Source organism: Eptesicus fuscus, chromosome 13 (assembly GCF_027574615.1).
Source record: "Eptesicus fuscus isolate TK198812 chromosome 13, DD_ASM_mEF_20220401, whole genome shotgun sequence".
Lineage (NCBI taxonomy): Eukaryota > Metazoa > Chordata > Mammalia > Chiroptera > Vespertilionidae > Eptesicus > Eptesicus fuscus.
The window spans coordinates 6,589,737-6,733,915 of NC_072485.1; the positions used below are offsets into that span (position 1 = coordinate 6,589,737).

At 41.8% G+C, this 144,179-nt stretch overlaps 3 protein-coding genes and 2 pseudogenes across 5 annotated transcripts; 1 reads left to right on the plus strand and 4 right to left on the minus strand.

The window, feature by feature from the left end:
• Positions 1 to 409: 409 nt before the first annotated feature.
• Positions 410 to 102,645, minus strand: ALG9 (ALG9 alpha-1,2-mannosyltransferase). 2 transcript variants are annotated; one of them, XM_054724882.1, is made up of 16 exons: positions 102,438 to 102,645; positions 101,513 to 101,651; positions 99,880 to 100,014; positions 93,749 to 93,819; positions 88,972 to 89,060; positions 86,706 to 86,841; positions 81,397 to 81,484; positions 81,000 to 81,105; positions 62,275 to 62,397; positions 58,673 to 58,827; positions 57,508 to 57,637; positions 56,898 to 57,045; positions 55,647 to 55,776; positions 23,131 to 23,261; positions 4,170 to 4,288; positions 410 to 3,886 (listed from the first exon to the last, which is right to left on the minus strand). In XM_054724882.1, exons 1-16 carry the CDS (start codon positions 102,566 to 102,568, stop codon positions 3,849 to 3,851), a joined length of 1,869 nt encoding a protein of 622 aa, XP_054580857.1. In that variant the 5' UTR covers positions 102,569 to 102,645; the 3' UTR covers positions 410 to 3,848. The 2 variants fall into 2 exon arrangements, with proteins under 2 accessions (XP_054580857.1, XP_054580858.1); XM_054724883.1 differs by lacking the exons at positions 93,749 to 93,819; positions 102,438 to 102,645 and having other exon boundaries at positions 101,513 to 101,595.
• On the minus strand, positions 37,252 to 37,815 carry LOC114234610 (anaphase-promoting complex subunit 10-like; annotated as a pseudogene).
• Positions 79,469 to 80,493, minus strand: LOC103293798 (60S ribosomal protein L13-like; annotated as a pseudogene).
• Positions 102,646 to 115,203: 12,558 nt separating the features above from the next.
• On the minus strand, positions 115,204 to 119,420 carry FDXACB1 (ferredoxin-fold anticodon binding domain containing 1). The gene is made up of 5 exons (XM_008150158.3): positions 119,178 to 119,420; positions 118,894 to 119,050; positions 117,316 to 117,519; positions 117,000 to 117,158; positions 115,204 to 116,667 (listed from the first exon to the last, which is right to left on the minus strand). The coding sequence occupies exons 1-5, from the start codon at positions 119,347 to 119,349 to the stop codon at positions 115,488 to 115,490; spliced, it is 1,872 nt and encodes a 623-aa protein (XP_008148380.2). The 5' UTR covers positions 119,350 to 119,420; the 3' UTR covers positions 115,204 to 115,487.
• A 46-nt stretch (positions 119,421 to 119,466) lies between these two features.
• CFAP68 (cilia and flagella associated protein 68) lies at positions 119,467 to 123,868 on the plus strand. 2 transcript variants are annotated; one of them, XM_008150160.3, is made up of 4 exons: positions 119,467 to 119,839; positions 122,496 to 122,726; positions 123,235 to 123,301; positions 123,545 to 123,868. In XM_008150160.3, exons 1-4 carry the CDS (start codon positions 119,798 to 119,800, stop codon positions 123,718 to 123,720), a joined length of 516 nt encoding a protein of 171 aa, XP_008148382.1. In that variant the 5' UTR covers positions 119,467 to 119,797; the 3' UTR covers positions 123,721 to 123,868. The 2 variants fall into 2 exon arrangements, with proteins under 2 accessions (XP_008148382.1, XP_028014339.1); XM_028158538.2 differs by lacking the exon at positions 119,467 to 119,839 and adding an exon at positions 121,103 to 121,308.
• Positions 123,869 to 144,179: the final 20,311 nt, after the last annotated feature.

Below are 144,179 nucleotides of genomic sequence, written 5' to 3' on the forward strand. Positions count from 1 at the left end.
CCCTTGACTGGAATCGAACCTGGGACCCTTCAGTCCACAAACCGACGCTCTATCCACTGAGCCAAACTGGTTTCAATTTTAAGAATTGATGGAAATTCTTAACCCCAAAACATAATATGAAACCCTGAAACTCTCTTTGAGTTATAACACTAATACACTGAGTAATTCCTACTGTGCATGGTTTTTCCACAAATAAAATAAAACCAACCCTCACTGGATTTCCCAACGAATTCTTCCTAGAGTTTTCAGAATAAGCATTTTGAGCTATTTTGATGATAGAAGGCAGGTCTATCCACTGAAGAGTGGGAGTGAGGTAGATGGAAGGAGCTGAGCTCCTTCGGTTTCCAATCTCCACCAAGATTTAAAAGCTAAAGGCAAAAGAGAAAATACCACTTTAAGAAAAGGAAAATCAAACTGCCAAGATTTATTTAACTTTTTTTTCTTTCACAGAAAATATAAGTATGCAATGTAAACACTGACATGTGAAATAAAGCACAAGGATCAGGAAGACAAATCACTCAGACAATCTCTTGCTTCAGCACTGGACTGCTTCCTGATAGCATCTGCAGCATGAACCACCTGGTCATATGCATTGGAAAAATTGAAGGCAACATTCACGTAGATTTATTGAAACACCAGAGAGCCTCTGAAATACAATGCCATACGAAAGTCTGATCTTTCTCTTGCAAAAAAAATTAAAGCTGAACACATGTCCATTTACCGACTTACCAAGGCATGTAATTTAATGTAGGAGCGTAAGAATGAATTAACACATGAGCTTTAATATGCCTGTGCAGGCAAAGATGAAATTGTGCCTCTTTTCCCTCTCAAGAGAAAATAAAATTAACCAAATTAAAAGCAGAGCTGCCTGGCACTGGCCAGAAGGCAGCACAATCACAGTGAGTTCTTATTTCAGTAAACCCCAGGAAAAGCAAAACACGATCAAGGCCTGCCATTGGTGCTTTGCCCAAATGGTCACTCCAGATCTAATGTTGCAGAACCACATGAAGTTTTCAAGGTTCTTTCCCAGAACTCCAAACTAAACAAACAAACAAACAAACAAAACGACCCAAATAAATAGTTGGGATCAAGAGCCACCTTGATTTAAAACAATCTGTTTCTAAACTTGAGTTCAATAATAAAGAGTATGGGCTTCAATTTTCTGTGATTATCCCAAGAGATTAAAATGGCCAGTCTTCCTCTGGCTGGGCAGTTCAGTTGGTTAGAGCGTCATCCCAACATGCCAAGGTTGGAGGTTCAATCCTTGGTCAGTGCACATACAATGAATGCATGAATTAGTGGAACAAAAAAAAAAATCAATGTCTCTCTCTCAAATCAATAAAAAATAAAGAAAATAATTACCAGTCTTCTTTCTTATCAGATGGCAACTACCCAGTGACAGGTAAACTTTGACAATAGATGCCTATTAACACAGTTTGGGGCTCAGTGTCATAAGCTCCGGCGTTCAGATCTAGCTGCTTCAGAAATCAGAGATCCGAGTCCTGGTATTGCCAAGTACACCCACTCCTGCACTCAGCTCCATAATCAAAGGTTATTACAAACAATCTATAGTCTTTCATTCCTTGATATTCCACAGTCTATGGAGAAATAAGCACCTCAGACACGTCATCCTTATAATGGGCAGAGGGGACAGCTCATGCTGAACTGATTCTCTAGAGGAGAAATGTCACTCTGACCAGGTGTCTGGAACTTTTCCCCGGCAAGCTAAGCTCCCTGTATTGCTGAGATGGAGATTTATAACTGTGTTTATGTAAATACCACGTGAACAATTCCTTCATAACAAAAAACATTCATTTTCTTCTACCCTGACCTATGGCATTTGGCACAGTGTCCTGCAGTTTATTGTGCTCTCATTAAAGATATACGTAGAACAGAGAAAACCAAAATCAGGTTTTAAAAGGAATAGGAACTGATATTCCCCAGGAATCCCTGAATCAATCATGACCTTTGTTTGTGCTATATTATAGTAAGTTCCTGCTCAAAAGGCTTTTTATTTTCCACATGCAAGATGATAAAATAGATCAGCGCTGTACTACTGCAATTAGAAAAAGCCACTCATTATGGACCTCCCTTTCGGAATTCTCCTATTTACCTCTGCAAAAAGTAAAGGGCTTTAGCAACTCAGTGCACTATTAAAGTAGGTATGGCAAGATATTTCAGTGAAAATTCTCTATCCTGTAGTCAGACCAAATGGGCCAATATTTGGAAAAAGTAATCAAGGACTGAGAATTAAATGGCAGAAGTCTTTAAAGCAGCAAGTGGGACCCCAGTTTATCTTCACTTTCCAGTTATTCTCTATTGTCCAGACCTGTTGCCTCTCCAGTGCTTCAACTGGATCCCAATCCTCCTTCAGAGGGGAGACTTTCATATGGCCACTAGCCATTCCTTCCCTTATCATTTCTTTTCTCCTCTCTTGGGACCAGTTACTATTGAAAGCCCTTCTCTTTGAAAAATGAAAGATGGAAACTCTGAAAAATAAATTCAACCTGTTTGCAGACACTAGACACAATTACCCTTGGGGAAATAAGGCACCTATACTGTGACCCAGGTTGACTATAGAAATGGAACTACTACTGGATCCTGCCTGGCTACAAAGGAGCATGGCTTCCAAACACAAGCACTGTGTTCCTGCCACCAGCCAGGCGGGACCACAAAGCACTGCTGTGATGAGAGTCTAACCAACAGACAGTGGAGGCTCCGGAGAATTCAAAGAAAAAACAGATAAAACTCTTCATTAAAACAGAAAGTCAGATTATCAACCTGGTCTCTGGACAATCTCATCATTCTTTCAAGTACTGTTTTCATAGTCAAGTGAGGAAATACAGAAGAGTACTAGATGAGAAGCTGGGCAACGTAGGTTCTAGTCCTGGTGCTATTACTTAACTGGTTATGTGACCTTGGGCAAGTCACTTTACCTCCCCCCGTAATCTCAGTTTCTTCATCTTTAAAATGGGTATAAAAACACTTGACTTGTCTACTTCACATTGTGACTGAGGATCAAATGAGATAGTGCAAAATGCTTTATAAACTATGAAATAATGTATGTAAAGGTAAAGAGAGTACACACTTATTAAAATATTAGGTCATTATAATTGCCTATCTGACGAGAAGTGCCCCATGCAGGATGTGCTTGGCAATGTACACACTTAAAAACAGTTGCTATAAATATACACTGGTCTTTTTCACTAGGGTTGTTTAAAAAAGGGAAATTCTTAATTTCCTCAGAAATGGCCACAGAATACATTACTTAAAAATGTGATATTATCCAACTCTACCAATTGATAGAATTAATTTTCTCCAAATATGTCCTGCACATGTGTTGCTAACCTCCACTTTTCTTCCCGATTTGTGTTGCTTTCCAGGGTTTGAGGATTGTGTAAGTCTGCATACACTGTATACTGGTCTATTAATAACTTTACACAGGGAAGTCTTGAATTCAAGAAACAGCATGCTAAAACTTAAAAAACAATCCACATAGTTACAGTTTGTTGTAAAGGAAATAAAATGAAAATAAGTGGCATCCTAAATAATGAAGTTCGGCCACAGTTCCTCACATCGTTGCCTTTTTCCTGAGGTACCTCCAGGACAGGCCTCGTCCTGTGAAGCGCTTTAGAGAAACTTGGTCTTGCTGGAGGGGAAAGGACATGTGGGTTGGCAACTGGGCCGTGCTCATTCTCAGCACTGGGGTTTGAACAAGAAGGTCTGCTAGAAGCTGCCACACAGCTTTGGTGGAGAAGCCCGTCCAGCCCAGGAGAGGCGAGCTAGTTCTCAGGTGCCAGGCCAGAGAGTGGAGAACAGCTTCACACAGCCACCCAGTTCAGAGACTTTCAGTTCTTCCCATGGGTTGATTCTGCTCTTCTCCGGTCTAGTAAATAATTAAACAGAAGAAAAACAATGAGATGGGGAACTCTATCTACCTGGACTTAGGGCCTTTCTCTGCCCAGCTGCCGAAGGCTTACATGCAGAACAGACACTCAGGCAAGAAGTGAATGTGGGTGACTCTGACCAGCCCAAAGCACCCAGAATCCAGGATTTGTGTCAGGTGGCCTTTATTACAACGTTACAGATGACTGGGAAGGAGTCCTGCCAGTGGAACCACCAGAACAGGATGGCTGTCCGCTGGGGCCACAGGCACACGTGTTGCTAACCTCCACTTTTCTTCCTGGTTTGCTTTGCTTTCCGGGGTTTGAGGATTGTGTAGTTTGCATACACTGTATACTGGTCTGACAGGAAGGGGACATAAAATGCCCGCAGCAGCTTTGAAGATCTGAAAAACAAGGGGGTGGGGGAAAGGAGAATTTTACCATTTGAGAGAATTTACTAATGGTATTGAAAATGATTCAAGGAAATAAACTAAGTGCTATAGTAAGGATATTTTATATAAGCAACACGGAAAAGTCTGTTACTTAGCTACGAGACCATGATAAAGTAATCAAAACCAAGTACTACCTTGTTACCCATACCAAAAAGACAGTCTCCCAGGTAAGTCATGGTATATCCTTCAAAATAGCTCTAGGTCTTCACTTAGCATTAGAATATACCACAGAAAAGTTCCAGGCCAATCAAAGGACTGCTATTACTGAAATAAATACTTAATACCCAATGGTTTCTGCAGCTAAGAACTGTAGAGATGCTCAATGATCCTGAACTCCAGCACTAAATTCTCCTAGAGAGATAGAGAAAAGTATGTCTGGGCTTTCTGTGCATTGTTCCAGAAATTCTCTTTTTTTCTTTAATTTTTATTTATTGATTTTAGTGAGAGAAAGGAAAGGGGAGAGGGAGGGGGGAGGGAAAGAGTAAGAGAGGGAAAAGAGAGAGAGAGAGAGAGAGAGAGAGAGAGAGAGAGAGAGAGAGAGAGATTTGTTACTCCACTATTTATGCATTCATTGATTGATTCTTGTGCCCTGATCAGGGATCAAATCCGCAATTTTGGTGTTATTGGGACGATGCTCTACCCAACTGAGTTACTCAGCCAGGGCTCTAGCAATCCTTTTTTAAAATATATTTTATTGATTTTTTTACAGAGAGGAAAGGAGAGGGATAGAGAGTTAGAAACATCGATTAGAGAGAAACATCGATTCAGCTGGATGCCCTTGACTGGAATCGAACCTGGGACCCTTGAGTCCACAGGCCGATGCTCTATCCACTGAGCCAAACCAGTTAGGGCAGCTCTAGCATTTCTTAAGTCAAAGAGAGAGTCTTATACACAAGCTCATGTCATGACATGTCCCTGGCAAGTTATAAAATGTACATATTTGTTATTAAAATACAGGAATAGATGAAAACCTGAATTTCTTATGAGTTTCTGAAAAATACTTCACATTTATTGAACACTTAGCATTGGACAAACACTGGGAAAAGTGCTTACACTTTTAAAGATACTATTTAATCCAGCCAATAACCCGTAGGAGGAAAGAGATATTATTATCCTTATTTTATAGATGGGACCTGAGGCTTACATAAAGTAACTTGCTCACACAGGAAGTGACAGAGCCCTCACTCAAATCCAGCTTTGATTCCAGATTCTGCACTCAACCACTATGGTTTATCCTGTATCCTGGGAACAGGCTAACAGGATTCATAACTTCGTAGAAAATGTGGCAGTGATCGTTTCAAATTCTGAATCAAGCATTACTTCTTGACTGTGATTTCTGAGTCAAAACATCAAAGCTGACCCAGTTACTGCCACCCTAAATGAGGAAGCTGAAGAGTGTTCCATTGCCAGTCCTTTCTCAGACTCTAAACTTGTAAATGTCATGTCAATGTGGCATTTGCACTGGCAGCCTACCCCTGGGTCTGGCAGACTCCTGCAACGCCTGCACACAATGATATCGTGCTTGGCATACACACCTCTTAGAGAGGCTCCCCACTGGGACCCTGGCAGTGCTCTGTGCTCAACAGAGATGCACTTCACTTCAACAGCTAACCGTTCAAGGGCTCTGATAGAGAAAGAAGCTTAGAAGAGACATGAGATAAAGCAGAGCTCCTGCAAACAGAACGAACGGGAGGAGGAAGCACCTACGTGAGCCAGAAAGAAGTGAATGTATTCTTTCTGCCCGTGCTACACAGATAAGGGGAAGGTCAGAACGGAAGGCTGTAAGCCAGAGCAAACTCCTGCGAGCTTAAGTGTGGTAAAGAAAAGCCAACACTAATTTAGCGCCATTTCCACTCCACGATAAAAGCTTCATTAACAGAGTCAGCACATATTGCCAGTCAACTCAATCCCTGGTATAACATTAGGGCCACTAGGCCCAATGTTAGTGTTTGACTTCCTTTTTGGAACAATTCCTTACTATTTGGGAGGGTTATTATTTCACAATGTTCATCTTTTTAGAGTCTTCCAAAGAACAAAGAGAGATTATATTGATTTTTAAAAAGACAGAATAAAACATTTTATCTTGTAATTACCATATGGATCCATTGTACCCTTTTATAAATTTAAGCTATATTGTAGGATCTTAGTGGTCTCATTTTTTTTTTTTCTGTACCTTGGATTATTTACAACTATGCTTTTTTTAAAAAAAGACCCAAGTAATAAGAAAAAGGAAAATGATGAAATTACCAAACAGAATGATGCAAAAGTAAAATAAATAATCACTATTGCATTATCCTTCAATTTTCTTATTGCATTGCCCAAAGTATTGCATCATCATTAAATAAGGTATGAAAAACTGAAGACATTATATTTGCTTTCATTGAATTCAGAATTTTAAAAATTGTGGTCCATTATGGCAATGAGAAGAAAACTGACAGAAGACATTTTACAAGTATTAGACAAAACAGCAGATGAATGAAAAGAGAAACAGCAGCACTCAAGAATCTGATGATGATGGTGAAATTGATCTAACAAGCAAAATTTGCCTGTGCATCTTCAGATGACAATATACTGGATGAATTTTCTCAAACTCAAGAATTAATGAGCAAACAATTTATTTCCAGGAACAAAAAGGAAATAAGATATTTTCATTCAGATAGTCATTCAACAGGAAAGAATTCATCATGCAGTATTTTACAACAAGAACCTGGACCATCCTGTTATGTTAACAGGGCATCTGACCACATTTTTGCATCTTTTATGAGGTCTGTGTGCCAAATTTTATTTAATAAAATAAGTGGACACATGCTGAAGGCAAGTTCATATACAAAGGTGACTGGAAAGATATAGATGAAAAATAAATTTAAAAATTCAATGAAGTCCTGGCCAGTGTGGCTCAGTTGGTTGGTCAAGCATTTTCCTGTGCAATGAAAGGTCACTGGTTTGATTCCCAGTTAGGGCACAAGCTCAGGTTGTGGGCTTGATCCCCTGGTCCCTGGCAGGGGTGCATGCAGGAGGCACCTGATTGATATTTCTCTCTCACATCACATTGATGTTTCCCTCTCTCCTTTCCTCTCTCTCTCAAATCAATTAAAAAACATATTTAAAAAATTCAATGAAACCCTGGCCAGTGTGGCTCAGTTGGAAGGAGCATCGTTCTGTACATAGAAAGACCTCAGGTTTGATTCTAGGTCAGGACACATACCTAGGTTGCAGGTTCGATGCTGGGTCCTGGTTGGGGTATGTGCAGGAGGCAACTGATCGATATTTCTCTCTTACATCAATGTTTCTCTCTCTGTCTCTTTTTCCTTCTCTCAAAAAAGTCTATGAAAATGTCCTCAGATGAGGATTAAAAAAAGATTTCAATGAACTGATCATTTAAACTGGTGTTTATAACATCTAAAAATGAAAATGTTTGAATTACAGAGCAAAAAAGATAGCTGCCTTTTCTTTGACAAAATTGAGTCGTTAAAGGTTTCAAAAAATTCTTCAAATTTTGCATTTTGATGATACAAGTGCAAAAACAACCAGAAGCAATAAGTTAGAACCTATTAGAGATGTACCTGGCCCAGAACCAATATTTTCAAGATGGATAGATTCTACTTTAGAATTAACATTATTTATCTTTAACATCTAAAGCCACTAATTTCTTCAAGAAGATGAAGTGAGGAACAGTCAATATACATACCTCTGAGCTGGGATGGGAACATTCTGTGATTTTTTTTTTAAACAAAGAGAACAAGTTGGGTTGAATTCCTCATTTCTAAAACTATTGCTGCTGTTCTAGATGAGTTTCTTTACCATGAATAGCTTTAATGTGCTAAGCATGACTAGGATCTTTTAAATTGCTATACTGTACTATTGCTGGAAAAGGGAAAATGAAATTGGTTATTTGCCTTTGAAAAGAGTAGTTGAGCACTAGAATAACATGTGTTTCCATACACGCGGAAACAAAGATTAGACTGAATCACAAATTAGAACAAAACTAATACCTATCAAAACCCATACAACATTGTCTGTAATTATGTGAAATGCCAACATATTGCCCTGAGGAAGCACAGACAGCAGAATTTAGGGAGACGTACAATATATGCCTCTATCATGGAAATGGAAATACTTCACATACCAGTGAGCAAGTCACTCAAGAGATTCAAAGATGAAACAGACTTGGACAAAGCTATTGTCTGAATAGCATAATTAGCTGACAGCTCAGAATGTTTTCTAATTCAATTACCAGCCATATTTATCAAGGTTAAGAAGTGTTCTGTGGAGATTTAAATCTGCTCTTGCTGATGTCAATGGAAGACTGGCTGCCAGTCCCTGATGTCTCTAGTTCAGCAGGCAAAAAAGGAAATGCTGGGTCAATTTTTCATTTTAAAAAGAAAACGTCCTAGTACTAAGGTTTTCTCTTTTATTTTATCCATCCATCCACTCATCCAAATATTAATGCCCATGTGAACCTGTAGTCTAAGCTGACTGCCAGTTCTTCCTTTCTGAAGCTGGTTTCCTCTCTCTGTGTGTCTGTCTCTTGCTCTCTCTTGCACTTAGCTCACATTTCAGTTACACTTTCTACAACCCTCAGGGCAGAACTGAATTTTCACAACAATCTTCTGTTCTGAAGAGAATCTCAGGATTCCTTCAAGACTTCATCTACAGTCAACCTATAGTTCTGAGAAGTGTTCAAAAAGCTGGTATGTAGTAAAAACGTGACTGTACTTTAATATTCTTTAACAGGAAATGGAGTGAGGGGCATTACTCTAATGATCAGTAAGTAATGCAAAGGTGACTTTTACTGCACAACAGGAGTTACTTGCTACACTTATACTCTACTAGAATTTCAGTCCCTTGAAGATATAACTTGACCTAACTGCTATCTCTCTAACTTTCAGAACAGTTCCACATAAAGTACTTAATGAATAATCTGTGAATGAATGAATGACTATGCCCAGACTCTTAAATCAGAGCATTAGTTTACTTCACTCACTTTTGGCAATATTTATCTTCTATAAGGAAAAGGAAATATCAAAACTAATATGAAGTTTTTCTTCCTCCCTCTTCTCTTCCCAAAGATTCAGTCCTAAAGCCATTAGGTGGGGCAGAGCAAAGTAGAAGCCTATGGTGTGTGGTGGGGCAGTGGTCCAGATGTTAGAGCACAAGGACTTGTGGAGGGCATCCATATTTACATAAAGAAAATGTAAATGCTAAAGGTCAAGTAACTTATCCAGGTTTCAGTTACACAGAATATGCTCAATCATCATTACCCATGTGACCAAAATGACATGTATTTTCAGCATGCATTCCAAAAGACCCTGGACATTCACGGAATGCATTCACAGTTTTGACTATTTGGTAACAATCTCCAAAAATCCATACTGTGTACTGATTTGAAGTTTGCTGAGGCACAAATTGGAATCACAGCACTGCATGACTGTTTACAGAGTGAGTCACTTCACTTATTCGTGGCCCGTGGCCAATCATGTGAAAACATCATAACCTCTTGACCAGTCACCTTTAGCCAATATTCAGAATGAGGATTGAGAAAAAACTGCTGTTAGGCAACTGGCCATTTTCTGACCTCCAGCCCCACCAAGGCTACTGGGGAAATGCTCTTTACCCGTCTATTTTCCATCTGAGAGCTACTTGGATATGCAGGTACTATATGCCCCACCCACCATTCCTGGGGAGAAAACACAGCGGTGTTCAAGGTGTTTGCCCCTGTTCTTTGCACCCTTTGGGCTATGCTTCTATGGGACAAATAGGAAGCAGCATTGGAGTCCCAGCAGGTAGATGATTCTGGCAAGCTCTACGGAGATGAAATAAATGAGTATGCTTCAAAATACTCAACAATCTTCATTATACCAAATACAGGCATCAAAAAGTTATGAAATTTAAGAAATCCTTGCTTCACCTTTTTTTTTCTTTTTACACTTACATAAATCCAGTTTTACGAATGTAAAATACATCAAATAATCAATAAATATTTTCTGAGACAATGCTATATGCTAGGAGTTGCACAGAATCAACAAGAAATGTGGTTCTAACTCTCAAGGAACTTAGAACAAAGACCTCGGATGATGCTAGCTACCTGGTCTAAGCTAGCTAAAAGCAGTCGGTGTCCTAAAACACTGTACATAGCCATCAAACCTCACTTTAGTATGGACTTGGAGCACAGATGGTCTGTATAGAGTCTCTTTCTTTTTTTAAATATATTTTTATTGATTTCAGAAAGGAAGGGAGGAGAGAGAGATAGAAACATCAATGATGAGAGAGAATCACTGATCGGCTGCCTCCTGCATGCCCCACACCAGAGATAGAGCCCAGAACCTGGACATATGCCCTGACCAGGAATCGAACCATGACCTCCTGGTGCATAGGATGATGCTCAACCACTGAGCCACACTGGCTGGACATATGGTCTCTTTCTACAGAATTAATTTTATAATTTTATGGAAAACAGACTCTCTAAACTTCAGAAAAATAAAAACGGTTATTCCTCTTAAAATGTCAGGAGATCTCTCAACTAAAGGACTTGTGTGCAAGCATATGAGCCTAACCAGCAGTTAAGGACAACAGGGGGGTGGGGGCATGTGTGGGGAGGGGTGTGGGCTGGGAATGGGGGGATGAGGACAAATATGTGATACCTTAATCAATAAAGAAATTAAAAAAAATGTCAGGAGATCTCAATGATTAAGCAGGTAAAGAAACAAGGAGCAAAACACCAATGTGTGTTGAGGCTAAATCTAGTCTGGACAAGCTCTGCAGATGAAGGGTCTCAGGAAAGTATCTGGGGAGAAGGAAAAATGGAAAGGCTAAAAACTGATAAAGAAACAGGAAGTATAAGAGAATAATGACCTGATAAAGAATTACAAAAGTAGAGCCCACCCGGCATGGCTCAGTAGTTGAGCACCAACCTATGAACTAGGAGGTCACGGTTCAACTCCTGGTGAGAGCACATGCCTGGGGTTGCAGGCTCCATCCCTGGTGTGGGGTGTGCAGGAGGCAGCCAGTCAATGATTCTTTCTCATCATTGATGTTTCTAGCTCTCTCTCCCTCTCTGAAATCAATATGCCTGTGTGTGTGTGTGTGTGTGTGTGTGTGTGTGTGTGTGTGTGGTGTAAAAAAAAGAATTACCAAAGTCAAGAAACTCTGACCTCTTATTTCTTACAGTTTCTCTGTATTCTTGGCATACAGGAAGGAGCTAAAGACACCCTATGATTGATGTGTAGGGAAAGACAAGATCACTTCAATTACTGGTTAGGAAGGAGAACTAATTCTACGTAAAGGATCTGAACACCATCTGAAGCTTTTCAAACTATTGGCCTGGGGTGCAGTCTCCCTTTCCACCTGGGTAGTAAGAAGCTGCAGATGGAACCAGCCTATTGGACTGTTTTGTGTGCCATATGTCCCTTCTGAAAGAAACCTCCTTTAAAAAGAAAATTTTCAAAAAGTATCCAATTCAGCCCTAACCGATTTGGCTCAGTGGATAGAGTGTCGGCCTGCGGACTGAAAGGTCCCAGGTTCGATTCCAGTCAAGGGCATGTACCTTGGTTGCGGGCACATCCCCTGGAGGAGGTGTGCAGGAGGCAGCTGATCAATGTTCTCTCTCATCGATGTTTCTAACTCTCTATCCCTCTCCCTTCCTCTCTGTAAAAAAATCAGTAAAGTATATTTTTTTAAAAAGTATCCAATTCAAATGAAGAATGGCATCAAAAGAACTGTGATGGTTTTAAAACATGACCATAAATTCTCTCACACTCCTTCCATCCACAGGGAAAGTTTAATTCCTCTCCCTTGAACAGGGGCTATTCCAGTGGCTTGCTTTCAACGAACAGAATGAGATGGGAATGTTGCTGTGTCAACTTCAAGGCTAGGTCATAAAAAAGATTACATAGCTCTTGAGATACTAGCTCTCAGAAGCCAGCCACCACACTGTGAGGAAACACAGGCCACATAGAGAAGCCACAAGTAGGTGTTCTGGCTGACAGCCCCAGCTGAGATCTAGTAAACAGACAGCATTAACAGACACGTGACAAAGACTTTGAGATGCCTCCAGTCCTGACCACCATCTGAAGGCCAATGCATAAGCACCCTGAGAGATATAGAACTACCTTATCTGAGTCCAGTCAACCCCCAGAACCATGAGAGAAAACAATAACAATTGTTGTTTCATATCGCTAAGTTTGGGATGATTTGTTACACAGCAATAACTGGAACAAGAGCTTCCAACTAATTTGCCCTTTACAGTGATTACTCCAGAAATTATCTTCCAGAAACTAAGAGTTCTGCTTATGGTCAGGGGCTGGGAGCCATCCACCAGACTACCACATAGGATACAGGTGCCATGGACTCTTCAGGGCTCATCGCTGCTGGATTCACTTCTTTGTGGAGACTAAAAGGATAGTCATATCTCAGTGAAAATATCTCCCCAGCAGCTACAGCCCAGTGGCCTCTCAGAGGCACCTCACTGCTATCCTCTGACCAGAAAACCTGCCTCCAACACACAAGCTGAATACGCAAATTTCTAACTCCTTACTTGCATTTACTCTTCACATCTCTATATATAAAAGGCTAACATGCTAAGTGTCCATCCGACCGGTAGCTATGATGAGCACTGACCTGACCACCAGGGGGCAGACACTCAATGCAGGAGCTGCTGATGCAGGGACCTGGCAGCTGCGGGAACAAGAGAGGAGGGAGCCCGATTCCTCACGGGGCTGCGATTCTACCTTCGGCCGTGGGTTACGTTGTTGTTGGGGCACTGTCGGCCCCAAATCTGGATTACTGTACACTTGCATTTGCGTTCCACACCCTGTACAACAGCAACTTTGCAGAGTGCCCTCTCGCACTCCGGGACCCCTCAGGGGATGTCGGAAAGCCAGTTTTGGCCCGATCCCCACAGGCCAGGCTAAGGGACTCCACCTGCCAGAGGGACCCTGCTCACTCCACAGATGCCCTTCGAGCCACGGTGCCACTCCAGGTGCCATTGGCCGGGGAGAGACTGTGGGAGGTTGGCTCCAGGGCATGTCCAGCTTCTCTCGCCCAGTCCCGCCCCACCAGCAACCATCTAATTAATTTCCTTTCAATGTGCATGAATCTGTGCACTTGGTTACTAGTATAATAATAAATTTGCGAAGCTTTTTTTAAAAATTTAATAAATCTTTATTGTTCAGATTATTACAATTGTTCTCTTTTTTCCCCCCATAGCTCCCCTCCACCAGGTTCCTACCCCACCCTCTGCCCTTACCTCCTCCCCACTGTCCTCATCCATAGGTGTACGCTTTTTGTCCAGGCTCTTCCCGCACCCCCTCACTCCCCTTTTCCCCCAAGAATCGTCAGTCCACTCCCTTTCTATGCCCCTGATTCTATTATATTCACCAGTTAATACTGTTCATCAGATTTTTTATTCCCTTGGTTTTTAGATTCACTTGTTGATAGATACATATTTGTTGTTCATAATTTTTATCTTTACCTTTTTCTTATTCTTCCTCTTCTTAAAGAATACCTTTCAGCATTTCATATAATACTGGTTTGGTGGTGATGAACTCGTTTAGCTTTTTCTTATCTGTGAAGCTCTTTATCTGACCTTCAATTCTGAATGATAGCTTTGCTGGGTAGAGTAATATTGGTTGTAGTTTCTTGCTATTCATCACTTGGATAATTTCTTGCCATTCCCATCTGGCCTGCATAGATTCTGTTGAGAAATCAGCTGACAATCGTACGGGTGCTCCCTTGTAGGTAACTACTGTTTTTCTCTTGCTGCTTTTAATATTCTCTGTCTTTTGCTCTTGGCATTTTAATTATGATGTGTCTTGGTGTGGTCCTCTTTGGATTCCTTTTGTTTGGGGTTCTATGCGCTTCCTGGACTTGTAAGTCTATTTTTTTCACCAGGTGGGGGAAGTTTTCGGTCACTATTTCTTCAAATAGGTTTTCAGTATCTTGCTCTCTCTCTTCTTCTGGCACCCCCATAATTCTGATGTTGGTACGCTTGAAGTTGTCCCAGGGGCTTCTTACACTATCTTCAACTTTTTGTATTCTTTTTTCTTTTCCGGTTGAGTGTTTTTTGCTTCTTTTTATTTCAAATCTTTGACTTGGTTCTTGCAATCCTCTAGTCTGCTTTTAGGTCTCTGTATAATAGTTTTTATTTCAGTCAATGTATGCTTAATTTCTAGGTGATCCTTTTTCATATCCTTGAGGGTCTCGTTAAATTTATCGGCCTTTTCTAGGAAATTCTTGAAAAACCTTATAACCGTGGTTTTGAACTCTATATCCAGTCATTTACTTTCCTCCATTTCCTTCATTTGTGACCTGCCTCTTTGTCTCCGCATTTTGGCTGCTTCCCTGAGTTGATGGAGTGGCTTTGTGTGCTAGGTGTCCTAGTAGGGCCCAGTGGCTCAGAATAAAATCTCATAATCTATAAACCAAAGGTGAAAGCAGAGCAAGCAAGACAAAAGGGACCTGTAATGCAGGAGGAATGAATGGGCAGAATGTGGCTACAGGAAGCAGGGGGAGGGCCTCCCCACTTGCTTCCAAAGCTACAAACAGGCCCTGCTGCTCAGGAGGCCAACTTCAACATCCTGGAGAGGCACTTCCCACCAGACTCCCACAGCCAAACCTTCCTACCACACTCAGAGAGGAACCCACCACTGAGCTGGTAACTTAGTGCAACGCTCTGCTTTCACTCCTCTTGGGGAATCTCAGAGTAGGCATTACAGCTATCTACTTGTTGAATATTTTATAAGAGTAGCAATTATATCATCCTTTGAAGACAGAAATAAATCCTCTCTTATTTTAGAAACTATGTAATAGGAGTTGGCCATAGAATTTGATAAATCTTTATAAAATTAGCCAGACACAGACATGGCAAACTCAGAGAATATAAGTTGAGGCTATGGTACCAGCTACATGCAAGGGGTGACTAGAAAATGGTTACTAAGATTTTATGCCTGCATCCTCTCTCAAACTAATGACATCTGGGACCTCTAGTCCCCTGATAAAACAGAGAAGCTTAGAAAAAAAAGAATGGATGAGCACCTGGGCTGCCACTCTCCCAAATGGGCTAACAACATTTAGCACTATTTAGGGGCTCCTTCTCTAGTAGTCCAACAGTAAAGGCCTTGCTTATCTTTCAACAGTTTCAACAGAAAACAAGCCTCTTTGCATATTCATAAATATTCAGAATTCCTCAATTTGCACCAATCCCAATACTATATAATAAAAGGCTAATATGCAAATCAACCAAACGGTGGAACAATCAGTTCCTATGATGTGCACTGACCATCAGGGGGCAGATGCTCAACACAGAAGCTGCCCCTTGCTGGTCAGTGCGCTCCCCACAGGGGGAGTGCTGCTCAGCCAGAAGCCGGGCTTACAGCTGGCAAGCGCAGCGGCGGTGGCGGGAGCCTCTCCTGCCTCCGTGGCAGCGCTAAGGATGTCTGACTACTGTCTGTTGGACATCCCCTGAGGGCTCCCGGACTGCGAGGGGGCACAGGCTGGGCTGAGGGACCCCCCGCCCGAGTGCACAATTTTGTGCACAGGGCCTCTAGTGTCCTAATAATCATTAGGTTGATTCCCTTTTGAGTTGAGTCTCCCCTGACACACACAGAGGATGGTGTTTTTCTGTACAGGTACTGTCTTCAAGCTCTCCTGATTGCTTCCCTTTCAGACAGTGGAGACCAATCTCAGGAATGGATGGGAAGTTAAAAAAGTGACCAAGGAGTGCCAGCAAATTAAACCACATAAGTAAACTGTGGACAAATCCGCATGGAAAACATGGATGTGGGGTCACAGGAACTGTATCTACATACTCCACTTTTCTGTCCTACTTTTTTGGGACAAGCCCCTGTACTCTGACCACATTAAAGCAGGGTGACCACATATCTCAATTTTCCCAGGGCAAGGCCACTTTTACTTTTAAAAAGCATTTTGATTTGAATGATATATTATAGATCACTTTACCTAAAAGCAAACTTAAAAATCAGCCAAAGAGGTAAATTGAACTTTTCTTTATTGATCTTCACACTCCTCATCCAATGGGCTTCTTCTTATCTTTCCACTTATGCTCAGGATTTCCTCTCCTTGAATTATGCAAGTGATTCTACTCTCTTAGCCACCAGTACAAATCCTCCCTTTCCTTTAAACCTCGGCTCAAGCACCACTTCCTTTATATAGGAAGCCTTCTCAGTATACTCTCACCTCCATAGGTCTCCTTTTCTTGAAGTTTTAGCAAATAACTTCACGCCTCCTGAGGTTTTAATACTGTTTTCAAGTTGTTTTTGTATGTAAACTACAAAGTGTAAGTTACGTAAGAGCAAAATCTTTGTCTAACTGCTTCTTTTATAACCCTTGCATGCCCTAGCTCTGCAACAAGGACATAACAGCTATTCAATAAATATTTTCCTATTTACAAACCTGCCTAACCAGCTGCTTGAGGACATAAGGAGAAGACTGCAGGTACCGCCCACTGCTGACCCCTTTTCTCACAGCTCACTGTATTCTTCCTTAAAGCACTTGACACAGGATGCAATTATATTTTTATTTGTATGGTTTCTGTCGGCCTCCCCATCATACTGTAAGGCCCAAGAAGACAGGGAGCTTGTGTGTACTGTTTTTCACTATATACCTAAGACAGTGTCTGGCAGTGTTCAGAGAGTATTTGCTTATTGGATGGATGTTAGAAGGACAAATCCTATATAATAAAAATCTAATATGCTAAGTGTCCGACCATTCGACTGTTCAACCAGTCACTAGGATGCACACTGACCACCAGGGGGCAGACGCTCCAACTGGTAGGTTAGCTTGCTGCTGGGGTCTGGCCAATCGGGACTGGGTGAGATGCCCTGGAACCTTCCCGCGATCCCTCCCCTGCCCCGATTGTGCACCGGTGGGGTCCCTCTGCCTGGCCTGCGCCCTCTTCCAATCTGGAACCCCTTGGGGGATGTTGGAGAGCTGATTTCAGCTCGATCCCTGCAGGTCAGGCCGAGGGACCCCACCGGTGCATGAATCTGTGCACTGGGCCTCTAGTAGATGGATAAGAGGGGAAAATGATCTCAAAATCAACTATAAAGAAGATTTAAATTTTAGGGACAAGCATTTGAGAAACAAATGTGATTACATTTCTTGGGAAGGTATTCCCAGTGGCCCTCTCCTTCCCTCCACCCACACTAGAGATGTGCTCAGTGGGCGCACAGGAAACAAAGCAGCAGCTGGGGCCAGCCCAGGTAGAGAAAGCAATTCCTAACAATAACTAGTCACACACTTGTAACAGCAAGGGGAAAATTGTAAAGCTTGACACAGGCCATTGGGAAAAGTCATGGGCTTCCAGGATCTAAAATGTGGCCTGATCTTTCTCTGAAACAATGTGACTCCTGAGTCTACCTCTCTTTTGCAGTTGAGTTCACTCCCTCATTACAGTAAAACCTTGATATAATGGACTAATTCGGGCAAGGGAGTATCTGTTAAAGCCACCGTCTGTTATATAATAAAGTGGGCAAACCCACTTTATTATATAACAGACAAATTAGTTAGTTTACCTGTTTTTACTTAGACATGTTTATGTAGTTAAAATTACATATGTATGGAAGTTTAATTTCACAGAAAAGTTTTCTATTTGTATTACTGTAATTTTAAATTTATACTGAATAGGTCTAGTAAATATGTGTATTCACCAGTCACCGGAGTAAACAAATGCACACAGCTGGGGCGTGGCTTAGTGCATGCGGGAACATTGGCTGGCACAGTTAAAACTGCTATAAAAGTCTTGCCATGGGACAATAGAACCAATTACCAGCACGGTGCAGTGTGATCACGTGCTAATCATTCTGTAGGAGGAGTGACTCTTGGATTTAAATATGTAGATATTGTTGTAGATATGTATATTTATTTATGTCAGCAAAATTACTACAGTGTTTTTTCAAACATATGGACTATTTGCTAAAATGTGTTAAAAATAACAAAAAAATAACCTGTTAATTTAATTATAAGCAAATCTTGGTTAAAAGCGTTTAAAAATTAATAGAGTTTTAATTTAATTCTCACATATGACACACGGACCGGAAATTTTGTCTGTTAAATCCGAAGTCCATTAAATCAAGGTCTGCAAAATTGAGGGTTTACTGTACCTTTCATCTAGTCAACCAGCACAGCCTCCTAACTTGTTTCTATGCCTCCAACTTCCCCTGCTTTCAGGCCACCCCACACTATCACCGCAGCAATCTTCAATAGCATTTCCTTTTGAACTCTTCCTCCCTCCTGTGCTCCAATAGCACTTCTCTGAACTACGGTGTACCTCCCCACACATACAATAAATTCCCTAAGGCAGTGGTTCGGTCCGCACAGTCTAGAGTCTTAGATGTAGAAGATGATGAATAAATGCTGACCAAATTGATCCAATTATGCCTTATTTTTGCCCTTAAAATAGTTTGTTAGGAAAGCAGGATGTTCAGTGGGGAACAGTGAATGGCATGTCCCTAGTGTGTCCCCTGCTCCTGCTGGCAAGGAGCATGCTGAACACAGGCCTGGAGGAGTGATTCTCAACCACATCCCTTGTGTGATGGCCGGTCCCCTCCAGTCACTCTGCTCACCACAAGACAGGTGGGAGATGACCAACACCTTCTGTTCTTCCCTCAAGTTTTCCAGTGAAAAGCACACCCACATGTGTCTTCACCTTGTCCGGGGCTCTCAGTTTATGTGCACCAGCGAAAAGGGGAAATGGGAATGAGGAACCCTTCTCCTTTTTTAAATCCTCACCTGAGAATATTTTTCCCTTGATTTTTAGAGAAAGTAGAAGAGAGAGGGAAAGAGAGAGAGAAATATCAATGCAAGAGAAACATATCATTGGCTGCCTCCTGCATGCCCCACGACCAGGGCCTGGGCCAGGAGGTCTGAGGTACGTGCCCTTGACCGGAATCAAACCGGGACCCTTTGGTCCGCAGGCTGATGCTCTATCCACTGAGCCAAACCGACTAGGGCGGAACCCTTTTCCTTTCAATCCTTTAAAACCAGAATGAAAATAGGTCACCTCAAAAAAACTCACTTGCCCCATGTGCCATGAATAGTTTATTCTCTAAGCAATGTACTGCTGGTCAGTGTTTGGGAACCACAGAGTTTCTGTTGTCAGTAGGAAGGCTGTTTGGGATCTGCTGTCCCCTCAGAGCTGGAGATTTTTCCAGGCCCAGATCTCATGTTGTCACAGTTTCTCGACCCCAAATCGAAGTCACAGTAGAGACCTACCCCAACTACTACATCAAATAACAAGCCAGGCACCAAAGAACGTGTGACGCAGACAACTTCATACCCTCACACTGCTTCTCTCCAACTCCCTCCTCTTACTCTCCAATTCTGACAGTTTTAACATCAATCCATCCATGACTCTACCCTTCATGGCTTCCCACTTCCTCAATGCCCTGTCCTTCCCTCCTTATCCAACTTAAGGCTATCAATCATTATATCACTTCCCTGTGCAAACCCTCACTTCCCTTGCCATTTCATGTTTTGTTGAACTTTTTAGGCTAAAACCCAACCCTATACACTAAGGCAGGCAAATGAATGTTCAAAGCAGTATTATTTATAACTAGAGGCCCGGTGCACAAAATTCGTGCATGGGGTTGTGTCCCTCAGCCCAGCCTGCACCCTCTCCAATCTGGGACCCCTTGAGAAATGTCCAACTGCCCTTTTAGGCCCGATCCCACCGGTGGGATCGGGCCTAAAAGGGCAGTTGGACATCCCTCTCACAATCCAGGACTGCTGGCTCCCAACCACTTGCCTGCCTGCCTGCCTGATTGCCCCTAACCGCTTCTGCCTGCCAGCCTGATTGATGCCTAACTGCTCCCCTGCTGGCCTGATTGTCCCTAACTGCCCTCCCCTGCCAGCCTGGTCACCCCTAACTGCCCTCCCCTGCCAGCCTGGTCGCCCCTAACTTCCCTCCCCTGCAGGTCTGGTCGCCCCCAAATGCCCTCCCTTGCCAGCCCGGTAACCCCTAACTGCCCTCCCCTGCCGTTCTGGCTGCCCCCAACTGCCCTCCCCTGCAGGCCTGGTCCCCCCCACAACTGCCCTCCCTTGCAGGCCTGGTCCCCCCGAACTGCCCTCCCCTGCTGGCCATCTTGTGGCGGTCATCTTGTGTCCACATGGGGGCAGCCATCTTGTGTGTTGGAGTGATGGTCAATTTACATATTACTTTTACTAGATAGGATAACCTAAAAGTGGAAATAACCTGAATATCCATCAACTGGAAAAGGGACAAACACAATGGGTATATCCACAGAATGGAATAGTATTCAGCAATAAAAAGGACAGCACTGATATATGCTATCATATGAATAAACCTCAAAAGCATGCTAAGTGGAAAAACCCTGATACAAGACCCCACATATTACATAATTTTGTTTATATGAAAGGTTCACAAAAGGCAAATCCATAGAAATAGAAAATAATGAGTGGTTTTCTGGAGCTGGGAGTGGGAAAGAGGGCTCTTATTGGAGTGATGGAAATGTTCTAAAATTGAACTGTGGTGATGGTTGCATAACTTGGTAAATTTACTAATGATCATTGAATTGTACACTTAAAATGGGTACATTTTATGGTATGTAAATTATACTTAATAAAGTTGTATGTTTGGTTTTTTTAAAAAAAACAACTTATTAAATTCACCTGTTTTGTGATTCACTAGTTCAGCTTTAACTAGCTGGAAAAGAGAAAAGCAACCACAGTGGTCCCACTTAAGACTCGAGTGACTTTTAAAAAATGTATTGCCCTAGCTAGTTTGGCTCAGTGGATAGAGCATCAGCCTGTGGACCAAAGGGTCCCGGGTTTGATTCGGGCAAGGGCACATGCCTGGGTTTTGTGTGCAGGAGGCAGCCGATCAATGATTCTTGTTGTTGATGTTTCCATCTCTTTTTCCCTCTCCTTTCCTCTCTGAAATCAATAAAAATATTTTTAAATGTATTTATTGATTGATTTCAGAGAGAGAGGGGAAGAGGAAGAGAGAGAAAGAGAGAGAGAGGGAGGAGGAAGAGAGAGAGAGAGAGAGAGAGAGAGAGAGAGAGAGAGAGAGAGAGAGAGAGAAACATTGATTTGTGTTGCACTTATTTATGCACTCATTGTTACTTTTTGTATGTGCCCTGACCAGGGCTTGAACCTGCAAGCCTGGCATACAGGGATGACACTCTAACCAACTGAGCAAAGAAAGGTTCAGAAAAGCCAAATCTATAGAAATAGAAAATAGCGTTCAAGTGAGTTCCCGAGTCTGTCCTCCAATCATACCATAATTCTCAAGCTCCTTTTGTCTCTTACTCTCCTCAATTATTTCACACCTTCTCTCTCCTCAAATCTCTAACACCACATTCCCTAGTCTCCCTTTTCATCTGAGAATCCTATTCCTTCTTTGCTGAGAAAACTGAGGTCATCAGAAGAGAACTTCCAGACCCCCATCATCACACCTACCTGCTGCCTGTTACTATTATGCTGCCTAGTAGCTACGTGTGGCTATTTAAATTAGTGAAGATTAAGTAAAACTAGCAATTTGGTTCCTTCATCTTGCTAGTCTCTTTCTGAATGCTTAACAGCTCCTAGTACATGGCTGTGGCTCCTGTATTAGATGGAGCAGAACATCTCCATCCTGCAGGAAGTTCTCCCGGGCAGTGCTGTTCAGAGACCTATCTGTACATCTGCCTACAGCACATCCTGACTTACTTGTGCAGCTCCTCTCACCTAACTCAAGGGCAGTGCTCCAGCAATTCTTCCCTTTCTCCATGATCAGGTTTCAGCTCTATTATGGTATATACACACTACCATAATTTAAAAAAAATTTAAGGGTAAAAATCTTTCTAGTCAGCACTTCCCTACACCCACCATGAGCTACAGCCTTGTTTCTCTGTTTCCTATTATAGCAAAACTTTCCAAAAGACTTGTCTATATTTGCCTTTTCCAATTCTTATTCTGTTTTTGCTTTGGCCCATCTAATCTCTCAAGGGCTACGCCTCACTACTCCACCAAAACTGCTTTTATCAGCTGCCAAGTCCAATGGACAGTTATTCTTCCTCTCACTTGATATACCAGCAGCTTCTGATGACCCCCTCCTCCTAAAAACATTCTCTTCCCTGTTTCTGAGTTCCAGACCTGTCTCTCAAGACAAGCTCCTCTACCTTTTGCTCTTTGCCCGATCTCTTGGATTCTGGGCCTCCCTGAACCTCCTCAACTTCAACTGTCTGTTTACCTTTACCTCTGCCCACAGACAGCCTGACCCTTCCAACTCACCCCCGCCCCATTACCACTTCACCTGAATGCCCTGACTCCCCTCATCTTAATTCTGAGACCTTTCTGAAGAGCCAGCCACGCCCGGGTCTATTTGGTCTCTCTAGTTAAGACAAAGTAAGGCCTATCCCATCCCTGACTGAGCCTTGTGCCTAAAAATAATGGATATGAACTTCTAGCTCCTTAAAGGACAGAGTCAATCTTCCTAATTGTGTTAGAATACTCTCAGTTAAAATAGCTGAAGTTGGTTGCGGAAAATTATCAATGTCAAACACTTATTTGTATTTTCTTCATGGATCAATCTGCTTTACTTAGATTCTTTTATTTAGATGATACTAGAATATACTTTGTATTCTGTTGCCTAAAAAAAAGAGTGCGCTTTTAGATTTCTCAGGAAACTGGACAAGGATAGAAGATGTGCTGGGGTCCAAATATAAAGTAAAATGATGGCTACTCGCGTCAGCCCAGGGCTGGAATTTATTCAATCCTAGATTCCAATTTTCACCTTTACTAATCCTAACACATCTCTTAGGATTAAAGCCACATACCTGGAAGCATCAAGGAACGGTCTGTAGGCCAGGCTGATCCATTCTTCCCTGTTAGATGAATATTTTGGCTCCCGGGGTGTTTCTCTCATGGTGTCCAAATCCACTAAATAATGGCATTTACTGATGTCAATCTGCAATGGAGAAAGGCCAACTCTTCATTAGCAATTACAAGGGTCCCTTCAGGGTCAGGAACATAAACTGCAATTCTAAGCATTCCACAGGGTTTTAGAAGCACAAGCATCCAACTCCTCAGATGTAACCTGTGTTCTCTCCACTCAGGTGAGAGTGTTGGGTGTTGGGGTATTACCTGGGCTCCGGGAAGTAAGGGGGAGATATGCATGCACCGAGCCAAAATATATGTAAGCTTTGGGAGTTTTGATTTTAGTTTGAGTATTAAGTCCTTTTAGCCAAACACACTCTTGAACCTAGCATGAATGTACAACCTACTCGAAAAAATTACGTATCTTCTTTTGTTCACTATTGTTCCCTCCCAATGACCACTTCTTGTTGTGGAGATTGAAAGGCAAGACTAAACACACATGCTAATGTGAAAGGAAACCCTGTCTCTGCTGACAGAACCGTGTGAGGGTGCAGGGATATCATGCATATCGTCTCCTTCAAAAATTCAACAGAACCGACAGAGACATAGGAACTGTTCCTGCAGCAAAAGAACAATAAACTGTGCAGAAGATTATGAAAAATATATTGTAACAATAAGCAAAACTATAGTCATTCAGTTGCTCACATCATGGAGATAACACAGCTTCACAGATTCTCAGAAGAGAATATTATAACCATGTTGGGCCTGGCTGGCATAGCTCAGTGGTTAAGCATTGACCTATGAACGTGGAGGTCATGGTTCCATTCCTGGTCGGGGCACATGCTGGGGTTGTGGGCTCAATCCCCAGTGTTGGGTATGCAGGAGGCAGCCAATCAATGATTCTCTCTCATCACTGATGTTTCTATCTCTCTATCTCCCTCTCCCTTCCTCTCTGAAATCAATAAAAATATATTATAAAAAAACCCACACATAATTGGTAGTGCTTATAACAAAATTAATTCAATGGAATATGCTATAAACTGTAGGATACTTCTGCAGTTAAATACTTCATTTCAAACAATAATTACATTCTCTCATCTTGAAGCCATCAGAATATTTACTACCTATAGGGAAAATTTTTAATTTTAAATAAACTTTTAACTTTTTAAAAATAAAAAATAAAGACTTGAGGTGGTAAACACATAATACAATATACAGATGATGTATTATAGAATTGTAACCCTGAAATCTATATAATTTTATTAACCAATGCCACCCCAATAAATTCAATTAAAAATCCTACCTAATAAAATAGTAATATGCAAATTGACCGCACCTTCGCTACGCCCAAGCCACGCCCACCAGCCAAAGCCACGCCCACCATCCAATCAGGGTGAGTATGCAAATACCCAACAAATATGGCGGTTAATTTGCATACGCTGAGGGAGGGAGGAGTGAAGACTGAAGACAACTTAGAAGGAAGAGGGAGGAAAAGCAGAAAGCAAGGTGGCTGCCAGAGGGAAAGCCCCGGCGGGTCGGGGCGGGGCAGGGGGGGCGGGGTGGGTGCAGGTGCAGGTGCAGGCGCGGCAGCCGCAATGACGGCGGCAGCAGCAGCGCACGCGGCGGCAGCGGCCGCTTGCAGGATTCTTCCTGCAAATGGGCTACTAGTAAAATAATAAAGACGACACATAAGTTTCTTTGAGGTTAAATAAAACTCAAAGATAGAAAATATCACTGTGATATTGGATTTAAGATAAATATATATTTTGGGTTTTGTCCATCATTCCTGGCTCACAGCTCCCAAAACCCTTGTTATTTCCTAGTTAATAGCAATGGGAGCATCTTTTGTTATAATACTAGAGGCCCGGTGAATGAAATTCATGCACTCGGGGGCAAGGAGGGGGCGTTCCTCAGCCTGGCCTGCGCCCTCTCACAGTTCGGAAGCCCTCGGGGGATGTCCGACAAGCCGGCAGTTGGACATCCTTAGTGCTGCCATGGAGGCGGAAGAGGCTCCCACCACTGCCGCTTTGCTCACCAGCCATGAGCCGGGCTCCTGGCTGAGCAGCACTCCCCTGTGGGAGTGCACTGACCACCAGGGGGCAACTCCTGTGTTGAGTGGCTGCCCCCTGGTGGTCAGTGAGCATCATAGTGACCAGTCATTCCATCGTCTGGCTGAAACTGGCTCTCCAACATTCCCCAAGGGGTCCCGGATTACAAGAGGGCACAGGCCAGGCCGAGGGACCCCACTGGTGCACGATCAGGGCCAGAGAGGGACTGTGGGAGGGCTCCAGGGCATGTCTGGCCCATCTTGCTCAGTCTGATCGGCCAGACCCCAGCAGCAAGCTAACCTACTGGTCAGTGGTCAGTGCATGTCATAGCAACTGGTCGACCAGTTGACTGTCCACCCCATGGTGGTCAGTGCACGTCATAGCGAGCAGTTGAGCGGCCTTAGCATATCATTAGCATATTATGCTTTGATTGGTTGAATGGCTGACTGGACAACTGGACACTTAGCATATTAGGCTTTTATTATATAGAATTAGGTCTCCTGTCCTCAGTTCCTGAAATTCCTTCAAAGCCATAGAGATGAAAGGTGCATCTCATTATTCATACCAAGCCACCTTCAATGGCAACTGAGTTTACATTAATAGGGTAACTTTTGGAAAGCACCTAAAAATGAGGGAGGAGGCTGGTTACTAGATGAACTAACCAAGTGATTAGAGGGTTGAAACTTTCAGCCCCACCCCTGACCTCTGAGGAGGAAGAAGGGTTATATCCTGAGTTTAATCACCAATGGCCAATGATTTCATTAATCATGCCTGTGTAATGAAGCATCCATAAAAACCGAAAGAACGGGTCCAGGAGATTAAGTTGGTAGAAGATTTTAAAAAAACTGGATGAATCTACTAAAATTGAACATAGATATTTCCTATGATCCAACAATTCTACTCCTTGGTATTAGATTGAACCATATGACATCATCAATATTTGACTGTTTAATGCACAAAATTGGTCATTTCACATGGTTCAAGCTAAGTATATCCAATAGAAATGCATGCAGCAAAAAGACAAGTTCAAGAATGTTCAGTGTCATTATTTGCAGTTGGTTCAGATTGGAAAACAAACAAACATCCAACAGTAAAATAATAAATTGTGGTATAGTCATACAATTAAATTCTATCTACAATAATAAAAGCATAATATGCTAATTAGACTGGACGTCCTTCTGGACATCCTTCCAGACGAAGCCGGGGCTGTGAGGGAAGCCGGGGTCCCAGGTGGCAGAGGGGAGCCGGTGCCAGCAGCCAGGGGAAGGAAGGTCTACTCTTGCATGAATTTCGTGCATCGGACCTCTAGTATAGTAATAAAAGAGAACAAACCACAGATACATAAAACAACATGCATGATTATCACAAACAAAATGTTGAGTGAAAGGATTAAGGCACAAAAAAAGTGCAATATGATTCCATGAATATGAAGTTCTACAACAGGCAAAACTAAATCATACTATTTAGGAATGTATATAAGAGGAGTAACTGTAAAGAGGAAAGCAAAGAAATCATTATCATAGAATCGGGAAGCTCCATCTGAAGGGTGACTAGGTAGTGACAAAAGGAACTACTGGAAGCTTCTGGGTGCTGGCAATGCCTTGGTATTTGACCTGGGTGATGGTTACACAAGTATTTGCTCTATTTTCTATTATTATTAATTTACTGCACACTTATGTTTTATGCACTGTGGTTTACACACAATTGAAGGTTTTTTAAGTGCATATAAGAAAAACTCAGTCACCTCTGGCTTATAGTAAACTCTGTTCTTCCCCAACCTCTCACTCAGAGTAATAGTCTCATTATCTCCCAACATTATTTTTATGTAATAAAGACTCCAGTCTTACATCTGGCTCTGCACATGGGCTGTTTCTCCAGGAGAGAGAAAGCATACTGAGAATTGACGTCAGATCCAATTCCATTCCACATAACACTCTAAAAATGACCCTTTGCATAAACACTTCAGGAAGCAGCCTTTTTGGTCTGAACCTCCACTCTGTAGCTCCCAAGGATTTTGAAAACATGAAAACTTTTTTTAAAAAGTTTTGCAAGTACCATGTCTCTGTAATCAAACAAAAGCAGCAAGGGCCACAGGCTCTCATGGTCTCATGCCTAGACCTCCTTTGGTGAGGGAGCTCTGAGTAGGACATTTCAATACTTGACCTCAGTCAGACACACTACAGGCCTCATTATCTAGATTGAGATGTGGATAGTAACTAATTAATGCCAAACTATGCCAGTCAGCTTTAGGCTCCACTCATTAACCATCCATATATAAATTCTATTTAAAATACAGTTTTATAAAGATAGAAACCGCCCTAGCTGGTTTTGCTCAGTGGATAGAGCATTGGCCAGAGGACTGAAGGGTCCCAGGTTCGATTCCCAGTCAGAGCACTGCCCGGGTTGCAGGCTCAATCCCCAGTAGGGAGCATGCAGAAGCCAGCCAAACAGTGATTTTTCTCTCATCATTGATGTCTTTCTCTCTCTCTCCCTTTCTCTCTGAAATCAATAAAAAAATATTTTTAAGAAAAGACATAAATCAAGACAAAATCATATTAATTACAATTCTAATCCATTTTTAAAAATGTAATCTCTTTAAATCCTTTCTAGGAAACAGCTGCTAAAGATTCTTTTTTTCTAGGAAGCAGTTACTGAACAACTGAAACACACAAGGACAAAAGCCTCTGGCAGAAAAATGGTTACTATGATCAAGGGCAGGCTCTCTATTAGAGATGAATTAAGATAATTAGAAAAAGATGCTCTAACAATCAATAAATAAAAAGGCAACCTAGGAAATAAAAAACAATATTTGCAAACCATATATCTGATAAGGTATTAATGCTCAAAATATATAAGGAACCCATACAACTCAATAGCAAAACAACAAATATTGGATTTAAAAATGGGCAAAGGTCCTCAACAGACACTTTCCCAAAGACATACAGGTACATGAAAAGGTGCTTAATATTACTGATCATTAGGGAAATGCAAAGCAAAACACAATGAGAGCCCAGCTGGTGTTGCTCAGTGGTTGAGTATCGACCAATGCACCAAGAGGTCACTGGTTCAATTCCTGGTTGGGGCACATGCCCAAGTTTTGGGCTTGATCCCCAGGGGGGGTGTACAGGAGGCAGCCAATGGATGTTTTGTTCTCAATGATGTTTCTATCTATCTCTCCCCTGAAAGCCTGATTGATGCCTCTCTCTCTAATAATCAATAAAAAAATATTTTTTAAAACATAAACAAAGACCACAATGAAATATCACCCACACCTGTTAGAATGGCTATAATCTAATCTAATAATAGAGGAATATGCACATTTGCTGGGACACCATAACATTACGACCAATCTACAAGCAGTGGAGAGCTACAGGAGGGCGGGGCAGCAAGTTATGAGCTGAGGAGAGCTACCAGCGGTGGTGGGCGGAGTGGCCAGCTGAGGCAAGCAGCAGCGAGCTACTCGTGCACGGATTTGTGTGCAGGGCTACTAGTCAAAAAGATAGAAGATAACAAGTGCTAGTGAAGGTGTAGAGAAAAGGGAACCTTGGGTACACTCTTGATAGGAATGTACACTGGTACAGCCATTATGGAAAACAGCCAGGAAGTTCCTCAAAAAAATTAAAAACATAACTACATACTGTATTATCCAACAATCCTAGTTTGGGTATATATATGAAGGAAATGAAATCACTATCTTAAAGGGAATGTGCACCACCATGTTCACTGCAGCATTATTTACAATAGCTAAGACAAGGAAACAACCTAAGTATCCATCAATGGGTGAAATGTGATATGTATATACCACACACAATGAAATACTATTCAGTCATAAAAAGAAAGGAAACACTGCTATTTGTGACAACATAAATGAAACTTGAGGGCATTATGCTAAAATAAGGCAGACAGAGAAAGACAAATAATAAATGATCTCACTTTTATGTGTAATCTAAAAAAGTTGAGATCATAGAAACAGAGTAGAATGGTGGTTACCAGGGGCTGAGGAAATGAAGAGATATTGGTCAAAAAGCAGTTGTAAGAGGACTAAGTTCTGGAGACCTAACGTACAGCAGGGAGACTAAAGTTAATAATACAGTGTTGTATACTTGAAATCTCCCAAGAGAGTAGATCTTAAAATTCCTCACCACACACACACAAAAAAAGGTAAGCATGTGAGGTGATGGATGTGTTAAGTAACCTTATTGTGGGAATCATTTCACAATATATACATACTAGAGGCCCAGTGCATGAAATTCGTGCACGGGGGGGGGACACCCCCCTTGAGGGATGTCCGACTGCCCATCCCTGGGATCGGGCCTAAATGGGCAGTCGGACATCCCTCTCATAATCCAGGACTGCTGGCTCCCAACTGCTCGCCTGCCTGCCTTCCTGATTGCCCCTAACCGCTTCTGCCTGCCAGCGTGATCACCCCCTAACCACTCCCCTGAAAGCCTGATTGATGCCTAACTGCTCCCCTGCCAGCCTGTTTGCCCCTAACTGCCCTCCCCTGCAGGCCTGGTCACCCCTAACTGCCCTCCCCTGCAGGCCTGGTCACCCCTAACTGCCCTCCCTTGCAGGCCTGGTCCAACCCAACTGCTCTCCCCTGCAGGCCTGGGTCCCCCCCAACTGCCCTTCCCTGCAGGCCAGGTCACCCCCAACTTCCCTCCTCTGCCGGGCTGGTCACCCCTAACTGCCCTCCCCTACAGGCTTGATCGCCCCCAACTGCCCTCCCTTGCAGGCCTGGTCCCTCCCAACTGCCCTCCCCTGCTGGCCATCTTGTGGTAGCCATCTTGTGTCCATATGGGGGCAAGATCTTTGACCACATGGGGGCAGCCGTCTTGTGTGTTGGAGTGATGGTCAATCTGCATATTACTGTTTTATTAGATAGGATAGAGGCCTGGTGCATGGGTGGGGGCCAGATGGTTTGCCCTGAAGGGTGTCCCAGATCAGGGTGGGGGTTCCCTTGGGGTGTGGGGCGGCCTGGGTGAGGGGCCTGTGGTGGTTTGCAGGCCGGCCATGCCCCCCGGCGACTCAAGCGGAGGCCCTGGGATCTGGGATTTATTTATCTTCTATAATTGAAACTTTGTAGCCTGGAGCAGAGCCAAGCCTCCTGCTCGCTCCATGGCGGCAGCCATTTCTGTTGGGATTTATTTATCTTCTATAATTGAAACTTTGTAACCTTAAGCAGAGGCCTGGGCCTGCCAGGGTGTGCAGAAATCTTGGCTTCCTCCATCACTGGGGGCAACCCTAGCCTCCTGCTTGCTCCAGCTCCGTGGCTGCTGCCATTTTTGTTGGGCTTTATTTATCTTCTATAATTGAAACTTTGTAGCCTTGAGTGGAGGCCTGGGCATGCCAGGGTGTGTGGAAAGTTTGGCTACCTCCATCGCCAGGGAAACCCAAGCCTCTTTCCTGCTCGCTTTGTGGCTGCAGCCATCTTGGTTGAGGTTAAAAATTTGCATAGTCACTCCTGATTGGTTGGTGGGCATGGCTTGTGGGTGTAGCGGAGTGATGGTTAATTTGCATATTACTCTTTTATTAGATAGGATGTCAAATCATCATATTATATACCTTAAACATATACAATGTTATGTTTCTTTCTTTTTTTTTAAATATATTTTATTGATTTTTTACAGAGAAGAAGAGAGAGGAATAGAGAGTTAGAAACATCAATGAGAGAGAAACATCGATCAGCTGCCTCTTGCACACCCCCTACTGGGGATGTGCCCGCAACCAAGGTACATGCCCTTGACCGGAATCGAACCCGGGACCCTTGAGTCCGCAGGCCGACGCTCTATCCACTGAGCCAAACCGGTTTCGGCTACAATGTTATGTTTCAATTAAATCTCAATAAAGCTAGAAAATTTTATTTTAAAAATTAGAAGAGGAGTTTCAAGTCAGAGGCCTAGAATCAGGTCTGGGCTCTACCACAAAATAGCTGGGTGACCCACACTTATGTAAGTTTTTATACCTCAATTTCTTCTTTTGTAATATAAGGATAATACCATTTACCTCAGAGTCATAATGAGGATTAAATGAGGTGATTCATTTAAATAAAACTTGTAAACTATAAAGGACTACACAAATAGTGTAATAGTAAAGGAATCTTTGACTAACTTGGTGAAATGTGAGAACTTGACTGATAGAAAAGAACCCGGGAGCATCAGAGCCCATTGAAAGGAATTATTCTTTTTTTCAGCCTAGATTGCTGGTTACTGTCAATTCGAGTTATGTCCATGTAGGACAGAAGGGTTACAATACTAACTATTCATAGTCCTTGAATAGTGATGAGTTGGCAACATTCAGTAAATGATATTAAAATGAATCTTCTGGGCATCATCAAAAACTTTATTTGGTGAATCTAAACTAAGGAATATAAAATTCCTATAAGACATGTCTCTGTTATTAAACTTACAATTTAGGTCAGGAAATGACATTAGCACATATGAAATATGGAAACTAAGTACTATAAGAGCAATCAGAGTTGAGAAATAGAGAAATCACTGGGGCCCACAGTAGGTGAAAAGAAGCCCTAGAGATGGTGGTAAAAAAGAGAATAGAGGGAAAAAGGAAGAAATGGGCATGGCTTACAGGGAAAACAGGAGGAATATCTGCTTGTCCCAAGAGGTGTGTATTGAGAACAAAACTAGAGAGAGAAGTTTGATGACCAAAATTAGGAGAATCTGCATTTTGTGCATCTGGGATCTACTCTGCCTTTTCAGCCAAGGAATAAAATGAATTATTCCTTGGCCAGTGCTGTTCAGTGGTTAGAGTGTAGCCCAAGCACCGAAGGGCTGTGGGTTCGATTCTTGGTCAAGGGCTTGTACCCAGGTTGCAGGTTCCATCCCTGGCCCCGGTTGGGGCACGTGCAGGAGGTAACCCATTGATGTGTCTCTCTTATATTGATGTTTTTTCTCTCTCTCCCTCTCTTCTCTTCCCTCCCTCCCTTCCACTCTCTCTAAAAAGTAATGGAAAAAATATCCTCAGGTGAGGATTAACAACAACAACAACAAATATATATATATATATCTCAGAAAGAGAGGTCCATACTAATGTGATGCTGGGGGCGGGTGGACCAAGGAAGTGCCCCGGCCCTCAGGACACCAGACACTAACGCAGTACCCAGTGGTGAAGTGATGACACCTTGAAGTTCTAGGCAGTGAGAATGAAGAACAAGGAAAGGATAAATATCAGGTCTATTTCAAAGGAATCACTGGTACCAAAATGTCTAACCCAGTGACCTGGGAAAAGAGGGGCTGCAGTGAAGAGTCACTTGGGTGAGCTGTAGAAAAGATGGTTAACTTGTTTTATACCTACTGAGGTGGGGAAAGCACTGTGTATTCAAGTAATTGAAAGAAGGCCGATGTGACTAGGGCACTGAGAGAGAGGTTTTGTTCCTACTGCCAAATATTCTCTGTGTCCACCTCATAAATCCCCATTCCTTCTTCAGATTTCAGCTAACAATGACTTCCTTAAGAAGGACTTCACTGTTCACTTAAGCTAGGAGAGATCCCCGGATTACATGCTCTTACAGCAACCAGTAATTCTCCACTAAAACATTTCACAATTATAATTTGTGAATTAATTGGGAAATTAGTCAATTCTATGGAAGCTGGGGCTCTGTCTCATTTACTCATGCATTCCACAAACCTAGTACAGTAGGTTTCCTTAAACCAGCGATTGCCAACCTTTCGGACCTCACGGACCACCAGTGATCCGCGGACCACAGGTTGGTGACCGCTGCTCCAAAGGTTTCCTTAAAGCACACAGTAGGTGCTAAGTATATGCACCGTTAACAAATGCACACAAGAATGCATGAGAAAAAAAGTGAAAATAAGAGGAGGGAGGAAAAGGTGAAAGCATAGGAAAGGGGGAGAAGAAAAGATCAGAGAGGAGCAGAAGACCACAGATAAATTTGGGAGGATGCCTACTGTACAGGCAGAAGAAAGAATTGGAAAAAGCAAGGGACGGGGGGGGGGGGGGGGGGGAGCGGGGGCTATTACAAGAGACGAATCTGAGAACACAGTTCTGAAATTCAGGGGGAGAAGGGATTTCAAAAAGCCATAGGAAGGCTGTGAGGAGGCTGAAGACAGAAAAGGTGACTACGGGAACAGGTTCAACAGCTGTACCAAACAGTAGAGTTATAAGTTTAGAATGCCATGTGGGGACAAGGAAAGAACGAGTGGTCCAACCTCCTTTTCTCAGTGACCTTCCCTGCTGTCTACCCAGCTGCCTGAGCCATGCCCCACAAGTCCTAAGACAGGAAGGATGTGAACGTGAATTTAGGCATCTCTTAGCTGGAAATGACAATGACGCATGAAGGCTATAAAAATAGAGATCTCTGTCAAAGGCCAACATGAGGTTCAAGAACATCACAGAGAAACCATCTCCATATATAAGACAGGTCTTATTTCTCAAATGTCACTGAAAATTCTCTGGTAAACAACTGCAATAAAGAATCCGCTAAGAGTTCAAGAGGAGAATGTGAAAGATCAATCGAAATCAATTTTCCTATAACTTCCAAGGCTAATGGGAGAATTGAAGCGGAAAAACACTGCTTAGAAACTTTGCCCATAACTAAGTAAAATGTGATCATAACTGAGGCCCTCAAACAGCAACAGTGGCTGACATATGTTATGAATTTAATATTTAACCTTTAAGCTACTGTATTCAGGATTCTTCTTTCTTTCCAAAACATGTATTAAGTTTTGATTCATCATGTGCCCTCTGTGAGCAATGACAGCAAGGCCCAGGTCCTCTTACAGCGGAGCACTCAGCTCTGTGAAGGCAGGGAGTGAGTCGGCCTGGATCACCTACAGCCCTGGTGCCTGGTACAGTACCCAGCACACAGCAGGCAGTCAAAGAGGAAGGTCATGAGCTGCACCAGTTTGCTGGAAAACTTCAAACACCAAGTGTTAAAAACTATGATCAGCTATTTGTAAGTGCCAAGAATGTCTTCCCGTAGCTTGTAGCCCCGAGAGGACAATCTATTTCCTCTAAAATAGCATATAATAAAGATAAAATCACACTGTAATAAATCTACATAAAAAGTCTCCAGCAAAATGAGTTCAAATCTCCAGTAAATGGACTACTAATTCACCATAACAAGATTTGACTTAGTTTAATATTTTATAGAATGAAAAATTAAAGTATGAGCATTGCCTAGAGAAATCAGTTTAAACAATTATTCCTGGGTCCCACTACTGTGATCAGAATATATAACTCCCTTCAGAATATATAACTCCCCTTAGGAAGGGAAATAGAGAATCCAAAGAGCACAGAAAATGAACAGAAAAGTAACATTTTAAAGCAAACCAAAATTCCACATGGATATTTCTTGTTTATTCCCAATTTTTAGACAAGATGTTAGATACAATTAAGTCCAGTTCTGCAAGCTTGCAGAACTTTCTGCATGTAAAGAATTTCTCTGAGAAGTTATCTTTTGACTCTATTTCAGCCACAATCTTTTATTATGAAAATACAAATATAAAAAGAAACCCTACTGTATTTATACCCTACTATGTTTGGATGTAAATTATATCAGCCATCAAAAGTGCTACCCTATGAAATAACATCAACAAAAAAAGCAGAATAATGTTCTGAAACCCTGCCTCCAATTAAGCATTCTTTTTGTTTAAATATATCTAATGTTACCATTTGCATCAAGAAATAGGGCCCTGAGGGGTCAGTGCTGACATGTACACATAAGGAACTACTGGACATCGAAATTGGGTCTCAAAAGAACTGTTGGTCCAGGGGGAAGCTCGCTACAGATTGATTCATTTGCCTGTCAGCATAAATATTATTGCTCGTCTCACATTCAGTTCTTATTAGTATATATCTAGTGACATTTGATCTCGTTCATCTAGAGGAAATGAGGAACAACATAGACTGAGGAACAAGAACAGAACCAGAAGCAAGGAGGCATCGATCGGACTATCGGGCCTCAGAGGGAGGATAGGGGAGGGTAGGGGGAGGGTGGGGGGAGGGGGAGAGTTCAACCAAAGGACCTGTATGCATGCATATAAGCCTATCCAACGGTTAAGTTCAACAGGGGATTGGGGCATGCGTGGGGAGAGGGGTGGGATGGGAATGGGGGAATGAGGACAAATATGTGACACCTTAATCAATAAAGAAATTTAAAAAAAAAATAAATAAATAAAAAAAAATAAAGTCTTTTCTCAAGCAAAAGCTTTGGAGACAGGTCTGGCTTTCAATGTCCTGGTGCCATGTCTAAGAAACCATTGCCTAATCCAAGGCCATGAAGATTTATGCCTATGCTTTTTTTCTAAGAGTTTTATAGTTTTAGTACTTATATTTAGGTCTTTGATCCATTTTGGGTCACACTTTGTGTTGTGTTAGGGGACCAGCTTCATTCTTTTGCATATGTATATCCAGTTGCTCCAGATCATTTATTGAAAATATTTGTCTTTGAATTGTCTGGCACCTTGTAAAAAAACAATTGACTGTAAATCAATAAAAATATATGTAAAAAAAAAAAAAAAAAAAAAAAAAAAAAAAAAGAAATAGGGCCCTGGCCAGCATGTCTCAGTGGTTAGAGCATCAGCCTGTGCACCAGAGGGTTGCAGGTTCGATTCCCAGTCAAAGGCGCATGCCTGGGTTGCAGGTCCCATCCCTGGCCCACAGGAAGCAACCAATCGTGTGTCTCACATCTGTTTCTCTCTCTCTCCCACCCCCTTCCACTCCCTCTAAAAATAAAAAATCAATGGGGAAAAAAATCCTCCAGTGAGGATTAATAACAATAACAAAATAATAATAAACTCATTAAAAAATATAGGATCTCTAAATACTCTGCCTCTAGCTCTATCTCGATGATTAAGGGAAGTCACTTAACCCAACTTCAGAGGTTTTAACATCTCTCCAAAGGGTTTGGACTGCAAACCACTAAAATCCCTCTCATTGTAGAGAAAATAATTTCATCACAATTGTAAATATAATTTACATTGCTGATTCTCCCTTTCTCAAAGCTACTGCTGCTCATTATTAGATGTGATACCATATACTAGTACACATCCCTTAACTGGAGGTAAATACATAGGAACTGCTTTTTTATAGTGCCAAGATGTGGGCAATTAGAAAGTCTGTCTTAGTTATAGCACTGAACATTGTTGAATATACATATTTGTCTAAAATGGCAAAGGTAAAATAAAATGAGATCATTCAGTTCTATGAACTTGCTGATTTCAAGGAGCTATTTAAAGCCAGATGTTATCATTGTTATTCTGACACTGTTAAATATAGAAAAAGTTAGAGAAATTGTGGGTTTGCATGCCTGAAAAATGTTAAATTTTTAGAGAGCTTCTTCACTTCCGAGTGTTTTAACAATGTGAAATGCATGACTTGAGAACAAGTCACATGTCTGACCTGGAGAGCCTAGAATCATTACCTAGACCTATCCTGAGGTTGGGTGATGACACACTGAAAACCTAGTTGTTTCCCTTCCCACTGCTCAGGTTAGACATTGGTCTCTTTCTCTGACTGTGAATGCAATCTTGTCTTGCTTTTCAACCTGGGGCTTCCCTAAGCCACACCCAATTGATCAGAAATGTCAAATAAATGGAAACTATTTACCTTCCTTGTTAAATCAGTACATGGAAGTGAACACACAGGATGCCGGTATTGCCCCTCAGAGAAGCTAAATCCACAGCTCTCAGTTCCTAAACATATATTTCAATATAAATAAAACTACAGTATACAAAATGCATATGTAGAAAACTGAGAAATCATGGGAGATTATTTAATTTCTGTTGTCTTACAACAGCAAATTCAGGGTTTCTTTTACTACTTTGATTTTCAAAATATCAGTTTACGTAAGTTTAAAATACATCTATAATAAAAAATAAAATTCATTCATTTTTAGAACTAAAGTCACTAATATCATTAAGTACAAAATTAGGAAACAAAAGAAAAATAAGTCACACAACTTTCAGAGTATTTCTACTTTGTTTTTATTTATTTATTTATTTGATGACCAGAGAAAACAAAGATATGTTTAAGGACTTTTGTTCTGTTTCCAGGTCACCTTGTTGAACGATACCTCATGAAATCGATAGTTGTACATCTAGGAAATTTACCAATGGAGCTCTCTTCTACTGGTGTATCTATTTTAATTTGTCTCATGGGAGTGTCGCTTTCATTTTGGTGATTGGCTAGAACAGCAATCTGTATCATGAATGTGCGAGTTGGCTTCTTATAGTTATGAGTTAAAGGAACATGAAGCCAGCCACTTGGTTCCACCAGTTCGAGTTGCTGAATTTCTTGAAGGTTGTGGGAATTATTTCCTACTCTGACTGAGATCTTGCTTGGACTATAGCTTTTACCAGATTTTTAGTCCACATAAATACATAATGTCTTCACCATTGTTTTTCTTCTGAATTGGATGCTCACTAAATGAGGCTGGGAGCCATCTGCTTGCAAATAAGTTTCTCGATTGTCACCTCATAATTGATCTACTCCAAATCCTGGTTTGCAAGATGAGAGTGACCAAACAACTTGTGACCCAATTTCCCATACCATTCCAGTTCTTCCCACCTGCTTAGGGTCAGCACCAGGAGGTGTCTTGTTTGGTGTGGTCATTTTAAAAATATTAGCTTGCAGACGGAGTTTGCTGCAGGTCAAAGTTTTAGGGTTCCCTGCAGCAGCATCACGCCACTTCCCTTAGCTTCTCTGAATTGCCCAGCTTCCCAATGACAGTATTTGTGCTTTAGAGTTAAGTCGAACCATGTATACAAAAAGCTATAAACTTTTGTAAATTTTTTCTTAAAGTTAAATTTTCATTATAATTTAAAAGAGAACCAGAAGCAGACAGACATATAGATAGATACCTGCCCTTTAAGGAGCTTACTACCAAAGATGGACAATACCAGATGAATAAACTTTAAGTGGCATTTACCCAATAGAATAAAGCAATTATGCCAAAGTATAAACACAAAGTAACAGGAAATTAATTTTTGAACATCCAGAGTAGGCAAAACATGCTCACAAAATCTTTTGCTATTATAATTTTCTCTACTTAATCAGTCAATTGACATTATGATCAATTTCTGGTACATACTTTGTGATATAAGAAGAGAGAATGACTTTTAAAATATTTTATATGTTTTATTGATTTCAGAGAGAGAGAGGGAGAGAAAGATAGAAACTTCAATAATGAGAGAGAATCATCAATTGGCTGCCTCTTGCACTCCTCCTACTGGGGATCCAACCAACAACCCGGGCATGTGCCCTGACCAGGAATCGAACCGTAACCTCCTGGTTCATGGGTCAATGCTCAACCACTGAGCCATCCCAGTCGAGCAGGAAGAGAGAATGATTTTTAAAGTCAAACCTTCCACAGTTATTCTCTTCACTCAAATATTATAAATTCAGTAGATGAAGCTCTACCCTTGTTACTATTTGCATCAACCTATGGAAATGGATTGAAGAAGGTGACTAATTTTCTGATGAATCTTACGTTGGGTTTCAATGGGTAATTTTGTTAACTTATTTGAAATTCTGCAAAATCCCAAAATATTAGCATATTAAAATATTAAAAGAAAAATGTATTCAGGAGTAGGGGTTATTTATGTACTATTTCTTTTATTAACATAGACTAGAGGCATGGTGCACGAAATTTGTTCACGGGGAGAAGGTGTCCCTCAGCCCAGCCTGTACCCTCTCCAATCTGGGACCCCCTGAGGGATGTCCGACTGCCTGTTTAACAGGGATCGGGCCTAAATGGGCAGTCGGACATCCCTCTCACAATTCAGGACTTCTGGCTCCAAACTACTTGCCTGCCTGCCTGCTTGCCTAATTGCCCCTAACCGCTTCTGCCTGCCAGCCTGATCACCCCCTAACCACTCCCCTGCCAGCCTGATTGACGCCTAACTGCTCCCCTGCCGGCCCGATTGCCTCTAACTGCCCTCCCCTGCTGGCCTGGTCACCCCTAACTGCCCTCCCCTGCAGGCCTGGTCACCCCTAACTGTCCTCCCCTGCAGACCTGGTTGCCCCAACTGCCCTCCCATGCTGGCCTGGTCACCCCTAACTGCCCTCCCTTGCCAGCCTGGTTGCCCCTAACTGCCCTCCCCTGCCAGCCTGGTCGCCCCCAACTGTCCTTCCCTGCAGGCCTGGTCCTCCCCAACTGCCCTCCCCTGCTGTCCTGGTCACCCCTAACTGCCCTCCCCTGCTGTCCCGGTCACCCCTAACTGCCCTCCTCTGCTGACCTGGTCGCCCCTAACAGCCCTCTGCTGCCAGCCTGGTTGCCCCTAACACCCCTCCCCTGCCAGGTTGGTTGCCCTCAACTACCCTCCCCTGCAGGCCTGGTCCCTCCCAACTGCCCTCCCCTGCAGGCCTGGTCCCCCCCTCCCCAACTGCCCTCCCTTGCAGGCCTGGTCCCTCCCAACTGCCCTCCACTGCTGGCCTAATCACCCACAACTGCCCTCCCTTGCCGGTCATCTTGTGGCGGCCATCTTGTGTCCACATGGGGGCAGCCATCTTTGACCACATGGAGGCAGCCATCTTGTGTGTTGGAGTGATGGTCAATTTGCATATTACCTCTTTATTATATAGGATAATTGAGGGTTGGTTATCTTACATGTGGTAAGATTAAAAAAGATTAATTTGACTTTTTAAAAAATAATTTTTTGATTTTTTTTTTTAGAGAGAGAAGAAGGGAGAGGGATAGAGAGATAGAAACATCGATGAAAGAAAAACATCATTGATCGGCTGCCTCCTGCATGTCCCCTACTGGGGATCAAGCCTGAAACCCTAGCATGTACCCTGGCCAGGAATCGAACCAGTGGCCTCTTGGTTCCTGGGCCAACGCTACACTGGCTGAGCTAATTGTACTTTTTGAAGGGAAATGGATAGTGCATAATTATTGGGAGATTGGGCATGGAAAAATTGTGTTGTAGTAAAAAAAATAAAAATATCAGTAGCTCTCCTTTGCTCAATCTGCAAGGAACTCCCATAGAAAACAAGATCTTTAGTCTGAAAAGTGGTTTGATAGACTACCTGGAGGAAAGATAGCAGAAAAGAATGGCATTATTGGAATAGCAAACTACCTTTGTAAAGACTCACAAGTGTAAGTGAAACAGACAGACTAGGTCAGTGGTTCTCAACCTTCCTAATACCGTGACCCTTTAATACAGTTCCTCATGTTGTGGTGACCCCCAACCATAAAATTATTTTCGTTGCTACTTCATAACTGTAATTTTGCTACTGTTATGAATTGTAATGTAAATATCTGTGTTTTCCAATGGTCTTAGGCTCTACAGCAGCGGTTCTCAACTTGTGGGTCACGACCGCTAGCACGGTCAAAACCGCTAGCACGGTCACCTAAGACCATCGGAAAACACAGATATTTATATTACAATTCATAACAGTAGCAAAATTACAGTTATGAAGTAGCAACGAAAATAATTTTATGGTTGGGGGTCACCACAACATGAGGAACTGTATTAAAGGGTCGCGGCATTAGAAAGGTTGAGAACTACTGGACTAAGTGGAAGAGCTTAAGTTAAGTGAGGCAGGCTGTGGCTCCCAGGCTTTGAATCAGAGTTTATATAAATGACCCTGACTGGGGAGTGAAGAAGCATCTGTGTAAAAACAGACCTGAAATAGCTAGAACAAAAGTATTCCATCTCCCTTCAACATGTGAAACTTGATAGGAAACCAGCTAAACACAAATCTGCCAAACACTAAACACTGACAATTCACATTAGAAACAAATGACAGAAGAAAGTATTTCAAGTTATTTTGAGGTCTAAGGTAGGAAACGGAATGTCTTTGAAGGAAAGAAATTGTATTTCCAATTTTTTTTTCAAGTTAAAGGTTGGGACTTTGGAAGAGAAAGATAATAAAAGTGAACAGTAAAGTATAAACAATAGTGTCAAATCTTAGGACTGTTTTTCTGGATTATATTTTATGGACTGGCAAGTGTCCAAATGCATCCCAAGACCAGAGTGAACATGCTTAGAGAACTTCCACCTAAATAAAAAAAATTTTAAGCTAAAATCTGAAAGGGGAGAAAAGAAACCACCCAGATGAAAATCATAAAATGAGACTCTCTAGTCTAAAAGATACAATATTAAAAACAAAGAAACACACAGAGAGAAGTAAAAATGAAATAATTTTCAGGATAATACAGAGAAGAGGTTTAGAAATAAAAACTTATGGCCTCAAATATCAATGAAGCATTTAAGCTGATATATTAAAAGAAAGCAAGACATAAAAGGCAAGAGCAGGTGCTTTTCCATACTGATCCTGCTAAGTCCAGCTAAAAACCCTGAATATTATGCCTGAAACAAACATAAGATGACTCTAAAAGGTAGAGGAAAGAAGGCAGACCAGCTAGGACCTTCACAAACCAAGACCAATACTTTTAGACAATAATCATTCCAGCAGAGATAATTAATATTATATGTCAACTTAGCTAGGCCACAATACCCAGATATTTGGTTAAACACCAGACTAGATCCGTGGTCGGCAAACTGCGGCTCGCGAGCCACATGCGGCTCTTTGGCCCCTTGAGTGTGGCTCTTCCACAAAATACCACGGCCTGGGCGAGTCTATTTTGAAGAAGTGACGTTAGAATAAGTTTAAGTTTAAAAAATTTGGCTCTCAAAAGAAATTTCAATCGTTGTACTGTTGATATTTGGCTCTGTTGACTAATGAGTTTGCCGACCACTGGACTAGATGTTGCTGTGATGCTTCTTTCCTTCCTTCCTTCCTTCCTTCCTTCCTTCCTTCCTTCCTTCCTTCCTTCCTTCCTTCCTTTTGTCTTTTTTTTTTATTGTTTAAAGTATTACATATAGTAGTACATATATCTCCTTTTTATTCCCCATTGACCTTCCCCCAGCCTCTCCTACCCCGTCGCATGCCCTCATCCCACCCCCCCAGTGTCTTGTGTCCATCTTTCTTTCTTTCTTTCTTTCTTTCTTTCTTTCTTTCTTTCTTTCTTTCTTTCTTTCTTTCTTTCTTTCTTTCTTTCTTTCCTTCTTTCCTTCCTTCCTTCCTTCCTTCCTTCCTTCCTTCCTTCCTTCCTTCCTTCCTTTCTTCCTCCTCTCTCTCTCTCTCTCTTTTTAATATATTTTTATTGACTTCAGAGAGGAAGGGAGAAGGAGAGAGACAGAAACATAAATGATGAGAGAGATTGATTGGCTGCCTCCTGCACACCCCACACTGGGGATTGAACTCATAATCCCAGCATGTGTCCTGACTGGGAATCAAACCATGACCTCCTGGTTCACAGGTCAACATTCAACCACTGAGCCACACCAGGCCTATGAAGGTATCTTTAGATGAGATTAACATTTCAATCAGTAAACTGTATAAAGCAGATTACTCTTCATGATGTGGATGGGCCTCATTTAATCAGTTGAAGACCATAAGAGAAAAAGTGAGATCACCTGAGGAAGAGAAAATTCTGCCTCCAGACTGCCTTTGGACTCGAGCTGCAACATCAGTTGTTACCTGGGTCTTCAGCCTGCCAACCTACCCAGCAGATTTCAGACTTACCCGCCCTTCAACTGTGAATAAATTCCTTAAAATAATCAATCTCTTTCTCTCTCATATGTGTGTGTATACACACACACACACACACACACACACACATACACACACACACACACACATTCTATTGGCCTGTTTCTCTGAAGAATTCTTACTAATACACCAGCTAAAAACACCCCCCACACACACACACACACATCAAAAAAATTGTCATCCCACCCACAGCTCTGTGAGTAAATGTCCAATGGAGAGCCTAGACTTCCACCTTCACCAGGCTGTAATGCTGGGCCCCTCCCCCTGGCCTGGATATTGTCAGAAAAGATGGAGCAGTAACCAGGACTTTCAACCCTGCTGGGCAGTAACAAGCCTCCTCCATCTACCACCGATGGCATCATTGGAAACCACACAGGAAGCCTGGACTTCCACTCTACTTGGCAGTAAGGAGGCACTCTTCCTCTTGCATGCTGAGGTGGTGTCAGAGAAGGCCTAGTGGAGAGTCAGGACTTTCACTACTGTCCCGTGGTAATGAGGTCACACCCCACCATGGTATCAGTGGAGGCTACATGGAGAGCAGTAACAAGGCACCCCCCTGCTCATCTCAGTCAAGGTGATATCAATAGAGGCCTAGTGGTGAACTCCGGCTGCCACCCAGCTATAACAAACATTCCTGTCCACCCTTGGTATCAGTGGAGGCCCAGTGAGGAATCTGGATTTCCAATCCCATCTGGCAGTAACAAGGAAACCCTCCCTTTCTCCCACCAGTGTAGGATTAGAGAGGTCAGCTAAAGCAGAAAGACTTAATAAGTTCCAGAGTCTAGTAACATAATACCCAGAATGTCCAGGTTTCAATGAAACCTTACTCATCATACCAAGAACCAGGAGGATCTCAACTTGCATGACAGATGATAACAAACAGATGCCAACAGAGATGATAGAGATGTTAGAATTATCTAACAAAGATTTTAAAGCAGCCGTGATAAAAACACTTCAATGAGCAATTACAAACATGCTCAAAACCAAAAAAAAAAATAGAAGAAAATCTCAGCAAAGAAATATGAGAAAAGCCAAATGGAAATTTTAGAAATGAAAAGGTCATAACTGAAATAAAAAACTCAGTAGATGTGCTCAACAGCAGAAAGCAGGTATCAGAGGAAAGAATCAGTGAACTGGAAAACAATAATAAAATTACACAACCTGAATAACAGAAAGAAAAAGAAATGGAAAAAAATTGAAGGGGGCTGGTGGAATGGTAACAAAAGGTAACAAAAGATCTAACATTCATGTCATTGAGTCCCAGGAATCAAGAGAGAGAGCAGGACTGAAATAGTGGCTGAAAGCTCCCCAAATTTGGCAAGACACTTAAACTTATGGAATCAAGAAGCTGAGTGAACCCTAATCATTCTATTAATTTTTTAAAATCTACATTATCTTCTTATGAATTTCTAGGAGCTCTTATTTTCCAATTGTTCCCTTTCAAAGCATATGTTTTTGTCTTATGGTCCCCAAACTTTTTTTTTGTCCTATCAGAGAACATCCTAATATATAAAAAGCCAGGGGCCACCATGACTGAAACAACTGGACGGACGACCGAACAGCAGGCTGCATGGGCTACAAGGCCAGCAGGGGGGGTTAGTGTGGGACAACCAAACGACTGAAGAGCAGGCTGCGTGGGGTGACCAAGCTGGCAGGGGGGAGCAGTTGGGAGCAATCAGGCTGGCAGGGGGGGAAGCAAAAGGGGACAGCTGGGGGCAACCAGGTCGGCAAGGGGGGGCAGTGAGGGGCAACCAGGCCAGCAGGGGGGGGCAGTTAGGGGCAACCAGGACGGCAGGGGGGACAGTTGGGGTGACCAGGCTGGCAGGGGGGGCAGTTGAGGGTGACCAGGCTGGCGGGGGGGGGGGGAGGAGGGAGGAGGCAGTTGGGGTAATCAGGCAGGCAGGCAGGTGAGCAATTAGGAGCCAGCAGTCCCTGATTGTGAGAGGGATGTCTGACTGCCAGTTTAGGCCCGATCTCTGGGATTGGGCCTAAACCAGCAGTCGGACATCCCCCAATGGGTCCCGGATTGGAGAGGGTGCTGGCTGGGTTGAGGGGATTCTCCTTCCCATGCATGAATTTCATGCACCAGGTCTCTAGTTAATTATAAAAGTTTAAAAATGTTTTCATTTTCCTACATTGTTTATTTCTCCCAATTTCATTTTTTAATATATATTTTTTTATTGAAAGGAGAGGGAAAGATAGAAACATTGGGGATCGAGCCCACAACCCAGGCCTGTGCCCTGGCCAGGAATCAAACCTTGACCTCCTGGTTCATAGGTTGCGGCGCTCAACCACTGGGCCACTCCAGCTGGGCCCCAATTCCCTTATTTTCCCATGATTTTTTTTTTTTTCTTGCTAGAGACTTTTCTTAAATGACTGGAGACTATGCTTTCTGCCACCTTTGTATTTTCAGCACACAGCCAGGAGCAAGAAAAAGTTCCTGACGTTAAATAAATGGGTGGATGGATAAACCAATAAAGGAACAGAATCAGAAACATTTAAAAATGATTAAGAATAAAAGAGGCCCAAAGATTGGAGGTAAGTGATCTGTGCTGACAGAATTTACAGGTCACTGTCTTCTGAAGCCAGTGACTCAACACTGCTGGGAATGCCCATGCCAACAGGTCGCTTCTGGCACACTGACTAAACAGAAAGGCCTTTTGTCCAAACCTCAACAATAGGCAAATTACTTAGCTTTATTTAAATTTTCATTTAATTCTTAAACTCCTCTCCTGAATAGTCTATTTGCCACAGCAACATCCTCTTTTACTTCTAGGTTTAAAAAAAATTTTTCCTCAGAGCTTGGAATAGGTAAGCCACATTCATTTATTTGAAATAATCTAGATCTAGTTTGCAGAAAGAGCAGCAAAAGTAGTCTTAGATATGACTGAAATAACAGAGATTCTATCTCCCAATTGAAAGTTGAAGTTCTTGTCCTCAAAGACAGGAAACCAGAGGTTAATGGCAGCATGCTCAGCGTTGTTTGCAAAGCACACTAAAGGCTTCTTGATGGTTTCAAAGATTTGATATTGGTAGCCCTTATTGTGGTTGTTTTTTTAAATAATGAAAGTAAAATATGACCATAAAGTATTTTAAGATGCATTTTAAAAGTCAACAATAATCTTACCATCAAAGAAAACCACCATTAATCTGTTAGCCTATGTTCCAGGCTTTTTTCTCTACAGATACAAATTTTTCCTCACAAAATCTGATAATGCTAAATATACTGTTTTACTGTGACTATCTTTAGTTTGACATTTCTCAGTTTGACTCCCTGGTAACACTAAGTGACTACTGCCCCTTAGGTTGAAGAGTCAGAGTCAGAAAGAAAAGTTTCTTCTCTCAATTTTATCAGCATCTCACAGTGCAAACTCATAGACCACACGCCATAACCACCTCATCTACAATTCAAAAGACTTGATTTAAATCTGCCTTAAAGTGTAACCAAAGAGCTCATTTTTTACATCTTCAGATTTAATCACTTTCTTACATCAAAAATAACAAAATTGTAGGGTAACATTAACACATGATCATGAAACAAAAATGTGTTTCATTTCATTAGTCACTGGCTACATATCAACCAGCTGTCGAAGCTAAAAATATGCCATGGTGTAAAATTTTGTAAAATACAAGCATTTAGGACTCATTTTGAAAGAAATGTGACTTTTTTCAGTTCCTAACAGCCCACTAGAAGCTCTGAAGAAGAACAAATCAGCACCTCCAAACCACAAGAAAAAAGACGGCGGTGGGGAAATTCAAACTAATTTGATCACCGACATCACATTGTTTACATCTCATCAATAAATGTCTGTTAAGAATGACAATTTAATATCACCTCAGATATAAATAAAAAAACATTCTAAAAAAAAAAAAAAAAGGCCTGCTACAGAGGTCCATACATCAATACTAAAAGGTGAGCATTTTGTTGGGAGAGGAGTGGGTCAAGGGGAGTTGGGCAATAATGAATCTTCTTGCAGGTTTCCTCACCAGCTGTTATAGAGATCCTGCCCGGCAAGGCCTCTGCAGTGATATCTTCTCAGTCTCAAACACCAATACCACACTCGGGGAGCATGACACAGCACAGGGTGCACCTGAAAGACGCCCATCTCTTTTGGGACAGAGGCAGCATTTAGACTTCCACCTCTGGTCATTAAGTCCCATGGCCCAGCAATCATGTCTCAAGATAAGCTTTGCCACCATAAAATATTTGATTAGAAAACAGGTAATGGAATAAGATAAAATCTAAACACTGCAACTGGATTTCAGGTATAGTTACAGTACAATGAAGAGAGATATAAAGCTATTTCAAGGGTCTTGGAAACTCACAAGGTCATATAAGAGAACACACTTCATTCAATTCCATTAAAGAATCACCGGTTCTCCTGACTCCCAACCCAGTGCTCTTGCCACTACATCGTTTTCCTGGCCATCAGTTTTCTCCTACGGTATTCCCTCTTTCTGAAATAGAACACTTGGGCCTAGGAGGAAACATTTGATAGGGAAATTTTCCAGTATTTTCTTGGCTTTTCATTTCTTTTTTTATATATAGTCCAATTAATCTTAAAAAGTAGCATAGACTGTCTTATAGATTTATTCTCTCCCATTCAGCCCTGCTAAATATATATTTGTCAATGAAATCTTTAAATTCATGAGTAAAAATTTACAGCACTGTAACAATGTAAACTTACAGGTAAAATTTTTTGGTCATTCAGTGGAACATCATGGAAACATGATTTAATTTCTAAATGGCAACACAATAGATACTAGGGAATTAATTTCAAAGAAGCATTTTGAATAGCATTCACTTAAATTCTTAGTGAATTCCAATCTTATTCTACTGCACATATTATAGCAATTTGAATCTGCTGCTTTGATAATCAAGGCTGAGAACAATTAAGTAAAACTACAGAGCAATTTGTTTTCTCCTCCAATAAGGAACTCTAAAAAGGATAGGAGAAGGGATTAAAAGAGAGAGAAAAAGAAAAGGGAGTGGATCCTACTCATTTCTATTAATTGATGAAGAAAATAATTATTACATATAGTACCTGGCATATATATAACAGAGCTCTAGAAATGGAAAGTAACTTTGAAAAAAAGCAACGTTCCGCCTCTTAAGATCAACTCAGTTATCAAAGAATGATTAACCATTGCATGAGAACATATAGTCAAGTGATATAACATATGATATAAACTGTACGTGGCTTTGGAAGTCAGAGGAGGTGTGAAAAGGATATTGGGGAATCCTGAAAACAAGCTTCTTATCCTAGGACTAACCTTTGTCATGTTACAACCTCTCTGAGCCTCAGGTTCCTCACCCATAAAATGAAGAGATCATAGACTTTATAATATCTTAAGTTCTCTTCCAAGTCCATAATTCTTTCCATTGTTAAATGGTAAAAGCAAGGATAAGGAAGAACAAGATATGGAAAGCTTTGACTGAATATACAGTCAGTTTTGTTGTACCACATTTTGAAAATGCAAATTTGTTCTAATGCCAACTGATGTATTAGGAAACAATTTGAGCACAATTTAATATTTGCATTTGCTTATCTATCATTTTATTCACAAGAAAAACAGTGAATACAGAAAACTGCACACAGTTGAACCATTCAACATGAGAATATGCAAAGTGCATGCAAAAACAACTCAAAGATCTCCCAGCTTCTTCAGTTCACTGTGTGTTAAGAGCCACATCCATCATATTTGATATTATAACTTTCTGTCATATTTCAAAGAACCCTTTCACTAGTTCACAAGCTGAAAACCTTCCAACATCACTTCCACAAGCAAACTTGAGGTCTTTTGCAAGGTCAACAAAACGTATCTTCTAAATTCAGACCTGGATTCTGGCTGAAAATCTTGGCATGTATCATTGTAAAAATGTCGCCTGCTCAATAATGGAATGTTCAATAACTACTCAATACTTGCCATGGAAGAATATAAAACCAAAATTATTTCTGCAATCTATATATATAAGAGCCTAATATGCAAAGTGTCCCCTCGCAAGTTTGACCAACCAGGAGTTCGATCACTCACTATGACATGTGATGACCACCAGGGGGCAGCGTGGAAGAAGGAAGGCCCTGACCGGCAGCTGGCAGCTACTAGGGACCCTACCCGTGCATGATTTTTGGGCACTGGGCCTTTAGTTAGTTGTAACAATGCAGTAGAAACCACAGAACCTTTATAAACACTCCTTCCTAATTCCTGGTAAACTCAGAGGTAAAGGAGGCTAGTGAAATAAAGGAGGTCACACGTGTTAACTAGTCAGACTAGAAACAGGAGACAGACCCAAGTCACTTAGCACTGAAGGATTGGCTCTCCCTTCACTGAGAGACAAGGGGCAGATAAAAATAATGTTGCTATTTAGCATGCTCAGGAAAGAAAGATAACATTATGACTTTGCCTTTTTGAATGAACCCAGATTTAAAAACCAGGACTGATACCAGAAGTAACAAGCATAAATGTAGTACAGCATGGCCTCCTTTGTGTTGGGCAAAGTTATTTAGCCATTACAGTCTTTTTTTTTTTTTTTTTAATTATATTTTATTGATTTTTTTTACAGAGAGGAAGGGAGAGAGATAGAGAGTTAGAAACATCGATCAGCTGCCTTCTGCACACCCCCCACTGGGATGTGCCCGCAACCAAGGCACATGCCCTTGACCGGAATCGAACCTGGGACCTTTCAGTCCGCAGGCTGACGCTCTATCCACTGAGCCAAACCGGTTTCGGCTACCATTACAGTCTTGATCCTGGCACCATTTCTTAAAAACTACAGCACTATTTAAAAAATATATTTTTTTATTGATTTCAGAGAGGAAGAGAGAGGTTAGAGAGAGATAGAAACATAAATGATGAGAATCGTGGATCGGCTGCCTCTTGCACCCCCCCGCCCCCCCGCCACTGGGGATCGAGCCTGCAACCTGGGCATTGAGCCCACAACCTGGGCATGTGCCCCGAGTGGGAATTGAACAATGACCTCCTGATTCACAGGTCGATGCTCAACCACTAAGCCATGCCAGCTGGGCTACAGCACTATTTTAAAAAATAGTTGAGATTTTTGTTTACATATAAATATGTTATATATGTATATAAGAGAAAAAAGTAAAAGGAAAAAACATCAAAGTGCTAACAGCTTAATATGTATTTAATGAGATTATAGATGATTGTTTTTCTTATTGACAGCTTTCATTATTTTATAAATAAATGTGTATTACCTTTACCATCAGAGGAAAACAAAATCTTTTAAATAATATTTTTATTGATTTTTCTTTTTTTTTAGAGAGAGAAGAAGGAAAAGGGTGAGAGAGAAACATCGATGTGATAAACATCAATTGGCTGCCTCCTTCACGCCCCCTACTGGGGATGGAGCCTGAAACCTGGGCATGTGTCTTTTCAGGGAACCGAACCAGCAACCTTTCAGTGCACGGGATGATGCCAAGCCAAATGAACCACACCAGCCAGGGCAACAAATATCTTTTTAAACAGTTAACTAGAAACAAATGAATTCCTGATCACAGTACATGTAGAATTCACAATAAACCATCAGACCTCTCTTCTACTTTCCAAAGGCCAAAGGTGAGTGGACTGGATCTGGAGGGCATTCCCCCACCTGCAGGAAAATTCAAAGAGAACCCTGCAGGGACACTCTCAACAGGAAGGAGATGAGCACAGTGACAGCCACTGTACACTCAGCAGATTGTCTGAGTTGTTTGTCCCTGCTTTGATCACCAGCATTTTGGTGACTCCTATAAGTATTCTAAAAAACTTCACCTTCTGAGTATAGCTAACATAGAGCCACTTAACCAAATTTAACCGTGTCTGGCGGCAGAGAACATGGAAATAAGATCTAACTAGAGACAAGTGCCTAAAGCCTAAGAAATATACACAAGGCCACTGGAGATTTTATAGTCAGCTTTCTTTACATCACTATAGTCAACATCACTAGCTCAGCGATGATCAACATTCATCCCTCCAGCAAGAAATGATGTATAGGCTAACTAGTGGATATACAGCACTATCCTGGATGCTGTAGTGAATACAAAAAAAATAAGGTACAGTGATTCTATTTATAGCAGTTACTATCTGATGGGGAAAGATATTACATACATATCAGAGATATTTCAATAACATAAGACAACAAAATTAAATGGCTAAATGAGCTGTGCAGATAAATATTTAAGGGACTTAGCCTTTTGCACTTGTATGTCGAGTGTGACTCGACACGGTTAGCATCGGTAGCAGCTCGTATGTCGAGCCACACTCGACACGTAGTTTCACCACACTCGACACGTAGAAGGGGGATTTTTGTCTATTTTTCCAGTATCTTTTCTTGTTTTCATTAGCATGAAAGGACAAGTAAAATGTAAATGCCGTCTCAACTGATGCCACCACCTAAGCTTATCTTTTGCATGGGCAGCAATCTTGAGTAGGAGGGTCCAAGGCATGAGTCGTTGCATCATGCCTTTTTGAGCTTGCATCATCTTCCCTTGGTAAAGAACCTTCCTTATCTTTTTGTCTCCTAGGTTTGTTTAGGTTTCTATTAGCATATCACAGATGTTGTCATGACACAGGGTTTAGTTGGATGATTGGTTTGCCCCCTAGCAGTCTGAGTGAATTTCCCCTCCTCAAGATGGATAAGTTTTCCAAAGACATAGAAAGCAGCGATGATGCATTTTACTTCGAAAACGAAGAAAAAAGTGAAAAATGTAATAGTGACAAAAGTGAGTTCTCCGAGGATGCGAGTGGAGATGATGAACAAATCGCTGGTCCTAGTGGAACTAGAGAAAGGAAAAAGTCCCTTGCTTTGGCCCAAAGATCTGGCTGAAAGTACTGACAGTGACAGTGACATTGAATTCATAAAGGCAAAACGAAGACGCACAATTGTTTATTCGAGTGAGAGTGATGGAGATATAGGTGATATCATTGAGAATTCGGGTATTAGACCCAGTGAAAGTTACGTTTCTAGGGGAAAACAGGAAAAAGAAAAGTGGACATCTACATCTGTGAATGACAAAGAGCCTAGCAGAATCCCTTTCTCCACTGGTCAGTTACATGTTGGACCTTAAGTTCCTTCTGGATGTGCCACACCAATAGACTTTTTTCAGTTGTTTTTTACTGAGACGTTGATAAAAAATATAACGGATGAGACAAATGAGTATGCTAGGCATAAAATTAGCCAGAAAGAACTATCCCAGCGATCCACTTGGAATAATTGGAAAGATGTGACAATAGAGGAAATGAAGGCTTTTCTTGGTGTAATACTAAATATGGGTGTATTGAATCACCCCAACTTGCAGAGTTATTGGTCCATGGATTTTGAGTCTTATATACCATTTTTTTCTGTTTTCAAAAGAGAAAGGTTCTTGCAAATATTTTGGATGTTACACTTGAAAAACGACCAAAAGTCAAGTAAAGATTTGAGAACAAGAACCAAGAAGGTAAACTGCTTCTTGTCATACCTTGAAATGAAATTAGGGAGAGATTCGGTCCTGGAAGAGAGATTGCTGTTGATGAGGCTGTTGTTGGTTTCAAGGGAAAGATACACTTCATCACATATAATCTTAAAAAGCCAACAAAATGGGGTATTCGTTTATATGTCCTCTCAGATTCAAAATGTGGTTACGTACATTCATTTGTCCCTTATTATGGAGGAATAACATCTGAAACGTTGGTGAGACCTGATCTCCCTTTTACTAGCAGAATAGTTTTAGAGCTTCATGAAAGATTGAAGAACTCAATACCTGGTTCTCAAGGTTATCATTTCTTCACTGACAGGTATTACACTAGTGTCACTCTTGCAAAGGAATTGTTCAAGGAAAAAACACACTTGACAGGGACAATAATGCCCAATAGGAAAGATAATCCACCTGTTATCAAACATCCAAAGCTAATGAAAGGAGAGATGGTGGCTTTCAGGGATGAAAATGTAATGCTTCTTGCGTGGAAAGACAAGAGGATAGTCACAATGCTCAGTACATGGGACACTTCAGAGACTGAGTCTGTGGAAAGGAGAGTGCATGGTGGTGTGAAGGAAATAGTTCTCAAACCCAAGGTCGTGACCAACTATACAAAGTTTATGGGGGGTGTTGATATAGCTGATCACTACACAGGCACATACTGTTTTATGAGGAAGACTCTAAAATGGTGGCGTAAATTGTTTTTCTGGGGGCTTGAGGTCAGTGTTGTAAACTCCTATATATTGTACAAAGAATGCCAAAAAAGAAAAAATGAAAAACCGATAACGCATGTGAAATTTATTAGGAAACTAGTACATGATCTTGTTGGAGAATTCAGAGATGGTACACTAACTTCCAGGGGTAGATTATTATCCACTAACTTAGAGCAACGTTTAGATGGAAAGCTCCATATAATCACACCTCACCCTAACAAAAAACACAAAGATTGTGTTGTTTGTTCTAACAGAAAAATCAAAGGAGGAAGAAGAGAGACGATTTATATTTGCGAAACATGTGAATGTAAACCAGGTCTTCATGTGAGTGAATGTTTCAAAAAATATCACACCATGAAAAATTATAGATATTAAAATTACTCTTTGAATGTATCAATAATTTGAAATACAAAAAAATCCAAATAAATAAGTTTGTATGAAAAGAAACTCCAGTTTTTTATTCTACTGCCGCGCTTCGTAAAATCTGGGGTATTTAAAAAATTAAATCCCAAGTAGAATAAAGAAATCGAGAAAAAAGCAAGTGAGTGCAAAGGGCTAAGAAGGATTGCTCACTATGGACTTATAGTTGGGAAAGATTTCAGAGAAGAAGAGAATGTTGCTAGTATCAGAAGGAAGATAAGTGTGGTCATTCAGATAAGCAAAGTCATTGGAATAGAAAAGGCAATGATTTCCGTGCCAAAGCTGAGCCGGCCTGGGGGTGCCCGCAGGGTAGCAAGGGCTCCCCGTCTAGGTGAGCCCGATCTGCCAGTCCCTGGGACTCCTGAGATATCTATCTGTCCCTCTCCCACCCATACACACACCACACACGTCCACACACACCCCTCTCACTTCTTTACTCCGTCATACTCTCGCCTTCCCTGCCATCCTGTCAGCTGCCATGTTCCATAATATTTCCTTAATATTACACAAATGCCTGTAGGTTCTATAATGATATTTCCACTTTAACTTCTTATATTGGTAATTTGTGTCTTTGCTCTTGATCAGTCTAACTAGAGATTAACTAATTTTATTGATATTTTTAAAGATAAGCATAATATGTATGATTTCCTTAATTTCAAGTGTACCGAGATTTCTTTTATGGTTGAACATATAGTCTAGGTTTGTAAACGTTTTATATTCTCTTAAAAGGCAATGATGAGTCTGGATGAACTAAAATAAAAACCAGGTTAGGGAACAATAAAAGTAAGGAAGGAGAGATAGATTCAGGCGGATTTTAAATCCTCTTAAGTGGTTCCTTTAAATATAATCCATCTCATAAGCCATTAACTGATTAAGAACATTTGTGGGAAAATCAATGTATCAAACACTATGCTTAATATATCAGAAAGATATAATATCTGATTTCATAATAATCTTCCAAAGTAGGTATCATTACTGCCATTTTCCAGATAGAAACTGAAATTAGTTAAACAAAGAAATTAACTAATTTGCCAAAGATCACCAAGATAAGCAACAGAACTGGGATTTGAACTCAGAACTGACTCCAAAGCCCATGCTCTTTTTTGACTACCCTATGCTAGCTCTTCCTAAAACATCACTCAATTTATATCTTCCCCATCATAGTGTATTCTCCCACTCTTAAGTATCCAGTGTCCCCATGGTAATGTGATCCCCTGTACATCAAAGCCTGCTCTCAGCTAAAATGAGAATCACCAATAAGTTTACCCTGCCCAGAGCTACTTGATATTGTTACGGGAATCAGAGGCTTAAATTAGAAGGAAACTCTAATACAAGCACTTAGGGGCATACATACCGTATTTTCCGGCGTATAAGACGACTGGGCGTATAGAAGATTTTCCTGGGTTCAAAAGTCGTCTTATACGCCGGAAAATACGGTATCTTACCTTCTCAGAGGGCCAGACCAAGTTTGTGCCTTATGATGTTCACTTTCATAGCTTATAGCTAACGCTCACACAACAAGAATCTCATTCATAAGCCCTGAGGGTCTCCTTCGAAGTCTAACCAGCCCCAGTCCAGGAGACAAAGGCCAGATGTGGCTGCCAGTGTGCTTTGGAAGGGAACTGGGACCTGGTGTTTCACATTTCAAGTATATGACATAAGAAAACCTAAACAAAATGTATTTGACATTTAAATTGTTCAATGTTGCCCAAAAATGTACTTTCTAATAATTCTATAAAATAATATTTTACTGACTCTGGGAACCAGGAGTACTATCTTTATTGCTCTCACCTTTTCCACAATCAAGGATTTTACTGGTACCAAATGGTGTCATCTTTCAAAGACACTGAAATAAAACCCACAATGAATCTCAGAGTGAGTGAAGATGAGTAGGTAGAAGAGTGCAGTCCTGAGAGGCATTGCTCCATGGATGGGCTGTGAAAATAGCCCTCACTGACTGTCCATTTGCTAAAACCAGGATATACTACTAGTTAGGTCAAAGGTCTACTGGTAACTTGAGGGAATGAAAGAGTTTCAGAATGTATTTTAAAATGATGATTCAAATTCAACATATAAAAATTTCCAGCCCAGATCAGAAAATATATTGAGTTATATGTCTTACATAGAAAATAAAGGTGGTAATTTGAAAAATAATAGTGATCCTGTTCATTTTTTCTCAACAAAGTTGTTATAGCCCTCACCCCAAAGAAAACACTTTCTAAGAAATTCACAGTTTACCAACGTTCTAATATGTCTGCCAACAGCTTTTCAAAGCAGTAAAAAGAGAATGTCCCCTTACATATCTGGATGGCTCCTCTAGGTTCTGGTCGTTCATGTCAGTAGGAACAAGCCGGGTGGCCAGTGGTCCCTCCGCAAAAGGTTTTGGTAACTGACCCCTGAACTCTGATGGAATGAACTGAAGTTGCCAACTGTCAGAAACACAAATAAGGATAATAAGAAAAACACAGGGGGCTCATATTGCTAATGTTCTTGAAATAAACAAGCCCTCACACCTCCAAATCATGTAAAAAATATTTCATTTCACTTGGAAAAAAGATATATCTACTAAAACCTCAACCCGGGAGCATAGAGGCAGAGGTCACAATTCAGTCCAAACTCATTGAGAAATGTTAAACTAGAGGTCTCTCAACCCATTTCACCAACTCTCAGCAATAACTATGTAACCAAATATTCATACCATCAAACAACCAGAGAAGCACCAGTTTATTGCCAATTACCTGTTATCCGGATTAAAGCCAATTCATCGGGTATATAGAGAAAAGAGTGAAATGCAAAAACTCACTATGGGAGAAGGACTTGTTCCTAAGTAATCTTCAAAAATATCTTTAGTTATGAAACTATTTTATAACTAAAGGTAAAGTTAACACTTAATAAACAAGTATTAATTTAATTATTAATGGCTGATAACAGGATCTTTACCAAGCACAAGACACCACCAGTCCCCAAATGGAGGAAAATGACTCTTAACCTGACTTCCCTTTTCCCCAAATAGGACTCTTCTCCATCCAACTTCAGCAAATACAAGGAATCCCAGAACCTAGTAATGCTATCACATCAATACGGACAGCTTAAAGGAAAGTGGCACAGATGTCTTGACCACAGCTCCCCCTAGTGTCCATACATTGGTGGAAACCTTCCAGTGTTGTTAGATGACACATTTCTTCTCTAAAAAAACACTCTTCTTGCTAAAGCTTCTAGACCACTTTTAGAAGTGAATTAATATCAGATCCTATAGAAATTTAAATATGAATCCTTAGGAAGAGCCACTGGCAGGATCCCAGGGCCCAAAGTGGTTTTAGAATTCCCCAGAGCTCTGTGGTTAAGGGCAGTGCAAGGTGCACAACCAAACACAGCTTTCGGTCCACTGAACATAGGCAATGGGTGCACAGGGCAGGTCCCACAGCTCTCTGAGATGGTAATAGAAAAACTTTTTGTGAAAAACATCCCAAAAAAGAAAAATTAAGAAGACACTGCCATAGATTTGCTATTTTACTCCTTGATTTAAAACTCGGATTAAAGGACAACTTACTTATCGGGCAGAAGGAAGCTGCTAGGAAATCGATACCACTCTTTTCCTACACAGACATTAACAGGTCGACCTTCTGGGACAGTGTGGATGGTTGGGTCTGTAGCAATTCGGTAAAATTCTGGATACAAATCAAGGGGCCCATGATACCCTAGAAGGAAAAAAGTTGAAAGTTTTGTGAAAGCCAAAGATGAGTAACATGAGGTTCTGATATTTACTTACGATGCATGTTAATGTCCCATTTTTATTTATGTAAAATTAAAGATTATAAGAAAACATATAATATTAGGAATTGAGCCCCAAATCTAATCCTAAGTTTAAAACTTCCTTAATTCATCCTTTAAAAGGAAAAGGCATCCTTTGAAGGGAAAAAAGTCAATAAGAATAGAGAAAAAAAAATTACAGGTAATCACACTAAAAGGAATTCTCAATCTTCTCTTCAATCCTAAAATACAAGAGTCACATCCCAGTCTTAATATTTAAGTCCACAGGCCACCCTATAGAAAAGTCCTCCTCCCAGCTTAAGTTGAGTTGTACTAACAATCACACATTAAGCAAAACCCAAAATGAATTGCCTCATGAGTATGGGTTAAGACATTCTCAGTACACCTACCTCTGAACAGGGCTACCGAGCGAGAAAAGGATAAGAGTCCAAACAGGAAGAGTGATCCTAACGCCAGCCAATTTGAGGTCACAGTGTAATGTTCTAGGCGGTACCTCTGAAACACGAAGTGGTAGCATTTCTAGAAGGAAAGAAAACTACTGAAAAAAAAAAAGATATACCTTCCAGAGTATACATAATTAGAAGACATCATAGCAAAACCAAGATGGAAAAAGCAGCAAAAGAGGTTCTATCAAAGGTCTCAGAATTTGCAAACATTTAGTGAGGGACCCACTCCAAATTCTAAGATAAAAACTATTTTAGGGTCAGCCTGGCCAGAGGGTTTCTCAAGAATGAAATCTCAGTAACTTCATAGGAGAATTTTTTGGATATTTCTTTAGTTCTTTAAATGCTAATAATTTATTTTTAAAAAGTATGAAATGTCCAGATTAGGCAAATCTACAGAGACACGAAATAGATGAATGGCAGCTATGGCTGGGGAGATATGGGAAAGGGGGGTGACAACAGTGAAAGAGTACCGTTTCTGAGGTGATGAAACTGTTCTAAAATTGACGTATTTGTGGGTATACTAAAAACCACTGAACTGTATACTTTAAATGGGTAAACTGTATGGTTTATGTCTCCATAAATCTGTTCAAGAGAAAACCTCTTACCCTAATTATTCTTTCCTGTCACTTGCAAATGGTAGCAGAGGTCAAAAAAGAGTCTGGAGGCTTCTGAGGCCATAAAGAGACAGTCAAGATTAATTCTAACAGGGAATTGATCTAAACTGGTTTTAACTGCCTGATGTTATTTCAAACAGTTGAGCAAGTTTTATTCTGATCTCACTGTTGAAGAGCAGACATTCTATTAGCTCTGCTGGGGTACCACCATTCTATGGGAGGCCCAGACAATGATTTAAAAATATTTGGATTCTTATTGGCAACAGAGACAAATAACTCACAAGTCAACACTGCAAAAATGTAATCAGCAAAAAAAGAGTACAATCAACAGCTAAGCGAGCACTACATTAAAGCCTTCATAACATAATCTGTATCAGGTTTAATGTATGGTTAAAATATCTTCAGTGGAAGCATTTTGGAATTTGCGTGTAAGCTTTAGAACAATTCAAAAAGTGAAGCAGAATGAAGCAGATATCTATTTCCCTGAAACTCACCTGAAGTGCAGAAAGGGCCACAGCGCCACAGAGACATATAAGTGGATATATAGGGAAAAGAAATCGCTCTTCTTTGTGAGGCTGGGTGAAGAAAATTATAAACCAAATATACATTGGAGCCAAGGTAAGCCAATATGGGTGGCCTAAATTCTGGACTGTAAAACACAGAAAAATATCCGCCTTTCACCATATTAGAAAACAACATATTGAGTTTCAATGTTCTCTTGATCTCAAACATGAAAATATGCTCTAGGGCACCCCATAAAACGTTTCATTTCTTGTGTTCACACTTTCTCCGATGCAGTAAAGGAGTTGACTAAAAAGAGGTATATACTCTTTAGCTCTCCCAAGAGATCCAACATGGAAAGGGAGGCACAATACTGGATCTGGCTAGAATAAATGGAAGTCAGGTGAATGGGCAATAGAGATTCATTTATACACTGAATGAAGGGGAAAAAAGCCTTCTCTCTCTAATGAGTCCTGCCACTCGGACTAAAGGTTCCTGAGATTAACCAAAAGCATAACATAAACTCATTTTTTGGGTTTTAATTCCTATGTTCTTTTTATTTTATTTTATTTTTTATTTTTTTAAATATATTTTATTGATTTTTTTACAGAGAGGAAGAGAGAGGGATAGAGAGTTAGAAACATCAATGATAGAGAAACATCGATCAGCTGCCTCTTGCACAACCCTACTGGGGATGTGCCCACAACCAAAGCACATGCCCTTGACCGGAATCGAACCTGGGACCCTTCAGTCCGCAGGCCGACGCTCTATCCTCTGAGCCAAACCGGTTTCGGCCCTATGTTCTTTTTAATATGTTACTCTTCTTACTTATAGACCAGTGGTCTGTTCAAATAGCTACATATTAAAGGGGGAAAAAAGAGCAGGATTCTTAAACACATCACTGTTTTTGTCAAACCACAAATAACAAAGAGTTTGTTTCTAAGCAAATATAAAAACACTCTTAAAGGAAGTTTACTGATCAAGTTTTCTTTTCTCTTCTGCAAATATCCATCTACTTTGAATCCCAAAATTGAAACCAAAAGGTACTTAAAGCATATGAAAGAATTAAAGGAATTCAATGAACACTAAGACCAAGCACATGCTGGAAAGTTGCTGTCGTTAGGTACATGGACACTTAGTGATAAGCCTGAAGGTATCCCCTGTGCTTCTGTTAGTGATAATGAGCAGTACACAGGATCACAGGCAAATAGACAGAGAGCGCCCCCTAGTGTCCATTTTGTCTGTAATGAGCAAGTTCAGATGAAATGATTGTCCTTAAGATCCAACTTAAAAATAAAAATTTAAAAATTTGATTTTTTAAAATAAATTTTTAAAATCCACCTTAGGATGCCTAATTTAGCACTCCTAATTTATCTGTATTTTTGAAGAAACTCCTCAGGGATAAAAATTTTTAAACAACAAACTTATCTTTAAACTTTCAACTCTAAGATATTATCATGAGACTAGAGGCCTGGCACATGAAATTCATGTGTGGGTACGGTCCCTAGGCCTAGCCTGTGATCAGGGCCATCTTCCCCGGCTATTGGCAGCAGGCTCTCCCCCTCCCTCGCCCCCCGCTGCCACCCACCCAGGTTCCCAGTTTGCCATCAGGTGATTGGAGCCTGACAGCCGGGGGGAAGGACCTAGAGATCGGCTGTTCTGCCCGCTCACCGGCCCCACCCCCGCCGCAAGTCGCCATCTGTGTGTGGGGTGACCGGCGGGGGTGGGGGAGCCTTGGCCTGGCACTGCCCGCATCCCCCACCATCCCCCAGGTCCCCGTTCACTATTGGGCGATCGGAGACTGCAGGCTGTGTGAAGGGAACCAAGAGGTTGGCCGTTCCGCCTGCTTACCAGTCCCGCCCCCTGCTGCCACCCACCCCAGTTCCCTGTTTGCCATCGGGTGATGGGAGCCTGATGGCTGGGGGGAGGGACTGAGAGGTGGTCAGTGCACCTCATAGTGACTGGTCGAGTGGTCGTTCTGGTCATTATGGTTGCTGGACTTTTATTATATAGGATTTCAGGTTATAATTTAGAATTTATCCCTTCCCAGGAAATAGTTTAGGTTGAAATTTTCTTAACTGAAAGAAAATAAGTACAAGTAAACAATCTTTTTCTCTTTTGAATCTCAAAAGCAAACAAATATATTTTTAAATATGGCCTAAAAATTTGAAATGTCCCCCATATAATATGCAAAATCATAACCACAGTTTTACTGCATGATGGAATAAATGGATCATCTATATTTTTCTGTTTTTTCTTTGTTAAAAGTACTGTTCCTATTATAAAATAGACAAAAACATATAAATAAAAGCAGAAGCCACTTATTTTCTTACTAGGTGGATATGTGTGTCATTATACATTTTTAAACCAAAATTGAATTCATACTGTAGAAAACAGCTTACGATACTGTTTTTATACGTACATTACAAGCATTTCCAAATTTTCCACAAACATAAATTATTTTTGTGATAAAAAAAAATACATACGTGGAACACTACAATATGAACGACCTAATTTCCTTAGAAATCTTCAGGAAAAAAGAGGTGAGAGTGGGGAACCTTTTAAAAAGCTTAAGAAATATAATACTAAATTCAGTATATGACTTGTGTTTAGATCCTCCTTTAAACAAACTAACTGTAAAAGGCTATTTTTCAGATAATGAAGAAAATCTGAATATCAAGTTGATTTTAGATAATATTAAGCACCTCCTTAATTTTGTTATGGCATTATGGTTATGTTAAAACAAAAGTCCTCACACAAAACAAAAGTGACTCTGAAGGCTGCTTTCCTATTCTATTACTATAGTACAGTAAACTCTTCCTAAACCATTAAGAGTAGAAAAGCAGAATAAGGGGTGGAGTGGAGGGATCAATCACATGGCAACCAAATCAGACTGAAAAGTCTGAAATAAAACTCTTTCCAAATCACATTTTAATTTCTGCTCAAATCTGTTTTCCATAAGAGCAACTATAGCATTAGATATCATAAGCATGACTTGAGAAAATGCTGGCTGTAAAGTAGAGCAAGCAAAACAAATGAGAACCTAAACTTTTCACAATAAGGCAGAGAAGCAAAATGAAACAAAAGTGCAGAGTTCAAAGCTTCTCTCACGTCAGTATCTAAATTGGGAGACTCCCTATATGGCTTAGTTTCCAGATTTTGGGTGGAAGTAATTTCCCAAAGAATGTTTGCCTCTAGCACTGATTATCTTAAACAATCTACCATGTTAACAATTCTTTAAAAAACAGGAGACTTAATCAAATAGGCTTATCTTCTGAGATTTTATAAGCTTTTTTGTCTCCCTGGATGGTTCTGAAAATTATACTGACTGCCTCACTTAAGGAATATAAAACTCCTCCCTGTCAACTTAATTTGCAATTATTCACCACATCTTCACAGGGGTCTAAATAATCCACACATACAGATAGAAAATTCAATAAATCAACCATTTCCATAGGGAGAAAGTGGAGAATAAATAAGCAGATTCTTTTTCATTTCTTTTTTTAAAATCTTCATTGTCCATTTTTCATTTCTTCGTATACATTGTTACTTGCTCTTCCCTCCCAAAAAACCTATCATCCCTTGTGCCACTCACCATGAAATCTCTGCAGCAGGTATTCCATAAGAGAAGTCAGTGGTAAGACCAGGAGAGCCAAAGCAAAGACTACATTAAAATTCAGAAATCCATTAATTAAATAGAAATGCCACGGTTCTGTACCTGAGGGAGACAAAGACATAAGAAATCATTAGTGGGTGCCTTTGACACCTATTACAGTGTTGACTCATAACAATCTTCATTTGAGTAATGCTGATGATCCAATGCCCTGAGTTAAAGAGATTCCACAGCCCACTCTTTTCATGCTCACAGAACAGAAGATGGGAAGACAATGGGATTGGTCATGACTTAGACAGAAATCAAGTTTCAAAATATTAAGCTGTATTTTCTGTATGGATCAGTATATCTAATTCAAATAGCCATGCCCAAATGGGAATAATGCTTTTTCAGAACAACCAAATAATTTAAATAGGTTAGTGGTGATAATCTGATATATAAGAAATCTGTATTTGATGGGAAACCAAGATGGCAACATAGGTAAACACCTGAAATTGCTGCCTCGCACAACCAATCCAAAACTACAACTAAAAGACAAAATGAACATTATCCAGAACCACAGGAAGGCTGGCTGAGTGGAAATTCTACAACTAGAAGGAAAGAGAAAAGCACACTGAGACTCAGAGGAGGTGTGGAAGTAAAGTGCAGAGTTACGGAGGCGTGCACACACAGAAAGAGCTGGCAAATGAGTACGCGGTTGTCTTTTTCAATCAGGAGGGAGACACAAGTTCCCGACTGCTCTGAACTCCAGTTCTGGGCGAGATTCTGGGGACCCAGACTTATACAGGGAGAAACTGGAGTGTCTGGCTTCAGGTGGAACTTGAGGGCGGCTTTCTCTCAGAGGTGCTTGCAGCGATTACCGTGGGACACTGAGACCTGGGGGCCTCCAAATCCCAAACAAAGAAGTGGAATCTGCAGATCTCTCCGTAGCTCCTGCTGGGTGCCTCAGGCAGAGGCTAAATTTGCACGTCCTTGGAGATCCACGAGCCAGTGTACCCAGTGGTCAGAGCGGGACCATCCAGATTACAACTCTTCAGATCCATAAGGGACACACTCAAGGGGAAGACTCAGTGAGCGCCAAAGCCCCATTGAAGCAAGTCTTGCCCCATAAGGGTGTCTCCAGCACAGAAGTTCTCCCATCATAGACACAGATGATCCTCACAGCCAATTGGCCTAGAGGTCAATTCCTCCCAGTGATACCAACAACAATCAAGGCTTAACTACAACAAGACTGTGCACACAGCCCACAAAGGGGTGCACCAAGTGTGTCCACCTCAGGTAACTGGGGAGGCTGAGCCACTGGGCCCTATAGGACACCTAGCACACAAACCAACTCTATCAACACAGGGAAGCAGCCAAAATGTGGAGACAAAGAAACAGGTCACAAATGACAGAAATGGAGGAAAGCACACTACTAGATATAGAGTTCAAAATCACGGTTATAAGGTTTTTCAAGAATCTTCTAGAAAACTGCCAATAAATTTAGTGAGACCCTCGAAGATATGAAAAAGGACCAATTAGAAATTAAGCATACATTGACTGAAATTAATAATAATATACAGAGATCCAACAGCAGACTAGAGGACCCTAAGAATCAAGTCAAAGATTTGAAATACAAAGAAGCAAAACACACCCAACCAGAAAAGAAAAAAGAATAAAAAAATATGAAGATACTGTAAGGAGCCTCTGGGACAACCTCAAGCTTACCAACATCCGAAGTATGGGGGTGCCAGAAGAAGAGAGAGAGCAAGATACTGAAAACCTATTTGAAGAAATAATGACAGAAAACTTCCCCCACCTGGTGAAAGAAATAGACTTACAAGTCCAGGAAGCACAGAGAACCACGAACAAAAGGAATCCAAAGAGGATCACACCAAGAAACATCATAATTAAAATGCCAAGAGCAAAAGACAAAGAGAGAATATTAAAAGCAGCAAGAGAAAAACAGTTAATTACCTACAAGGGGCACACATACGACTGTCAGCTGATTTCTCAACAGAAACTATGAAGGCCAGAAGGGAGTGGCAAGAAATAGTCAAAGTGATGAATAGCAAGGACCTACAACCAAGAGTACTCAACCCAGCAAAGCTATCATTCAGAATTGAATGTCAGATAAAGAGCTTCACAGACAAGAAAAAGCTAAAGGAGTTCATCACCAACAAACCAGTATTATATGAAATGCTGAAAGGTATTCTTTAAGAAGAGGAAGAAGAAGAAAAAGGTAAAGATAAAAATCATGAACAACAAATACATATCTATCAACAAGTGAATCTAAAAATCAAGTGAATAAAAAATCTGATGAACAGAATAAACTGGTGAATACAATAGAATCAGGGGCATAGAAAGGGAGTGGACTGACAATTCTCGGGGGGAAAGAGGTGTGGGGGGTGCGGGAAGAGACTGGACAAAAATTGTACACCTATGTATGAGGACAGTGGGGGGAGGTAAGGACAGGGAGTAGGGTGGGAACTGGGTGGAGGGGAGCTCTGGGGGGAAAAAAGAGGAACATCTGTAATAATCTGAACAATAAAGATTTATTTTTTAAAAAAAAGATAAAAAAAATAAATCTGTATTTGGTCTTCATCCCCCTACCAGGTACAGAACTCCTAAGCCCTGGGGATTTCCTAAATGATGGGAGTGATAAAGTGTCTTTTGTTATGTTAATTAGGACACCTTAGGAAAACCCCTAAATAACCTAAGGTTCAGGACTGGCTGCCAAGGGACCCAAACTTGTGATTAGGGGGTCAGTAATTTCAGTCCTACCCCCTGAACTCTGACCTCAGGGGAGGAGAGAAGGGCTGGCAATAAAGTTCAATCACCAATGACCAATGATTTAATCAATCAAGCCTACTAAATGAAGCCTCCATAAAAATCCAAAAGATTGGTGAGCACATGGTGTGGGGACAGCATAAGGGCTCCAAGCCCCTTCCCACATACGTCTATGCATCTCTTGGATTTGGCTATTCACTTGTATTCTTTATAATAAACTGGTAAACCCAAGTACATGTTTCTCAGAATTCTGTGAGCTTCTCTGGCCAATTAATTGAACCTAAGGAGGGGGCTGTTGGAACTTCCAATGGGTCAGAAGTACAGGTGACAACCTGGACTTCCCATTGGCATCTGAAAGGGGGTGGGGAGGGGCAGTCTTGCAGAATTGAGCTACTGGGGCCTTTCCCATTTCCTTCTCACCTGTTCATCCCATTTACATTCTAGTATCTTTCCCCTTGATATGCTCAACCACTATTTTATAGTCATGTATACAGGGAACCTTGTCTTTGGTAAATAGCAAAACCTATTTTCCTTATAAAAACAAGTCAGAGACCCAGAAGTTTTGAAGATTAAGAATGAAACAAAATGACTAAAAACACAAGCCTTAACTCACATCAACTTTGATTCTTTAACTCAAAATCCTTAAACCCAAATGATGAGAAACACGTTTGGGAGCATTCCATCTGCTCTTCCCCTCTGTGTAATTACTTCAATCAGGCAGGGAATGACACCACCGGTTCTAATCACTGTGCTGTGGCACCGCCTGGCACCACAGCCATTTCCTGCAATCAGCATTGCTTAAAAGGGTAATCAGAAGGCAGAGAACAGTCAGAAAAACCTGACACTTTTGCAGCTTGCACAGCAAAATAAGATTAGAAACCAAACCCACAACACTATTAACACTAAGGGGAGGAATAAGAAGGATGTGAGATACCCTAAGGAAGGAGGCAAGTTCAACTGTGTGTTACCTTTTGGGAAAGTTCAGTTCTTCCTATCAAAATACAATGACTGAGACTATTCAGGAACCGAGGTCCTGACCCAGGCCAAATTCATTGGAGACATTTATATCTGTATTCTTTTTTTTTTTTTAATTGACTTGAGAGAGGAAGGTAGAGGGAGAGAGAGAAAGAAACACCAATGATGATGAGAGAATCATTGATTGCCTGCCTCCTGCACACCCCACACTGGGGATTGAGCCTGCTACCTGCGCATGTGCCCTTGACCACAATCGAACCTGGGGCCCTTCAGTCCGCAGGCTGACGCTCTATCCACTGAACCAAACCGGCCAGGGTATATATCTTGTATTCTTTGCAAATAATCTTTTGGTTGACAGAAAACAAATAGATGCTCTTATTTTCAAAACAGAAATATATGTTTTCTCTATATTTAATTACTGGTTAACAACACATTTCCTAAATGTAGTTTGTTAGGCCCCCAAGAAGTAAGTTTTTGCCGAGTCCTCTCCGGACTGCCAGTTGGAGGCAGTGCTATGAAGCTTGACTGGCCTTTTCCTTAACAATTGATAGATAACTGAGCCTGAGAAGAAAAATCAGTGTAACCAGAGAGAAAGGGAATCATCTATTAAAAGATGCTAAGCAATAATAGAAAACAACCTCTTTCTCTTTGATTCTTCCGAATAGATATTATTTTTTCAGGAAATTATTTTAGTTTCTCAGTCTGATCAAATAATTGAATTGATACCTCTGGGAAACTGACTTTTAGATCATTTCACAACTGAAAGTCCCTTTTGCTTAGACCACATTCCACTTGCTAAAACCATTTTATTTCCCCTCCAGACTTCCCCAGGATCCAACCCTCCCAGAGAGTTCCTAAAAAAGCCCACCTAGAGTCCTTTAAAACCTCCAACTCCCCATCCCTGGGTGCTGGCGCCATTTTGGGGCTCAGCCTATCTGGTTCCCAGATGACCTAATAACTTTATAATTCTTCACCACTTTCGGCCTTGTGGATATCTCCTTCGGTGACCTTAAAATTTGGTGCCCAAACCCAGGAGAGTTCATGGGGAAGGGGAGCCATTGCCCCAGCTTCAGTCAGCATTAGGCAGCAACAGCTTGTCCTGGGTTTACCTCCAAATCCTACTTGGGTGGCTCAATTGCTGGCCTCGATTGGGTACCCCTCCGTTAGTCCCTCCCAAACCAGCCAAGGAGGATGCCAGATCAGGAACCTCTCCTCCTCCATCGCTGACCCTCCATCCCACACTGGCCAATCTTCTCTAGGTGAGTGACGTTCCACAACTTCCCTCCTCTGGAGTCTTCTGTCCACTTACTCTCATTGACTTCTCAAAAGTCCTCTCATCTCGAAAATCCTAGCACTAGGCCAGAAGTAGTCAGCTGTTCGGCTTTGGGTGCTTCTGGCCTGGGGGCACCCAGTCTAGAGGGTCACCCCTCACTTCTCATGGTGATTTGTTTAGCAGTGAGGACGTCTGCCCTAAACAGCCACCTTTGGATTTGTGGTCTGTCATCACCCTTCCCCTCATGTGGACCACACTATTCTTATCATGGGGAACACTCCCTCTGCATCCCCTAAAACAACCCCTCTTGGCTGTGTCCTTACAAATCCCAACCACCTTAGACTCAGGGGTAGATCAGGCCCAAGCGCCTCCTTTTCTTTTGTAACACTGTTCCGCCACAATACAAACTAGATAATGAGTCTCTGAAAACAGCACTTTCAACTTTAACACATTGTGAGACTTAGATAATTGTTGTCACTGAGATGGAAAGTGGTCAGAGATTCCCTACATCCTGGCCTTTTTCACCCTTCTGTCCCATCCCTCTCTCTGTCAGTCCTGCTCTACCTATCAGGTCCTTCTCCTTCATGCAAAACAACCTATTCTTAACACTTCTGATGCTGAATCTACTTTTCACCCAGCAACCACCTTCTCCCAGCACCCCTGAGAGTCCAAATCACGAAAACTCGAGTTCCAATACAGCCTTTTCCCCACCTAACACTTGTTCTCGGGCCACCCAAAGACTGCCTTCCTCTACAGCCACTTCTATTCCCATGCTCATTCTACCCCTGAGGGAGGGAGCAGGAACTGAGAGCATAGTCCAAGTCCACCTCCCATTCTCTGTGTCTGACCTTTCCCAGATTGATAAAAAGACTAGGGTCTTTTTCTACTGACCCAACCACTTTTACCAAGGGATTTGAGTACCTTACCCAGCCCTAAGACCTGACCTGGCACAACATCTATGTCAGCCTGTCCTCCTCTCTAACTCCAGAGGAGAAGGAACGGGTCTGGCTAGCATCTCAGGACCATGCCAAGGCCCTCCATAGACAGGACACAGTGGCCACCCTGGTTAGCGCTAACATGGTCCCCCAAATTGACCTAAGAAGGGAATCTCAGGTTAATTCTCCAGGGCACTGGTTTGGTAGCCATACAATCCTGTCTCATTGCCAAACTCAAAAAGGCTGCCCATAAGGCAGTCAACTATGACAAACTCAATAAAATCACTCAGGTCCCTGACAAAAACCCAGCTCTCTTCATCTCCCACCTCACAGAGGCCTTACAGAAGTTTACCACCTTAGACCCCACCTCCCCAGAAGGAATCCTTTTTTTAAAAAATATATTTTATTGATTTTTTTACAGAGAGGAAGGGAGAGGGATAGATAGTTAGAAACATCAATGAGGGAGAAACCAAGATGGTGGCATAGGTAAACACCTAAACTGCAGCCTCGCACAACAATTTCAAAAATACAACTAAAAGACAAAACGAACATCATCCAGAACCACAGGAAAGCTGACTGACTGGAAATTCTACAACTAGAAGGAAAGAGAAAACCACAAGGAAAATCAGAGGAGCTGTAAAAGCCTGAGGTAAGGAGACATGGGCGTGCGTGCAGAGAGGACGGAGCCGGAGAGGACGGGGCGGCTGAGTGCCTGGCTGGAGTTCTCTAGCCAGAAGGAGATAAAAGCTCCAGACTGTGCTGAACCCCAGTTCCGACTGCACTAAACCCCAGTTCCGGGCGAGACCCTGGGGACCCAGACTCATACTGGGGGAATCTGGGCTGTAAGGCAGAAACTCGGGAGCGGCGAAAGGCAGAGCTCCGGAGGCGCGCACGTGAATGCGCGCAGAGGACGGACTGTTGACTGCCGCTGAATTGCCCTAGCGGGAAGGAGAAAAAAGCTCCAGACTGTGCTGAACCCTAGTTCCGACTGCACTGAACCCCAGTTCCAGGCGAGAATCTGGTAATCCAGATTCATTAGGGGAGAGACTAGACTGTCTGGCAGCAGGTGAAACTCGAGAGAGCCTTTCTCTCAGAGGTGCTTGCAGCGAATATTGAGGGACACTGAGGGACACTGAAACCCAGGAACCTCATAGGGAGGGGCTGACGGGAAGCTAAGGCTGTAGGCTCCACCCTGAAACTCCGCCTCATCCAAGCTGAGCACAGAGGCTTTTGAATTTTGCAATCTAGTCGAATAAGGCTGTCTCCCGGCGTAGAAACAGCTGATCCTCACAGCCAATTGGCCTGGAGGTCAACTCCCCCACTGATACCAACAACAATCAAGACTTAACTACAACAAGGCTGTACACACAGACCACAAAGGGGTGCACCAAGAGTGTCCACCTCAGGTAACTGGGGAGGCCGAGCCACTGGCCCATATAGGACACCTAGCACACAAAGCTACCCTACCAACTCAGGGAAGCAGCCAAAATGCGGAGACAAAGAAACAGATCACAAATGAAAGAAATGGAGGAAAACAAATGACTGGAGATAGAGTTCAAAACCACGGTTATAAGGTTTTTCAAGAATTTCCTAGAAAAGGCCAATAAATTTAGCGATACCCTCGAGGATATGGAAAAGGACCAACTAGAAATTAAACATACACTGACTGAAATAAAAAATATTCTACAGACACCCAACAGCAAACTAGAGGAACGCAAGAATCAAGTCAAAGATTTGAAATACCAAGAAGCAATAATCACTCAACTGGAAAAGCTAAAAGGAAAAAGAATCCAAAAATTTGAAGATAGTGTAAGAAGCCTCTGGGACAACCTCAAGTGTACCAACATCAGAATTATGGGGGTGCCAGAAGAAGAGAGAGAGCAAGACACTGAAAACCTATTTGAAGAAATAATGACAGAAAACTTCCCCCACCTGGTGAAAGAAATAGACTTACAAGTCCAGGAAGTGCACAGAACCCCAAACAAAAGGAATCCAAAGAGGACCACACCAAGAAACATCATAATTAAAATGCCAAGAGCAAAAGAAAAAGAGAGAATATTAAAAGCAGCAAGAGAAAAACAGTTAATTACCTACAAGGGAGCACCCATACGACTGTCAGCTGATTTCTCAACAGAAACTATGCAGGCCAGACGGGAGTGGCAAGAAATAGTCAAAGTGATGAATAGCAAGGACCTACAACCAAGAGTACTCTACCCAGCCAAGCTGACATTCAGAATTGAAGGTCAGATAAAGAGCTTCACAGATAAGAAAAAGCTAAAGGAGTTCATCACCAACAAACCAGTATTATATGAAATGCTGAAAGGTATTCTTTAAGAAGAGGAAGAAGAAGAAAAAGGTAAAGATAAAAATTATGAACAACAAATACATATCTATCAACAAGTGAATCTAAAAATCAAGTGAATAAAAAAATCTGATGTACAGAATAAACTGGTGAATATAATAGAATCAGGGGCATAGAAAGGGAGTGGACTGACAACTCTCAGGGGGAAAGGGGTGTGGGGGGTACGGGAAGAGACTGGACAAAAATTGCACACCTATGGGTGAGGACAGTGGGGGGGAGATAAGGGAAGAGGGTGGGATGGGAACCAGGTGGAGGGGAGCTATGGGAGGGGAAAAGAGGAACAACTGTAATAATCTGAACAATGAAGATTTATTAAATTTATTTAAAAAAAAAAAGAAACATCGATGAGAGAGAAACATCGATCAGCTGCCTTCTGCACACTCCCCACTGGGGATGTGCCCGCAATCAAGGTACATGCCCTTGATGTTTTTGTTATGACTGGAATCACACCTGGGACCCTTTAGTCCACAGGCCGATGCTCCATCCACTGAGCCAAATCAGTTAGGGCAGGGAACCCTTCTTTTGAAAACCCTTTTTATATCCCAATCAGCCCTGACATACATCACAAACTTCAAAAAATAGACATAGGTCCACAAACCCCTCAAAAAGACCTTGTTAACCGGGCCTTTAAAGTCTTTAACAATAGAGATGAGGAGACCCAAATCCAAAAACAAAGGCGAGATCAGACCAAGGCTGGTGCCCAGATGGAGGCCTTTCAGCTCCTAGCCACCGCTCCCATGAACCCCAAATGAAATGCTGGTCCTTCAACCAAGGGTAAGTCAGGGGCTAAGCTTCCTCTGGGCCCATGTTTCAAATGCAAACAAAGGGCCAAGTCCTGCTCAAACCCGAGACCCCACCTGGTCCCTGCCTCAGACCAACAAACAACAAGAATCCAGACTTCCCGGCAGATTTCCGTGAGTCAAAGAGCCTATGCCCCTCCCCGCAGGCGCGCAGATAGCGCCAAAGTAACTGATAGACCCACCCCTCGCCCAAGCTGCAGAACTTTGCGCAGGGACGCGCTCCCCCTTACGGAAGTTGGCGCGTGGGACAGAAGCAGCTCCCCGTCGGGGAAATCTGTCAGTGCGCACAGAGGGCTCCCCTTCGAGGAATTTGGGGGAATTTGGCTTGCGGGTCACAGCTCCCCCTTCGGGGAATCATAGAGCGTGCACAGAGGGGCCTCCCATTGGGGAATTTGGCGCGCAGGACACAGCTGCCTGGGATCCCTGACTCACAGCGCATTCACACTAAGAGCCAGCGACCCCAATTGTTGGTGCATGCACACACAGGGACCCTGATTCTCAACGAGAAACCGCACAAGGCAACAGAGACTCTGACACTCAATTCTTGGTGCAGACACAGGGAAATTCTGACTCCTGGCACATGCTAAGGATCTCATTTTCGGCACATACCAACAGTGTGGTGCAGACAGGGCCCTTGATTCTAAGTGTGCACACAAGACCACACGGAACACAGGGGACACTGACCCTGGGCAAGTATGGTTCCCACCAACCAAAGGCAGCCACACGTCCTAGTGTCAGAGCACTTCAGTGAAACTCAGGTGGAGCGATGTCCCCACAGCACACGGCCCAGGTCCACACAAACGGAAGCTTGAGCTTTCTGGTGATAGCCAGAATGGGGAAACGAAATAACTCACAGAGGAAAGAAAATGTGGAGTCGCCAAGAAAGGAAATTAGTGAAACTGAAGCTTGCAACATGACCAAAAAGGAGTTCAGAGTAATGGTCGTGGAATTTATACATCGGGTGGATGAGAAAATCAACAACTTATGCAAGAATCAGGAAGAAATGAAAAGTGATATAGCTACAATCAAAAACACCATGGAAAGTTTCAACAGTAGACTACAAGAAGCAGAGGACCGAATTAGTGAGTTAGAAGATCAGGTACAGAAACAAGCTCAATCTGAACAGCAATTGGAGAAAAAAAATTAAAAAGCAGGAGGAAAGCCTAAGGGAGCTTCGGGACAACATGAAACGAAGTAACATGCGTATAATAGGGCTGCCAGAAGGACAAGAAGAGCAGCAGGGATTAGAAAATCTATTTGAAGAAATAATGACAGAAAACTTCCCGGATATGGGAAAGATAAAAGTTACGCAAGTACAGAGAGTCCCAAGCAGGATCAACCCCAAAAGACCCACACCAAGGCATGTCATAATTTCAATGGCAAATATAAATGATAAAGAGAGAATCTTAAAGGTGGCAAGAGAGAGACAGAGAGTTACCTACAAAGGAACACCCATCAGATTGTCAAATGATTACTCAACAGAAACACAACAAGCTAGAAGTGAATGGAAGGAGGTATACAAAGTGTTGCAAAGCAAAGGAATGAATCCAAGAATACTATATCCAGCAAGACTATCAATCAAAATTGAAGGGGAAATCAGGAGCTCCGCAGACAAAAAATGGCTCAGGGAGTTTATCACCACCAAACCAGCAATGCAAGAATTGCTAAAGGGAATACTGTAAAAAGAAGAAATAAACAGGTAAGAAGGAATACAGACACAAAAATAGATATGACTACAAACAAATACCTTTCAGTAATAACTTTAAATGTAAACGGACTAAATGCTCCAATCAAAAGACATCGAGTGGCTGAATGGATAAAAAACCATGACCCATATATATGCTGTCTACAAGAGACCCACCTCAGAACAAGAAACTCACACAGATTGAAAGTGAAGGGATGGAAAAATATCTTTCAGGCAAATGGAAATGAAAAAAAAGCTGGGGTAGCAATACTTATATCTGACAAAATAGACCTCAAAGTAAATGCCATAATAAGAGATAAGGAAGGCCACTTCATAATACTAAAGGGAGAAATCCAACAAGAAGAAATAATTCTGGTAAACATATACGCTCCCAATATAGGAGCACCCAAATACATAAAAAAACTCCTGGAGGATATCAAGGAAGAGATTAATAGCAATACAATCATAGTAGGAGACAACACAATGAAAGAGAATTACAGACCAATATCCCTCATGAACATAGATGCCAAAATCCTCACCAAAATTCTAGCAAATCAGCTCCAGCAATACATCAGAAAGATCATACACCATGACCAAGTAGGATTTATCCCAGGAATGCAAGGATGGTACAATATCCGCAAATCAATAAACGTGATACATCACATAAACAAATTGAGAGATAAAAATCACATAGTTATATCAATTGATGCAGAAAAAGCATTTGACAAAATCCAACACCCTTTCTTGGTTAAAAACTCTCAACAAGGTGGGAACAGAAGGCTCATACCTCAACATAATAAAAGCTATATATGATAAACCCACAGCAAACATCATACTCAATGGACAAAAACTAAAAACATTTCCCCTAAGAACAGGAACAAGACAGGGATGCCCACTCTCACCACTCCTGTTTGATATAGTACTGGAAGTATTAGCCATTGCAATTACACAAGAAGAAGAAATAAAAGGCATCCAAATGGGAAAAGAACAAGTAAAGCTGTCTTTATTTGCAGATGACATGATATTGTATATAAAAAATCCGAAAGACTCCGTCAAAAAACTAATAGACTTAATAAATGAATTCGGCAATGTAACAGGATACAAAATTAACACCAAGAAATCTATGGCCTTTCTATACACCAATAGTGAACTTACAGACAGAGAGACTAAAAAGGCAATCCCATTTACCATCGCTCCAAAAAAATTAAGATACCTAGGAATAAACTTAACTAAGGAGGTAAAAGACCTATACATGGAAAACTACAGGACCCTGAAAAAAGAGATAGAGGAAGACGTAAACAGATGGAAGAACATACCATGTTCATGGATTGGTAGAATCAATATCATTAAAATGTCCATACTACCCAAAGCAATCTATAGATTCAATGCACTCCCCATTAAAATACCAATGGCATATTTCACAGACCTTGAAAGAACTCTCCAAAAATTCATCTGGAATAAAAAAAGACCCCGAATAGCCACAGTAATCCTGAGAAAGAAGAATAAAGCAGGAGGGATCTCAATACCAGATTTCAAGCTGTATTACAAAGCCACTGTTCTCAAAACAGCCTGGTACTGGCACAAGAACAGACATATAGATCAATGGAACAGAATAGAGAATCCAGATATTGACCCAAACCACTATTCTCAATTAATATTTGACAAAGGAGGCATGAACTACAATGGAATAAAGACAGTCTCTTCAATAAATGGTGTTGGGAAAATTGGACAGATACATGCAAAAAAATGAAGCTAGATCACCAACTTACGCCATACACAAAAATAAACTCAAAATGGACACAGGACTTAAACATAAGACGGGAAACCATAAAAATACTAGAGGAATCCACAGGCAGCAAAATCTCAGACATATGCCAAAAGAACTTCTTCACCGATACTGCCCCTAGGGCAATGGAAGCTAAAGAGAAAATAAACAAATGGGACTACATCAAAATAAAAAGCTTTTTTACAGCAAAAGAAACTATCAACAAAACAACAAGAAAGCCCACTGCATGGGAGAACATATTTGCAAATGGCATCACTGATAAAGGTTTAATCTCCAACATCTACAGGCAGCTTATACAACTTAATAAAAGGAAGATAAATTATCCAATAAAAAAATTGGCAACGGACCTAAATAGAATCTTTTCCAAAGAAGACAGAAGGAAGGCCAAGAGACACATGAAAACATGCTCAACGTCACTAATTATCCGAGAGATGCAAATCAAAACGACAATGCGGTACCATCTCACACCTGTCAGAATGGCTATCATCAACAAATCAACAAACGACAAGTGTTGGCGAGGATGCGGAGAAAAAGGAACCCTCGTGCACTGCTGGTGGGAATGCAGACTGGTGCAGCCACTGTGGAGAACAGTATGGAGTTTCCTCAAAAAACTGAAAAAGGAACTCCCATTTGACCCAGTAATCCCACTCCTAGGAATATATCCTAAGAAACTGGGAACACCAATAAGAAAGAATATATGCACCCCTATGTTCATAGCAGCACAATTTACAATAGCTAAGATCTAGAAACAGCCTAGGTGCCCATCAGCAGATGACTGGATCAGAAAACTATGGTACATCTACACAATGAAATATTATGCTGCCATAAAAAAGAAGGAATTCTTATCATTTGCAGCAACCTGGATGGAATTGGAGAACATTATGTTAAGTGAAATAAGCCAGTCAATGAAAGAAAAATACCACGTGATCTCACTCATTTATGGATAATAAAGAACATTATAAACTTGAACAAAAAGATAGATACAGAGGCAGTAAAGCATCAAACAGCCTGTGAAATTACAGCAGGAAGGTTAGGGAGAGGTGGGGAAGATAAGAGATCAATCAAAGGACTTGTATGCATGCATATAAGCATAACCAATGGACGCAAAACTCTGGGGGGTGAGGGCATATATGGGAGTTGGGGGGGGGGCAATGGTAAGATATGTACACATATAATACCTTAATAAAAAAAATCAGGAGCATAGAAAGGGAGTGGACTGACAATTCTCGGGGGGAAAGGGGTGTGGGGGGTGCGGGAAGAGACTGGACAAAAATCGTACACCTATAGATGAGGACAGTGGGGGGGGCGGTAAGAGCAGAGGGTGGGGTGGGAACCAGGTGGAGGGAAGCTATGGGGGGGAAAAAGAGGAACAATTGTAATAATCTGAACAATAAAGATTTATTAAATTTAAAAGAATATGATGATTATGGTCAGTAAAACTGACCAGCATTGTTAATGGGCATATACACCCTTATGACTCTTGGTTTGGCTGACTTTCATTCTATGCAAATGGGAAGACAGACTCCTTACAAAAGAGGCTGCAGAAAGTTATAGGGGCCTGACATCCAGGTCCTTTTCACAGGACTCAATATGCTCATTCACGACAAGGCCCATAAGGTAAAAGAGATAATTATGCTAAGGGAAATAAGCTAGTCAGGGAAAGACAAATATCAAAGGATCTCTCTTACATGTGGAACCTAATGAACAAAATAAACTGATGAACAAAATAGGTTGAGAGACATGGAAGCATGTAACAGACTCACAAATCTCAGAGGGAACGAGAGGGTGGACGGTGGGTAGAAATTTACTAAGGAATTTATATGCATAACCCATGGACAGAGACAATAGTTCAGTGAAGGCCTGGGGTGGGGCAGGAGCTGGGTGGAGAATCCAATTTTTAAAAAATATATATTTTTATTGATTTTAGACAGGAAGGAAGAGGGAGAGACAGAAATACCTATGATGAGAGATAACCATTGATTGGCTGCCTCCTGTACACCCCCTTCTTGGGATGGAGCCTGCAACTGGGCATATGCCCTTGACTGGAATTGAACCCGGGACCCTACAGTCCATAGGCCAACGTTCTATCCACTGAGCCAAACCAGCTAGGGCAAGAATCCAATTTTTATAAAGTAAACTCAAATTAATAGTTTATTCACCCATACATAGCAGATATCATGCTTCTAGTAAGTTCCATGTAAATCAATTTCAAATGTGCCATCTGGGTCTGAGAGAAGTCTCCCTGGTCTTGTAGAAGGAAATAAAATTTTACAAGTGAAATGAAGCAAGCGGCAACTAAAAATATGCAAACTCTCCCTAGCTAAGGGGAGACAACTACAGGCAAAGCTTAAAATTGGGGCTGTTTCTCACCTCCTTGGGGATCTTGGAGCCATAAAAGAGTCTTTTGAAATTCCTTCACTTAGCAATTATTCTTTAACCATGCAGTTTGTGAATTCCATTCACCGAACAAAACAGCTTATTTTAACCTATTAGTTGCCGCTAATAATAATAAAATAACAATATTCCCCCAAATCCCAGGAGGCCTAATTAAATTGCATTCATATGCTTACTTTAAATCTCCTCACTCAATCTGCTGATTTTTTGGTAGAGTGGCACAGAAAAATGGTGGGCATGGCTTAAATTGATAATATATTAACCTGCTTCATTCATAGCAGAGCCCATTCATGTACAGAATGCGCTAAGAATTCAAAAGATTAAGGCAGAAGAAACTACACTTATTTTAATGAAAAACTGTCTCATAAGTTACTGACTGACTTTCGTGATCTGATCAGAAAGATCTCTCTAGCTCATCCCCCTAGCGATCATTAACTCAAAAGCCCTCGGGGGACAAATGACTGGCTAGGGGGGAAAAAGAAGAAATGACTGACTGAAAGAAAGGCATCAGGGAGGGGTAGAGATGACAGTAACCGGGGAATGCATCCCTGGACTAAAAGCATTCCTCTTTCCTCTTAACCCTACACTGGCCAAACTACAGTGGATAAAAAAATGAGTTCTATGGAAAGGAAGCTCACTGAGTGATCTAATCTAATAATAGACAAATATGCAAATTGACCATACCTCCGACACATCCACAAGCCACGCCCACCATCCAATCAGAGCGAGTATGCAAATTAACCCAAACCAAGATGGCTACAGCCACAGAGAGCAAGGTTTCCTAGGTAACAGAGGAAGCCAAGCTTTCTGCCAGCCGTTGCAGGCCTAAGCCTCCACTCAAGCTACAAAGTTTCAATTATAGAAGGTAAACAAATTCAAACAAATGGCGGCAGAATGGAGCTTGAGAGAGCAGGCCAGGGTTGTCGCCGGCAACAGGGGAAGCAAAGCTTTCCACACACCCTGGCCAGGCCCACCCGCTTAAGGCAACAAAGTTTCAATTATAACCCCAACACAAATGGCTTCGGGCCTCGGAGGGAGCCCCAGGCTTGGCTCTGCTCCAGGCTACAAAGTTTCAATTGTAGAAGGAAAATAAATTCCAGATACCAGGGCCTCCACTTGGGTTGCAGGGGGCGTGGCCGGCCTGCAAACCACCACAGGCCCCTCGCTCAGGCTGCCCCACACCCCCAGGGTACCCCACCCTGATCAGGGACACCCTTCAGGGCAAACCAACTGGCCCCCACCCCTGTACCAGGCCTCTATCCTATCTAATAAAAGAGTAATATGCAGATTGATCATCACTGCAACACACAATATAGCTGCCCCCATGTGGTCAAAGATCCTGCCCCCATGTGGACACAGGATGGCCACCACAAGATGGCCAGCAGGAGAGGGCAGTTGGGAGGCACCCGGCCTGCAAGGGAGGGCAGTTGAGAGGGACCAAGCCTGCAAGGGAGGGCAGTTGGAGGTGATCAACCCTGAAGGAGAGGGCAGTTAGGGGTGACCAGGCCGGCAGAAGAGGGAAGTTGAGGGCAAACAGGCTGGCAGCAGAGTGGTTAGGGGGTGATCAAGCTGGCAGGCAGAAGCAGTTAGGGGCAATCAGGAAGGCAGGCAGGCAAGCAGTTGGGAGCCAGCAGTCCTGGATTGTGAGAGGGATGTCCGACTGCCCGTTTAGGCCCGATCCCAGGGATTGGGCCTAAACGGGCAGTCGGACATCCCTTGAGGGGTCCCAGATTGGAGAGGGTACAGGCTGGGCTGAGGGACAACCCTCCTCCGTGCACGAATTTCGTGCACCGGGCCTCTAGTCTGATCATAAATGCCTAAGTGGGCAGGTCATGGTGAGTAGTCACACCCTAGACATACATTATTTAGTGAAAGGGTTATCGTTGCCTTAAGCAAGCCCTGTCTAGTTTCTGTGCATCTAGGTTAACATGCCTTTGAAATAACTCTTTTCAGACCCCTAAAAAAAGCGTAGTCACCTTCATGAAAGCACATAATCTCAAACTGTAATCAGATCCCTGCCTTGCTTTCTCTCATTCTCAAGTAATCTTCCTTACCTTCCCTCCTTAATTTCAAATGCATAAAAGAAACTGTTATTCTTTGGAGCCTTTGAGATCTTGCTTCGGCCATGTGTTGTCAGTTTGGCTCAAATTCCTATAAAAATTCTCTACAGGTTTGGACCTTTCTTTTTTTTCTTTCTTTCTTTCTTTTTTTTTTTTTTTTTTTATCACAAGTTGCCAACAGCACTTTATTTTTTCTTTTCAACATCCTGTTCTGCAGCTTCTTTGGCTCTTTTTGCCCAGATGCCAAAAAGCCGGGCATTGGCACGGGCCATTTGAAGACTGGCAAAAGCCTTGAAGTTCTTCTCCTCCTCTGTGATGACCCTGGCCTTCTCCTTCTTGTAGACACTCCGTATGGGCATCACTGGTCCGGTCAGCTGTGTGGCCAATTTGAGTTCTTCAGCAGAACTGTCTCCCTTCTTGGGGGCCGAAGGTTTCCTGGAGAAGAGTATGAGCTTGGAGCGGTCCTCCTTCAGCCGCTGCACGTTGGCCTGCAGGGTCTCGGTGGACTTGTTCCGCCACCTCGGATCCACCGAGATCCCAATGGTCCGCGCCACCGTTTTGTGGATGCCAGCCACCCGTAACTCTTCCAAGCTGAAGCCCCTGCGGCTCGCACTTTGGTGTGGCACCTCACGGTGGGGCATCTCACTATGGGTCGGATGGGTCCAGATGCAGGGCGAGGGGCGACGCGGCCCGCTTTGGCTTGCCGGGCCTTGCCGGGCCTTGCGTCTGCGGATCCTCCTCGCCGGCTGGTTAAACCGGTCCTTGTGGAAGTGGGGCTTTAGGACCATGCCATTTCGGCTGGGCGCCACGGCTGCTGCCTACGGGCCCACCTTCCCCGAAGGAGGACCGGTTTGGACCTTTCTTACGTCAACACTACCTACCTTCTCATGCTGACACTCCCCTCCTCGACACACACACACTTAATATGCTTTGTCTACAAGTTTTTCAAACTTTTCCCCCTAATGCCTGATACTGAAGTAATGTGAATTAAAAAAAAATAATTAGTAGTACCAAATGTGTACATGTACAACTCCAAGGTGTTAACAACTGCTATACGGAGGTTAGGGGACTATGAATGTTTTTATTTTAGTTATCATATTAATTTTCTAATGAGACGAGAAAAAAGTAACTTTTAATAAAAAAAGAGTGGTATCAAGAGCCATGGCATACTCAGCAGAGTCCTCACTACTTTGCAACTGAGAATAACAGACAGCAGGACCAACAGAAAGCTAAATGTAACTATCTTATTAACCAAGGAAAAACATTTAGTAGCAATATATCATCACTGAGCTATATTCAAATGACATTTATTTTTATTTTATTTTTTAATATGTTTTCACTGATTTCAGAGAGAGGAAGGGAGAGAAATAGAAACATAAAGGATGAGGGAGAATCATCAATCTACTGCCTCCTGCAGGCCCCCTACTGGGGATTGAACTACAATCCTGGCATGTGCCCTGACTGGAATCCAACTGTGATCTCCTAGTTCATAGGTCGATGCCAAACCACTGAGCACACCGGCCGAGCAACATTTATTTTTAAAATAAGAAAATAATATTACCAGCAAAGAAATACCATATTTGGTCAAATGAGGCAGTTGAATTAAAATTTCAAAGCCCCGACAAATTAAGCTATCTCCTAATTCTTGCCCAATCTCATAAGGCCTTACCATAAAGATCAGGTCCATGTGGAGTAAAGACATTATACAAAACAATGTTGAGTGGTGCAATCACCAACTTCCCATAATAGTAGCTGTCGATGACCACCACAGGCACCTGAAACAGGGCAGAAAATACATAGCAATTGTGGAGTTTTGCTCTGGAAACATTCTCACATGCTAATAGGACAAACTTCAAAATCAAAAACAGAATCAACTCCTAATGTTCTCTTTCCCACATCAGAAGGTGCTTCCACACAGTGGAATATACAGATGATGTACTGATAAATTGTATACCTAAAACTTATATAATGTTATAAACAGATGTTACCCAATAAATTAAATTAAAATTTTAAAAAGTTGCTGTCATTACAATTTTAGAACAAAACAAGGAAAAGAGAAAACTCACCAGAAAGAGTATGAGAGCCACCAGCGACCAATGGAGGAAACTCTTCCACCTGTGTTTCATGACCAGCAAGTCAAAGGCAATAGGTAAACTATTTAACAGAGAAACAGAAAGTGGGGAGTTAAATACTTAGAGAGAATATAGACAGGTCAGATTCACACACCTCGTGCAGAACTGAGAATAACATGTCTCTAGCAGTTGTACTGAGGAAGAAAGGTGGTACAGGAGAGGATTTCTTCTCAAAAATACACTGTTCTCTTCAGGACCCATCAGAGTGCTATGTACCCACGATGCACAAGAAATATAAATATTAAGCTTCTGGAATGAGTTCTGTTTTATACATATTTATGTCTAATGGCCATTTAAAATATATTAATTACTAGAGGCCCGGTGCACGAAATTCGTGCACGGGGTGGGGGGGGGGGGAGTGTCCCTCAGCACAGCCTGCACCCTCTCCAATCTGGGACCCCTCAAAGGATGTCCGACTGCCCGTGGGATCGGGCCTAAACGGGCAGTCGGACATCCCTCTCACAATCCAGGACTGCTGGCTCCCAACTGCTTGCCTGCCTGCCTTCCTGATTGCCCCTAACCGCTTCTGCCTGCCAGCCTGATCACCCCCTTAACCACTCCCCTGTCAGCCTAATTGATGCTTAACTGCTCCCCTGCCAGCCTGTTTGCCTCTAACTGCCCTCCTCTGCCGGCCTGGTCACCCCTAACTGCCCTCTCCTACAGGGTTGATAACCTCCAACTGCCCTCACTTGCAAGCCTGGTCCCTCTCAACTGCCCTCCCTTGCAGGCCGGGTGCCTCCCAACTGCCCTCTCCTGCTGGCCATCTTGTGGTGGCCATCTTGTGTCCACATGGGGGCAGGATCTTTGACCACATGGGGGCAGACATATTGTGTGTTGGAGTGATGGTCAATCTGCATATTACTCTTTTATTAGATAGGATAGAGGCCTGGTGCAGGAGTGGGGGACAGCTGGTTTGCCCTGAAGGGTGTCCCAGATCAGGGTGGGGGTTCCCTTGGGGTGTGGGGCAGCCTGAGCGAAGGGGCCTGTGGTGGTTTGCAGGCTGGCCACGCCCCCTGGCAACCCAAGTGGAGGCCCTGGTATCTAGAATTTATTTTCCTTCTACAATTGAAACTTTGTAGCCTGGAGAGGAGCCAAGCCTGCTGCTCCCTCCGCACGCAGCCTGCAGCCATTTCTGTGGCAGTTAATTCACCTTCTATAATTGAAACTTTGTAGCCTTAAGTGGAGGCTGGGCCCGGACAGGGTGTGTGGAAAGCTTTGCTTCCCCTGTTGCCTCCGGCAACACTGGCTTGCTCTCTCAAGCTCCTAGAAATCTGTAGCCATTTCTGTTTGAATTTGTTTACGTTCTATAATTGAAACTTTGTAGCTTGAGTGGAGGCTTAGGCCTGCAACAGCTCGAGGAAAGCTTGGCTTGCTCTGTAACCTGGGAAACCTTGCTCTCTGTGGCTGTAGCCATCTTGATTGGGTTAATTTTGCATACTTGCTCTGATTGGCTTGTGGGTGTGGATTGTGGGCGTGGCTTGTGGGTGTGTCGATGGTACAGTCAATTTGCATATTACCTTTTTATTAGGTAGATTAGATAGGATTAGATAGGATAGAGGCCTGGTGCACAGGTAAGGGCCAGCTGGCTTGTCCTGAAGGGTGTCCTAGATCAGGGTGGGGGTTCCCTTGGGGTGTGGGGCAGCCTGGGCAAGGGGCCTGTGGTGGTTTGCAGGCTGGCCATACCCCCGGCGACCCAAGCAGAAGCCCTGGTATCTTGGATTTATTTATCTTCTACAACTGAAACTTTGTAGCCTGGAGTGGAGCCAAGCTTTCTGCTCCATCCGTGGCGGCAGCCATTTCTGTTGGAATTTATTTATCTTCTATAATTGAAACTTTCTAGCCTTAAACGGAGGCCTGGGCTGGCAAAAAGCTTGGCTTCCTCCATCGCCCGGGAAACCCAAGCCTCCCTCCTGCTCTCTCCATGGCCGTAGCCATCTTGGGTTAATTTGCATACTTGCTCCTGATTGGCTGGTGGGCGTGACTTGTGGGTGTAGCTGAGTGATGGTTAATTTGCATATTGCTCTTTTATTAGATGGATTATTAGATAGGATAAGGTAAACGTAGCCTACTGTTCTATACCCATCCTGCCAAATAAATACTGATCTCTCCCTTTAGTGATATATTAAGATTTTAGCAATATCATATTACAAACGACTTCAATTCTGATATACCCTCTTCTAATACCATTTGTTCTTCTTCCTTTCACTTAAGTTCTTCAAGCAAGGAATATGTATGTTGCCTTCACTATCTCTTCTGTAAGGTCTAGCATCAAGCTGTAAAGACTGACCTCGGCCACACCCACTATCTCTGCACAAGTCTCACTCCTTTGTCTATCTGCTGCACTTTGCACAAAGCATCTGTTCCTTCCTCTTTAGACTCGCTAGCTCCTGTTCCTTTTTGGACTCTTCTCTAATGCTCCTTTCTAGGCTTCTTTTTCCCCCTATTCCATGGTAGTGGCCTATTATGGTCATAGCTCCCCAAAACAAGTTTGTTTTTCTTTCTGCACTCATTTTCTCAGTAGATGCTTCCACTCTTGCTGCATGAACAATCACCTTCATATCCATGACTTCCAAATGTAGGACGCTAGTCTGAGCCTTTGCCCATGCTCCAACACAAAGAATTCCCTCCCTACATCAATCTATTCACACAGAACCCACCCAAATGTCAACTATAGGTTCTATTCCCACCTCCTCCAGACATCTCTGTGACTTATTGAGCATGTGTTGTCACAGAACATCATCTTTTATAATTTGAACTTCCACATTCTATTACCTACATTTTGCATTAACATTTGTGTTTTCATTTTTTTCCTCCCCAATGGTTACATTTCCATGTGCTATAGTTCTCCTTTGATAAGACAGGGTTCTTTAGAAAAGACAATGCTGGGGAAAATAGAAGACAACAAGAAAAGCGGAGGACCAAATAGAAGATGTGTTAACCCCATAGACACCATAGGCATGAGTCTACAGGAGCTGAGCAGGGCCGTTGAGGTCAGGACATTGTGGACACCTCTCACTCGCCAGGAGTCAGAGCCGACTCAACGGCATGTAACACATAAGTCATCATATTTTTAATTTCCTGTTCAATGTCTGCTTTTCCTACTAAAATGCAAGCTCCAAAAAAACAAGAACCATAATTGTTTTATTTTTCACAGTATCAGCCTTGCCTAGCACAAAGGATTCAATAAATGATGGTAGATTGCTAACTGACTGTGATCCTGAAATCACTTATTCTGGCTAACGGCAGACCAATCAAGGTATTTGGGGAACTCCAAAAGTTCAATGTTGATGGAGTAGAGAGTAAAATAAATGGAGGAAATTTAAAAAAGAAGGCTGGAGAGGTAAACAGGAGGAAATATAAGGGCTTTATGAGTCATGTTGGAGTTTGCACACCGTAAAACAGGTGTTGGCAAACTTTTATTTAAAGGACCGGACAGCATATATTTTAGGCTTTACAAGGCCTCGTACAGTCTCTGTTGCATATTCTTCTGTGTGTGTGTTGTTTTTCAACAACCCTTTAAAATTGTAAAAATGTTAGTTCTTGGGCTGTATGAAAACAGGCCAGCTGGATTTGCTCCACTGGATACAAGTTGCCAACCTGTGGGACACAGAGCATTTGGGAAGCTATTATACAGTTTGGAACAAAATAGGGAGTGATACAATCATATTTGCATTTTAGGAAGATAACTCTAAAAGGAACATTTGAATGTGGAGAATAGATTTACAAGGATCAATATAGAGGCAGGAAGATCATTCAGAAGGCTGTAAAGTAATCCAGACCAGTGAGAGGTGAAGAAAAATAGACAGATTCAAAAGATATTCAGGAGGTGTAATAAATTAATAGGACATGGGAAAGAGAAGAGAGTCACAGATAAGTTTCAGGTTCCTGGCTCAGCACAGACAGTACCATTTGCTGAAATCGAATCAGAGGTAAAGAAACAGATACGGATGGGAGGTAATGAGTTCAATGTTGTAAATATAAATGGAGAGATCTAATAGGCAGCTAGGAATATATGAGTGAAACTGAAGAGATGATTGACTAGATAGCAGAAAGTATAGAAGAGAACCACAAACCAAACCTTAAAGAATAAAGTAATTTGAGGATAATATGCAGAATAAAAGAAAAGATTGAAGGTGGAGATACTAACCTTTAAAAGTCAATTAAGAAAACATAAAACACCTATTCTCTGACTTAGAACTCCCTTTCTAAAAGTGTATCCCATAGATAAATTTCCACAAGTATATAGACATGTACAAAAATGTTCACTGAAGCATGTGTATAATAACAAAAAAATGAAAACCAAATGTCTACCAATAAGACAATGGCTAAATAAATTATGAACAGCCATATAATGGAATGCTATGCAATAGATACAAAGAACAAAATAAATCTATATACAATAGAAAATATACATGAGTATAGAATAATTCTATTTAAGAATTTTGGTATGTATGTATATGTGTGTATGCATTTATCCATGCAAGGATAATTTCTGGGAAAATATACACAAAACTATTAGCACAATCTTTGAAGATTGTGTAAGGGGAGAAGAAAATTAAGAATTCTTTTTACTTCAAACAATCCAATACTTTTAAAAATAATAAAGATATACTACTACTACTACTATAATGACCTTAACATCAAACTAAAATTTTTTCTAAATTATTAGTGATCCAGGCAGTAAATTAAGGCAGCACAAATAGAACAGAGTGGTGGGAACAAAAAGTATAAAAGGAATGACAGGCACTATGAAACTAAGAAAATGATTCTGGGGACAAGAAAGGAGGACTGAAAGGAACTCAGATTTCAAGCCTTGGCAACAAAAAACACAGCCTATGGTGGTACCGTATGGAAAAAACGTCTGCTACAGAGTCAGAAGTGCCTGGACCCAAAAGCAAACATAATCTTAAAGGCAAATTACTCAACCTCTTGGACTCTACTTTCTCATTTACAAAGCACTAATAATTGATCTCTCCTGCAGAGTTGTTAGAAGGTTTAGGAATAAAGTTTGTAAGTGGTTTAGCAGTGTCTAACATGCAGCAGATGCTTAACAGTTACTATTCTTATTAGGATTAATCAAAATAATGAGTACCAAGAGAAATATTCTTTCATTTCCCAGTCTTTGTAGGTCCAAATAAATCCTCTAACTTTAGATCCTATCCAGAGAATATGGAGATAACCTAACATTAAGATATACTATATGCCCAGTGATACAAGGGAGATGAGTTGTGTTAGTTTCTTACCCAAGAGCCACACTGAATGGCCAGCCAATGATAGCCCCAGCTGCTACTCCAAGCACAGCAATGGAAGTTTTGTCCATATACCAGCCAGTCATGGCTATCAATGTAGTATACATACAGAAACTACTAGGAAGAAATGCTGCAAGAGTAAAGACATGAAAAAAAGGGGGACAGGGACAAGAGTTTGAGATTTATTAAGTATCAATTATTAAAAATTTACCTATATTGCAAAATATCAATAACCAGGAACGTATTTTGAGCAATGTTATATTAGAAGTGGGCAGTAGAGTGATACACCTTTTAAAAAAAGAAATGCAATGATTTTCTGATTTTCTCACTCCTGTTTTTTAGGTACCAACACATCGCCCAGTTATACAATACCAACCATGCCATTCCTCTCCTGGCCTGTACCCAAATCTAAAACTTACAGAATTCCAGGTTCCCCAGGTATAACCCCAGGTTATATTTCCAGGCAGTGAATATGCTTCATGAAACTTAGAACCACTGCTGACAGTCTATTTCTGGAGAAGTTTATCTTCTGACAGTCTTCTGAGGCTGTCCAAGTACCAACCTGTTCCCTATAGAAATTCTAGGACAGTGGTTGGCAAACTCATTAGTCAACAGAGCCAAATATCAACAGGACAACAATTGAAATTTCTTTTGAGAGCCAAATTGTTTAAACTTAAACTTCTTCTAACGCCACTTCTTCAAAATAGACTCGCCCAGGCCGTGGTATTTTGTGGAAGAGCCACACTCAAGGGGCCAAAGAGCCGCATGTGACTCGCGAGCCGCAGTTTGCTGACCACGGTTCTAGGAAATCTTCTCAGAGGCCAAAAGTTGGATGGTAACACTGCTTCGCATCCTGCATCCACCCAAGTGCTGGTTGCCAGCCCTGCTTTACGTCCTGCATCCATTGACATAGATGTGTGGCCTTAGGTGTCCCCCTAATTATTTCCATCTAGCATCACTTTGCTGGTGTATACAGCAGGGGACTGACTGTACTCAGGTTCTGTGCAATAGTGACGTTTGATCAAAGTGTTTCTACCAATTCTACACAAAAATACAGATCTGCATCTCCCTCCTGTATGAAGCCTACTTCACCTAGCACTGGGGAAGGTCAGTACCGACTCCAACAAGAACCACAATGAAGAGGCAATATGATTTAAGAAACTTGGCAAAGAGATGAGGCTTTGTCTCAAAGAATGCTTTGAAGTGATCTGTGCCTTAACATCTTCAACTGAGGTTACAAAACTGAAGACATCCCAAGTATCTCCCTCAGAGAAGAATCAATTTTAGGAGTAACAAAGTAACTAAAAAAACGTCGGGTACAACCTTCACAGATAAATGCTAAATAGAATCGATGCTATCCACCGCTACAGATTCCAGCTGCCAATGGACAGGCAAGGGGAACAGAGGAATCTGAGGTGTCTGACAGCTCAGAGGGGAGAGCAGTCTCATTTAGGACACTGGCTCTCAAAGTTATCTGGGTGTAGAGCCCTGAGGTGTCTGCAGAACAACATGGATTTTGATAGTCAATGAAGAAAAAATACATACTTTTGAGCTGGATACAATTTGTGTGCATATTTAGTGTGTATACTAGATTCTGGTACAAGCAAGTAGAAATTAAACTTGAAATAATTACATATAGTAACCATTTTTCCAGAGACTGGGAACAGGCTGCCTTTTGGCAGCAGGTTACCTTGGTTCAGCTCATAGAACACAAATGTTCACTGGCAGCATAGTTTGAAAGCCACCTCTCTAGATTAAGGTTTTTATTCTCAATTTCTACGAACTTAGTATTAAAAAAATCCCACAGGAGATGTATACCTTTACAGAACACACTGCAAATATTGGGCAGAAAGGAGAACCACCAAGAACAGGTTTTTTAGGCACAAGAGCTTTCTTGAGCAAAATAATAAAAGTATTTTCCTTCCCCTAACAACAAAGAAAGACAGGGGTGTCTGTGTTTTTCAGCCTTACAGTTACAAAAAATATAATATGTAACAGAAAGCAACCTCATGAAAACAGCTCTACCACTTATGAATTGTTTGACTTTCAGTAAGTCATTTCATCTTTCTAAGTTTCAACAAAAATGAGAAAATACTTATCTTAATGTTGCAAAGGTCAATCAAGAGAGTGTAGGTAAGAGTGGTCAGCACATTATTGACATGTTATACAAATATAAACTGTATCTGGACAAGTTCCTTCTTTAAATGCAACTGTGAAATATCAGTGACCCTGTTATGCCCTCACCGGCTCCTTTACTTACCTGAAGATGAGCAGAACATGCCAGTGCTGAGAACCAAGAAGGCTAGCATCATTCGACTGACATGCAACCCAAACTTCTTACACACGGCCCTAGGAGAAAGGCAAGAACTCTCAGCAGAGCAAATCTTGGGGATGGAAATTTCAAATCAAAAGACAAAAACATGCCTGCATCACAGAGAACACTGAAGATGTAAAGTCAGTGTTCGGGCTTGACGGGTTTGTTAGCAATGTTCGCGTGCATAAGGAGAGAAGCTCTCTCCCTCCGAGGAAAGATATACTTTCTGTGCGAAGGGCATGTCTACTAACAACAGGAAAACAGCATGATGTTGTAGAAAAACAATAGGCCTCAGACTCACACAGGCACAGGTTCAAATCTGGAGTCTGCCACTTACCAGCAGTGACACCCTTGTCTAGTTACAGACTCACTCTGTCAGATTCCTCCTTTGTAAAAAGAGGGCAGTGATACTTTGTAAGGTTTCTGTGAGGACAATGCATGGCCAAGTGCTTAGAAGAATGCCTGGCACACAGTCACTCAATGAATGGAGTTATCAGAAAAAGACTAGGAGATACACTGAAGTGTTAATAAGTCCTTATCTAAGTCAGGGTTTCTCAAACGCAATTAATTATACACTTCCTTTACTTCTTTCTTGTAGGTTTTTAAAAACCCTATAAATGAAACATTATTAGAAATTGTTATTGCTTCATTCAGTCAAAATTTGCTCAGACATATCATGTGTTAACTATTTTACTGCTCAGGTTCCTTATTGCATCTCAGAGCTTCTTTCTGAAATAATTTAGCTTCTTCCTAAGTATATTCTTTAGAAGTTCCTTTAGTGAAGCTCTGTTAATGGTAAATTCTGTTTTTCTTGGATTTCTTTCTTTTATATTTTGTCTGAAAAGTCTTTATTTAGCTCTTAAAAGATGGTTTGAGTATACAATTTTAGACTGACAGTAGTTTTCTCTCAGCACTTTGAAGATATTATTATTATTATCATCATCATCATCACCATCATCATCATCTTTGGCTTTTCAAAAGACTTCTGTGAGCCTAACTGCCTAACATTCCTTTATAGGTAATCTATTAAGTTCTCTGTCAACTTTTAAGATCACCTCTGTTCTTTTTTTTTTTTTTAAATTATCTTTATTGATTTCAGAGAGGAAGGGAAAGGGAGAAATAGAAACATCAACGATGAGAGAGAATCATTGATTGGCTGCCTCCTACACGCACCCTACTGGGGATCGAGCCTGCAACCCGGTCATGTGCCTTGACCAGGAATTGAATCATGACCTCCTGGTTCATAGATCAATCAGTGCTCAACCACTAAGCCACACCAGTTGGGCAAAATATCTTCAGTTCTTGAAGTTCTACACAGTTTCACTATTCCTTTTAGTTATGCATATCAGGATATGTTGGGCTTTCTGAATCTGTGGATTAGTGTCTTTTTTTCATCAATTCTGGAAATTTCTTAGCTATTACTTCCCTGAAAACTGCCTCTCCCCATTCTCTCGATTATCTCCTAGAATGTGATTAGATACATATCTCATCTTTCAACTCTACTGTACACAATGTCAGTGGACATATAGGTGGTTTCCAATCTTAGCTATTGTGAATAATGTGGCAATGAACACTCTTAACCTCTTTTATATTTCCATTTGTTGTCACTCTGTACTGCATTGCTAGTATTTTCTTCAGATCAATCTTCTAGTTTACATATTAGTAATGTCTAATCATCTGTTTAAACCAGGGGTGGGGAACCTTTTTCTGCCGAGGGCCATTTGGATATTTATAACATCATTTGTGGACCATACAAAATTATCAACTTAAAAATTAGCTTGCTATATTTGGTCAAACATTTAATTAACTCACTCCTAATGCCTTGGCAGGGCCAGACCAAACGATTTCGTGAGCCTTAAGCAGCCTGCAGGCCAGATGTTCCCCACCCCTGGACCTATCTATTGGATTTTAAATACCAACTTTTATATCTTCATTTCTAGTAGTTCTGTTCAGTTCTTTTTTAAATCTGCCTGGTTAGTCCTAACCGGTTTGGCTCAGTGGATAGAGCGTCGCCTGTGGACTGAGGGGTCTCAGGTTCGATTCCGGTCAAGGGCATGTACCTTGGTTGCGGGCACATCTCCACAGCAGGGAGTGTGCAGGAGGCAGCTGATCGATGTTTCTAACTCTTTATCCCTCTCCCTTCCTCCCTGTAAAAACAAACAAACAAAAAACAACAATAATAATATATATATATTTATAAAATATATATATATTTTAAAAATCTGCCTGGTTATTTTTGTAGTCTCAGTTCTTTTAACTTCTTTATTGTGGTAAGAACACTTAATATGAGATCTATCCTCTTAACTGATTTTTAAGTGTAAAATATTGTTATCTATAAGCATAATAGTGTACAGCAAATCTCTAGAATGAATTCATATTGTGTAACTGAAATTGTATATCCATTGATTAGCAGCTTCCCATTTCCCCCTCTCTCCAACCCCTGACAACCACAAGTCTATTCTTTTGCTTCCATGAATGTGACTATTTTAGAAACCTCATATAAGTGGAATCATGCAGTGTTTGTCCTTCTGTGACTGGTTATTTCACTTAGCATAATGTCCTCAAGATTCTTCCATAATGTCACATATTGCAGGATTTCCTTCTTTTAAGACTGAATAATATTCCATTGTATGTATATAAACATTTGCCCCCCATTCATCTGTCAATGGATATTTAGCTTGTTTTCAATCTTGGCTATTGTGAACAATGCTGCAATGAACATGGGAATGTGCATATCTCTTTGAGATTCTGATTTCAATTCTTTTAGGTAAATACTCAGAAATGGGATTGCTACCCAGCTGGTGTGGCTCAGTAGATGAATGTCGAACCATGCACCAAGACGCCCACAGTTCCATGCCCAGTCAGGGCACATGCCTGGGGTTGTGGGCTCGATACCCACTAGGGGGCATGCAGGAGGCAGCTGATCAATGTTTCTATCTCTCTCTCCCTTCCCTTTCCTCTCTAAAAATCAATAGAAACATATTTTTAAAGTGGGATTGCTGGTAGTTCGAATTTTAATTTTTTGAGGAACCTCATACTGTTTTCCATAGTTGCAGTACCATTTTGCATTCCCACCAACAGTGTGTGGGTCCTAATTTTTCTACTTCCTCGCCAACATTTGTTGTCTTTGTTTGTTTGGTTTTGTAACAGGTGTAAAGTGATCTCACTGTGGTTTTGACTTGTATTTCCCTGAAGATTAGCGACATTGATTGTCTTTTCACATATTTATTGCTCATTTGTATGTCTTCTTTGGAGAAATGTCTATTCAGGTCCTTAGTCCATTTTGTAATCGAATTATTAGTTTTTTTGCTATTGAGTTGCTGGAGTTCCTTACACGTATATTTTGGAAATATGGTTTATAATTGTTTTCTCCCATTTTGTAAGTTCCTTTTCATTCTGTTGATTGATTAGTCTCGTTTCTGATTTATGTTTTCAATTCCCTCTTATATTTCTTTAAAAATATTAAATATGCTTATTTTACATTCTCCTATATTTTTATTGATTTCAGAGAGGAAGGAAGAGGGAGAGAGAGATAGAAACATCAATGATGAGAGAGAATGATTGATTGGTTGCCTCCTGCACGATCCCTACTGGGGATCGAGCCCACAACCCGGGCATGTGCCCTTGACCGGAATCGAACCCGGGACCCTTCAGTCCACAGGCCAATGCTCTACCAACTGAGCCAAACCAGTTGGGGCACATTCTCCTTTTAATAATTCCTAATAAATGAAGTCGTGCGGATCAGCTATCTGTCGTTATGTCTGTTGGCTCTCAGGCATAGTGCCTTGTTCCCTTTTGTGCTCTATGATTTATTTTTATTGTAATGTCTTGTTCACTAAAACTTTACCTGTGGTCATTCTCTGACACTTGGGTTAGAATTCACTCCTCTAACGAAATTTTACATTTGCTTTTGCAAGTGGCCTGAGAGCACTACCATCCCAGAACAATTTCAAACGAATTCTCAACTTGGGGGTTGAGGGACCATGTGGGTGATGTGAATTCAATCTTGAGCCCATATGATGACCAATTTATGGTTATAATCCTCAAAGGCAGAATGACTTTCCTTTTTCTCCTCTATTCCACTCAGAGTCAAGGCCAACTATTTTATCTGACATTTTTAGCTGTTTTGCAGTGGGAAGATTTTTAATAATGATCATTAAGTCCAAATACCTTTACAGCATTAACAAAATAAGATGTTTGTTAGGCTTCATGTAAAAAAAAAAAAAGAGCTATTTTTATTACTAAAACACTAAAATACTTAATATTTCCACTAATATTGAAGCAAACAATAGGTAATTGGTGAAATACATTTATTGGATGCAAATAAGAGCAGTGAGTCCCACACCGGGAATAAGTTCCTGTCAGTTAAGCTCGAGGGGAAGAGGTAAATCATAATCCTATCCATATCTTGGGACCCAAAATAAAGCTCTACTAAATCCTCCCAAAGAGAAGACTAGTTAGATATGTATTAACTAGTAATACAATTAAAATTAATAATATGAAGTTATAGTATTTATGAAACTCAGGGGGGAAAAAGTGATCATTAGAATTATTCTCCTTCCAACGGTTTGTTTCAAACAAGAGATCACATTTTAGATATAATATTAGGAGCTAGAAGGAAAGTGCTTTCTATTTTTAAACACTGCTAATACTATCAGAAAAATAGTCTATGCTACATTGGGTTTCCTCATAGCACTTTTAGAAGCAAAGCTTTTATACTCACTTGTAAAAGTAAAGTTCACAGATACAGCTCACAAAAGCCAGAAGACATCGTAAAAAGTAAAAGACAAGAATCTGAAAGAAACCCAGGACAAAAAAAAAAACAACCAGATCACGGATACAAGTCAGCAAAACTCTTAACGATGACACCACTCTCATTTGTTATTAATAACACTATAAATTTATATAATCCTTATAAAAAGCAATAGGTATCAAAAACCATGAAAATTTTCATATCCCCTAAATTCAGTATATCTAATTCTATGATTCCAGCTCACAAAAGTAACTATGTAAGTAAATATGGGATGGTGATTCTATTCATGAAAATATTAATTGCAGCACTATTAATTCAGAAAAACCTTTTTTAAAACTACAAAATGTCCAATTATAGGGAAACGGTTAAATAAATTTAGGGAAATGGTTAAATAAATTATGCTGTATCTATTTCATGGACGAGTATGCAGATAATAAAATTTCTGGTTACAAAAAAAAGTGGAAAAATTCGTATATAAAGCTTATTCATTTAACAAGCATTTCTTAAAGACAATTGTATAGATGTAGATGTGAACAAAACCAACTCCATTTCTGTATCCCAGTTTTCATTTCATTTTTAAGTTTTCATACTGTGGCCTTTGACAAACTTCACTATGTTTAGCAAGCATATCAAAGCTTTCTAGTTGATGATTATCTGTGGTCCTTAAAATGTAGTCATAAATAGCCCTAGCCGGTTTGGCTCAGTGGATAGAGCCTCGGCCCACGGACTGAAGGGTCCCAAGTTCAATTCCGGTTAAGGGCATGTGTCTCTCTCACATCGATGTTTCTCTCTCTGTGTCTCTCCCTCTCTGTTCCACTCTCTGTAAAAATCAATGGGAAAATATCCTTGGGTGAGGACCTAGGTAACAACATGGTGGTAAGTTTGCTGGTTTTCTTTTTTTGTCTTTCATATTCCAAACTTGGAGCTAAAGAAGTTGGCAACTAGAAATGCCAATGGGCAGAGACAAGATAACACCAATGAGTACCTGCTCTATCCAGCCCAAAAACCAAGAAAGGGGTAGCCTAGCAAGACAGAAAACTTTTAGACAATAACCACTCTACTCCAGCCAAACACCCCAGAAAACAATGTAGCTCCACTCTCACCGATGCGACCAAAGGTCCAGTAGGAAGCCAGGACTTTTATCCTTGCCGGTGGCAATGAACTCTCTCTTCCACCCTAGTGTCAGTGAAGACCCCCTAGAGAGCCTGTTCCTCTCCCCCAACCTAGCAGTATAGTCATTGCTACTTACTGATGCATATACAGTCTGAGAAATTCAATGTTAGGCGATTTCATCCTTGTACGAACATCATAGACTGTATTTACACAAACCTAGATGGTAGCCTAGTAGCACTTACTGCTCCTAGGCTATGTATGGTACGGTGCAAAACAACACGAGATTAAATCAAGCACAAGAGAAAATGATGTACTCAAGAGACACAGTGAACACTGGATGTATGAGGCTGCTTCCAATGTAAGATGGCATAATGCTTTACTTTTTTCTTTTGTTTTATTTTAAACTTTATAAAGAGTCTGAGCCGGTTTGGTTCAGTGGATAGAGTGTTGGCCTGCAAAATGAAGGGTCCCAGGTTCAATTCTAGTCAAGGGCACATGCCCAGATTGCAGGCTCGATCCTCAGTAGTGGGTGTGCAAAAGGATGTAAACAAATGTAAGCCGATCAATGATCCTCTCTCATCATTGATGTTTCTATCTCTCTCTCTCCCTCTCCCTTCCTCTCTGAAATCAATAGAAATATATTTTTAAAAAAGTATAAAGAATCCACTCTAAATTACAGATAAAAAGTTTAGTATAGTAAATACATAAACCTGTAACATAGTCATTTATATCATTATAAAGTATTATGTACTTTACATAACTGAACATGCTGTACTTTTATATGACTGGGAGCACAGTAGGTCTGTTTACACCAGCATCACCACAAACACATGAGGAATGCGTTGCATCCATTGTTGAACCAGTGTCATTATGCAGTACACCTACCCTGCCCACTAGGGCAGTGGTCGGCAAACTCATTAGTCAACAGAGCCAAATAACAACAGTACAACGACTGAAATTTTTTTTGAGAGCTGAAAACCGACTTCTGCGCATGGGCCATGCAGTTTCAATCGCACTGTATGTGCGCGCCCGCATGTGGTATTTTGTGGAAGAGCCACACTCAAGAGGCCAAAGGGCCGCATGTGGCTCACGAGCTGCAGTTTGCCGACCACTGCACTAGGGTGTTATCAGTGGAGGCTTAGTGGGGAACCTAGACTTCTACTCTCACCTGCAGTAACAAGTGGAGTGTATCAAAAGAAGCCAGCTAAAACAAAGGCTTAATTATGACCCAGAGGAGCAGAGCAGTGCAGCAGAAGCATGCGGGGCCCATGAATAAGATCCAGTCTCAAAATAGAATACCCAAAATATCCAACTTTTAACTGAAAATTACTTATCAACTAGTAAGATTTCAAACTCAATGAAAAAAACCAAAACACCACAATAAATAAATACCAAAAGAACAAGAGAGAGAGATGTTAGAATTACCTAAGTATTAAAGGAACCATTGTAACATTGAAAAAGAAAGAGAAGAAGCTATAAACAAGTGGAAGAATATACCGTGTTCATGAATTGGTAGAATCAATATCATTAAAATGTCCATACTATTCAAGGCAATCTACAGATTCAATGCAATCTGTGTTAAAATACCAACAGCATATTTCACAGATCTAGAAAAAATACTCCAAAAATATATATGGAACCAAAAAAGACCCCGAATAGCTGCAACAATCTTGAGAAAGAAGAACAAAGTTGGAGGAATCACAATACCAGACTTCAAGTTATACTACAAAGCCACCATAATCAAAACTGCCTGGTACTGGCACAAGAAGAAGCATATAGATCAATGGAACAGAACAGAGAACCCAGAAATCAACCCCAGTCATTATGCTCCATTAATATTTGACAAAGGAGGCAAGAGCATACAATGGAGTTAAGACAGTCTCTTCAATAAGTGGTATTGGGGGAAATTGGACAGATACATGCAAGAAAATGAAACTAGACCACCAACTTACACCATACACAAGAATAAACTCAAAATGATAAAACATTTAAATGTAAGTGTGAAAGCATAAAAATCCTAGAAGAAAGCATAGGCAGGAAAATCTCAGACATCTCTCATAGCAATATGTTTACAGATACATCTCCTAGGACAAAAGAAACTAAGGAGAAAATAAACAAATGGAACTACATCAAAATAAAAGGCTTCTGCACAGCAAAAGAAACCATCAACAAAACAAAAAGAGAGCCCACTGTATTGGAGGAACATACTTGGCAATGATATATCTGACAAAGGGTTAATATCCAAAATATATAAGGAACTCATACAACTTAACAAAAGGAAGACAAACAATCCAATTAAAAAATGGGCAAAGGACCTAAATAGACACTTCTCCAAAGAGGACATACAGATGGCCAAGAGATATATGAAAAAATGCTCAAAGTCACTGATCATCAGAGAGATACAAATTAAAACAACAAGGTATCACCTCACACCTGTCAGAATGGCATACCATCAACAACTCAACAAATGACAAGTGCTGGCAAGGCTGTGGAGAAAAGGGAACCCTAGTGCACTGCTGGTGGGAATGCAGACTGGTGCAGCCATTGTGGACAACAGTATGGAGTTTCCTAAAAAACATTAAATATGGAACTGCTATTTGATGCAGTGATCCCACTTCTAGGAATATATCCTAAGAAACTCGAAACACCAATCAGAAAGAATGTATGCACCCCTATGTTCACTGCAGCACAATTTACAATAGCTAAGGTCTGGAAACAGCCCAAGTGCCCATCAGTAGATGAGTGGATAAAAAAGCTGTGGTACATTTATACCATGGAATACTATGCAGCAGTAAAAAAGAAGAATCTTTTACCCTTTGAGACAGCAGCAGTGGTTCTCAACCTTTTTAATGCCGCGACCCTTTAATACAGTTCCTCATGTTGTGGTGACCCCCAACCATAAAATTATTTTCGTTGCTACTTCATAACTGTAATTTTGCTACTGTTAATGAATTGTAATGTAAATATCTGTGTTTTCCGATGGTCTTAGGTGACCCTGCTAGCGGTTCTCAACCCACAGGTTGAGAACTGCTGCTGTAGAGCCTAAGTCCATCGGAAAACACAGATATTTACATTACAATTCATTAACAGTAGCAAAATTACAGTTATGAAGTAGCAACGAAAATAATTTTATGGTTGGGGGTCACCACAACATGAGGAACTGTATTAAAGGGTCGCGGCATTAAAAAGGTTGAGAACCACTGGCATAGAGGGACCTGGAGAGTATCATGTGAAGTGAAATAAGTCAGTCAGAGAAAGACAAGTATCACATGATCTCACTCATATGTGGAATCTAATTAACAAAATAAACTGACAAATGGAGTGAATCCAGAGGCACAGAATTATGGAACAGAGTGCGGAATCTCACAGGAAAGGCGGGGGGAGTGTGGGTGGGTGGGAGGTAATCAACCAAAGTCCTTGTATACATATATGCATAACCCATGAACACAGATAATAGGATGGTAAAAGCCTGGGACAAGGGGTGGGGGAGTGGGAGGGGTGGGAGGGGGGCGGGGGCTGGCTGGAGGGGGTCAATGGGGGGAAAAGGAGGACATATGTAATACTTTCAACAATTAAGATTTTTTTAAAGAGTAATAATAAAGGAGCCATTGTAGAATTGCTTCAATGAGCAAATAAGAACATGCTTGAAACAAATGAAAAATATAGAAAGTCTCAGTAAAGAAATAGAAACTATAAAGAAAACCCAAATGGAAATTTTACAACTTAAAAAATAACCAAAATAAAAGCTCAATGGGTAGGGTCAACAGTGAAATGGAGGGGACAGAGCCAATACTAGTAATCAGTGAACAGGAAAACAGAAGATTAGAAATTAATCTTAACAACACAGAGAAAAAGAGACTGAGGGTTCGGGGGAGGAAGAACAGAGTCTCAGGGACCTGTGGGACTAAAATAAAATATCTCACATTCACATCATTAGAGTCTCAGGAGAGGAGAAACAGGGCAGGGCTGAAAAAGTACTAAAAAAAAAAAAAAAATACAGCTAAAAACTTTCCAGCCCAGCCAGAGTGGTTCAATGGTTGAGCATCGACCTAGGAACGAGGAGGTCACGGTTAGATTTCCGGTCAGGGCATATGCCTGGGTTGTGGGCTTGATCCCCATTATGAGGCATGGAGGAGGCAGCTGATCGATGACTCTCTCTCATCATTGATGTTTCTATCTTTCTCTCCCTCTCTGTTCCTCTCTGAAATCAATAAAAATATTTTTTAAATAAACTTTCCAAATTTGGCAAAAGACATAAGCCTAAAGATCAAGAAGCTAAGAAAACTCCAAACAAGACAAACCCAAAATAAATCCATGCCAAGACACATCATAGTCATATTTCTGAAAAGTAATCAGGTTAGGTCTCGGTTTAATTTCTAACTATCCTGCAGCACTCTGTTTAAAGTAGGCTCTCCCAATATGCTATCCCACTGCATATTGGTACTCTTCCTTCACAAGACTCACTACATTTATAACTACTTGTTCAATTACAAGTATTCTTCCCACTGAGCCACGCTGGCCAGGCTAGTAGTAGTAATTGAAGACTATAGAGAATTTGACTGTTTTATGAAAGGATACAATTTGTAATTTCCTTAAAATTTTTTAAAATCAAAATAATAATTTGAGATAGTTTTTAAAGTTAACCATTACTACAAAACTTTAAGAAAAAACAGTAGTTCCCAGTTCCACTTCTTATGTTCAAATCCCAGTCCCCAGAGGCAACCACTTCCTTTCAACTTCCTTAGTTATTTCCTCTGATGGTTTTATTAAGCCATAAATTCCATGAGGGCAGGGATTTGGTCATTGTTACATCCATAGCACTTAATGAAGTGTCTACCAAATAAAAGTTGCTTAATTAATATTTGTTGAACAATGAATGAATAAATAATTCTTCTTCTAGAAAACGTCTCCTCTTAACTACCAAACTACTTTGTCCTTTTATCACCTCTTGATCAGTTGTGATTGCTTCCAGGTTGGCCTGCCCTTACCTTATTAGTTTGTAGAATTCTTGCATGAAATGCAGCTGGCCAGGCATGAAGCAACAGGTAAGCATAGGAGCGAATGGCATAAACTGGGGAATATTCCCAAGTCTGAAACCCCTTCCCGTAGATGAGGTAGTGTGTCTGAAAAAAAAAGGATGAAGATGAAGATTTTAAGCAAAAATATTAATGAAACAATAGTATACAAAAATGTTGAAATTCTCAACAAGATTTGCAACTAATGGATAAGAATCAAAATGACACAATATTAAGAAATATTAGGACATTATAAATTCTACAAGATTATTGTTTGGTCAACTTTAAAAGCTTGAATTTTACCTGCTACTTATTAAAAAAACAAAAAAAACAACAACTCTAAATCTGCCTGGCCAGGGTGGCTCAAATGATTGAGCATCAACCTATGAATAAGGAGGTCACAGGTTCGATCCCCGGTTAGGGCACATGCCCTGGTTGGGGGCTGGGTCTCCCTTAGGAGGCCTGCAGAAGGCACCCAATCAATGATTCTCTCTCGTCATTGATGTTTCTATCTCTCTCTCCCTCTCAGTTCCTCTCTGAAATCAATAAAAATATTAAAAAAAAAAACCACACACCTCTAAATCTTCTATTTTCCTTAAACCACCTAAACACTTTTTTTAAATGAAAAATGTGATGTGAAAATTTCACCTCTGAATTTTCTGTAATACAAAGTCAATCAACTTATGAATCTAAAAATCAAGAAATAGCAGTATAAGCATACTATTTAGTAATGATATTTATTTTAGTAACCATCAGAAGAAAAAACTAAGAAAGTTGTAAATGGTTGCCTCTGGGGACTGGGATTTGAACATAAGAAGTGGAACTGGGCCCTAACCGGTTTGGCTCAGTAGATAGAGCATTGGCCTACAGACTGAAAGGTCCCAGGTTCGATTCCGGTCAAGGGCATGTACCTTGGTTGCAGGCACATCCCCAGTAGGAGGTGTGCAGGAGGCAGCTGATCGATGTTTCTCTCTCATTGATGTTTCTAACTCTCTCTCCCTCTCCCTTCCTCTCTGTAAAAAATCAATAAAATATATACATATATATTTTTAAAAAGAAGTGGAACTGGGAACTACTGTTTTTCCTTAAAGTTTTGTAGTAATGGTTAACTTTAAAAACTTTCTCAAAGTGTTATTTTGATTTTTTTAAAATTTTAAGGAAATTACAAATTATATCCTTTCATAAAACAGCCAGATTCCTACAGCCTTCAATTACTACTACTACCTGGCCGGCGTGGCTCAGTGGTTGAGCATCCACCCATGAACCAGGAGGTTGAGGGTTTATTCCTGGTCAGGGCACATGCCTGGGTTGTGGGTTCCATCCCCAAAAGGGGGCATGCAGGAGGCAGCTGATCAATGATTCTCTCTCATCATTGATGTTTCTCTCTCTCTCTCTCCCTCTCCCTTCCTCTCTGAAATCAATAAATAGGTATTTAAAAAAAAAAAAAACAGTCACTACTACTAAATCATCAACTTAGAATACAAAAGTGCAAATAAAGTTATTTTACTAGTAACACGTGTATATAGTGTTTGTATATTGATTGGTAACAAGGTCCCAAGCAGTGAAATCAAGAACAACTACAAAAATACCCAAAGAAGTAACCTACTGGTTCCCAGTAGTTGAATGTTTCATCACAGTCAGAGATGTTGCTCAGAAGAGCAGCACATAGCCTTGCTGAGAGCAAACACTTGAAAGCAGTAGATCCTTCCGGTGCCCAAACTTGTCCTGCTTTGTTCCCAGATAACCTGCTCAGAAGCAAAAAAAAAAAAAAAAAGTATGTGTCAGTAAGTGCCTGCTAACTAGAAGGACTGAAATTAGACAAAAAAGACAAGACTGGCAAGGGACATTAAAGCACTGAAGTATTCACCAATAAAGGTGTGCTTGTTCGGAGTAGATCAACCTTAATCATTCCTTCCACTTCCGGTTTTGCAGGTGTAAGCTAATTCGTATACTTTAGTTCTTGGCATCTACGACGCTCCATTTACCCCAAGCCAACTAACCACTCACTTGAAGACCACAAAGCTCTCCCCCTGTTTCTTTCTTTTCTTAACAAGGTCATTGCTTCCCATGGCTTTATTCATCTGCTCATTTATTCCCATGTATAGAGGCCTAACGGGCAAGGAACTGTGACCTCTTCCAACTCCGACTGCTGACAGCTCCTTAGGTGCAGCCCTAACCCGCAGTTCCCGGCCTCGGAGAGAGGCGGGTGCTGAGCTGGAGGCTGCGGGGCCTTCGCATTGAATGGCCAGGACTTTGGCGAGATCCCAGAAGGGTACACTCTTAGCTCTTGCCCGCTCACACGCAGGACGCCAGCCCACGCCGGGCCTGGCCGGGAGCCGCACCCCAGCTTTCTTTACAGCAAACACGGACCCCAGGTGGAGGTCTGGGACGGGGTGAAGACCGAACGCCGACCCGCCCGAGAAGAGCAAAGGGACCTGCGTGCAGAGGCAGCCGGACCCTCGGGGCGACCAGGCCCGCGCGGCCGAGACCCCGCGCCGCCGCCGCCGGCCACGCCCCCGCCCCGCACCTACTCGGCCCGCGGCTCCGCGCCGCCCGCCTCCCGGCCGCACAGCAGCTCCCGCAGCTTGTCCGCGGCCGAGGCCGTGTCCCCGCCGCTGCTCCCGCCTCCCTTGGGGCGCTGCCGAGCCCCGCGGCTGGCCATGGCCAGCCGGGATGAGAAGGTAGAAGCCGACGGACACCCTACGGAGAGGGCGAGCACCCAGACATCGCTTAGGCTGGCAAACGGTGTCCGCCGAGGGACAAAAGACCTTGACATGCGCAGACAACACTAAATTTCAGCGTGTTGGGACCAATGGGGGCGAATCCTCGAGTAGAAAAGAAATAGAACCTGAGACTGCTTTCACCGTCACAGCGATCCCTTCCACCTACTTGTAACGCTGGGCATTCCTCCCTGCCTCTAACTCTCGCCTCCTTCCCTTTTCAGCATTCTCCACTCGCCTACAAAAACCATTCTTCAGAAACACACACACACCCTTTTTTTATAGAAAGCTTTCCGCAAGGTGAGTACGCGGAGATATTCAGTTAAAAATCATAGCACAGCTGCCTACCAAAGGGGAGGCCCTTAAAAAGTCAGGGACAACTTGCCCTCTCTGTACTTTGGTAAGAATGGTAAGGACAGCCTGTGGCTAAGAGTGGAAAACAGAATGAGAAAAAAGTGGGGGGCAGGGGCGGGCTGGAGGGGGTTAATGAGGGAAAAAAGGGAACATATGTAATACTTTCAACAATAAAGATTTTAAAAATTAATATACCTAGAAAGACACCCCCCCCCCAAAAAAAAAAAAAAAAAAAGACAAGGAATTCTATGTGGCAAATTCAACCATACACCAGTGCTTTCATTGCTACTGTTACTGGTCTCCGGCTGCCTGTCTCTGTGTCCAATAACGAAGGCAGGGGTGAATCCTATCAGGCGTTTATTGAGAAGGCTAGCCAACCCAGAAGACAGGGCGCTCACAAGCATTCAAATCCTGTCTTACAGCAAGGTGCAGGGGATAAGATTATAAAGGGGAAGGGGATGGGGCTCAGGTGAGGCTGGCAACGGAATGCAGCTGGTAGCCCTGGAGGTCCGCAGATGCCGATATTGTCCTTGGTTATCTGGTGATGAGATGATGTTGATGAGATGATGTTTTGACTCCAGGCCTCTAGTTAGTTTATAATTCTTTAACACTTTTGGCCTCGTGCCTTCCTTGGTGACCCTAACAGGCCTCAGTTTCCTTCTCAATAAAACAAGGGTGTTATGAGTATTAAACTTAAAAAGGATAAAATATGTAAAATGCTGACCATAATGCTGTAGTAGTGATAGGGGGACTTATAACCTGATAGAGCATTTTAATTAATCTGAAAAATAATCATATTATTTTAAAATTTAAATCTTAGAACACATATACTTATGTGAATAGGGGGTTAAGTTTTTCCTAAGTTTCCTTTTCAAGGCCTGTGCAAAGCTTGACTCAGCTGTGAATCCAGCAAGCTGAACCAATTATCATGGTCAGACCAATCCACAAAAGACCTTGACATGCGCAGACAACACTAAATTTATGATTTTTAACTGAATATCTCCGCGTACTCACCTTGCAGAAAGCTTTCTATAAAAAAAGGGGGTGTGTGTGTTTCTGAAGAATGGTTTTTGTAGGCGAGTGGAGAATGCTGAAAAGTGAAGGAGGCGAGAGTTAGAGGCAGGGAGGAATGCCCAGCGTTACAAGTAGGTGGAAGGGATCGCTGTGACGGTGAAAGTAGTCTCAGGTTCTATTTCTTTTCTACTCCAGGATTCGCCCCCATTGGTCCCAACACGCTGAAATTTAGTGTTGTCTGCGCATGTCAAGGTATTTTGTGGATTGGTCAGACCATGATAATTGGTTCAGCTTGCTGGATTCACAGCTGAGTCAAGCTTTGCACAGGCCTTGAAAAGGAAACTTAAGAAAAACTTAACCCCCTATTCACATAAGTATATGTGTTCTAAGATTTAATTTTTTTTTTAAGATTTAAATTTTAAAATAATATGATTATTTTTCAGATTAATTAAAATGCTCTATCTATCAGGTTATAAGTCCCCCTATCACTACTACAGCATTATGGTAAGCATTTTACATATTTTATCCTTTTTAAGTTTAATACTCATAACACCCTTGTTTTATTGAGAAGGAAACTGAGGCCTGTTAGGGTCACCAAGGAAGGCACGAGGCCAAAAGTGTTAAAGAATTATAAACTAACTAGAGGCCTGGTGCATGAAATTCATGCACGGGTAGCATCCTTAGGCCTGGCCAGCGATCCGGTTCAATCAGGGCCTTCCTTCCTCTGGCTTCCTTCCTCTGGGGCCTTCCTTTGTTCCTCGCCGCCCCCTGGTGGTCAGCGCACATCATAACAAGTTTGGTCAAACTCATATTAGCCTTTTATTAGATAGGATTAGGTCATCTGGAGACCATATGGGCTGAGCTCCAAAATGGCATCAGCACCCAGGGATGGGGAGTCAGAGGGTTCAAAGTACTCTCAGTGGGCTTTTTCGGTAGTGAACTCTCTGGGCAGTCCGGATCCTGGGAAAGTCCAGAGCAGAAAGACAATGGTCTTAACAAGTGGAATGTGGTCTAAGCAAAAGGGAATGTCAGTTGTAAAGTGGTCTAAAGGTCAGTTCCCAGGGGAGGGGGTATTGATTCAGTTATTGGATCAGACCTAACATTCCAGCCTTTTTGTTTTATGGAACAGGGATGGATGTCCTTTCTTCCATCTGAGAGGGGACATCAAGATCATAAGGGGATGGACTTTGATTGTAGCCAGCTGGAACACTGTATAGATTCCTCCTGGTTGGAGCTAGGGGTTGCAGCAGCATGATTTCCCTGAGAGACTGGTTGGTGAAGACTCAAAAGCCATCCTGAAGAAAAGATGAAAAATGACTCAAAGTACATGAGCCAAAACCAAGGATGAGAAATAGGAATATTAATGGTCCTAGGAAGGAAAGTAGCCAGGTATACCAATTTATATTTTTTAGCCAGTAGTCCCATGAATTTGATTGATGTTCTCTAATCTTTGTGGTCCTTTCTGTTAATTTTTGGGTGGCATCCCTGACTAGGCCAGACTGGTTGACATAAAAACAACACTCTTCCTCTGGAAAGAGGCATAGACCCCCTTTCTCTGCCGTTAGGAGGTCTAGTCCTCTCTGATTTTGGAGGGTTACAGCTGCTGTGAATCTCTCTGATCCTGAATTTGAACTAAACTTTTGGCAATGTCATCTGGGCTCCTGAGACAGGATTTCAAAATATTGTAGAGCAGTGGTTAAGCTTCCTATGCCAGTCCCAACATCTGTTGAGATACTGAGGGTTATGAGGAGAGGGATTATCTGGACTGCCCTTTTGTGTTGGATATGATAGGTTACAGGGACAGTAAGATTGATTATTATGGGCTACATCTACATTGGGTGAGAGATAGGTTCCTGTCCAATTGGTCGGGAGGCAAATATATGTGTTTTCCCCATAAAGGGCGAAAAATCCCTGATCATGGAAACAAGCTGAAAGGTGTAGAGAGAAGAGGTGGACTAAAGGGTATGAGGTTCCTTTTCCCAGTTCCACCCTCCAAACTGAGAGGGTAGTTGCCATGGTGCTACCGATAAGGGTGACAGATGAGTGGTTGAGATTCTATTGCAGTGAAAGTGGGAAGGAATGCTAGAATGGGCTGTTATCCAAGGGAAAAGAGAAAGGGAAGGAAAGGAGCAGCTGAAGCATTGAGCCTGGATGGTTGAATAAGAAATAAAACAAACCATCTGTAGGAAATAACTATTGGCTTCCGGGGAGACCTGGTAGTCAACCCCTTGGGACCACTGGCCGTTCAGTAGCTCATGGTTAACTGTGGTGTTGCAAGCTCATGATGGGAGATGGCATACTGTTATATTGCCCTGTGACCTTGTAAAGCACAAAGGGGCTTGGGCGATTAGTGGGGTGTGTAGAGTGATGGGAACTATGACTGGGATGGAAGAAGGAGCTACCTTAGCAAGAGACTGAATATAAGTAGGGAAAAGAAGGGAGGCTTGATTTGCCTGGACTGTAGGATAATAACCTAAAAGCATGGAACCATGGGGTATGCCCTGCTAGTTTAGCTGCAGGCGGGGTAGTTAGGAGTACCTGATAAGGGCCTTGCCATCGGGGCTATAAATTATTTGACAGAAGGGTTTCCTTTAGGAGGACCCAGCTCCCTGGCTGTAGAGGAGTAGGGGGAATGTCTCCTGTAAACGGTAGAGAGGACCTGATCAGCATGTTTTCTCAGTAATTGCCAGGCGAGATTTAAAAAGGGGCAGCCCTAGCTGGTTTGGCTCAGTGGATAGAGCATCGGCCTGTGGACTCAAGGGTCCCGGGTTCAATTCTGGTCAAGGGCACATGCCCGGGTTGTGGGCTTAATCCCCAGTAGGGGGTGTGCAGGAGGCAGCCAATCAATGATTCTCTCTCATCATTGATGCTTCTCTCTCTCCCTCTCCCTTCCTCTCTGATATCAATAAAAATATATATATTTGTAAAAAGGTTAAAAAATAAAAATAAACTGGGGACACAGTCTCCTAGAGGGGTCTCTGTGGAAGGGAAGTTTCCTAATAAGAAAAGTCTTCCCTACATGAGTTTAATGAGACTAAGAAAGGAGGTTGCACCGAGGGTGGGATTTGGGGTGCCCTGATGTGTTTAAGGGCTAGAGGTAGGAGAGTAGTCCAAGGTTCTTTAGTGTTAAGAGTTAATTTAGGTGAGACTTAATTCAGGAATTCGCCTCTTCTACCTTGCCTGAAAACTGGGGCCGGTAGGTGGTGTGTAAGTTCCACTGGATGTTCAGAGTGGAGACCTGTTGAGTTATTTGAGAGAGGAAAGCAGGTCCTTTATCTGATTGTAATGAGGTGGGGAGGCAGAGTCTGGGAATGAGATGCTGAATGAGGATTTGAATGACCTGGGAGGACTTTTCAGACACAGTGGGGAATGCTTCTACCCAGTAGCTACTAGGGTTAAGAGGTATTTGGTGCTTTTAATAGGGGGCATGTGAGTGAAGTCAATTTGCCAGTCTTGTCCAGGGATTTGGCCACTAGACTGATGAGTAGGGAAAGAAGAAGGTCTGACCTGTTTTTGAGGAGATACTGAGTACCAAGTAGAACAGGTTTTGGTGATATCTTGCAGTAGGGGGCTAGGCTAGGACATGTGATGAGGGGTTTTAGGAGTTGTAAAAGCAGTGTGTATCCTCTATGTAGGGAATTATGAATAGCCCGTAAGATATTGTGGGCCTGTCCCTGAGGAAGGATATATTTTCCCTGAAAATTTTTTTAAAAATATATTTCTATTGATTTCAGAGAGGAAGGGAGAAGGAGATAGAAACATCAATGATGAGAGAAATCATTGATTGGCTGCCTCCTGCACACCCCACCCTGGGGATCTAGCCAGCAACCTGGGCATGTGCTCTTGACCAGAATTGAACCTGGGACCCGTTAGTCCACAGGACTGACACTCTATCCACTGAACCAAACCTGCTAGGGTTTCCCTGAAAATTTAACCATGGATCTTCCCAAGTGGCCCCAAGAGCTAATAGGGACTGAAGTTCCTCTGGAGTGTATTGGGATGCTATATGAGGTATCGCTAAGAGTTGGGGAGATGGAGCTTCCTCTGAGCAGCTGCCTTGGCCTCCTGGTCTGCTTTGTTATTTCCCTGTATTATGGGATCATTCCCAACTTGGTTTCTTTAGCAGTGTATGACTTTTTAAAAAGCTAGAAAAGGGGAAAGAAGTTCCTAGATACCAAGCAGGAAGATCTGTGGAGGCTTTCAATGGTAGTGTCAAGGACTGTGAATGAGCGATGGAAATAAAGGAAGTCTAGGCCCAATCTAAGCACCTAAGCAACAGGAAAGAGTCAGAGCTTCATACATCAGGTGTGATCATGTCCTGACTCACGGAACAAACCTTTCTACAATTTTCACAAACCTTTCTACCCGTTCTGAAATAACCATCATTAAAATAAAAAACAGTGTTTTTATCATTCCTTAGATTGATGTTTATGAACATGTTTTAAATATACTCTTACTCTCAAGAAAATATACCTTCAACAAAGTACAAGAGACCTGTAAAAAAAAAAAAAAAAAAAAAAGCTTAGAGCAGGCGGATGTGTTCATGTCTAGCAATCAATGTTTCAGTATTTTATGTTATTTCAGAATATTTAGATGTTTATCATTTAACCCAGCAATGCTCCAAAGCCTTTAAGTTTCCAAAGACTTTGGAAAATTATGTATAGACATATGAGGCTGGAGAGAAACGGGGCGGGCGGGGGGGGGGGGGGCGCAGAGAGCAGGCCCTGCAGCCTGTTCTAGGACTGCAGTTACCGGGCCTCCAGCTGCTTGGATTTAAAACTGCCACATTTTTCCTTAGAGATAACATGCTAAAGTTTGGGTGATAATGGCGTCAGCTTCTACTATAGCAGGACTGCTCAGTAAGTATTTGCAGTTTAGCAGTAAAGAAAGTTGTTCTTTGAGAAGGGGGGTGAGAAGGCGCTGAGGTGAGAGCAGTTTTCAGAGCATTAAAGGGGTGAGATACTGGCCTTGGGATCTAAATGCTCAGTGAGGGGTCCCTTCATATGCACCATAGAGGGGCTTGCAAGAAGACTAAAGCTGGGGACCCAGAAGCGAAAGTACCAGAGAGCCTGAGAAAGGGGAGTATTCCTTGTTAGAGGAGGGGACAGTCATGGAGGAGATAAGGCGTTACAGTCCGAGGCAATGGCTGGACTTTGTGGGGTGAGAGTGAAACCGAGGTAGGTGATTGTGGATCGGGACAACTGGGCTTTATGAGGGGATGCAAGGTAGCCCTGGTCAGGCACTGAGGAAGAGTGAGAAAAGAGGATAAACGGGTTATCTAGTAAGATGCAGTGTAGAGGTGAGGTGGCTAAGAGCTATGAGACTAGTCCGTCAACCCCCATAGTAGAGACTGAGGAAGGAACAAAGGTCCCAGTGAATTTAGGGAGGGCAGAATAAGTGGTCCCAGTGTCACTTAAAAAGGAGATCGGCTTACCTGCCACCACAATCATTACCCGAGACTCTGTCCTGGTGATGTAAGTCTGTGGGGCCTTGTCGGGACCTGGGCAGCTTCAGCCTTCAGTGGCCAGTCCCAGGAGGTCTGGGAGCTCCAAACCGGATGCAAAGGGTGGCCATGCTGGACTGGCTGAGGTCTAACCTGGAGGGGCCAGACTACAGTTTGATTTCCAGTGGCCTTCCCTTCTGTACCTTGGCAGGGACCAGGTGGGGTCTGGGTTTGAGCAGGACTTGGCCCAGTATCCTTTGTTTGCATTTGAAACATGGGCCCAGAGGAGGCTTAGCCCCTGACTTACCCTTGGTTGGAGGACCAGCACTTCATTTGGGGTTCATGGGAGCGGTGGCTAGGAGCTGGAAGGCCTCCATCTGGGCACCAGCCTTGGCCTGATCTCGCCTTTGTTTTTGGATTTGGGTCTCCTCATCTCTATTGTTAAAGACTTTAAAGGCCCGGTTAACAAGGTCTTTTTGAGGGGTTTGTGGACCTATGTCTATTTTTTGAAGTTTGTGACGTATGTCAGGGCTGATTGGGATATAAAATGGGTGTTCAAAAGAAGGGTTGCCTCTGGGGAGGTGGGGTCTAAGGTGGTAAACTTCTGTAAGGCCTCTGTGAGGTGGGAGAGGAAGAGAGCTGGGTTTTTGTCAGGGACCTGAGTGATTTTATTGAGTTTGTCATAGTTGACTGCCTTATGGGCAGCCTTTTTGAGTCTGGCAATGAGATGGGATTATATGGCTACGGAACTGGCGCCCTGGAGCATTAACCTGAGATTCCTTTCTCAGGTCAATTGGGGGGACCACATCAGTGCTAACCAGGTTGGCTGCTGTGTCCTGTCTATGGAGGGCCTCGGCATGGTCCTGAGCTGCTAGCCAGACCTGTTCCTTCTCCTCTGGGGTTCGAGAGGAGGGCAGGCTGACATAGATGTTGTGCCAGGTCAGGGTCAGGTACTCAAATCCCTTGGTAAAAGTGGTTGGGTCAGTGGAAAAAGACCCTAGCCTTTTTTTCAATCTGGGAAAGGTCAGACACAGAGAATGGGAGGTGGACCTGGACTGTGCCCTCAGTTCCTGCTCCCTCCCTCAGGGGTAGAATGGGCATGGGAATAGAAGTGGCTGTAGAGGAAGGCAGTCTTTGGGTGGCCAGAGAGCGAGTGTTAGGTGGGGAAAAGGCTGTATTGGAACTCGAGTTGTCGTGATTTGGACTCTCAGGGGTGCTGGGAGAAGGTGGTTGCTGGGTGAAAAGTAGATTCAGCATCAGAAGTGTTAAGAATAGGTTGTTTTGCATGAAGGAGAAGGACCTGATAGGTAGAGCAGGACTGACAGAGAGAGGGATGGGACAGAAGGGTGAAAAAGGCCAGCATGTAGGGAATCTCTGACCACTTGCCATCTCAGTGACAACAATTATCTAAGTCTCACAATGTGTTAAAGTTGAAAGTGCTGTTTTCAGAGACTCATTATCTAGTTTGTATTGTGGCGGAACAGTGTTACAAAAGAAAAGGAGGCGCTTGGGCCTGATCTACCCCTGAGTCTAAGGTGGTTGGGATTTGTAAGGACACAGCCAAGAGGGGTTGTTTCAGGGGATTCGGAGGGAGTGTTCCCCATGATAAGAATAGTGTGGTCCACATGAGGGGAAGGGTGATGACAGACCACAAATCCAAAGGTGGCTGTTTAGGGCAGACGTCCTCACTGCTAAACAAATCACCATGAGAAGCGAGGGGTGACCCTCTAGACTGGGTGCCCCCAGGCCAGAAGCACCCAAAGCCGAACAGCTGAGGACTCTTCTGCCTAGTGCTAGGATTTTCGAGATGAGAGGACTTTTGAGAAGTCAATGAGAGTAAGTGGACAGAAGTCTCCAGAGGAGGGAAGTTGTGGAACGTCACTCACCTAGAGAAGATTGGCAGTTGTGGGATGGAGGGTCAGCGATGGAGGAGGAGAGGTTCCTGATCTGGCATCCTCCTTGGCTGGTTTGGGAGGGACTAACGGAGGGGTACCCAATCGAGGCCAGCAATTGAGCCACCCAAGTAGGATTTGGAGGTAAACCCAGGACAAGTGTTGCTGGCTACTGCTCTCCAAGCAGCAAACTTGGGGTGACCGAAGCCGAGCAATGGCTCCCCTTCCCCTTGAACCCTCCTGGGTTTTGGCAAGAAATGCTAAGGTCGCCGAAGGAGATATCCACAAGGCTGAAAGTGGTAAAGAATTATAAATTTATTAGCTCATCTGGGAACCAGATAGGCTGAGCCCCAAAATGGCGCCAGCACCCAGGGATGGAGAGTCGGAGGTTTTAAAGGACTGTAGGTGGGCTTTTTTGGGGAACTCTCTGGGAGGGTTGGATCCTGGGGAAGTCTAGAGGGGAAAGATAATGGTCTTAGCAAGTGGAATGTGGTCTAAGCGAAAGGGAATTTTGGTTGTGAAGTGGCTAAAGGTCAGTTCCCAGGGGAGGGGATATTGATTCAATTATTTGATCACACCTAGCAAAGTCCAAGGCTGCATAGCTACGAAATGGTGGAGCCATATTCCATCCCAACTCAGGAGTCATAGTTCAACCCAGGACTTACTACAAAGCCCATGCTCATCCAACCCAGAGTTCAGGAACTTTCTCCTGATTTCATATATGCATTTTTATACAGGCATCTGATATCATGCCTGTGACCCCCAGGGGTCATTCACATGTTCCTGACATTCTCCCTACTCCCCCAATCACAGCTCTATCCCATCCTGTGGAGCTCTGTACCTGTAACTACCAAGTTTATAGGGGGAATGCTCAACCTGACAGAGTCCCAGGTTATGATTTCATACTAAAAAATTCCAAGTTTTGAAAATGGCAATTGAGTATATTGCTCAATTCTCACATGCAATTGTTAGTTATCCAGTTCAGACATCCTAGCCTAGCTATATCTCATACATCCATCTCGTTTTCATTTCACTCTAATCCAGGCCCCTTTCTTCCTCTATCTAGGACCACTACAATAGCACTCTTACAGGGAACTCCCATCTCAAATTTATCTTGTGCAACACTGTCCAATTAATTTTCAAAAGCACTACTCTTGTGTCATATCCTTAGTTAAAAATTGCAATTTTCCTATTGCCTGCCAAATAAAATGCAAACTCCTTATTGTAGCATTTGCAGTCTTTCATAAACAAACTCCAGCCCCAACCTGCTTTTCTAATATCATCTCCTACTACCTTCCTATACACATTTTACATTCCAACTAACTAGCTTGAAAAGTTCCCTAAATGCTCCATTATCTATACCTCTGCTCATGTATGCCCTTTGCCTGGAATCATGGCCTCTCTGCCTAACAAACCTGCCATGACATCCCTGCCCTTGTGGGGTTTTTGTTTGTTTGTTTGTTTTTTTTGTTAATCCTCACCCAAGGATATTTTTCCATTGATTTTTAGAGAAAGTGGAAGGGAGGTGGGGAGACAGAGAGAGAGAAACATTGATATGAGAGAGACACACAGATTGGTTGCCTTCTGCACACCCATCAGGGCCAGAGATCGCGCCTGCAACCAAGGTACATGCCCTTTCCCGTAATTGAACCCAGGACCTTTTAGTCTGCAGGCTGATACTCTATCCACTGAGCCAAACCCTTGTTTTAAGATCCAGCTCAAATGCTACCTCATTCATGTACCAGGTACTGCTAGGGATGGATGAAAGCTATATGCTGGAAGCTAATTCCAGCATGGCATAATAAAATGCAAGAAGTCCTCAAAAGGTTGATGGGCTTCTATATTCAGCAAGGCTGAATCATATTGCCTGCTAGAATAGCCAAAAGCATTTCCCCAAACCTAAAGATTTGCATATATTATTGCCTGCTACTGGAACTGCTGAGGGCAGTTCCCCCAACCTGACAATGCCTACTGTATACCAAACCTTGCCTTTGATATGTATATCTGCTTTGCCTTAGGGCAATTTGTGTAAATAAAGAGCTAGGGGTCCAGAGATTCAGAGAACTTGGTTACTGAAGCTAGGTCTCCTCTGGCTCCCCAAAATGCCTTCCAAATTTATATTTCATGTCTAGTCTCTTTATTAATTTACAAGCAGCCCTTCTCCAGATTCCTGAACCTTTCTAGATGCTGAGAAACACCCTGGCAACTATACATCACTTAACCTGCCTTTAATGAGCTTATAGTCTACTAGAGGCCCAGTGCACAAAAATCTGTGCATTTCGGGGGGTCCCTCAGCCTGGCCTGCACACTCTTGCAGTCTGGGATCCCTCAGAGGATGTCTGACTGATGGCTTAGGCCCACTCTCTAGGGGATCAGGCCTAAACTGTCAGTCAGACATCCCTCTGGCAGCCTGGGAGTCTTTGGGGGATGTCCAACTAAGCTGTTATTCAGATATCCGTAGTGCTGCTGTGGAAGCAGGAGAGGCTCCTGCCACTGCCGCTGCGCTGGCCAGCCATGAGCCAGCTTCTGGCTGAGTGGCACTCCCTCTGTGGAAGTGCACTGACCACCAAGGGGCAGCTCCTGCATTGAGCGCCTGTCCCCTGGTGGTCAGTGCACATCATAGCGACCGGTCATTCCCGGTAGTTCTGCTGGTAGGGTCAATTTGCATATTACCCTTTTATTATATAGGATGTGGAGAGCTAAGCAATACATGTGTCCATAAGGTATTTCTTAATTCTTCACTCCTCAAATTTACTCCTGTACCAGTTTTCCTATTAATGACACTCAGTTCTTCCAGTTGCTCAAATAAAAAACCTAGTTGATTTCTCTAACTCCACACCTTCCACCCACACATATATTTAATTCATCAGCTAGTCCTTCTAATATTGCCCTATCCAACAACTTCTTACACCCTGGTCCAGGTCACCATTATCTCGTTTGCATTATCATAATAACCTCCAAATTTGTTTCTTTGCTTCTATTCTTGCTTTCCTATATATGCTCTTCTCCAAATACAAGAATAAATAGCACAGTTATTTCCTTCATAAAGTTCACAATATAATTCCAATTAGTGGAACCTAACTATTAATTAATAGGAACATATATTAATTCACATTCTTCAGAGTTCTGGGCTGAGCCAATCTCCCAGTGTCCCCTAGAGATGCTTACAACAGAAGGCGCCCACATCTAGGAGGGGGACAAACTTTAGAGTTAATTACAGTTGAGAGACTACTGCTGAAGACCAGGGAAAGGGAAGTAAAGTAACAAAGTGGCAGAAAGAACTTGGGCTGTATATTCAGATCCAAATATAAACTCTAAATCTGATACCTATTAGTTCCATGACTTTAACAGTAGTCAACCACTGATTAAAACTGATGATGATGATGATGGTACCAATGGAGCACTTGCAACTTACCCAAGCTAATAAGTGTTGGTCTGACTAAAAAGCACTCTTGTACATAGATTTAGTGAGATGATATAATAGTTAAAGGAAGAGGAATTGACAGTGTGGAAAAATATATATCTATATATAAAAGCCTAAGCGATCGTTCGCTATGACGCACATTGACCACCAGGGGGCATATGCTCAACGCACAGGCATGGAAACATGGAACAGACTGATGAATCTCAGCTGGAGGGGGAAGTGGGGAGGGCGGGAGGAGATTAACCAAAGATCTTATATGCATACTAGAGGCCCGGTGTATGGATTCATGCACCAGTGGGGTCCCTCGGCCTGGCCTGTGGGAATCGGGCCGAAACAGGCAGTCTGACATCCCTGAGGGGTCCTGGATTGCAAGAGAGCGCAGGCCAGGCCAAGGGACCCCACCACTGCACGGGCCTCTCGTTTATATATATTTGATGAGACATTCAAGTTCTATTGCCTCTTTAGCATTAGAGCATCTAAAGTACCTGATGATGTTTTATTTGTTTATTTTCCTAGTCATTACTCAGGATCAAAATACTGCACAACTCCAAAGGTCTCCAATCACATTATAGTCTATAAGTTTAAGTGATCGAGTCACAAGGTATCTTTAGAGTCAACAGTCACAAGGTAAAAGATTTTACAAAAAAAAATAGTCCAGAGAGGACTCCCAGTTACAAATGGGGTTTTTCATCTCATACTCGTAAGGATCATGCTGAGGAAATAAATTTATTAAACTACCGAGGTATCACATGTAGTCGTTGAATCTCTTTCCTAAACTGGGATTGCATTGATGCTACCTGCTGCTGGGTAAGGGCTTTGTCACAGGTCTGGTAGGTCAGTCTATAGCAGAGACTGACCTGTTTAGTCTTGGGGTGCTGAAAACGACTAAGAAATTGTATGGATATGACAGTGTCCTGGGACACTGCTCGGGCCACAGTGTGAAACTCTAGTTCATCAAATCCTTTTTTCTCATCTAACCAAAAACTAATATCATGCACATAGCTTGGAGGATATAGGCAATAACTTTTAAAGGGTTCTATTTTCTCAGGGACAAAATTCTTCAGAAAACGTTTATCAAAGGTCCACAACATCCTCCAGTCAGAGATACCCCAGACAAGCATGGCTAATAGGTCCAAGTTCATAGACACAAACACAAAACACTGTTCTTCATGTATAATGCTTGGAATAGATGTGGTAACAGACCCAATACTCAGATCCTTGGCACAATCTGGGCCAAAATTATGAGACTTCACATTAATCATATAATCTTTCCCATTTGGTTGAAGGACAAATTCTACTGAATTGCTCAGTTTAGAACCCTCCAGCAATGTCTGAGTCAGAAGGCTATCTAGAATGCCCTTCAGGTGGTTCAGTAGTGACTGAAGACAGTCATCCTTTGGATTTTTATTAAATCCAAGGATAAATAAAGTCTCGTGAAATGCTGGCATTGTGAAAGGTAAGATGTGGCACTTCTGAAAGACAGGTCCACTGAGGATGTACAAAGAACCTGGGAGGAAGTCTGGTGCTTGGATGACAGCCTGAACATGAACTAGGAGAGACGGTCTAAGCCAGATCTTGGTTTGGGCATAGATTCCTTCAGGAGCTTCTTCCTTACCATCTCTTCCAGGGCTCTTAGGAAAGCTAAGTTCTGAAAGTGACACTAGAAAGTCCTCCATGTCTTCTGTTGTCCCACCAGTCAGGGACTCAGAATTTGAGTTATCCTCGAGGAGATTAATCCAAAAGACAGTTGATAGAATGTCACAGTTCCAGGAAGCGAGAACACTGGTGTCTCCAGGTGCCAGCAAAGGGAAAGAACACTTCAGCCTTTTTAGAGGGAAAGCTTTGCCCAGTTCAGAAATCAGTTTCTCATTTATGGTTTTGATCGGATGACAGGAAGATGCTTCTAGGAAACCCCTGTGTAAGCACAAACACAAAATAACCTTTTAAACTTAAAATAGTAAATAATTATAATGTAGTTAGAATATAAAGTGAAAATAGCTACATAGAAAAGAATTATCCTTAAGATAAACAGAGATATCATGTGTTTCAAACTCTGACAACCACCGTCCATACAATATACCAGAAAATTTTTAGTTCTAAAGAGACTTATGTAGGCTAGACTGACAAGTATTCAGAGCACCAACATCATTAACAGTATATGTAGCATCCATTCAATATATGGTTGCCATCAAGCCAATCAGGATACAGTTAGAGAAAGAAGTAATTTCTGATAAAATACCAGTTACCTGTTCAACTTTCCTACAAGCGCTTCTGGTTCTGGAAAAGAAAACCAGTGGTCACCCAGTTTGACCCTGAAGATTCTCGGTTGTGAACCTTTAAAGGGTAAGCTCCGGGTGAAGATATGGTTCAAAGCACCTTCTACATGAAATGACTTATCTTGACTCCTGGCAAAATAGATACCAAGTATGAAGTCTGTTATTGTTAAGGAAAGTAAGTGTTTGAGACTGAATCAGGAAATTGGCAAGAAAAAAGTTTACCTATGAGTTTTTTTTAATAATTAGTGAGAGAGCTGAAACGACTTAGACCTCTGTTATTACTTACCTATATCCAGTGCACTTGTACCCTGGCACAGCCTCACAGCTGAAGGGATGCACATCACTTAAAATGAATCCGCCTAGAGCTGCCATGGCAACCACTTGCCAACTGTTGTGCCATTCTCTTGTGGGATTATCAGCAGGAGTCCCACCTTGTCCTCTACACAATGCCACATGGACTTCTCCTTCCTCTGCAAGAACATCTGCACAGCTAATGGGGGTGTGGAGGAGGGGAGAGAATACCAGCCATTTATCAGAAACAAGTAGCAATTATCACAGGAGTGAGTTATATATATATGGTTTGGCTGTGAAATAATTAAAATCTAGTCACACCCATTGGCAAAGGTCTATTAGACTTCAAACATGCAAAGAAAATAGCTGGAAGTAAATTAGAATGTAAATTCAATGTTCAACTCATAACTGACACTAGTGCCTGACCACAGTGCTACCCAGCTTGGTATTTGCATTGTTCACCTACATGCTACAGAAAGTCAATGTCTGCAAAGTTCCTATACAGGATTCACCGATCAGGCTGTTCTTCCTGGTGGAGAAAGTTGTTCTTTTCACTCCCCTCCTGCCTATTAAAATTCTACACTTCAAATACTAACTTAAAATACTGCCTCTCTGAAAAATTTGTTGACAACCATGACCCAAAGAGACCTCCAATTATGCCACATGCTTTGGTAAATAGTGTAAAGCAGCGATGTTCAACCTGTTTCATCTTATGGCACACATAAACTACTAAAATTCTGCAGCACATCAAAAAGTTTATTTTTTGCTTATCTGACACAAAAAATAGGTGTAAATTTGATTCATTCACACTGGACGGCTATTGTTGTTTTGGTTGTTGTCATTTTATTTGACAATCTAAGGGAAAAGAGGTCAGTGCCCCTGACTAAACAATCAGGTATTGCATGTTTTAAAAATTCTTGCAGCTGTGTCACAGTTCCCAGTGGAGAAAGTTGTTCTTTTCACTCCCCTCCTATAAAGTTCTATACTTCAAATATTTACTTGAAATATTGCCTCTGTGAAGTTTGTTAACAGCTGTGACCCAGAGACCTGCAATTGTGCCACATGTTTTGGTATACTAGTGTGCCTGCCTCCAGACACCGGTTGAAAATTGCTGATGTAAAGCACTGTGGTAAAGTCCCAATAAAGTTATGAGGCTATCTAGAATAGTAGTTACTATTAATATCCTCAGTGTATAGATGAGGAAGCAAAAAAGGATTAAGTAAGCTTACCTAAAATCATACAACTATTAAGTAGTGGGCGTGGATTTGAGTCCAGGCAGTTTGGCTCCTAAATCCATGCTCCTCACCTTTAGACTACACTGGTTACCATTATTTTGCATGATCAAAAATAGGTGATCAGCCCTTTAGACACCCAAGGCACACTACCTGTACTTTGATTTAGCCTTCAGGGTTATACGTCTGACTTTCCAATGAGACTGTATTCTTATAGAGCTTTATATTCTCTCTAAACCTAGCATAGTAATTTACACACGTGAGCCTAACTTCCCAAACTAAAATGTCCCCGTGCAGTATGTAATGTACGTCTTTACTTGTGAGGGCTCTCCTTTCCTCACCTCTGGAAAAACTTGGCAAGCAGTTCCCTGTTCCTGGCTACTCCAGCTTTGCGTCCACAGTGCGGAAAGTTAAAACAAATTCGGTCAAACTCCCTGTCGTGCACTTCAAAGGCATCTGCCAGCTGGGTGCAGTCCACACCAAAACGTATCTTTGTACCTGGCACGAAATATAGACAGGAGGTCTTTAAATCTCCACCGGACTTGCAGGAGCAATCCTCTCCGGAACGCCCACGTTCCCCGCTTTCCAGTGTGGGTCGCGCCGCCGCTGGGCGGGGCCTCGCTACCTCGCTCGCGCAGGCGCCGCAGGTTCTCCCGGGCCGCCGGGTCCCCCGCCAAGTCGGCGGGGCGCTGGAGGCAGGTGGCCGTTAGACTAGTGCTCGGGTCCAGGGTCTCACTCACAGCGGCGGCGAAGGAGAAATTGCCCTCCCCAACCAAGAGGAGGCGCCGAGGGGCCATGGCCTCAACTTGCTCTCCCGCTGGCGTCCTCGGCGGCGCTCGTGCATACGTCACTTCCGTCGCGGGTCTCCTGCCGGCGGCGCCTCACCCGTCGCCGGTTGATGACGCGCCACAGCGCTCGGTGGCCTGGACAAACTAGTACAGCAGCACCCCGGGATGAAAATAACTATGAGTGCAAAAGGGAGACGCCGACCACGCCGCCCCCGTACTCCGCCCACCCCCTCGAGGGTCTGAAATAAAATCCTCTGAGCCCTTGGGTGGCCCTGAGCGACTTCGTCACCCAAGCATGAGGTCACAAGCAGTCGGTAGCGCAGAGGGAGAGGCCGCGGGGGAGGCGAGTTCTGAGTGAAGGAAGCGGGGCGGGACTCGGGCCGACGAGAGGTTAAAGTCGGCTGTGTTCTGCTGGTTCCTGCCACGGAGGATTTTAGAAGTCTTCGTCTCATCCAAAATGGCTGCTGGCCATTGTCTCTACTGCTCGGAATGTCTCCAGGTGCTTCCATCTCCTGCCTTTTATCCATTCGAGAAATATTGAGTGCCCGTTGTGTGCCACTGTGAGGACGGTTAGATAGATGCGAATATGGATGAGCAGGATGTGGCCTCTGGTTTCCCTGAGCTTGTGGTCTGGTGAAGGACGCACAGCAAAAGAGGCAATTCTGATTTAGCTGTGAGTGGAGTAATTCAGGGTGCTGTGGGAGCACACAGAAGGGAAACCTTGAAATTTGGGGGGGGGGGGGGGAGTGAAAGATTCCCTGGCATTGAAACGAGTTGAAAGCTATGGGAGGAAAGTATACTCTACCCGAGTCAAGAGGAGTGAAGAGGCAGAAGGAACAATATATGCAGAAGCATGATGGAGAAGCATACTCCCCATACTCCGCCCACCCCCTTTTCAGAGTTTGGCTGAAAATGTAGTTGGAGGGACAGTAGATAATAGATGACACTGAAAAATTAAGCAGGGGCCAGGCCATACAGAACGTTATAAGCCATTTTAATAGCCTGATCCTTATTCTGAAACAGTGGCCAGACACCGAAACATTTTAAATAGGAAGAGGACACAAATTTTTATTTTCGAAAGTCCTGCTTTTTTGTGTGAAGTATTGGAAAGCCCCAGCTGGTTTGGCTCAGTGGATAGAGCATCAGTCTGCAGACTGAAGGGTCCTGGTTTGATTCCAGTCAAGGTCACATACATCGGTTGCAGGTTGCTCCCAGGTCTGGGCCCTGGTTGCTGCTCATTCGGGAGGCAACCAATTGATGTTTTTCTCTCACATCGATGTTTCTGTTTTCCCCTCTCTCTTCCACTCTCTCAAAATCAATGGGAAAATATCCTCGGGTGAGGATTAACAAAACAGAAGGATTGGAGAACTAGACTGATGGCATGGAGATCAAATGCTTTTGCAGTCATAGAGTCCAGGGCTGAGAGGGAGATCTGAACTGTAACTTGGCAGTGGGGATAGAGGCTAGTGGGCTAATTAAAAAATCAACAAGACCTCATGATTGGGTGATGTAAGGGGTTGAAAGAGAAATTGGTGTCAAAGATAAGCCCCGGGTTCCAGGAGTGGAAAACTGAGTGGATGATGGTATGTATCCAACTGCCCCAGGACAGTATCGCCTTGGTCTGCTGCCTGAATACTAAGCCTGTTGAACATTGTGGTACCAGCTACGCTTTAGTCATTATGCTGTTTGTTGACATCAGTGCATCCACCTATCTTTGCAAAGGCACATCAAGTGAGAGGACAGTATTGGCTTTGTCCCTACCTGTGGAAAGGTGGGTGAGTGGTGACCTGGTCATGGTGATCGAGTGATCTACATTCTTTCTCTGCTTAAGGACTGGGAGGGCCAGGTTTGGTGACATCTCTTCTTTTAAAGAACATGGACCAGAAGAGTAAGGTTTTCTGTCACTTTCCTAGAGAATCTACAAACAACATAAGCTCCTCAGGATCAGATTACTTTTCTTTACGGAAGGTAATGTCTTGTTCCTAAGCCAAGGGACCAGACTTTCATTTTTTCTTTTTGCCAAAAATAAAAATGGGTAGGCTTCTTTTGATTTCTTACAACTTGAAATTCAGATATTGGTCATCTGGTATGTTCAAAGAACTGTTGATTGAGAGGTCAGGCAGAAGAAGAGAGTGTAATAATGAATAAGACACAAATCCTGTCCTCAGGGATTTACAGTCCAGTATAGGGTATTGAAAGTTTACTTAAAGAACTCTTGAGCCCCGCCTGTGTGCTCAGTGGTTGAGCGTCGACCATGAACCAGGAGGTCATGGTTCCATTCCCAATTAGGGCATATGCCCTGGTTGTGGGTTTGATCCTCAGAGGGGAGCATGAAATAGGCAGCCAATTAATGCTTCTTTCTCATCATTGATGTTTCTATCTCTCCCTCTCCCTTCCTCTCTGAAATCAATTAAAAATATTTTTAAAAACTCTTGATACATGGTAGAAGTTATAAATATAGAAAGATATGAACATGAAGTACGTTGTGAGACAAATAAGTTAACAAGGGAAGGCATATGGAATAATTGCATTTGAATTGGCCCTAGAAGGAAGGAAACTATCATTTATTGATCATTTATTGTGTTATCTAGTTTTCCAGTTCTCACTTATCCCTATTCTCTTTGACTATAACAATACTTTTATTTTTTTAGAGAGAGGAAGAGAGAGAGAGAGAAACATCAATGAGAGAGAGAAACATTGATAAGTTACCTCCTGTATGCACCCCGACTGGTGACCCACTACACAACCTGGGTATGTGCCCTGACTGGGACTCGAACCCACCATCATTTGGTGTACGATGCTCCAACCAACTGAGCCACACAGGCCAGGGAAATAATCCTGGTTCTTAAATTCCCACATCTCAAAATTACCTGAACATTTAGTTAGTATATAGTATTGGGGTTACTAAAGTTTTTCTGTATTTTTGAGGGGAGCATTTAATCTATATAGTCATTCATTACTGCTGATTGAGAGGATAGGTCAAAGGACTTGTGGACCTGGAGAAAAGGAAACAGAATGACAGCAATCAAATTGGAAGGAAAGCCTAGACTCTTAGTGAGGTGTGCTTATATTATGTTTGGCCAAGGGTGAAAAGGGGAGGCCTTTTCTGCTCTCTGATTTTTATAAGAAGCTTTTCTTTTCTCATCTTTTCCCAGAGAGAGTTCCTCTCCTGTTTCCTTACAAACCCTCACTATGGCAGCCTCATTAATGCAGATGGCCATGCTGAAGTGTGGACAGATTGGAATGATATATCCAAGTTTTTCCAGTATGGATGGAGATGCACCACTAATGAGAATACCTATTCAAATCGTACCCTGATAGGCAACTGGAACCAGGAAAGATATGATCTAAGGAATATAATACAGCCCAAACCCTTGCCTTCCCAGGTAATGTAACTTTCTCTCCCCTTGTTTCTTTCTGTTAGTAAAAGAAATAGTGGCCATTTGAGAGGCAAGAATCTGATAACTTCTAATGCTGAAATCTCTCATACTTCTTTTCAGTGAAGTGGTTGGGGGAGGGAAGCTGTTCTTAGCTGGAATACCTATCCCACTTTACTATCAAGTTGAATATTATATTATTGTAAGGTAATAAAAATATGGGTAGTACTCTTTCTCTTCTTGTTTGAATTTTATTCATCTAAAGAAATATGCAATGTCTTCTGACTTAGGCTAGCTTTCCCCCTGGTCCTTGCCCTTTAGGTCTCTTAAGTAAACATAAAAAGGTTATGAAAGTTAGTAGGATATAGAGTAATATATATAGACCTCTAATGGTATATATACCTCTAGTTAATCTAAAATATGACAGAACATATTAGAATTCATGTCACTGTGTCCTTTATTTCCAAATATTGGATGTAGACGCCTATATTTTTAATCTATTACTTTTTCTTTCCAGTTTGGACACTACTTTGAAACAACATATGATACAAGCTACAATAACAAAATGCCACTTTCAAACCATAGTAGGTGGACTATTTTTTTTAATTCTTAAATTCTCAGGACCTAATTCAAGGCTGGAACATAGAAGGAACTCAAATAAAAGTTAACTGAATGAGTGAATAAATGAATGAATGAGTGAATGATTTCTCTCTCTTCTGAATTCTACAGAACTCACTCTCTATTCCCTCAGAAGTAATAATGAAATTGGTTACTAAGACTCTTACTATTGACTGATTCCACTTGTCTTCTCTTTTCTCTTCCCTCAGGATTTAAGCGAGAGCCTCACTGGTTCCCAGGACATCAACCTGAGCTGGATCCACCTCGATACAAATGCACAGAAAAGTCAACTTATATGAGTAGCTATTCAAAACCTCAAATTGAGCATCACTCTGTGTGTGTATGTAATAATAATAACTGCCCATTTCAGGGTGTGAGGTTCTAACAAAATTATAAGAAGCTTCATTTTTCCAGAACAGAATACAGGAGGGAGCACATTTTAAGCACAACTAAGAACTCAGAAGACTATAGCACAGTTTCACGCTCTGAATAAATAAAGCACAGGAAATGTTATCTACCACCTTTAACCAATATTTAAATGTAAAATTTGAGTTGGTTATATCTATTAGTTATATAATTAGGGGTGAAGTGGTTGGGGGAGGGAAGCTGTTCCTATCCCACTTTACTATCAAGTTGAATATTTACTGCCTGTTGTAAGAGGGCAGTAAAAGTAATTATTTCTCTCAAATCTATAACCAGTCTTCTCTTTCCTGCCTTCCATTAAGAGCAAAATTCATATAACTTAAGCTACATTTGCCTAGATGCTCTCTGGTTTTGAGTCTGATAGTCATGGTCAGATAGTGTAACTTTAATGTGATCTTCATGAACATTCCTCTTAAGGACTAGAAGAAGAAAAAGAACTTTTTTATTATCATAAAGAATTTAAAACATACCAAAGCAGACAGAATATTATAATGAACTCCCATCTTCAAAACTTTATGATAAGTTTTTCTACCCCTATCTACTTTCTGATTTTAAAAAATTAATTTTGGAGCAGATCTCAGAAATTATATCAAATTATCTATAAATATTTACATTTATATTTGAAAAGATATGCCTATCAATGTTTTACTCCCCACAAAGATCACCACAGAAACCTGTTGATCAAACAAAGCTGAGTTATTAAACCTATAGCAAGGAAGAACATCAGATTGACAGAGTCTTGGTAATAATTCAAAAGGCAAATATTTGGGTAAGTTATTATCTTCAGGAATTGGGATAAGGGCTCAGTTGGTTTAAGGTGAGTCTTTCAAAGTGGGAAATTGATACGGATTGATAAAAGGTTGAGATTAGTTTATGGTTAATGACCACAGGGAGGCAACAGTCTTAATTTTAAAATGGCTAGATTAAGATTAAAAATAGCAGTGGAGCCCTAACTGGTTTGGCTCAGTGGATAGAGCGTCGGCCTGCAGACTGAAGGGTCCCAGGTTCGATTCTGGTCAAGGGCATGTACCTTGGTTGCAGGAACATCCCCAGTGGGGGGTGTGCAGGAGGCAGCTGATCGATGTTTCTCTCTCATCGATGTTTCTGACTCTATCCCTCTCCCTTTCTCTCTGTGAAAAATCAATAAAATATGTTTTAAAAAAAATGGCAGTGGAGTAAGTTAATACTAAACAGACACACTCCCAGGACCAAACTGGAATTACAACTAAAATACAAAAAACCATCATGAATAATCAACTGAAGACTAGCTGGAGAGAACCCTGATAACAAAGGATGGAAAGACTATAGAGACTGGTAGGAAGGGCAGAGGCGTGAAAGGGCTGGTTGGGTTCCCACAGACAGCAGCTGAAGTTCTGGAGAGATATCTCAGCTGGGGGGCGGGGGGGGGGGAGTTACCACTGAGAACTCTGGGATCTAATTCCCAAGCTGGGACCCCCAGCAGAGAGCATGAGAACTGAGAAGGGTACCTACATAACATCTGGCTGTGAAAAACAAGGGGCTTGCTGTCTGTCGGGGAGATATAGCTGGAAATGCAGGCACCCACTTAAAGGCCCAACACACAAAATTTTGAGTGCAGCCACTCACCTTGGGCTCAGGGAGGGAGGGCAGAGTGGACTGGAGCTGTGTAAGCATAAGCCAGGGTTGAGGGCTCTGGGATTAGAGATCAGAAAGCAAATACCCTGGTTTTCTGTGCTGAGTCATTCCTTCACACTGTAGAGATCATCTTTCTTGGGCAGATCTTTGCTATCCAGATGTTTTTAGCCTGGGGGGGGGGGGACGGGAAACAATTGACCCACCCTATTGGAAAACCCCTTACCCACCCTGTGGAGTTTCTGAGGCCTATTAAGAGTCTGAGAATAACCATTAGCCTCCAGGCAGAAGCAATTGCCCCACCCTGAAGGAAACCCTCACCTCACCTGTGGACAATTGCCCAATGTTACTCATGACTCCTTCCAATCAGTCTGCAGGCTGAGGTGTATCTCTGGAGGCTTTGAGTCTTCACCTGATCTAATTAGTCAGAAATTGTGTTTGGGGCCCCACTGCAGATACCACCCCAGACAGCACTGGGAGGCAAACACCAGCAGGATCCCAAGTATCTGAAGCTGACACCTGTGGGACCACCTCCATTGGAGAAGTGAGTACACCTCAGAACAGGACAATCAAGGTGTGAGACTCAAGGCAGACCCAGCCTCTGGGCTAACAAGCCCCCGACCTGGAATACGAGGGACTTCAACCTCTTGGGCGTGAATCAGGTTTCCCAAGACCAGAAAGGGAGAGTGACTCACAGGCACCTTCACTAAAGAAGCTCTCAGGAGGTCCAGGATAGAAACACCAAGGGACCAGATTCAACAACATCAGAGCAAAATCCAGCAAGCCCTAAAAATAGCAGACCCAAAGCACATATATGTATAACAGGTGGCATGCCAACATTGGGGTTGAACCTTATTGGCAGCAAGTCAGAGGGGAGATCCTCTCACAAATGGGACACCAATAATCAAGTCCCAATTACAACAGGAGAGCCCAAATAATACACACAAGGGGATTCCTAGAGCATCTAGCTCAGGTGAACAAAGAAAATGCACCACTAGACACCTCAAGACACTTTCTACATTAGGCCAGTCCACAAAGAATGGGAGGCATAACAGTTCTATCTAATACATAGAAGCAAATACAAAGAGACAGCTAAAACGGGGACAAAGAAATAACCCCCAAATGAGAGGGGAAAAAAAGGAATCTCCAGAAAAAGAACTAAATGAAATGGAAACAAGCAACCTATTAGAGTTAAAAGCAATGGTTATAAAGATGCTTCAGGAACTTAGTGCAAATTACAACAGCATGAAAAGGAAAATAGAGGCCATTAACAAGAACCAGACAGAAATGAAGAATGACATATCTGATATCAAGAACACACGAAGTTATTAAAAGTAGATTGGTTGAAGCAGAGGATCAAATCAGCACTTTGGAAGACAAAGTAGAAATAAATACCCAATTAGAGCAGCAAATAGAAAAACGAATTAAAAAGTAGGGAGATAGTTTAAGGAAACTCTGGGACAACATGAAATAAAACATCTAAATTATAGGAATACCAGAAGAGGGAGAGGAAGGAACAGAAAACCTGTTTAAAGAAATGACAGAAAACTTTTCTAACCTGATGGAGAAAAATGTCACACAAGCTCACAAGGCAGAGAGTCTCAATCAAGATGAACCCAAAGAGACCCACACCTAGACATAACATAATTAAAATGGCAAACATGCCCTGGCTGGTTTGGCTCAGTGGGTAGAGTGCCAGCCTGCGAACTAAAGGGTCACAGGTTTGATTCCATTCAAGGGCACATGCCCAGGTTCAGGCTCAATCATGGGTGTGGGGCATGCAGGTAGCAGCCAATTGATGATTCTCTGTCATCATTGATGTTTCTATCTCCCTCTCCCTCTCCTGTCCTCTCTAAAATCAATAAAAAATATATATATTTTTAAAAATGCACCTTTCAATAAGCATTTTATTGGTCATAGAGAACATTTTATAAACTTGACCCCAAAGGCAAGGGAAGTAAAGGCATAAATAAATGAACAGGACTATATCAAACTAAAAAGCTTCTGCACAGCAAAAGAAACTGACAACAAAACACAGAGGCAGCCAACCAGATAGGAGACAATATTTGCAAATATTAATAATATAATACTTATTATATATAATATAATAATTAAAAATATAATAATAAGCACTATTAACAATAGTAGCTTCAACAAAGGTTTAATTTCCAACATACATAAAGAACTCCTAAAACTCAGCACCAAACAAACAAACCCAATCAAAAAGTGGGCAGACGACCTAAAAATACACCTTTCCCAGGAAGACATATGAACAGCCAATAGATATATGGAAAGATGTTCAACCTCATTAGCAATTAGGGAAATCAAAATCAAAACTACAATGAGATACCACCTTACACCTGTTAGAGTGGCCATTATCAACGAGACAAGCAATAACAAGTGTTGGAGAGGTTGTGGAAAAAAGGGAACCCTCATCCACTCCTAGTGGGAATGTAGACTGGTACAACCACAATGGAAAGCACTCTGGCAATCCTCAAAAAATTGAGAACAGAACTACCATACCACCTAGCAATTCCTTTCCTGGGCATACACCGAAAACCTCAAAATCATGTATTCACAAAGATATATGCACCCTATGTTCATTGCAGCATTATTCATGGTGGACAAGACATGGAAACAACCAAAAGAGGACTGGATAAAGAAGATGTGGAACATATACCCATGGAATACTATCAGCCATAAGAAAGGATGAAATAGCACCATTTGCAACAACATTGATGGACCTTGAGAACATTATGCTAAGTGAAATACAACATTCAGAAAAAGCTAAGAACCATATGATTTCACTCATGTGTGGAACATAAAACTGAAACCCATGAACACAAACAGCAGTGTTGTGGTTGCAAGGGAGTAGAGGAAGGGGGTCCTAATATATGGTGCCAGGAGAAGATTTGGCTTTGGGTAATGAGCATATGGTGCAATGTACAGATCTTGTAACATAGAAACACACACCTGAAACCTATATGTTCATGTTGACCAATGTCACTCCAATAAATTTAATTTTAAAAAATCATTTAAAATGTAAATAGTTTAAATGCTCTAATCAAAAGACACAGGGTTGCTGAATGGATAAGAAAATGAGACCCATATATGTGCTATCTATAAGAGAGTCTCCTCAGAATGAAAGGACTCACTGCCCTATCTGGTATTGCTCAGTGGATAGAGCATCGACCTGAGGACTGAAGGATCGCAGTTTGATTCCAGTCAAGGGCACATGCCCGGGTTGCGGGCTCCATCCTCAGTAGGGGGTATGCAGGAGGCAGCTGATCAATGATTCTCTCTCATCATTTATATTTCTATCTCTCTCTCTCCCCCCCCCTTCCTCTCTGAAATCAATAAAAATATATTTTTTAAAAAATTAATGAAAGGACTCACAAAGACTAAAAGTAAAGTGATATAAAAACATATTTCATGCCCTAACCGGTTTGGCTCAGTGGATAGAACTTCGGCCTGTGAACTGAAAGGTCCCAGGTTCAATTCTGGTCAAGGGCATGTACCTTGGTTGTGGGCACATCCCCGGTAGAGGATGTGCAGGAGGCAGCTGATTGATGTTTCTCTCTCATCGATGTTTCTAACTCTCTATACCTCTCCCTTCCTCTCTGTAAAAAATCAATAAAATATATTTTAAAAAATATTTCATGTCAATTGAAATGAAAAAAAAAAGCTGGGGTAGCAATACTTATAACTGAAAAAATAGACTTTAAAATAAAGGCTATGGTAAGAGACAAAGAAATACACGGCATAATGATAAAGGGAGCAATTCAACAAAAGAATATAACCTTTGTAAACATTTATGCATCCAACATAGCAGTACCTAAATATATAAAGCAAATCTCGATGGACATAAAGGGAGGGATCAAAGTAATGCAGCAGGAATAGTAGAGGATTTTAACACTCCATTGACATCAATGGATAGATTTTCCAGACAGAAAATCAACAGGAAAACAGTGATCCTAAATGACACACTAGATTAGATTAATTTAATTGATATCTTCAGAGCATTTCATCCTAAAGCAGCAGACTATACATTCTTTTTAAGTGCCTATGGAACATTTTCTAGGATGGACCACATGTTAGGATCCGAAACAACTCTCAATACATTTAAGAAGATTAAAATCATATCATGCATATTCTCTGACCACAAGGGTATGAAACTAGAAATCAATTACAAAAAACAAACACCTGAAAAACACACAGATATGGAGGCTTTTCAAACTATTACAAAAAATTCAAGAGGAGGAGGGAAGACTCCCAAGTTCAGTTTGAGGCCAGCATTATCCTAATTCCAAAACCAGATAAAGACACTACAAAGGAAAAAATTACAGGCCAATATTTCTGATGAACATAGATGCTAAAATCCTCAACAAAAATTAGCAAAATGGATCCAGCAATACATTAAAAAGATCGTACACCCTGATCAAGTGGGATTAATCCAGGGATACAAGGTTAAAACAATATCTGCAAATCAATAAATGTGATACACCACATAAACAAAATGAAGGATAAAAATCACATGATCATATCAATAGATGCAGAAAAAGTATTTGATAAAATCTGGCATCTAGCCCTAGCTGGTTTGGCTCAGTGGATAGAGCATCAGCCTGGGGACTGAAGGGTCCCGAGTTCGATTCCAGTCAAGGGCACATGCCTGGGTTGTGGGCTCAATCCCCAGTAGGGGGTGTGCACAAGGCAGCCGATCAATGATTCTCTCTCATCATTGATTTTTCTCTCTCTCCCCCTCTCCCTTCCTCTCTGAAATCAATAAAGATATATATTTTTTAAAAATCTGGCATCCATCCTATATAATAAAAGCCTAATATGCTAAGTGTCTGGTTGACTGGTCGGCTGTTCAACCAATCAAAGTATAATATGCTAATGATATGCTAATACCGCTCAACCACTCACTATGATGTGCACTGACCACCAGGGGGCAGACACTCTGATTGGTAAGTTAGCTTGCTGCTGGAGTCCAGCCAATCAAGACTGAGTGAGATGGGCCAGACAGGCTCTGGAGCCCTCCCAAAATATATATTCAGAAATTGGTGGCATTTTTATACAACAATAATGGGCTATTAAAAAAAATCCAATTTACAAATGCATAAAAATACCTAGGAATAAAGAAAAATACATAGGAATAAATTATCCAAGAATGTAAAAGACCTGTACTTGAATAATTATAAGACACTGAAGAAAGAAATTGAAGAAGCTACAAATAAGTGGAAGCCTATATTGTGTTCATGGATGGGAAGAATTAACATTATTGAAATGTACATACTACTTAAAGCAATCTACAGATTCAAAGCAATTCCTATCAAGATACCAAAGGTGTGCCCTGGGCTGTGTGATTCAGTTGGCTGGACATCATCCAGTGCACTAAGAAATCACCAGTTTGATTCCTGTTCAGGTCACATGCTTGGTCCCCAGTGTAGAGCATGTGGGAGGCAGCTGATTGATGTTTCTCCCTCATCAATGTCTCTCTCTCTCCCTTTCTCTTCCTCTCTCCTTTCTAAAACAACAAAAAGATACCAATGGCATATTTCACTGAACTAGAACAAATATTCTGCAAATTTATATGGAACCACAATAGACCCCAAATAGCCACAGCAATCTTGAGAAGGAACATAGAGGAATCACGCTGCCTAATATCAAACCATACTACAAGGCCCTAGTAATCAAAACAGCATGGCACTGGCATAAAAGCAGACACATAGATCAATGGAACAGAATAAAGAGCCCAGAAATAAACCCACACCTTTACAGTCAATTAATACTTGACAAAGAAGGCAATAATATACAATGGGGTAAAGAAAATCTATTCAATAAATGGTGTTGGGAAAATTGGACAGATATATGCAAAAAAAAACCCACAAAAAACCATAAACCACTTTCTTACACCATACACAACAACGAACTAAAAATTGATTAAAGGCTTAAGTATTAGACTCAAAGCCATAAAAATCTTAGAAGAAAACATAGGCAGTAAGATCTCGGACATTTCTTTTAGCAATATATATTTTTTTCTGATGTATCAACTTGGGCAAGGGAAACAAAAGAAAAAATAAACAAATGGGACTACATCAAACTAAAAAGGTTTTGCACAGCAAGGAAACCATCAACAAAATGAAAAGACAACCCCCTGAATGAGAAAATATATTTGGCAATGATTCGTCTGATAAGAGGTTAACATCTCAATTTTCTAAAGAACTTCTACATCTTGTAACCAGAACCCAAGTTCACCTGCTTGCTGCCACAAAAACCAAACTCGTGAGATAGATGCTGGTAAAAAGGAAGGTTTTATTCAAGTGCTGGTCACCTGAGGAGATGGGGGACTCTTGTCACAAAGCCTATCTCAACATCTCAGTGCAGACAGAAGATTTTATAAGGAAGGAGATGCAAAGCAGAACAAAGAAAACAAGAGGAGAAGGTTGGAAAGATCTCTACGTGCAGGCAACACTGTCCATTCTGATAAGGATCTTGAAACCGGCCAAGTGATGGTCTGGCGTGCATTATCCTGGTCTTTATCATCCTGGTTCTACGTCATCCTGGTTTTACATTTGAAGGTCAGCGAATCTTCCAGAACTGGGATGACAGACAGTTGGAGTCTGTATCTTTTGCAGTTAGTTCCTAGGATTCTTACACAAACATGCTGTTTCTTTACAGAAACAATGTCAAAAAAAAAAAAAAAAATGGTGGGGTGGGTTACAATTTTCCACTGTTACAAAAACACCAAAAAAACAACAACCCACAAACAATCCAGTCCTGGCCAGGGAGCTCAGTTGGTTGGAGTGTCATCCCATACACCAAAAGGTTGAAGGTTTGATTCATGGTCAAAGCAGATACCTAGGTTGCGGGTTCAATCCCTGGTTGGGCGAGTAGTGGAGGCAACTGATCAATGTTTCTCTCAGAGATCAATGTTCAATCTCTCTCTCTCTCTCTCTCTCCCTCTCTCTCTCTCTCTCTCTCTCTCTCTCTCTCTCTCTCTCTCTCTCTTTCTCTCTCTCTCTCTCTCTCAAAAATTGATAAAAACATATTCTTGGTTGAGGATTAAATAAAACAATTCAATTAAAAACTGGGCAGCCCTAGCTGGTTTGTCTCAGTGGATTAACAACAACAAAACACACACAAAAAAAACCAGAACTGCCTTATGACCCAGCAATTCCACTTCTGGGAATATATCCAAAGGAACCTGAAACACTAATTCGAAAGAATGTATGCACCCCTAAATTCATTTCAGTGTTGTTTACCATATCCAAGATCTGGAAACAGTGTAAGTGCCCATCAATAGATGAGTGGATAAAAAAGCCGTGGTACAGTTAAACAATGGAATACTAGTCAGCCATAAAAAAAAAAAAAGAGCCTATCCAACGGTTAAGTTCAACAGGGGGTGGGGGCATCGGTGGGGTGGGGTGTGGGTTGGGATGGGGGGGATGAGGACAAATTGTGACACCTTATCAATAAAGAAATTAAAAAAAAAGAAAATCTTATCTTTTATGACAGCATGGATGGACTTGGAGATTATTATGCTAAGAGAAATAATCCAGTCAAAAGAAAGGTAAGTACCATATGATTTCACTTATATGCGGAATCTAATGAATAAAATTAACTAACAAACAAAATAGAAACAGACTCATGGATACAGACTGACAGCTGTCAGAGTGGAAGGGGGTAGGGGGGCTGGATGAGAAGGATAAAGGGATTAAGTAAAGAAGAAAACCGAATGGACTCGGACAACAGCATGGTGACTACCAGAGGGAAAGGGTGTTGGGAGAGGTGGAAGAGGGTATAGGGAGGATAAATGATGATAGAAGAAGACTTGACTTGGAGTGGTGAAACACAATGCAATATACAGACGATGTATTCCAAGCCGGCCACTTGACTGTATACCTGAAATCTATGCAATTTTATTAACTAATGTCACCCCAATAAATTCAATAAAAATCAAATGGCTAAACTTATCAGCATTTTTCTATTTTTGTTTCCTGTTTAAGATGACAGTATAATTTTGGAAGATGTCTCCCATATATTACCTCCTAAGCCTTTATTACTTTATGTTATAGATATGGAAGTTAGGTTGTATCTGATGTTAGGTAGTGACTACGTTTCATTTTTTCTATGCGGCTATTTAGTTGTCCCAGAATTAGTTATTGAAATGACTATCCTGCCAGGTTTCACTTGTGGAGCACAGCACCCCAGAAGACTCACCTGGAGGAGTGAGCACAGCTTCAGTGGGCTCAGGCCACAGCACTTCTAGACCATGGTGGAGGGAGTGAGGGGAGGAGAAAAGACGATACTTTCACTGGTGCTCTGTAATGCCATTTTTATTATAAATCAACTATCTTTGTGTGCTTAAGTCTGTTTTTGTATTCTCGGTTATATTTCATTGACCTAATTGTCATTCCTTATCCTATCGTGGCTATAATGCCTTAATTACCTCAAAGTCGTAATTATAATAATTTTATAAGTCTTAAAATCTAATAGATCAAATCTTTTCACCTTGTTTTTCTTCAAGAGTGTCTTAACTAGCCCTAGCTGGTTTAGCTCAGTGGATAGAGCGTTGGCCTGGGGACTGAAGGGTCTTGGGTTCGATTCTGGTCAAGGGCACATGCCTGAGTTACAGGCTCGATCCCCAGGTAGGGGGCGTACAGGAGGCAGCCAATCAATGATTCTCTCTCATCATTGATGTTTCTTTTTCTCCCTCTCCCTTCCTCTCTGAAATCAATAAAAACATATTAAATTAACAACAACAAAGTTTCTGTCAAAAAAAAAAAAGAGAGATTCTTAACTATTCTTTTTTTTTTTAAACTATTCTTGATCAACTTGTCAAGTCCACAGAAAGCTGTTAGCATATAGATGGAAATTGCAGTGGTATTGTTAAATTAATTTTAGAATTTGAGTTGTCTCAATTTTAATAATTCATTGATGTGTGTTCTTGCAATATGAATACTATTTTATAAGCACATATTTTAAATTCATATGTTATATATCTTATTCTAGTCCCTATGTATCCAGCACATTGTGGTAAAATGTAACATATAATTTATCATTTTAACTATTTTTTTAAAAGATTTTTTTTATTGACTTTTAGAGAGAGAGAGAAAGGGAGAGGGAGCGAGAGAAAAACATTGATGTGAAAGCAATCAGCTGCCTCCCACATGCCCCCATCGAGGATTGAGTCTCAAACCTGAACTCTTTAGTGCGTGGAACAATGACCAACCAAGTGAGCCACACTGGCCAGACCTATCATTTTAAACTATTTTTAAGTATACAATACAGTGACTTAAGTACATTCACAATGTGTGCAACCATCACCACTATCCATTTCCAGAACTTTTTCATCATCACAAACTGAAACTCTGTACCAATTAAGCAATAGTTCTTCATTCCCCTCTCTTCCTAGGCCCTGGTAACCTCTATTCTATGTCCTGTCACTATAAATTTGCCTAATCTATGTACTTCATATAAGTGGAATTATATAATATTTATCTTTTTGTGTCTGGTTTATTTCACTTAGCATACTTTCAGGGTTCATCCATGTTGTTGCATGTGTACTTCTTAAGACTGAATAATATTCCATTATATGTACACAGCACATTTTGCTTCTCCATCTGTTGATGGACACTTGGGTTGTTTTTGCCTTTTGGCTATTGTGAATAATGCTGCTATGAACATCAGTGTAAAATATTTGTAAGAGTTCCTTCTTTCAATTATTTTGGGTATACTGGTATGCCCAGAAGTGGAATTGCTGGGTCATATTGTAATTCTATGTTTAACAATTGGGAAATTCCAAATTGTTTTCCATAGTGGCTGCTCTGTTTTTACAATTCCCACCAGCAACGTACAAGGATTCCAGTTTCTCCTGTCTTTACCAACACTTATGTTCTGATTTGTTTTTGTTCTATAACAGCCATCCTAGTAGAAGTAAAATGGTATCTCATTGTGGTTTTAATTTGCATTTCCCTAGTGGCTAGTGATCTGGAGCATCTTTTCATGTGCTTATTGGCTATTCGTATATTATCCTTTGCCCATTCTTGAATTGGGTTGTTTGCGTTGAGTTGTTGGAGTTCTTTATATATCTTCATATATTTTGGATATTAATTCCTAATCTGGTATATGATTTCCAAATATTTTCTCCCATTCTGTGAGTTGTCCTGCCACTCTCTTGATAATGCATAAAAGTTTTCAATTTTGATAAAGTCTGATTTATCTGGATTTTTTTCTTTTGTTGTCTAAACTTTTGGAGTCATATCTAAGAAAAAAATTACCAAATTCAATGTCATGAAGCTCTGCTACTATAGAAAAATCCGTCCTATTTGGATATGGAATCTTCTATGTTTTCTTCTAACAGATTTATAGTTTTAGCTCTTATGATTTGGTCTTTGATCCTTTTTTATCTTTTATCCTTTTTTTGTTAATTTTTGTATATTAAATAATGTTAAGGTACAGGGTGGGGCAAAATGGGCTTACAGTTGTGAGTATGCGAAACACAGAGTTTATTCTTGTGTTACTATTTATTGATTATTGTATTATTAGTGGCCTGGTGCACGAAATTTGTACATGGGGCGGGGGTGGGGGTGGGGATCCCTCAGCCCAGCCTGCACCCTCTCCAATCTGGGATCCCTCGAGGGATGTCCAACTGCTGGTTTAGGCCCGATCCCTCTCACAATCTGGGACTGCTGGCTCCTAACCGCTCACCTGCCTACCTGATCGCTGCTAACCACTCTGCCTGCTGGCCTGCTCACCCCCAACTACTCCCCCCTGCTGGCCTGATCGCCTCTAACTGCCCCCCCTGCCGGCCTGCTCACCCCCAGCGGCCCCCCCCCGATGGCCTGCTCACCCCCAACTGCCCTCCCCTGCCGGCCTGATTGCCCCTAATCGCCTCTGCCTCAGCCCTGCCACTATGGCCTTGTCTGGAAGGACGTCCAGAAGGTCTCCCAGTCTAATTAGTATAATACCCTTTTATTAATATAGATTTTCCATCTGAACTACTGTAAACCTGCTTTTGCCCCACCCTGTATATTGTGTAAGGTAAGGGTCAACTTTATTCTTTTTTGAGCACCACTTGTTGAAAAGACTTTTTCTTTTTCCCATTACAAACTCCCAATATTCTTGGTGAGTTTGTAAAAAATCATTTGACCATCTATGCAAGGGTTTATTTCTGGGCTCTCTATTCTATTCCATTGGTCTATTTGTCTGCCTTTATGCCCATAGCACACTGTTTTGATTACTATAGCTTTGTAATAAGTTTTTAAAAATATTTATTTATTAAATTGATTGGGATGACATTGATAAACATGAACATATAGGTTTTAGGTGTGGGTTTTTATATTATAAGATCTGTATATGCCCTAACCAGTTTGGCTCAGTGGATAGAGCATTGGCCTGCAGACTGAAAGGTCCCAGGTTCGATTCCGGTCAAGGGAATGTACCTTGGTTGCGGGCACATACCCAGTAGGAGGTGTACAGGAGGCAGCTGATTGATATTTCTCTCTCATCGGTGTTTCTAACTCTATCCCTCTCCCTTCCTCTCTGTAAAAAAGCAATAAAAATATATATATTTTTAAAAAAAGATCTGTATATTACACCATGTGCCCATTTCCCAAAGTCAAATCTCCTGTCACCTTATATTAGGACCCCCTTTGTAATAAGTTTTGAAATCAGAAAATGAGTATTTCAACTTAGTTCTTCTTTTTCAAGATTGTTTTGGCTATTTGGGATCCTTTCAGATTCCATATCTAAATAGAATGGATTTTTCTATTTCTGAAAAAAAAATCATTGGAATTTTGATAGGGATTGCACTGAATCAGTAGATCACTTTAGCTAGTATTGATATCTTAACAATAATATGTCTTCCAGTCTATGAACATGGATGTCTTTTCATTTGTGTCTTCTTTAATTTGTTTTAGCACTGTCTTATAGTTCTCCGTGTACAAGTCTTTTCCTCCTTAATTAGGTTTATTCCTACATATTTTATTCTTTTTGATGCTATTGTAAATGGAATTGTTTTCTTAATTTCCTTTTTAGATTATTCAGTTAGTGTATAAAAATGCAACTGATTTTTTGTGTGTTGGTTTCATGTCCTACAACTTTGCTGAAATTGTTTATTAGTTCTAACAAGTTTGTGTGAATCTTTAGGGCTTTCTACATGTAAGATATAGAAAGTTTTACTTCTGTTCTTCTTTTTCTTATCTAATTTTCTCTGGTTAGAATTTCCAATATTATATTGAATAGAAGTAGTGGATATGGACATTCTTGGCTTGATCCTGATCTTGGAGGACAAGCTTCCAATCTTCACTGTTGAGTGTGATGTTAGTTGTGGGTTTTACAAGTTTAGGTAATTTCTTACTATTCCTAGTTGAGCTTTTTTTATCATGAAAGGGTATTGAATTCTGTCATGGTCTTTTTGTATTAATTAAGATCATCATGGTTTTCCCCTCTTCATTCTGATAATTGCTGTATTACATTGATTTTTATGTTGAATCAACTTTGCATCCCAAGAATAAATCTCACTGGGTCATGGTATATAATTCCTCTTAATATGTTGCTGAATTTGGTTTTACTAGTATTTTGGGAGGGATTTTTGCATCAATATTTGTAAGGGATATTGGTCTGTAGTTTTCTTGTAATGTCTTTGTTTGGCTTTGGTATCAGGGTAATGATGGTCTCATAGAATGAGTTAGGAATTGTTCACTCCTCAATTTTTCTGGAAGAGTTTGACAAGGATTGGTGCTAATATATATATGGCTAATATGCCAAGTGTCCCTCCATCCGACTGGTTTCTATGATGCACACTGACCACCAGGGGTCAGACGCTCAATGCAGGAGCTGCCGAGCTGCAGTGACTTGGCAGCAGCAGTTCTCTGGTGATGCACCCCAAAACCAGAGAGGAGGGAGCCTGATTCCTCCAGAGGCCAAGCAATTCCACCTTCGGCCGTGGGTTATGTTGTTGCTGGGGCACTGTCGGCCCCGAATTTGGTTTACTGCACACTGTGTTTGCGTTCCACACCCTGTAGGACAGCAACTTTGCAGAGTACCCTCTCACACTCCGGGACCCTGCAGGGGGATGTCGGAGAGCTGGTTTGGGCCCAATACCTGCAGGCCAGGCTGAGGGACCCCACCTGCCAGAGGGACCCCGCTCACTCACGCCGCAGACACCTTTCAAGCCATGGTGCCACCCCAGGTGCAGCTGGCTGGGGAGGGACCGAGGGAGGTTGGCTCCTGGATATGTCTAGCCCAGTGGTCAACAAACCGTGGCTCGTGAGCCACATGCGGCTCTTTGGCCCCTTGAGTTTGGCTCTTCCACAAAATACCACACGCAGGCGTGCACGTACAGTGCGATTGAAACCTCGTGGCCCATGTGCAAAAGTTGGTTTTCGGCCTGGGCAAGTCTATTTTGAAGAAGTGGTGTTAGAACACTCAAGGGGCCAAAGAGCCACATGTGGCTCGCGAGCCGCAGTTTACCGACCACTGGTCTAGCCCATCTTGCCCAGTCCTGCCCTGCCAGTCACTTTCTAATTAATTTCCTTTCAATGTGCACGAATCCGTGCACTAGGTCACTAGTTCTTATATAAATGTTTGGTAGAATTTATCAGTGAAGCCATCTGGTCCAGGGCTTTTCCTTGTTTGAATCTTTTTATTACTAATCCAGTTTCCTTATTAGTGATAGGTCTATTCATATTTTCTATTTTTTCAGGATCAAATTTTGGTAAATTGTGTGTTTCTAGAAATTTATCTATTTGATCTATGTTTTCCAATTTACTGGCATACAGTTCTTCATAGCATTCTTTTATAATCCTTTTTATTTCTGTATAATCTAATTTTTATTTGTAATTTTATTTTTCTCTACTTTTATTTAAGTCAATCTAGCTTGAGATTTGTCACTTTTGTTGATCTTTTCAGAGAACCAACTTTTGGTTTTATTGTGTGTTTTTTAAATTATTTTTCTACTAGAGGCCCGGTGCACGAAATTCGTGCACGGCGGGGAGGGGGGGTAGCGGGGGGTGTTGTCCCTCAGCCCAGCCTGCAGTCTCTCCAATCTGGGACCCCTCAAGGGACCTTCATTTTTTCCTTCAAGAGTGTGGTGGAAAAACCCTAGATTACCTTCTTGGATTCTTATAACCCAAATTACCAAGAACACTGCAATTGGTGACCTACAGGGAGCTTAGCCAATGAGTTGTCAGAAAAGGTATTTACTCTCAAAATGGTTTGGCTCAGTGGATAGACCGTGGGCCTGCAGACTGAAAGGTCCCAGGTTTGATTCCTGTTAAGGGCATGTACCTTGGTTGGAAGCATATCCCCAGTGGGGAGTGTGCAGGAGGCAGCTAATGGATGTTTCTCTCTCATTGATATTTCTTACTGTCTATCCCTCTCCCCTCTTCTCTGTTAAAAAAAAAAAATCAATAAAAATTTTTTTTAAAAAGGTGTATCCTCTGCAGCTCAAGCAGCCCCTGGGTTGTGTCCACTGGGCTAGGGGCATGTCCCTGCCACCCGGTGGTGGCTGCCAGGGTCTCTGCACACCCCAGAGGCCAGCAGCCATCCCCCTGTGGAGGGCACTGGGCTGGGGGCATGGACACGAACCGCCACTTGGTGCTGGAGCTTGGAAAGCCTCTGGGGCAGGGCGGGAACATCCCCATCTCCAAACGCCCCAAGGCCAGCAGCCATGGGCCCCAGGCTCGAGGCTTGCAGGGACCCTGGGCAGCACGCAGCAGTGGCCGCCAGGGTCTCGGCAAACCCAGGAGGCCAGCAGCAGCCCCTGGTCCTGGGCGCCTGGCTGGGGGCGTGGCCCCAAACAGCAGCTTTGTGCAGGAGCCTTTGCAAGTGGCTTGGGGAGGCCAGCAGCCAGCCTGACCATGGGCCTCAGGCTTGGGGCTTGCAGGGACCCCGGGCAGCACACAGCAGTGGCCGCCAGGGTATTGGCACACCCCAGAGGCCAGCGGCAGCCCCCAGTCCTGGGCGCCTAGCTGGGGGCGTGGCCCCAAACCACCGCTTTGTGCAGGAGCCTTTGCAAGCCGCTGGGGGCGGGGCGGAACATCCCCGAGTCACTATAGCAACTCAGGAATGTTCCCGCCTGCCAGGTTGCTTGGCACCTACACACATAGGCTCTGAGTGGCCAAGGGGCGTTCTGGGACCCCTGCCGCTCAGGACCTAAGCACGGGCCTACAGGCTAGGAGCGGCCTGGGTCCGGAGGATGTTTCCTGAACACAGGCCGTGCCCGCATATGCAAATTAACCGCCATCTTGTTCGCTCTGATTGGCTGTGGGCGTAGCGGAGGTGCGGTCAATTTGCATGTTTCTCTATTATAAGGTAGGATTCTCTTTTATTTATCTCTGCTCAAGTCTTTATTATTTTCTTCCTTCTGCTAGCTTTGGGTTAGGTTTGCTCATCTTTGTTTCTGGTTCCTTAAGGTGTAAAACTAGGTTATTGACTTGAGATCTTTCTTTTTTTAAATTTACAGCTATAAATGTCAGCCTTACTACTGCTTTTGCTGCATCCATGAGTTTTTGTATGTTGTGTTTTCTTTTTTATTTATCTCAAGGTATTTTCTAATTTCCCTTGTGGTTTTTCTTTAATCTAATGATTGTTTAAGGGTGTGTTGTTCAGTTTGTGAATTTTCCATTTTTCCTTCTGTTATTAATTTCTAGTTTTATTTCATTGTCATCTAAAAAGATACTTTGTCTGAGTTCAATCTTTTAAAATATATTGCCCTGGCTGGTGTGGCTCAGTTGGTTGGGTATCATCTTGTACACTGAAAGGTTGCTGGTTCGATTCCTGGTCAGGACACCAATAAAAATAAATAAATAAAATATATTAACAAAACACACATGTTAATATATATTAAAACTTGTGGCCTAATGTATGGTCTCTCCGTGGAATTATTTATGTGTACTGAAAAAAAAAAAGTATTGTTAGGTGGAGTGTTTTGCCACCATATTGTAATTTGCCTTTAACTCTCCACGGTCAAACAAGGCTTCATAGAACATCCTTATACTCGTCCCTTTTTAGACTTGTGCAAACTACCCATTTGCTGAATTGCTGAGCTCTGAGTAAGTGTATATTGTTATCAAGAATGGCTGTGCCATTCACACACCCACCAGCAATGCCTGAGTCTTCCTGTGTTGCCATATCTCTACCAATGCTTAGCATTATCCACCTTCCTACTTTTTGCCAAGCTGATAGTGTGTAAAGTGGTGGTTCTCAACCAGAAGCAATTTTGCCCCTCAGGAGACCATTGGCAATGTCCAAAGACATTTTTGATTGTTACAACTGGTATGTCTCCTGGATCCAGTATGTAGGAAATAGGCCTCTGTGATCCATCTTCAGCATAGTCAACTTTTAATGGAAACGGTTACTGAATTTTCCCAGGGCAAACAGAATATAGGGAGGAGAGAAGAGGCTATAAGAACCAAGAACTGTGTATGTGACCAGTAGCACATTTTCCAGGAAGATCCACCTAGACAAAAGATGGTGGAGACAACTAGAAACGGCCTCAGCCCATTTTTAAAAATAATCCAATAGGAGACAATAAGACCTAGGCCACGTATGAGGGAAATTATTAACCCCCTACTACTCAGCCAGTGAGGAGCTGGAGGAGGGACTCTCGAACCCTGGAAGTAAAGAGCCTGTGATTGCTGCTCTGTGTGTGCCTGTTCAACTGGACACCCACTCTTTGGAGACCGTATTAAAGTCTCATTTTCCCCGGCTGGCATGACTCAGTGGTTGAGCAGCAACCTCTGAGCCTGGAGGTCATGGTTCGACTCTGGGTGGTGGGCTCGATCCCCAGAGGGGGGCATGCAGGAGGCAGCTGATCAATTATTCTCTCTCACCATTGATGTTTCTCTCTCCCTCTCTTTTCCTCTCTGAAATCAATAAAAATATATTTTAAAAAAAGAGAAAAAGTCTTGATTTTGGCATACTTCATGTCTCCAAGTGTGTTATTTGAATTCGGACGGGTGAGCATTTCTCACAAGTGGGTAAGATCAGGGATGCTGCTAACCATCTTACAATGCACAGAAGAGCCACACAACAAGGCATTTTCTGACCCAAAATGTCAATAATGCAATATTAAAAATGCCGTTTTAAAAGTGATAGCTTATTGGTATTTTGATTTGCATTGTTCTAGCTACTAATGATTTGCAGCGTTTATTTGTATGCATTTTGGCTTTTTGGTTCCCACTTCTATACATTTTCCATGTATAGTCTTTGTTGATTTTTTTTTTTTATTGAAGTAGCTGTCCTTTGCTTGATTTGCAGTAGTGCTTTGTATATTTCACCTATTAATTTCTTATAAATTTTAGAGAGTGCATATATCTTCTCCCTTTCTGTCAGCCCCTGTGGAGGATTAAGGATGGCCACAAATTCTTGATGGCAGTTCTCCCATCAAGAGGTGGAAGTCTATGTCCCTTCCTTTTGAATGCAAAGCCTATAGTTGCAGGCTTTGTAACTACTTTGACCAGCTCCCACTTCCTGTCTTGTGGAGCAATCCTTGGAGCCTGAGCTACTATATAAGAAGTTCAATTACCAGATGGAAGACCCTACAGAGAGGCCCTGACACTATAAAGAGAGGGAGAAGGGTCCAGCTGAACCCAGCCTTTCAGTCATCCTCTCCAAGGCATCAGGAATTGGAGTTAAGTTGAATGCCACCAAGGGACCCCAATCAATGCCATGAGGAGCTGAAAAATTGCCCAACTGAGCCCTGCGCTACAAATAGTAAGGTCTAATAAAATGATTGTTGTTTTAAGCTACTAAATATTAAGATAGTTTAATATGTAGGAATCGATAACCAGAGCAGTATTCTATAAACTTGTGTCCTATAAACTTACTGAACACTATTAGTAGTTCTAATAGTTTGTCTGTGGATTATGTGGCAGTTGTTTTGGCAGATGATTATGTAATTTACAAATAATGGCAGTTTCACCTCTTCTCTTCCAATTCTTACATCTTATTTTTCTTCTATTGTGGTATTAGCTAGAACTTTTCATGGCAAGTTAAATATTGGGAGTGATAGTGAGCACTTTTATCTTGCTCAGGATAAAATGATCCATTGAAATTTTCTTTGGTAAATATAATGATTGCTTTAGATTTTTGTAATATAATGTGTACCAAGCTAAGGAAACTCCCTAGTATTCCTGGATTGTTAACAGGACAGGGATTGTTTTCCCCCTGTAAATATGGTGGTGGAGCCATACTTAATTTGAAATAACTATAAGATTTATTTTCTTACTAAAGGCCCGGTGCACAAAATTCATGCACGGGGGGCGGGGGGGGTAGTGTCCCTCAGCCCGGCCTGCACCCTCTCCAATCTGGGACCCCTCAAAGGATGTCCTACTGCCATTTTACAGGGATTGGGCCTAAACCGGCAGTCGGACATCCCTCTCACAATCCAGGACTGCTGGATCCTAACCACTCACCTGCCTGCCTGCCTGCCTGATTGCCCCTAAACACTCTGCCTGCTCTCCCCCAACTGCCCCCAGCCGCCAGTCTGCTTGGCCCCAAATGCCCCCCCCCACCAGCCTGATCACCCCCAATTACTCCCCATGCCAGTGTGCTTGACCCCAACTGCCTCCCCTGCCGGCCTGCTCACTCCTAACTGGCCCCCCTGCTGGTCTGCTTACCCCCAATGGCCCCGCCCCCCACCAGCCTGATCACCCACAACTGCTGTCCCATCCTGGCCTGATCACCCACAACTGTCCTCCCCTCTTGGCTTCTAACTGCCTCTACCTTGGCCCCTGCCACCATGGCTTTGTCCAGAAGAACGTCCAGAAGGTCTCCTGGAGGGTCTCCCAGTCTACTTAT

Bases quoted from the DNA above. Each gene is read 5' to 3' on its own strand.
- ALG9 (XM_054724882.1), bottom strand. From the start codon at position 102,568: ATGGCCAGCCGCGGGGCTCGGCAGCGCCCCAAGGGAGGCGGGAGCAGC. The intron at 81,106-81,396 runs GTGAGTTTTCTC...GCCCTGTTTCAG, and splicing joins TGGCTCTCATACTCTTTCTG to GTGCCTGTGGTGGTCATCGA. The intron at 4,289-23,130 runs GTATGTGGCTTT...CTTGTTTTTCAG, and splicing joins CCGTTCCTTGATGCTTCCAG to ATCTTCAAAGCTGCTGCGGG.
- FDXACB1 (XM_008150158.3), bottom strand. From the start codon at position 119,349: ATGGCCCCTCGGCGCCTCCTCTTGGTTGGGGAGGGCAATTTCTCCTTC. The intron at 119,051-119,177 runs GTAGCGAGGCCC...ATTTCGTGCCAG, and splicing joins GCGGCGCCTGCGCGAGCGAG to GTACAAAGATACGTTTTGGT. The intron at 116,668-116,999 runs GTAACTGGTATT...GTGCTTACACAG, and splicing joins CTTGTAGGAAAGTTGAACAG to GGGTTTCCTAGAAGCATCTT.
- CFAP68 (XM_028158538.2), top strand. From the start codon at position 121,216: ATGGACCAGAAGAGTAAGGTTTTCTGTCACTTTCCTAGAGAATCTACA. The intron at 122,727-123,234 runs GTAATGTAACTT...TTTTCTTTCCAG, and splicing joins CCAAACCCTTGCCTTCCCAG to TTTGGACACTACTTTGAAAC. The intron at 123,302-123,544 runs GTAGGTGGACTA...CTCTTCCCTCAG, and splicing joins AATGCCACTTTCAAACCATA to GATTTAAGCGAGAGCCTCAC.